Below are 143,664 nucleotides of genomic sequence, written 5' to 3' on the forward strand. Positions count from 1 at the left end.
CTTACATACTATAAACTTCTGTACATTCCTCAGGCAAAAGCCTGTAGCTTGTGCATTAAAATTGAACAGCATTTCTAAATGGGACATCCCGAACCAATGTATTTGTGCTCTTGCCTCAGTAGTCCCAAAAGCTAGGTGACACAAGAAGACATTTCCCAATGGACACCAGCAGTGTGCCCAGCAGGCATTCTGCCCAGAGGAGCAGCCAAGGAGTTCCCTGCCAGCTGGAAGGCATGGTGACAGGGAAAACCTCAGGCAAATTTAGCTGGGTCTAGGTAGGTTGTACAAAGTGTACAGGGGTAAAGGCCAAGTGTGAGTACGTAATCATGAGTGAACAGATCTGCCAAATCCTAACAAGTTTATACCTGGCTTACCTGGCAAATTCAATCTTTGTAGTTTCCTGCAAGTGATAATATACTGACTGCCCTCCTTCAGATTCTAGTGGCATTACAGTTTTCATGAAAATGTTTCAAAGATGACTTAGGGCCAAATTTCTTCTCCTTTCCCATTTTGCAATACCTAAACCTTTTACTTGACACTTTTGTTAAAAAATAGACAATATATTAAATATTTAAGCCCCAATAATTAAAGTCCCAGTTCACAGGAAAAGGCAAGTGAAACTACCTGTATGTTCAGTTAGTAGCAAGTAATTCTGAATGTGCAAATCTGCCTGCAGTTTCATGTCAACTACCTGCCTACAGAAATATGCTCACCAGCACATATGCAGGCAGTGTTGCAATTGCTGTTATTAACAATAAAATGCTCAGCCATCAGTTAACTGTGTACCTTTCCTCTTAACTGCAATGGAAGAAAAAACTTTCACACTATTTATTAATATTTTTTTCCTCCATTGGTTTCAGTGAAGCTAAATGTTGACTGCCAAAGCAGTTCCCAGCACAGTCTTTGTGTGCTGCATTTCCTATTGACCACTGTCTCTACTGCAGTTTTTTTTCTGCCTTTCAGTAGTACTGAAGCACCACGACCATAAAAACCCTGTTTTGTGGGATTCCCAAATGTTAGAGCTACCTCTCTTCACGTGAATTTAACATCTACTTTTTTTTTGACATTTAATCACTTCTGTGACTGGTTGCAAGACCCACTGCAACTGTGTCCTCATCTAGGGAAGATGCTATAGGGACATGGAAGAACAGCAAAAAACAACCATCCTGTTCTATGTGAATGTCCTTAGTGATTGAAAGGAGGAAAACAAAGAAGAAAAAAGCTCATAAGATTTTTAGCAGAAAGTGCAATCATCCCTGGAAGCAAAACTCATCCTTTAAAGAGAATGGGCTGTGTTTGACACTTTGCCTGCACCTCCTGACGGGAACCTCCAACTGCTGAAATATGGCAGAGATATTTCAGAAGGGATGGTGGATTTGTAGCCTCTGTGTACACTCCTTTTGCCAGGCCAAATTTCTCCTGAACTGCTCTGGCTGTTTATAACCCACTTCTCAAATGACACAGCCTCTGGTTTGCTTCAAGTGCCAGCTGTAAACGGGGGCTGCTTTGGAGCCATTTCACAAGCAGCTATTTCTGCAGGTTTTCTGTCTGTGTGCCTGTGCTATTGTTCAAATCAGCAGTCTGGGCTCACAACTCAGCTTCCTCTCACCTCTTCTGTTTGATGTTGTGGAGCAGCCTGAGAGCACACAAAGTGGCCTCCTTTGGGGTAAAACCAAATGGGAAACTCTGCTCCCAAAGTGCCTTGTTATCTCTGGGAAAGCTGTGGATGTTCAGTCCATGAGGAACAGTTAGAGCTGGCCAACAAAACCACCCTCAAAATGGGGGTGGCTGGGGACTTGGCACCCACTGCTTTGTGCTACACTGAACTTCTCTGGAAATGTTTAATTTTTAATATTTTTTTCAAAGGGAATTAAAACCCAAGAACTATCTACTGTTTCTTCCTATATTATAAATAGCCATCCATGAGAAATGGCTATTTAATGACAGAGGAAGAGCAGCTAAAAAGTATGTATGGCTGAAAGTATGTATGCTGAAAGGTAAATCCTGGCCCCACTAGAGTCCATGGAATAATTCACTTGCTTTTCACCTGGAAGGTCTCCACTCCTTTCCCTGCCAGAAACAAATTTACTCTGCAATAATTTTAGAAGGCAGTTCCTGAATCAAGGCCACACAGAACTATTGCTGTGAATGCATTTCACCCACACATTTTATAATCATGATTCCTTTTTTTTCAAAACTGCCATCTTTGAAGGTAAATATAGTTAAGACAAGAGTAGCTAACCCAATCAAATGAAACTAAGAGGAAAATAAAAAAAACCCTTTTCTTGTCCTAGTTAATCACCTGGACTCCCTTGACAGCCTGCAGACAGATAAGAAGGAGAAGGCAATTCCCTAGGGAACCCAGAAAAGCCCCCAGGAACATATACCCACCTTAAAGTTGCCAAAGTTCAAACAAACTCTGTCTTTCCTTAGCAGGAACTTAAAGGAAGCTGCTCTGATACAAAAGAACACAATTCTGTTTTACAGCTGCCTGCACAGGAACACCTGCCCAGGTGACAAAGTCTCAGAGATACTCCCACCATGGCAGCTGTGCCCCCCTTACAGGGACAGTCACACAAGGGGCTGCCCTCAGCCTCTCCTCCCTCAGCTCCTGCACAGTGCCCAGGGCGCCTGGTGAGCTCCTCTTGTCACACTCAGCTGCATCTGTCAGTGGCCAGGGCTGGTCTACACATAAGGAAGTGATCACGTAAACTTTGTGGTGGGGCCTGGACAAGAAGAGATGTCCTGGATGCCCAGTCAGAAGGAACAGATGTTCAGAGGTCTCTGTGGGAGCTGGAAGAGAAAGATGCAAGTAAGGGGCTACAGCCATGGTGAGAAGTAATGTCAAGTGAGTGTCGAATCTCAGGCCACCAGGTTCTGGTGGATCTACAAACTCCTCTGAACACTGGCCAGAGACCTTACTTGATCCCAGACATGTTGTGCCAACATCCCTACACAAAGAAAGCAAACCATACTGTAAAGAAAGGAGAAACAGAGCATGGGTTCCTTGAGTTATTTGGGTTGGAAGGGACATTAAAGAAAATCTAGTTCCAAAATCCCTGCCATGGGCAGAGATACCTCCCACTAGACCAGGTTTCTCAAATCCCCATCCAGCCTTGAATGCTTCCAGGGGTGAGACATCCACAGCTTCTCCAGGCAGCCTGCTCCAGTGCACCACCACCTTCACACTGAATAATTTCTGCCTTATCTTTCACCTAAATCTGCTCCCTTCCAGTGCAAAGCCTTTATATGTGCCTTTGTAGAAAGCCCCTCTCCAGCTTTCTTGGAGGCTAAATTTCTTGCAGAATCCTAATTTCTGTTCCTGGAGTCCTTCACTGCAGAGCTGAAGAGAGGAAATGCAGAGTAGATCAGACTAGGGAGGAGAAGGAAAATCAGGCACCGCCAGAACTGTCCGATTTAAACAATGTATTTCAGTCCAGGCCGTGTGTCAAAGCTCACCATTTGCACTTCTGAATATCTGAGTCTCAGCCAAATTTTGACACAAATTTCTGGTCTCAGAGATCTCTGCCAGCTTAATTGACCTAAGCATTGGAGAGTCAGCAGGAGAACCACCTAGTCCTCCAGCTAGGGGAAAGATAAAGGTCAAAGCAGAGCTCAGATTTTTTTAGTTTCTGAAGAATCTGAGGACAGAGAGAAATGATGTGTGCACTATTAGACATTGAAAATCCCAGTGCAAGAAAAGTTCCATGGAAAATGAGTTTTCATCAGCTCTGCTATGAAAGAACTACCTTGCTTCAGTCTGTGACACAAGGTGATGGAAACCTTGTCATGTACTTTGCTGCTCATTTTAGGAACTTCTTTTCAGCCTTGGGAACAATCTAGAAACTGCAGTTTTCTGCACAGCATTCTTGCCTGACATTTCTAGGAATGCTGGCCTCATTGCTTGCAGAGCAAAATACATACTTACGGTGCCAGCCTGATGTCATCTCTGTGGACATGTGGAGTTAACAGCCTGGAAAGGGCACTCTGGAGCTCTCCTTCACTGCCCAAAGCCTTCACTTCAACTCAGGGCCTCTTCCCTGACTTCTGCAGGTCCCATCAGCCACAGCCACCGGCCTGTGGTACACCTGCTGGCATCTGCTCGCACTGTTTACAGAGCAAAGTCCGCTGCAGTCTCTTACCCCGAGCCTCCCATCTTTAGCAGGTCCCCTCCCCTCAGAACGAACACAGACTCCTGTGTAACCCACCAGGCCTGCAGTGGCTGCCTAGCAAGAAGCTGGGAATAAATCTGTCCCAGGGAATGTTATTCAGAAGCTCCTGATCCACTGCAACTGAACATTTGTGGAGCAGGAGGCTGGATAAGATGACCTCCAGAGATCTTTGCCAAACTGTGTGCTTCTACCAGTCTGAAACCCTCAAGAAACACTGAATCTCATCAAAACTGAATTTCAGACGTGACAGCAGTGATCCCACAGGAGTTATTTTGTATGGTATTTCCAAGTTGACAAAACTCTTGCACAGAAAATCTATCAGCAAGAAACTTGCTCTGCTGGTTGGGTGTTGGTGTATTTATAGCTGCACCTTCATGAGGAAGCTGCTGCTTTACCTGTACACCTGAAAACAGCACTATCTACCCATGGAGGAGCTGTGCAATGTAGGCAGCCAAATTTCTTAGGCCAAGACATACAGTGTTGTCTCAAAGATATATTTTGTAAAGAAAATATCTGGCTTGGTTCTTAAGGATTTTTTCATGACTTGGCAAACATGAATTTAAAATATCATTTCAGTATTGGATGCTCACATCCAAGACTGGGGCAATCGAGAGAACTTCAGACAAATCTTCTATTTTGAAGTTCTTAAAAAACACAAGTTGTAAGAATGAGTTGTTCTGCAATCAGAAAGCAATTCTATTGAAGTCAAATTCAGATAATCAAAGGGCCATCAAGCTGTAATTATCTTCCAAAAACAAGTGGCCAAAGCAGTTCAATGCTTGCCTCTTCCTGGTAATGCAAAAGTCAACCAGTAAGATGCAGCCTGACATCCCTGAGCTGGAACTTCCTCCATATTCCAAACTCCTGTCAGAATAACATCACCAGCTGAGCACTTGGCTTTGTGTCCTCTCACCTGTGCTTCACTGCCATTTTAGACAGCAGTGTAAACTTCCTGTGAACAAGAGCTGACACTTGCACTACTCCAGTTTATTCTGGCTCTGAATACAAGTTCCAGTGGAATCCATTTTAATTTTTTTTTTCAGTTTTGGTCACACTGAGTGTTTGCCTTGGCAAAGCCACAAGCAATGCTAAAAGTGGGGTTTAGACACAATGTAAAATAAAGCTACAGAAAAGGATTGCATGGAAATGGCCAGCAGCAGAATGCTGAGGCCTAACAGATGTGCACCCCCTTAGGACTTTCCCAACTCCTTTCCTGTATCTAGCAGGTTTCCATAACCCATCAACTTTTAAAGGCTGTGTGTTAATGGTTGAAAGGAGAGAGCAATGGAAATCTCTTCCTTATACTCATCCCCTTGAAGCATTCCAATGAACAAGTCATTGCATTTGGAAATGTAAGGGCTTTGGAGAGCTACATCTTGAACAGAAAACCAAACATAATTATCTGGAACTTCCCAAAACCTACCAAAAATTCCTGACAGCATTCAGAAGGGCTCTGTGGGAATTCACATGACCCATCTTCCTACTGTTCAATGGAAAAAAGAAATGACTGCCAAAGGGAAATACTTATTTTTTTATCTGGGAAAAAAAAATCAAGTTGAGGAGCAAGGCTTTTCAGGTGCTTATCAAAACATGCAAGTGATTCTGATAAAATAACTGAAGTCAACATAGCTCATGAGAATCACTGTGATAAACACCACAAATATTTTCAGGGAAAACATAAAGACTGATTTCAGGGAAAAAAAAAAAAGTTAGAAAAACACCTAACAAACTTAGGTACAGTCAAACACAGAACTAAATAATAAATAATCTCTCTGCTCTGTCCTAACAGGGAAAAAATGTAAAAAGGTAAACACGAACCTACTAGTTTTTAAATGCACAGCTACTTCACTGTCTCACTACCAAACAGAATGAGTGCTGTTCCATGCCTTGTAGATTCCAGAAATCTGTTAATATTTCCCTCCCAGGATAAGCTAAATTACTTATTTGTATTCTTGAAGGCATTCGAGTATCAGTGCCACTTGAGAACAGAACATATGGGGAAACTTCATCTAAGAAATCTGGAATGCATCAATTGAGTATTTCTTCTCTCTATGACATTTCCTCATGTTAATGATAGTTTGGAAAAAACCTTCACAAACGCCCCAAATCTCTGGGCAGCAAGCAGCTGCATCAGCCTATTCTTGGATTAGCTCCTTGCAGCTGAACTGGAAAAAGAGCCTAGGAAGAAAGGGGAGTGGAAGATGGGAAGTTACAAAGTTTCTTAAGGTCTGAAAGCGGGGAAACAAACTGAGATTTTTAGTGTTCATGATTATACAGACACAGAAATCAATTCTAACTCACTGAACTAGCTTCCAGAGGCTTTTTGCCACCGCTATCATGTGATTACCATCATTCCTCACATGCTAAAAAATTCCAAGTCAGTTTTCCAAATTTCTGATTTCCTGAAAACAAGCAAGAGCAGGCTGCAAAAGCAGTAAATTCCAGTTAAAAAAAAAAAAAAATCACCAAAATCAATGCTTGGTACAATCCCTGCTAAGGTGCTTAGTTTCTATAGAAACAAATGGCTGTTTTATTGACTTTGCTACTCAACCTTCGGTACATTGAGATGTTAATTTGTTCAAAGCAGCTCCATTGGCAAGGTGTGGAACAGTTGAAGCCTGTCCAGAGGGAGGGCATGCAAGGCCAGAGGCAGCGGGAGTTTCACAGCGTGGCAGCTCTTTTTATTCTTATATACCACCAACCCACTGCTTAGCCTGGAGAAGACTGAAGAGGGACCGCATCAAAGATATTTATGTCTTAAAGGAATGTGTCAAGAGGATGGTGCCAGACTCCTTTTGCTGGTGCCTAACGATAGGACGAGGACTAAAGGCCAGAAACGCAAGTAAGAAAACAAGTTCCATCCCAATGTAAGGTAGAGCTGCTTTATGCAGAGAGTGGCAGAGCAGTGATTCCACAGTGATGCTGTGGGGCTGCCCAGGGATGTCGCTCCCTCTCTGGAGACACTCCAAAGCCACCTGGCCACGTTCTTGTGTCACCTGCTCCAGATGACCCTGCCTTGGCGGGGTCTGGAGGGACTGGATCATCTCCAGAGGTCCCTTCCAACCCTAATGATTCTGGGAACCTCCCTGAAATACGGTGAAAAATCCCGGCTGCTGCAGGGAAGGCTGTCTAGAAACGCAACAAGAAACGCAATTCGAAAGGACAGAGCCGGCAGCGGCCGCGGAGAGTGGGTGCTGACGGGCGCTGGGCTTGAAGCACCTGCGGGCATCGGGGGAAATCCCTGTGCCCCCTACAGGGCACCCCTGGGACGGGCACATCGCGGCCCCACACGCCGCCGCCCCCGCTTCCTCCCGGGCCCAGAGGAAGCGGCTCCGGCTCCGCTCCCGCCCCGCGCCTCAGGGGAAGCCGCGCGCGCCGCCCGCCGGGGAGCCGCTCTGGGCGGGGGGGGGAAGAGAGCGGGGTGAGGCACGTGGTGCTTTACGTCCCTCTTGCGCAATGACGTCATCGCGGCCCGCCGCGACGAGGACGCACCGGGCCAATCGGCGGCGCGCTTAGTGGCAGGGGAGGGAGCCGCGCGCGCCAGTCAGCACGAGGCTTGCACGCGCGCCGCCGCGCGCGCCGGTCGAGCCCCGCCCCTTCCCCGTCGCGGCGCACGGAGGGCGGGGGAGGGGGGAGGGAGAAGGGCCCGCTGGAAGCCAAGATGGCGGCGCGTGCGTGAGCGCGGCGCGGGCCCAGCTCCGAGCGGCGCCGTTGCGGCCGTTCCGCCCCGCCCCGCGCCCGCAGCGCCGCGGCCGCCGAGCGCCCTAGACTCCGCCGGGCGGCCGCGAACCACCCCGGGGGAGGGACGGAGGCCGAGAGCCCCCTCCCCCGCCGCCCCCATTGTGTGCCCGGCCCCCGCCCGCCCGCCTCCCGCCGCCGCCGGGGGGGGCACCGGCGCGGAACATGACCTCGATCCACTTCGTGGTGCACCCGCTGCCGGGCACCGAGGACCAGCTCAACGACCGGTGAGGGGGGGCGGAGGGGAGGGGCCCCCCGGGGGCGAGGGGAGGGGCCCCGGGGCAGCGGGGCCGGCCCGACCCCCCCCGCCGGGCCGCGGTTCCGCCGGGTCCCGGCGCGTCCCGCTCCGAGCGGCCTCTCCCGGCCCCCGGCGCCGCCGGCTTCGCCCCGCGCGGGGCTGGGGGGCCGCCGCTTTCGCCGCGGGCCCGGCGGGGGCTGCGGCCGGCCAGGGAAATCCCGGCGTCCGGCCGAGGAGGGGGGTTCCCTGCCCGAGGGAGCGGGCTCCCGGGGATCCCTGGCGGAGGAGCGAGAACGTGTCCATGTTAATGAGGGATGGAGCGAGGCAGACAATGCGGATGGGGGATCGCGGTGTGAGAGAGAATGACGGGAGCGGCGATAAAGGCGGCAGCGCTGTCACACGCAGCGCCGGTGTGCGCTGCCTTCCCTGCTCACGCAGCCGGTGCTCCATACAAAAGGAGCCCCGATCTCCGAATCACTGGTGGTGTGCGGCTTGGCTGAGATGGGGATGACAGCTGCCAGCCTGGAAACCACGCAGCTAACTTTATGTAGGATTGGGGGAGAGAAATTGCAGGGAAACTGGAGTGCTTTGAGAGAAAATGAATCCATGAACCAAATTTTCTTCACTGCTTGACGTTTATTTGACAGATCTGTGTGGCTGTCAAATATTTCTTTTATAGCAATTGGTAATGGTGTGTGTAATAGCTTGCAAATTTTACTTCTGCTCTTTTATACAGGAATTCTTAAAAACTTAATCTTTAATTTCTCAGAAATTTATGTGTGAATAAATCGTGATGTTTAATCATCACTGGATAGAAACCTAAAGTGTTTTTGCACTAAAGATAAATGATATTTAATGATTCTGAACAATATTTAAGTATTTTTAAGTCCTAAAAAGCATGAGCTCTTGGTTATACTCTCCTGATTTTGATACTACTGTAGGTCAGGGTCCAGGTTGCTTCACAGTCGTTTGTAGTTAGGTCACTTTTCCTGGAGCAGTCTTTGCTGAGATGCCTCTTAAAGCAGGTGAGGTTTGAGTGTGTACAATGAGGAAAATAGGTAGTTTTGAAGACAGAAATTCTGCCTGACTACATAGTCTATATGTTTACACAGGGAGAAGATAAAACAAATCTAACACTTGAAGTGTGTTAGTGTGGACTGTACTTTTTCCCCATAGCCTGATAATGCATTTTACAGAATCCTGCTTCCTAGGAGGCCTAGCCATTCCTGCAGAATCGATTTGCTTGCTCCATAGGTACTGCATTCAAATTTGGCATAGACCATCTTCCTTTAGAGTGACAAACTGAGAGATGATGCTGTGTTAGGACTTATTGCTTGCACTCTTGTGGTTTGGAGTAAGATCTAGGCCTTTGAACTTGAAAGGACCCCAGTGGGTTTTCTTTTTTTTTTTTCTTTTTATGTTGATAGGCCCTTAGAAAACATTTAGCATGTAATTATCACACTTTGCTCCAAGTGAGAGAGCTCATCTGTTTTTTCTTTAATGTTACCTCTTCTGTGGACATATTTATATAAAATACCAGTCCCTTTCAGTCTTCATAATGCTTTCTTGTTTTTTAAATTTTTTTTCTTACAACAGCAGCAGCTCTTACACCTACTTTTTGATACAGGAAGCTTCAAAATGGGTGGTAATTAATATAAGGAGAAAGCTGCAGCAGGGCTGTTAAATAGTGACTATTCTGAAAAATAAAGTGACTCCTTGATCTGAGCTGAAAGTCAGAAATTGCGACTTCATAAATGTAATTTTACTAAAAGTGCAGTCGCTGTGTATCAGAACTTGTAATGCAGTGAAATCAGAATGATTCATAAATAGGGTTGAGGCACACACATATGTGCTGGAAGTGCCAGTTCAATTTTATCAGTAGCATTGCTGCTTATTACTATTCTGTCAATGTTGATCAAGATCTAGATAGCTTAATAAATTCTCATACTGATAGAAGTTAGGATCTTGGAACATCTCGTGTCTCTGTGCTGGTTCTTTTCTCTCTCACTTTATGGGCTTTTTTGAGTTTGTGCTGCAGCCAGTGGTCAGTCAGGGTTTTTTTCTGTCCGTATTCTGAAGGATAGTTGTTTGTCAAAATCAGATTTTGGGATCATATTTCTGTATTGTATGCTTTCAGTGATGGATTTGTGTTCTGCTCCTGAGGAGTAATCACTTAAAACCCAAGGCATTTATCGCTGCAGTTCCATGTATTCAGGATCCAGGACACTGTTGAATTTTGTAGTTAAGTATTTAATGCATTATGCTTAATAACCAGTGTAGATGTGTAAAGGCAGTGGTTTTTGGAAACCATCCTTCACCTGAAGTGTTGCCCTGCTCTTAAGTAGTCGAAAAAATGTGAGGAAGTAGTTCTTTCCAGTTTGGTTTGGTGCATTTTCTGCCATTCTGTTCCACAGTTCTTACTGGGTTTTCTGTGTAATTTGTTATCACACTTATTCACGCAGCAACTGTGAGAATGGCAAAACACTTCAAAGAAAAGAGGAGAAAGTAGCTGTAGAACCACAAATAATCAGAGGACTCCTGAGCACATCTACTCATCATCTGAAAATACTTCTTAGCTAGTGTTTTTGAAAATGTAGGTTAATATTGCACCTTGATGGTAATTATTAGTCCTCTCTTGAATAAGCTGAAACACTTGTGTCTGGGAGCTGTGACACTGAAGAGAGTTCACAGAGGACAAGGTCATACTTAATTTTGTAGTTGTATTAGGATTCATCTTTTGAAATGGATACTAGGCTAAGCTTTTGTTTAGGATGAACTGAGGTAATTAAGGTTTTTCTAGTAAGTTTATTAAGGAGGACAGGTAACTTGGAATTTTTTCCCCAAGCTGTGTGTTGTCTCTAAATTGAATAAGAGGAGTTTAACGGGAGAAAAATTCAGTATGGCCTGCAGTTTGAGAAACGACTCCATAGGGTACTTGGGATGTAAATAATTAATGGCTTCAGTATTTGAAAAAGAGGTGTCCAGCTTCTGTTGCAATGGGTGTTAGGTATATTTTGTCAATTATCCACCTCTTTCAGGGTGGGAGACTTTGTGCTTTGTGAAGGAAGTTTGACACAGTTTCATAGATAAATTAATCTGAGTAAATTCTTAGTATATTTCTTAATTTTATATTGGGTGAGGAAGTGGGTGTAACCATGACAAATAGCCTTTTCTTGGCTGTTATGAAACCTCACAGGAGCAGTTTAACTTGCTTCTCTGGGAAGGAGAAGGGGAGTCTTTCACCTTACAGAAATGGCTTTCCATACATGAACTAACCTTCACTGACAGGATTTATCTCAAAGCTTTGACTTTGTTTTTACCTTGTACTAAAAAATCTCTTGTCAGCTAAACCATTTAAGTCTTAGCATAGAGTGAGATGTAATTTTTGAAGTGGTCATTGACACAATGTTAATGTGGTCTTTTCTCTCCTGAAGATGAGATGTAATGAATTTGGTTAAACAGAGGGTATTCTGAATATGAGGGTTTAGAAGTGTCATGTTTTAAGTTATCTGGCAGTGACATCTTTGAAACCAGTAGCACACCTGAGAAAAGTTAATTTGAAGCTTCAGTGAGTCTGTATGTAGAGTCAGCTTTGGGGGAAGAAAGGATTATCTTGTTCTTTACATGACTTTGTTTTCCCTTAATAATACATTCAGTGCCTGTCTCTGTTATTTAAACTTTACTTACTTTAGGCCGTGCCTGAACTGAAAATTTAAGTTGTGTACTTTGCATTGCCTGCATTGTTTGCACTCTCTGAATTTATGTGGAAAAATAGCTAACAAGAACATACCTTTTTAATCTGCACATCAATTTAAGGTGCTGTGCAAGTGATCTGTGGATTTGTGGCTGCTGCCCTGGCAAACACCACCCCCCTTGCATTTACTGATGAGCAAATCTGTTAAAAATCTCAAGCAGATGTTGCTGGAAGGAGCTGGCGTAGGGTGTGGTGTGGCAGTGCAGGGAGCCAGCAGGGATGTGGAGCTGCTGCCCTGGCCCCACACGTGTGCAGCAGCCGTGCACAGCGAGGGAGAGAGCTCCTGACGATGGAAGTGTTCCTGTTGCAGTGATACTGCACGGCCTGAACCCCCTCTGCTACCTCTGGGGGAGTCCCTGTCCTCTTTGCCCAGGAAGGCAGCCTGAGCCCAAACTTCTCTGCTGGTACTGATGCGTGATCTGCATCGCTGCCCCGAGCTGGGGAAAAGAAAGGATTGACAGATGTGTTCTTAAATAGAGAATCTGCAAGTTTTGTGCACATAATACAGTACTTCTTTTATCTTAAGTGATTTACTTTGGTGTGCTTTGAACTCTTCTTAATCTACTTAGCAAAAGTGCAGGTAGCCCACCTCAAACAGGAATAGGTGGTTTAATTACTGGGAAGCCATAACTGATGTATTAGTTGAAGCCCCCAAGTTACAGCTGCTTGATAAACTTTAGGAACAGGCAACATGTTGAACTTGGTTTTAGGATTAATTTCTTGAAAGCATAGCCAAATTTAGATTGTGCTCTTTCAGAAGAGAAGAAGGGAACGGTATGACTGTCATGACATTATTATTATCATCACACTCTTAGATGGAAACACTTTTTAAAATATCAAATAGTTTGGCTGCCTCAGAAGATTTGCACCACCACTATAGTAATATAGACTGTTACAGGATTCATATGTGCAGCAGTGCATTAAGATTTGATCTTAGTATTGTTATTTAAGAACAGTAATTTGGGAGGTTAAGCATCAGAATGTACAGTGTTATTTCATGTCTGGTTGAATGTGGAAGGTTACTTTTACATAGGCCGGTATTCTAGGCCTTTTTGGACTTTGCTCTGCCAGGGTCCTCTTGTGATTACAGCTGCGTGCTACACCCCAGATGCTGCTCTTTAGAGAGCACGTATGTAATTGTCTGTGAATGTTCTTGCTGAAACTTTGCTGAGATGTTGTAAGTCAAAGTAATTGCTCTCCTCTGAAGGCGGAGGTTTGTTTTCCCCGCCTCTCACACTGCACGAACTGTAAGTTTGTGATCCCGGAGGAAACTGACTTCAGTTGCTGAAATGATACAAAGATAGCCCTGGTAAAGTGAAGTAAAGATAATTTAGTGCATTAAGAAGTTGAACTGGTTTATCTCCTTGTTGGGTGCACATCAGAATATTTTGAAAAGTGCTGCAGGAGAGAGAGTTGGTGGTGAAGAACGGGAAAGAGGAAGCAGGGTTGAGGTCCTTCCATTTTGAAAGCAGCAAGTTTATTTTGGCTACTGTAATGTGAAACTGTACTGTGAATGTGATCTGGGCTGAGAGTAGTTGAGACCTGTCACAAGGAATTTAGTAAAATAGTAATTGGGGCACAAATGTTGCTTTCTTTTTCCTTCTCAAATCGGATATGTAAGGTTTGAGCATATTTGTTGGACCAATAATAAAGTAAGACTAATTGACTAAGATATTAGAAGCTGTATTTTAAGGTTGGCACTGCAAGTCAAAGCTGTCAGAGAACAGCATTTTAAGTCAACAACATTTATAGACTAAATATTTGTAGAAGTTAAAAACTATAAACAATGACATGCATTTGAGGTAATTTTGGTATACTATGTATTTATGAAATATTCTGATTTCCATGTAGGATCTTTGTCACATTTTTGATTCAGTCAAAAAATAAATATGAAGGGTGTGACGCTTTCTTTCTTAAACTATCTAAAGTAGATAACTGTTCAGTACACAATTATACTTACATGAAAAATGACTTGACACTTGAGGAAAAACAACCAAGGATGTACCTAAGCTTGGCAAACTGCAAGGTGTTGTAGCTGCCTTTTCACATTCCTGGCACAAGTAATAATTTGTGACTTCAATAGGTGACATTATATATTTGAAACTTATACGAAGAAGAGAAGGGGGTTCAAGGTATTTTGTTTTAGTGATTACACTAGCAGCAATCTAATTTGCAGTTACTTTTGCAAGATACTTATTGTAAAAGCTGCTGTTTTGTCTTTCTTTGCATCAACAGCCATTTATGCAGGAAAAAACATATACAGAAAAACTACTTGTACTTTTCAGTTGTACGGATTTTTTTTTAAACCTTGAGTTCATTGAAGTCCGCTAAGGATTTGGTTCTTAGCAACAACTCCACATAGGAGACTGCAGTAGTTGGCATCTGTGTGTGCCCCAGAGAAAAGGTGAGGACAAGGCCTGGTTGCAGTAGTTAGAGGATTTTAAATTGGGAGGAACAATTTGGAGAAAAAAGATGTTGAAATAAATGCACAAACCTGATTCTCACAGTGCACACATGTATTTTGTCCAAACCTTTAAGCTTGACAGTTTAAGTGAGGATGACACAGCATTAGTTACTCCATTACAGGAATAATTATCCAAACTTCAGATCGTATTTGCTCTTTCTGGCATAGAACTATTTTGACAATAAACTCTGTGATCTATTTCTAAAAGTCTTTCTGTGCTTAAAATTGCAGGTCACCAACATTGCTTTCTTTTCTCTTACCCTTCCCCTCTAGGGAAATTAGTATTTTGCTTCAATTTAAAGAATGTTTTAGTTTTATAGGAGAGAGAACACATACTCACTGATACAAAGGCATGAAGTGTGACAATTCTAGGCAGTTGAAACATACTTAAACCTAAACAGAAAGGTTTAAGGTGGGAGCACTGGTTGTCTGCATTTACACCTAAAACTGCACTTTGGTTCCAGGTGAGGAGTGATGTAGCCATTCCATTTGCTGTCTTTGAAAATTTCATCTTCATCTCGCAAGTCTCACTGCTACCCCCAGCACTTGTCAGGGGAATTTCTCATACAAAATATGTTTCACCCAGTCTCTCAGCAAATCCCAGCTGCTGCACTTTAAAGTGCAGTGTGTTTTATAGCAGCAATCTATGTTGGTACAGTGAATATTTAACATCCCAACTTGATCATTTTGTTGCAGTTCTAAAAATGATTTTTGGTGTAGCATCTATCAGTTTGTCTAACTGGCTGGTTTTTGTAATCCCTGGTTTTTGAGGTGATTTCTCAAATTGCTTATATCTACAGGGGAGGTGAAACATGTATTTTCTGTAATGTTGTTTTGGACAGCTTTTGATCATTGAACTGGTTGATCATTGAACTTTTATCAGAAAAGATGCCTGAAGATATTTTGGTCTGTCTTCCTGATTTAGTTTTTACATTATGGTGTTTATGAAAGAGTGCAGAATAAAAACTTTGAAAACATTTCCCTGATTAGTACTATTTTGGACACTAGCTGTGTTGGGATTTCTTGCTATCATTGTTTTATTGCCAGCTATGGGGTCTGCCAGTTTAGTTTGTGGCAGCAGTAGTGTAATGCAGCAGATAAAGGTACCAAGGCTGCTGGAGATTTCAGTAATCTTACAAAATTTGTCTTCAGCAAAAAAAAGCCCCCAAAATAATCCACATTTTAGAGAGTGTGTTTTTTGTTTGTCAGAGGAATCAGTTCAAAATATCTCAAATAGCTGAGGGTGATAATAACCATGCAGCTGTAGTTTGTCTATTCATTAGGAGCTAGCCCAGAAACTGCTCTGTACCCAGGTCCTGCTGGTGTTACTTTCTGCAGCATGTTTGCCATCATCTCTAGTTAAACTGGATGCTAATTTTGTCTTTTTTTTTTCTATAGAAGTAGTAGTTGACTACTTGAATCCAAACCTGTGATAAAACAGCATTTTAAAAATTTGCTTACCATCTTTCATTGTGTTTCATTGTCTATTATCTGTTATGTTTCCTCAACCTCTCACCTTTTTCACCTTTGGGATGAATTATCTCTCTATACAGGCAGCGAATTCTGATACGGAACTCTATATAGGTAGGGAGTTCTGAAATGAATCTTGGTTGGCATCTCTGGATTCTACTGAAAATTGTAATTTCACTGGGTAGGTGTCAGGGTAGAGTCTGACATTGACTCTACATAAACAAATGTTTGTGTTAGTGTTTTTCCAAAAACTTAACTGGAGAATAAGTATTTGCCTATGGGAATAATTTGAATGTACACCTTACTCTGCTTTTGCTTGAAGCCATTGGAGTTTGTCACTTCCTTCAGTAAAGATGGTATCATTTTAATTTTTTGTTCATTTTGCAAAATTAGTTTTTTTAAATGTCTCTGTATTTATTCTTTCATTTATTCTATTTAATTCTTGCTATTCTCTATCTAGCCTAAAAATAGTCAGAGCTGTATTTTTTTCTCTCTAGTAAATATCAAGATACATTCTTCTAAAGAGAATTTATGGCTTTTAATCTATTTCATTTTTTTTTAGCGTGAGTTATTGTTGTCTGATCTTTAATGAAGATCTTTCTTAGGTTGTTGGAATTCTTCTGCTTTGAACACAGTATATTATTAACAGCCATTTTTCTTCTCTCATTTTTCATTTTTTTAAGTCATGGTATACACAGTTCACTGACTTTCACAAAATGTATCTGTCTCTAGAGCAGTAATTTAAAGGTACTTAATTAAACCTTCAAATGAGATGGATCATTACATCTTGTCATTGTGGGGCAGATTGGGTAGGCAGGAGGTGATCTGGCAAGGAGTGCCCTGTTCCTCATGGGAAGGCTCGGGACTAACAGGCTGTTTTGCTGGAATGGCTAAAGTTTATTTTTTTCTCTTGTGGTGCAGAATCTGTATCTGGCAAGATTGTTACCAGAAATACTGTGGCCCTAGGCAAAACGTGATGCAGGAGGTACTCAGTGTGCTGCTTCTTCTAGGGGAACCAAAACACTGGTTAGTTACACCGAGGGAAGCACCTGGGGTTTCATGGCAGTGCAAAAAAGTATTGGGATGAGCTGTGCACCTCAGAAGCTGGGGTTTCTTACTTTGCCTGCACTGTGCATCAGACAAAGCGATTTGGCTGCTTGTTTTTCTGGCGTGGTGCATGCTCTCTACTCTTTATTCCAGGCCTCAGTCCATTCCTAAATCAAAGATGCAGTCTGAGAGAAAGGTTTTGAAGGTGTGTTTTTAGTGGAAGACAAAGCACTCTTCAAAGTCAAGAGGAGGTCTGGTATTTAAAAGGCAGTTTTTAGCAAGTTTGCAAAAGTGACATGCAGATAACACTGTGATATCAGAGTTTTGTTTAATATTTCAGGGCTTGGAATTGGAAGAATTGGCAAGTAAAGGACTGGACATGCTAAGTGATCTTTCCCTGTTGCTAAAACTAATTCAGAATGAGAATAAGGTTGTTGGACTTCATAGCAAAGCAATTAGAATTCAGTTCTTGCGTGTGCTTTGTTTTTAATAAAATCACTTGTACAAAACATACAGTTACTTTTCTCTAGTCAAGACACTGAGCATTTAACAATGTGGCAGTTCTTACTTTAAAAATATTTTTATAGCAATTGAATGTTCTAATCAAAGAGTATTTTCCAACTTTGCATAAAAAGTGATCACAGCTCCCAAAAGCTTAGAGCAAAGGAAAATGGTGAAGAGATGATTTGGGTTCCTGCAGTAGCCTCAGCTGGGACCAGAACCTGGCTCTCCAGGTTTTAGTTGGTATGCTGGTAAATTCACAGCCTCCCTGATGCCTCGTCATGAGCTCCTGAAGGAACATCAACAATCTTATCACAGTGGGACGCAAAGAGGTTCTGTGATTTTCAGTGACTGGATTTTTATTTTGATAGCATTTTTTAATGGACTCAATACAGCACTGTTTTGACTGTAAAAATGGGATTTTTTCTTTTCTTTGCCTTAATGGGGTCTTTTAATTTTTACTCATTCTAGTTAAACAAGTATACAGCTTCCTAGCTGTGTTTTGATAGCTAGCATTTTTTTGTTGTTCACTGTAGTAACACTGCTCATGCTCTTATCATGTGTGCATTTTCCAAGTATCCTTGAATTTAGAAGCATGGGGTTCTAAATTCCCATTATTTGTGTATTAGTATCACAAGAGGATATACTTCCTAAAATGATGGATAGTTGAATAGCTTACAACCTTAGTTGTTTTAAGAGTCAGAACTCACCCAACTGAGGTGGTTAATCCAGTTGTTTAGCTCTGGGGTTCTGGCTAAAGAAATGGTCTTCTGCTAAATGTTAAACAAAACAGCTGCAAGGACTTTGTGCAGTTGAACAGAATGTGGGACCACAAAATGATGATTTGATGCATTCTGCACCAGAGAACAGATTTCTGTCTGGATTTGCAAACTATACTTTTGGAAATCTACTGCCATAGAAGGACCTCAAATTGAACCTGACTCATTCTCCTATAGTGTATTTTTCTTTTTTTCCCCCCAGAAATGATACTAGGTGTTTAGGCAACTTGTAGCTACAGATATACTTCACTACCAAATCCTCTAGATAAAGTGCTAAATAACATGTAGGCATGATGTTCACTCCTCTGTGGCAGTCCTGTCAGGATCATACCATTTGTGATTTCTTCCTGTTTGTATTCAGATTGTTAGCTGAAATGGTGCCATGCTGTTTCAGGGTTTATGCGTATTTGCTTATTTAAAAAGCATGATTGACTTTGTATTCCCCTTGAGCTAGGCTATGGCCATCCTCTGCACTGTGGTGTGGGGTTATGGTTCTGTGTTTTTTTTGTTTTTTTTTTGTTTTTTTTTTTTTTCTTCAGAGGGAGTTGTTTTGAGTGTCACTGAAATCTGAAGAAGGGGTGTAAGTAGTTTCTGAGCTAGAGGAACCAGTCACCCAGCTTAAGAATTCATCACTAGATAGAGGCACAAGTTCTACAGGTGTCTGCCCCTGGAGCTGCTGTTCCTGCTAAAGAAATAGAGTACTTCCAGCTGGATATTTAAGTACCTATGATTTTTTTTTACTGAATGTGTAACCCTCTGACACTTTTCTGACTCATTGGTGTAACTTTTTTCCTGTGTTACTGACCATAGAGGGATTCTATGCAGCAAAACATGAGCTCCCAGCTTTTCAATGGCAAATCCCCTCCTTTTGCTGCTGTGCCTTCAAGTCAAATAGATGGAGATCACATCCTGAAGGCATTAAGTCCTCAATATCAATTGCAGATTGGCTGAGGTTGGAGAGACCTCTGGATATCATCTAGTCCCATTACCAGGCAAGGCCATTTACAGCTGGTTGCCCAGGACTGTGTTCAGGTGGCTTTTCAATAACTCTCAAGGGCTGGGACTCTACAACCTCCCTGAGCAGCCTGTGTGAGTAATTGGTCACCCTCACAGCAAAGAGAGTGTTTCCTGATGTTCAGAGAGAACCTCCTGTGTTCTGGTGTGTGTCTGCTGCCTCTGGTCCTGTCGCTGGGTGCCACTGGAAAGAGCCTGGCTCTGTCCCCTTTACTGCCTTTGCTTTAGGTGTTCATATATGTTGAGAAGATTCCCTGCAGAGCTTTGTCTTCCCCGTGCTGAAGTCCCAACTCTCTCAGCCTTTCCTCTTGAGAGAGAGTCCCTTAATAATTTTCGTGTCCCTTTGCTAGACTCTTTCCAGGATGCTCATGTCTCTCTTGTAGTGGGGAGTCCAGAAATCCAGATGTGGCCTCATGAGTTGTGAATAAAGAGAAGGACTGTGTACCTCAGCATGCTGGCAGCACTTTCTCTATTGCAGCCAGAATGCTGTTACCTTCTTTGCTGCCGGGCATGTTGGCTCATGTTCAACCTGGTGGCCACCAGGACTTCCAGCTCCTTTTCTGCCATGCTGTTCTCCAGCTGGACAGTCTCTGGCATGTGGTTGTTCCTGCTGAGCTGCAGGGGTTTGTGCCTTGCCTCCCCTTGGTTCTCATGAGCTCGCTGTGCTCTGGATGGCAGCGATGTCCTGCAGTTGGGTGCCATCAGCAAACTGGCTGAGGGTACCCACTGCTCCATCATCTGCATTGTTAATGAAGGTGCTGAGCAGGACTGGACCCAGTACTGACCTGGGGCACACAGCTTGTCACTGGCCTCCAGCCAGACCTGGTGACACTAATCACCACCCTCTGGACCCAGATGTTCAGACAGTTTTTGGTTCACCTCACTGTCTGCTCATCCAGCCTGAACATCAGTCACCAGCTTCTATGTGAGGATTTTGTGGAACACAGCACTGTAAGCCTTGCTAGGCACTCTACACTGCTCTCCCCTTGTTCTTCTGTACAGTGATACAAAATCTGCCTTCTTTCCTTAAAACTGGAACTAAAATACATGTTCTATTTTTGCTAATTTTTCTTGTCATGCTTTAACCTTTTTGTGGGCTGTCTTATACCGAACTTAGGTCATTGTCTGTATCAGTGTTGTTATTAAATAGTAATGGTCTACTGTTGGAGAATTTTCATTCTACAATCACTGTATTACCTGAAGACTGTTCAGTGACAGAAAGCTGTTTTCAGGACATTGTTTGGTCTTTTCCATTAGCATTCTACTGCAGGTTCAGCACAGTATGTTACCATTGCTCCAGAGAGAACTGTGAAGTGATAAGAACTACCTTTCTCAACCAAACTGACAATCCTGCAAAATAGGAAATAAAGTTTAGGAGCCATGTTTCGTAAATCTGTGTTGGCTGATACTATGAAATAAAAGAACAGCTGTTCAAGTCAGACAGGAAGTCCATCTTATTTTCCTCTTGTTTTCTGCTGACAGAGACCAGTGCTAGATGAACAGGAGAACAGTGTTAGAATAGGGCAAACATATAGTGATGCTTTTCCAACTTCTAAGAATTTGCAGCCTGGGGTTTCCTGAGCAGCAGGTGTTGGTTTAGTATATAATAACCAAATAGTCCTAATTTATAATTTTTGAAATGTAGAGAGGACACAGTGTAAGTATCATGGTTCCCCCGAGTACTAACTGAGTAGAGCAATGGGTTTCTTTGTCATCTAGTTAATTTCAGTGATCTGTGTATTATAGTCTAAACACATTATCCCACTGCCCTGATGAGCAGTATAGGTTACCTTGGAGCCTGTCATTTTATACTTCTGCTTGGGATTTCTTTTTTTTTTTTAATGTGCATTACTTTATTTTTACAGATAATCTTATTGCCTGCTTTTGTGTGGCACTTTAGCATTTGATTTTATGGATTCTTCCCCCTTTCTACCCAGAATGACTTAAAGCACGCTCTAAATCTTCATTTATTCCAGCAGTAGAAAGGTGTAGCTGTGGAAGGCTGCCTCCTTGGAAGCTGCTCTCTGATGTTTGAGATGGCAGTCAGGGTCAGGATCCTTTTGTATGCTGTATTGTGGCACAGAACATAGCTGGGTGTGACTTTGCATCAATGACAGTATCTAGTGTCAGAGTGTTATCCTGAGATTAGGAAACAAATGTATTTGCTTAAGCTTTTCATTGATGTCCATTTTCTGCATTTTTGAGACTTTTTGTGACACTGATAGAGTGGCACAGGAGCTCATTTCCCTGTGATTGAGGGCAGGCGGGTGAGAGAGGTCCTTGATCTGGAGGCTGGCCCAGAGGGGCTTCCCTGGCTCTGGCTCCCTGTGCTCAGAGCACTTGAGGATCAGGGACAGGGATGAAGCTTGTATTCACCTTTTAAGTGTTGATAGGTGTGTAATACTGTTCTCCAGTGCTTAAGTGGATTGTGTCATATGGGTGTGTCCCCTTGGCTATCTGCTTGTTATTTTTATTAGTATTAGTGTTGGCCTTCCCTTGGAAAAGCTTTGTAGTGGTACTTGAATACTTGTGCCTGCTCTGGTGTGGAAGTGCCGTGTTTGTTGGCACACAGACGTCATTGACATATTAAGTTGTTTTAAAGATCACTTAAAAAAATCTACCAGGTCTGAAGTAGCTTTATTTCTTTTTTCCCTACTTGAAGTTGTTCATCATACCAAGCTGGTTTTGGGGGTTTTAGGGTTTTGAGATGTGTTGTTTTTTTTTTTTTTGTTTGGTTGGTTCTTTCTGCGTGTGCCTGTGTGGTTTTTGTTTGGCTGGTTTATGTTTTGTTTATCTGGTTGGTTTTTAAAAAAAGAACATTTTCTTCCTCTGCAACTCTTACCTTCAGTATTTTGAAATTGAGTTTCTCTGTAACTCTTTTGCATTTTTGAGCCTAACTTGCTTTTGTAAAACCAGATATGGTGGCAGGATGGCTCCTGAGATGAACTTGTCTGGAAATAGAAATCTTCTTTGAGAAAAGTAATGTCTTGTGATGAATGAAAGTGCCGTGTCAGAAATCTGAGCTGTGTAGTCCTGACCTAGAGCCTTTTTGGTTGCTTAGTGTGAGCATAGATCTCTTCTATTCTGATCAGTTTCTAGAGGCTAGAAATAGGAGCTTCAAAACTTGAAAGAAAAGAAATCTCTCCTTGTCTTGGACAAACGGAATTTATTTTCCTCACAACTGTTTTTGGATTAATTTCACTAATAATATTTAAAGAATGTGTGTCTTGATAGAAGCCGTCATCATGAAACTTTTTGTCTAAAAGTGTTGCCAAGCTAGTGTATTTCTTCAAAAATGTTTGTGCTGAAAATGCTTGTTGCTTCTAACTTTGTCCTTTGAAGTAGTTTAATTGCCTTTAATGAGACCTTTTTGAAGTGTAGTCTGTCAAGGCATTTATATTGGAGATTTCATTTACCACAGAAAGGTCTTATGACCTTGATGTGAGAATTGACTAAATCATCTCTGCATTTACCTCTTCCTCCAGAGCACCATCAGTTGAAATTACTGCACTGTATAATTAAGATTAACCTGATCTTAGATAAGCTTTTCCCTTCAGAGGGTCAGTGGTACAATACCCTGCAACTGTGAAGGTAGAAAGGCTTAGATTGCTGCAGGAAATGATTTCAAGTTTTTATTTTCACAGAGAGACTCTCCATAGAGAGTATACAAACACATCTTTCTGCTTTGTTCTTGTTTTCCTGCTGGTTTGGTTTTGTGATTGGTGTTCATGTGAATGCTGATGCCAGCACAAGAAAGGGGAGGAATGAGGGTGGAACAGCAGCTCAGCAGGAGCAGCTCCAGTGGTGTTCTGCATCAAATTCATGTCCTCGTGGACTTACAGGAGCATATGAGCAGTACTTGATAATTTTGCTGTTATAGCAGTTGCATATGAGGTGGTTGAGGCATGAGATAGTTTTTACTTTTATTTTTCTTTCTATAGAAGAGTTTAGTGCTTTCAGCATTGTTACTTATAGCTTTCTCTGTTCCCTCCTGTTAAAGATTGACAACAGCCTTTTTTCAGCAGTATTAGATCTGTTTTGGTTTGAGGTTGTTGCAGATAGACCTGCTCTCTTGAGATTGATGTTACTCATGGATTCATTGCCTATTCAAGTTTTAGCTTTCTGAGCATATTTCTTTCCTATTATTTCATTTTTTACAAGTATAAAAGGAATGGGATGATATTTTTCAAATTTTAATGCTGATTTCTTTGGTAGTGGTCTGGTCTTGTGACCAAAGCTCAGTAAGGAAGCTTTAAATGTTTCCCATAGACTAGTCTAGTAACCATCTCCCATAAAGTGCTACTTTTTTTTGCCATCAGCTTTTCTTGAAGGCAGTGCAGTGAATTTAAAGGTAGGTTTTCCTATTCTGTAATTATTACTCCTGCTTGCCAGGAGAGAAATGTTAATGGGAAACTGCTCAGGATTCCTGTGGGAAATTGTTAGGTGATAAACTCAAGACATGGAACTTCAGGGATGTTTAACTTGTCAGATATCACCCAGCAATCCCTGCTTGCTGTATAAAACCGTATGATAAGGTGAGGAGTGTATGCTGTTCAACTCGGGGTTCATTCCATAGTCTCCCACAGTAGTTCACTCTTGTGGGGTACCTTTTGCACAGATAGCATGGGAAGTTTGTGTTTTCTCTTGCTTTTGTGCGTTATCTTCACAGAAACCTTGTCTGCCTATGTACTCTTGGCCTGTGTGAATTAGTTGTGGCTGGAAATTGGGAGTGTGAAATCGCCTACTTACAGATTGGCAGCTTGGCTTGGATAGCAAAAGGCAATTCTAAACACATTCAATTCCATCCTGCTGTCTTCTTTTCACTTCTCCCTTCTTCTTGGGCTGGAAGTTACTTGTAGCAGTATAAAATACCTTGTTTCTCAAACAGATTTAGAGATTTATTTTCTTTTTTTTTCCCCTTAGGACAAGTACTTTGGAGTTAAACACTGTTGCTAATGTTAAGATTTCTCTGTTTGGACCTCTAGTTTGTTTTCTTTCTCATGCTCAGGGTTTGCCAGTAGCTGAAGTCTGATGTCCATAGTCTGTGTGTAGAAACTGAAATTGAGCAAGTAAGAATGGAGGATTTTAAGGCATGGATTCAGAGGAAGACAGTGCTGGTGTGCCTGTCTTTTTGCTAGGTTTAGAAACATGTTCCTGATTTATGCTAGGATGAACATAGTACCAAAGCTGAGATTTTTTTAATCTTATTTAGAAGACCTTACACAATTTTTACAGAATTAGTCTTGGTTTTATATCTTGATAAAATACAAGTACTCTGACTATAATTGGAAGCTCTTTGGGGGTTTTTCAGCTTGCTTGTCCTCTTGGGAGAGAAAGGGACCCAAGCTTTAATTGACACGCTTCCTTGATAGTACTCCAGTGTCTTTGCTGCCCACAGAGGATCTTTCCTCAGTGGATTGGAAGTTACCTCAGAAATCACTCTGTTCCTTTCTGGTTTTGGAGGCAGTATCCTGTAAGCAGGAGTCCTATGTGGGTTGGCCCTTTCTTGTGCTCTGATATTTTGAGCTTTTGGAAACATTGTCTACCTTAAGTAGAGGTAATGTTCCACATAACCCTATAAATAGTGATGCTTCTCTGGTTTCTTCTGTTAGTCAGAATTTGTTTTTGTCCCTTTTGCTGTTGACTTTTGTTCACCTATTTCTTTGTGTTTTCTGTTTTGGGGAATATACTGCCATATTTTTGGCTCTCACGTGCCACATACTTGGATTTCCTAGAAGATTATAATCCTTTCTCCTCTGGGATACTGTATTCAATCTTATACAAGGAAATACAAGCATATCTACAGTTCCTGGTCATTGCTTTTAATGTTTATTTTGTGCATGAAATTGTAAATGGTTGTAACAAGGCAAGAGTAGTGTTTTTTGATAGTGACTTGCAAAACACACAGAAATGCAAGCAAACATTGGTTCTGTGGCAAGGGTTAAACTCCAAAGTAAAACAGCCCCCCAGCACCAAGTAGTATTTATATTAAACTTCAATAAATGTGGTGGTAAGTTGTTCCCATAACATCATAAATATGCTGTGTGAGTGGATGTTGTGGACTGTGGAGTACATAATCAAATAACAGCTTTGTTTCTTTCTGTTTCAGATTAAGGGAAGTTTCAGAGAAGCTGAACAAATACAATTTAAACAGGTAAGGCATATCATATGCTGCTGTAAATAATTTAGGAAAGTACATTTTTTCTAACAACAACAAGAAGCAGAAGATTTTACAGTAGGTGATGGAGCCTTAGAAATCCTCAGTGCTACTGATACTGAAGTCCAGACGTGCTTCAGATAACACAGGAAGAAAATGAGGGGTTCTCAGTTATGATAAATTGTATTATTAAATCTTCATTACAGAATGACTTCTTAATATGAGGTATAAACCCTGTTGTTTATTGCTGATCAGATTAAGTGAAAACTATCATCTTTTAAGATCTTTTCCCTCGATTTTATGTGCTGTGTGCTTCAATTAATGCATGTTTAGTAATTTTTGAAAGTTTCTTTTGTATTTGTAGCCACCACTGCACATTTTTCCTTTCATGTACAGCTTGATTTTTTTTTTCCAGACTTCAAAAGTTCTAAAATACTATAAATTCTCACTTTTTATTTTCAGCCACCCGCCTTTGAATGTATTGGAACAGGCCACTATTAAACAGTGTGTGGTGGGACCAAATCACGCTGCATTTCTTCTGGAGGTAAGTTCCTGAAATCTTCTCAGATAACAAACTTGAAACCATACAGTTAAATTAGTTATTTTAACATTAAATTGATTAATACTCTTCAATAACTGAGGACTCATGTTTTAATTTTTTGGGTAAACTTGACTTACATTTCAATTTTGAACACTTGCTTTTCTTTTTCTAAATACAGGATGGTAGAGTCTGCAGGATTGGTTTTTCAGTTCAACCAGACAGATTGGAATTGGGTAAACCTGAGAATAGTGATGGGTAAGGAATGCTTTTCTTCTAAGATATTTTTTGAACTCGCTAAGCAGCTCAGCTGCTTTTCTGGTTTTGTTTTTATTTGTTTGTTTTCAAAGTAGATTTTGGAATGGGTACTTTGAGTAGAGACACAGTGGTTATGGTGATGCAGCCAAACAGCCTAGCTTGACAAACTGGTGTAGGAAGAAATAGTATATGTGATTCTGAAAGAAGTGAGACAGGCTCTCTTTAACTTGAAGAAACAAGCTACTCCAAAAATAATCCTTAAGAAAGAAGCTGTGTTAAACTGTTAAGCTTAATGTAGAATCCACTCTGAAAGTAGTCCCATCTGGCAAGGCTCACTTTCTAGATCTGTGGTCCTTAGTCCAGGTAAGTCCCCCGTAACAGGACTAATTAATGGTTCACATTTGAATTTAAACCACTTCAATATTGAAGTAGCATACTCAGGCTCAGGTTTATAGATAGAACACCTGCTGATTGCAATTTGTACATATACACTAATGGAAAATTTAGCACAGTGGCTAAGTCCAATCACTAATTAGCTTAATATGTATTTGCATCTGTGCTATTATGGATTGCTGATGTACGTAAGGTCTGTTAGGCATGCTTTCCACTTTCTTTTTCCAGTGTACTTCTTAATATACAGTTAGATTAGTTTGGAATATTCCCCAAGGGTGTTGCTTAAGCTGGTATGTTACCAGAATAAGTCCCTGAGAATTTCAACCTGGGATTCCAGGTTTTGTTCTTAACCCATTTGGGATTGTTTTGTGACTGATTTACCATCTTTTACTTTCAGTTCAAAGTTGAGCAGTGGCTCAGGGGCAGGAAGGACATCCAGGCCAGGCAGGACTAGTGACTCCCCATGGTTTCTGTCTGGTTCTGAAACTCTGGGCAGACTGGCAGGCAACACCCTTGGGTAAGTTTTGATAGGATTGAGGCTGCAATCTGTTTGTTCCATATTTGAGTATATGTGTATACACATATATAAGTTGTATGCAGTATGTCTAAGGAAACGTATAACCACAGCAGTTGTGTAGGTAGGGTATAACAAAAAAAAAACTTGATTGACTTGGTTAAAATAACAGACATTTAAGTGACCCTTCAGCACATAGGATATAGAGAATTTTTCATATATGTGCGAAGAATAACTTGGTTTGGGCTGTGTTGTCTTCTTTTGAATGTTTTTTTAGTTCCTTGATTTTTGAAAAACAGTCTTTTAGAGGGACACTATCAATTTAAACCATGATAGGCCAGGAGAGTGCAGTGAAATGAGTGCATTTGTGCAGGAAGAACCTTCATTATGGGCTCCATTGTTTTGTGCCTTCCACTCCCTTGCCCCAAGTCATAAATGGTGTTTTGATAGCCAGGGTCCTATACATAGTAATGAAAAAGGAACATTTGGAAAAGATTGTTTCTCAGAACGTTTAAAATTGTACTGTATGCAAAATGTACTGTATAGATCCAGATTTCTTGTCATTACCTTTAAATTGATGGTGTCCCTTTTTATAGAAATGTGATTTACATTCCATAATGACAGTGATCTCTTTGTTATGTGTTTTTGTAGGACATGTCTAACTATGCTACTTTCTAATTTTACTGGCTACAGTAATAAGAACTGTGGTTTCTGCATGTGAATGATTTGTTAAGAGGAAGGAACTACATATTTTCCATGATTTTCCAGAAATTTTTTTGGTTTTTTATTACCAAATCAACTAATTTCATTTGGGCCTTAGTTGCATGAAGAATAACCCATAACCTTCCCATTTTTTTTCTGAAATCATTATGCATCTGAACCTAAAAATCCATGTGTTAAACATCAAAGACAAACTAGTATTGTCATGTTTAAGAACTTATTGTGGGACATGTAACACTTTTCTTTCCCCTCCTTATTCTTAGCTAAGCATAATGTGTTAAAATTGTTTGAATCTTCTAACCCTAAAGTGTTCCTAATGTCTTCTCTTGAATGTCTCAGAAGTAGGTAGTTGAAAGTCACTGAGCTAGTAGAATAGCAGTAGGCACTATAGCTAGTCTCTTAAATGGAGGGAGTAATTATCTTAATAAATTGAATCTAAACCCATTCAAACTGTAGTGCCATTAGAGTAGGTAACTGGATTTGGAAAATTGCCAGCATGCTGCTGCATAGTAGTGAGATGTGGTAAACTAGTAGGTGAACAGAAATGAGAAAGATTTCTATTCTATATTAATATTTATTTTAGGTTTAGATGGCTTTAATAGCAAAGTTGTTTGCCTTAACAGGGCCAGGATAGGGCTCACAGGGAATATTTGGATTGTTACACAAATAGAAATGGTTTTAACTGTTAGATGTCTGAATGATGCCATTGATAGTTTATAATAATTTATAATATATAATATATAATAGTTTATAATTAATACTCACTGTAGTGAGTATTAATATCTAATATAGAACTTTTTCTTTAACCCCACACCTCCCTGCAGAGTGTTGAATTGAAAGTTGCTCTATAGTAGAATTTGACTTCCCCTCACCCCAGTTCTTTTCCTCTCAGCCACCTTCCCACCTTTGGAACAGTTTAGGTGGCTCATTTTATTTAAAGTGTCACATTCTTTAGTATTTTTTCTTTCTTTTTTCTGTTTTCAGTAGTATTTTTTTATTTTTTAGAATTCTGTTTCTAACTCTTGAGACAAGACTTCTCCTAAAGACATAATTGAACTGCTTTTTGTCTTGTCATTGTCTGTGGTTGCTAGCTAGAATTCTGAAAATGTAGATGTCTGACAGAGCCCTGTCTTAAGCAAGACACTTGAGTTACTCTGTGATTGCAGGGAGTTGTCAGGAGGAAAAAGAAAACTCAATTAAAAAAGGGTGCTAGTAATCAACTGAAGGCATACAATGCAAGACAAGTATTCTTACATAATTAGCTTTTAATAGCTTTTGATGGACTTTTAATGTAAATTTATTAGATACTGTTTCAGAGAACGTGTCTTTATTTTCATGTCTGATTTTAAATGTATTTATTGAAAGGAGTTTGAGACTTCAGGTGGTTGATAGCAGGAAGGGTCTGCTGATACAGTTTATTAAGTAGCAGTAATAGCATATCCAGTAACCTTTAAGGTGTATTACAAGATAAAGCTTAGCTAACCTTCAAGAACAAGCTAGAGTCTCTCATCTTTCATGGCAGCAGATTATCTTGTCTTAAATTCAGAGCAGATTCAATTGACATAGTTCTGTGGTGATAATTATTAATGGATAATTGTAATGAACGTGAGATGTCTATTTCTACAAATCACTGTCTTTTTGTTGCCTTATTTTGATGCTGATTTGTAGAAACAAAGAAACTGTTCAGTGAGTTAAGGCATGTTTTTGCAATGTGTGCAGTTGTTGATTTCTGCAATAGGAATATGTAAAAAGTAGAGTATCTCTTGAAAACTATTCCTGAGGATCAGAGAACTATCTAGTGTAAGATTTCTTTTGCTGTAGAGAGGATTACTTGATTTTTCTAGTATAATCTTAGCCAATTTCTTAATGTAAATTAAGTATCAGAATCTTTAGAAGGTCCACCTAAGCATAGTGATGTTCTGTCAGAGCCACTGACAGTGAAGTTGGTGCATGTGTGCTTTTATAGCAGGAAATTGACAGATAATGCTGCTGCTACTGCTGCTTTTAGAAAATCTGGGAATTGATCCTTTTATGTGTTCATGTATGTGTACATCCACACAGCTATATGAGTAGGAAGGAATGCAAGTTCTAGCTGGAGTCCTTTTTTTTTTTAATTCTTCTGCATATTTCAGAACTTTATCAATTTCCTGGTGTTCTTGTTCTTTCTAGTTTTGAGTGTTACTTTTATAGCGTTTGTCTGTGAAATCAAGCTGCAGTATTTTTCAGAGGGTGTTAATAAGTTATTAGTAATAAAACTAAAGATGTTTGAAGTAGTCCCCAAGGTATGCTGCTGTATTAAAAAACCAAATAATCTAAATCTTCTAGAAGTCGCTGGAGTTCAGGGGTTGGTGGAAGTGGAGGAGGATCTTCTGGTAGATCATCTGCTGGAGCTCGAGACTCTCGAAGGCAGACCAGAGTCATACGCACAGGACGTGACAGAGGATCTGGACTGCTGGGGAGTCAGCCACAGCCAGTGATTCCAGCATCAGTCATTCCAGAGGAACTGATTTCACAGGTGTGTGAACTGGAAACTGCTTGTTGCCCAAAACTTGCAGAGCTTCTCAGAGCATGTGTACCAGAATGTGTTGTAGTAGTACCTGTTCTCCAAGGAGTAATGGCATGCAATGAAGAAATTGACTTTCCTTATCTGACTTGGTTTTATTCTTAAGTACGTAGTGGAAGTGATAGACTTCTGGATTAGAATTAGAATTTTCATTTCCAAACGTCACCCAAGACAAGGTATATGTTTAATGTAGATGTGGAGGGCTGTGTTTGATTGCAGAGGGGAGATTTAGTGAGAGAATCAGGTACTTGAGAATAATATCAAATATTAAGTTTCTTGAAGGAATGTAATGAAGGAAGGCAGTTTGACTTTTTTTTTGTGTTTGATAGAAAGAATGATCCATTTCAGATGTAAATGAAAGATAGAAAATTTATTTATTCTCTTGAAAATACTGATAATTTTTCTTCATGGACACCTCTGCGTACTTTTTTATAAATGTGACTTTTATGAATGTTGGGTATATATTGCTCTGCTTTTGCCTTTTAATGCACTAAAGTCTGAAGAGGCGCTTCAGTCTATTAAAACATTTTCTTCTATATTTGAAGAAAAGAATACGTTCAAAATATGTGACTACTTAATGCATTTTAATTATTAGATTAGAACTAGTTCCTGGTTGACATTTGAAATACAGAAGTTAGTTGCTAGGCAAAAGATAATCTGCTTTACTTCCCTTGCTGTGATATTTTGCCTTCTTTGTTTAATTTTATTTTTAAATAGCGTACTTTGTTTACCTTCAAAATAGAAGGCGTCTGAAACATTTTTGAGGTAACTTGAAAGCAGAACAATGGAAAAGATCCTAGCAGATGGTCTGTAGACTCTAGGAAGTCTCAAAAATCTGTACACTTCTGGCATAAAAGTTTATGACAAAAAATATACCTTTGCATGCTATTAGAATTCTTTTTTTGCTTGCCAGCAGACCATTTTATTTGGTGCCTTATTTTTACTCTGTTGTTAAAGTACTCAGTACTTGTTTCTTACATTTTTTTGTTTCTGGTCTTTCAAAACTCTTATAATCTCTGACATTTGGTAGAGGCTAGTCTGGAAAAACAAAGTGCTCTGAGTCCTAGGGTCAGTGGAATAAATCAGAGTTTCTCTCTTTTTTTGTAAATTCGTTGCACTTGATGTTTGGGAGGTTTTATCTACATTTGCACTTTGTTAATAAAAACTTCAGTGTTGCAGAAACTGCTGATGATAACCCTTTAGAAATAGAATGATGAGGAAAATAGAGTCATTAAAGTGGTTTTGTTTGAAGGACAGTGGAAAGAGAAACCAGTGTAAAAGGGATTGAAGTCTAGTTTTGGCACAGCAATTGGTTGCAAACACTGTTGAGTGACATACTAAGTTTAAACACTTTTATAGAAACATACAGAAACTCTCAAAACCAGATTATTCTTATTATTTAGCTGCAGCATTAAACATTCCAAGAAGTAGATTCTAAGATTCTGTTAGAAAATGTAGTGACAAAGTTGGGGTTCAGTGACCTAAATGGAGCTGAGAGAAGGCTGGATATCAAATACATGGTACTGTGAAAAATTGATAGGAGCCTTTGTCTGTATGTACTGTTATTGACTTTTGATTCTTATTGGACTTTCTTTAGACTTTAGCATTTTCTTATGAATAGGGCTTGCTGATCTGAGAATGGCCAGTAACCAATTCACTCTGCTCTTCTAGGCACAAGTTGTTTTACAAGGGAAGTCCAGAAGTATTATTATTCGAGAACTCCAACGAACAAATCTTGATGTAAACCTTGCTGTAAATAATTTGTTGAGTCGTGATGATGAAGATGGAGATGATGGGGATGACACAGCAAGTGAATCATATCTTCCTGGAGGTTTGTATCCTGCAACTTTTAATAAAAAATCACCAACATGTTCTTATTTTTCTGTATTTAAGTACTGACAGTGAGTTCTGTGCTGTGCACGGTACACAGCGAAGACAATTGTTGCTTATAGGAACAAAGTCTAAAGATGTATAAAACAAAAGATGGACTGTGATGTCTTGAGGGATTAGAATAGCCACAGAAGAATAACTGTTGATAGTGTTTGTTGAGGGGCATGAAAGTTACGGGGTTTTTTAGGATCCCAGGCTTTGTAACACTGGCATTACTTTCGTTTATTTTGCTGCTCAGTGAGATGCTGAGACTGCTGTGTGGCTTGCTCATAAAAGCTAATTCTAAAACTTTCTAGTGACTTGCATGTTTTTTACTACTAACATATATTCTTAATATTCATAAAAGTTTTTAGAGCAAAAATTAACGTGCTTTTCTGAAATTAAGAAGCCTTAATAGAGGGCAAAACACTTTACAGTGGTTACAGTTAGATCGAGAATTTAGTCTTCATCTCAGGTTCCCCTTATAAATGCTGTTCTGGCTATAATGGCAAAATCCTGTAATGTAAGTGCAGCTGTTTTTGAAATACTGCCTGTCCCATAAAATTGCTTTTTATAAAAGACTTTGAATCTTCTTTTACATTGGCTAAATAATTTAGGCAGTCTTTTCTTGCTGAGTGAACAGATTGGAAAACATAGCAGCCAAATCCAGGGTTGTGTTAGTTGCACTGCACGAAAAGAACACATCTGAACTCTGACTACATAGTAACTTTTCTTCTGTGTGTCAAAATGATGTTTTGGTATTTTTCTAATAAATGGTTGTATTTTGGTTTTTTCTTTCTGCTCATCTGGTTCACCAGGAAGGTTCATGGGCTTCGTCCATCTTTAGCTTGTCAGTCATGTGATTAGAGAATGAGTTTTTTTTTTAATTTCTGCAACAAAAACTTTGCATTTCATTTTGCTTCTTTTAGTTTTAGTTGCATCTGTCAAACATCTTTATTTTGCTGTAGAATCAAGACTCTTTTGGTGAAAGGGGTGAAAAATCTTTAATCTCAGTCTTATTTTTTGGTGATCAGCTTAATAGGATTAGACAGATGCACTGGAGGAAGTTAAATCTCAGAAGTTTCGAAGTGTTCAAAGCACTTCTCAGTCTTAAGGATACCCAAATGCATTCCTCCAGAACTGACCTTAGGAAGATAAATCACAGTTAGGAACTTCTACTGTAAATTAGTGCTTTTAACCATACTAACCAGCCTTCAACAGCATCAGCTGTTCTCCAAGTACCTCTTGTGATTCTAAGGATCAATTAATAGGGACTGTCTGACAACCCGTGACTGGTAACATTTATTTGAAGGTGCCTCCACTACAGTCTGAGTCTCATCTATTTGAGATGGGTTAAAGTGATATGCAGAGTTTCCTTGTCCTCACTGGATGTCCAGAGAAAAATTTTCTCCTTGGCTTAATCTTTAAATCTTCTTCCCTGTTCAGAGTAAATTTCCTGTAAGAGATTGCAATGTCCTAAAATTAGGCTTTTCCCCTGTTTTGCCCCACAGAGAAATAGGGTTATTTTTTTTCCCAGTTTTTATGGGAAAACATATGGAAATGATGGCTGAAGTGACACTTGATCTGTCCTAACGCCACTCTTTGGAGATGTAATTTCTGATTTGTAGAATGTGCATGCCTTGTCTCTCCTAAGTTTTACGGGTGCAAAACAGTTTGTTGCACAGAAATTAATTAGTTTGGTATGATCAGTTTGAAACTGATCAGAAATCTAGCTGAACACTAGGCAGTGCTGTTTCTGTTGAAACATTGAATAGTAAAAATTAGCAGCTTTGCTTGTGTCACATGACCGTGCAAGCTAGTTTTCAGGAAAACCAAAATGGCCAGAGAAAGTTGCCTATAGCTCTTTTAAAAAGTATTTTTGCTCTAGAAACTTTGCAGTCTTCCTGCTTTCACTTGCCATCTCCCATCTGGGTGCCCCTTTGGAAATAAAACATCATCAGAGAAAACTGTGGATAACTGATACATGCTATATGCATTCAATTGTTAGGCTTTTTTATTGTTCTGAAAGATAAAGAACCTTTTTTAAAATATGCCAAATTATGCTTTAAAGCTTTTTGATTTTCATTTCAAGCACAAAAAAAAGCAAGCAAGAAGACAGAATTTGCCTCTGGACTTTTGAGGCTCTTGCATTTCAGTTAAAAGCATATGTTAATTTTGTCTTTCTGCCTTTTGCATGTCTGATGCTTTGTGACCCTTAAATTTGGGGGTTAGTTCTCTAAGCTTTCCAAGCTAGAGAAATTTTTTAAAGCACTTTACATGTAATTAAAAAAAAAAAAACATTAATAAGCTGAGATACTTTCCAAGTACTGTGAAATTAATATACTCTTGTTTAATGGATCATATATTATTAGTATTGTAAACTTTATGCATCTGACTTTTTTTTGAGGTAGCAAAGAACATGTTTCAATCCTTCCTGAATTCTCAAAATGTCTTAAGTGAAGAGCAGAATGTTACTTTTCTGTACAGATTGCTGTCAATGAGTGTCTCTTAAATATTTATTTTTGAGTCCCAGTGTACTTTGATTTTTGGCTTTTCTAATCTAGTCCTGTTTCTTTTGTTCTATGATAGTTAGGAGAGAGGACTGTGGGTTCATTTGTTTCATAACAAATACATAAGGAGAATAATCAAGGTAAAAATATATAGAACAAGTTCATTTATCATAGGAAAGACTCAACAGCCTGTATGAGGCTCATACCAGGCTGTACTAGAGGGTTCTTGTAGGCTTTATGTTCTGTTAATGGTTGGGATAGAGATGCTGTAGGTGTTAAAAGTTTTTGTTGTTTATGCAGTTCAGAGAAGTGCATATTTGCTCGGTAACTTGTGCATGGTGCAATGGGTTCTCACTGGTGGGACTTGTGAAGTGTGGGTTTGACAACATCCAGGCTGCTTTGCAGAGGAGAGAGAGATGGGCTGATGTTGCAGCAAGGCTTCCTGTGCTGGCTTCCAGGGAGGGGAATGGGAACTGCAGCCTAGTGTAGGATCAGCTCAGTGGTTTGCCTTTAGGGAAAACAATTAGATGATGGGGTTGGGGGTTTTTGTGGTTTTGTTGTTGTGGCTTGGTTTTCTTTGTTGTTGGGTTGGTTTTTTTTCTCTCTGTTTTTGTGAACTTCAAGTTGGGTAATATTTTGAATAAATATTATCTTATCAAGAATGAATTCTGGAGTTCTGTTTTAGTCTAGTTTCCTAGGAAACCAAAACAAATGTTTCTCTCCCTTCACTGTCACAGTTTTGCCAATTTAATCCAAACTTGAAAGAGGAGGAGGAGGTACTGAACACATTGAATACTTGAATATTTCATAAAAGTGTGCAGCTGAGAAGAGGGGAGAGAGCTTATGATTGCACCCTTAAGGGAGAAGATTTAAAGGGAGCTCTACTTGAGATCAGAATTGATCTAAGCAACGCCTTCAGTTAATGAATCCGGTGATAATGTTATTTGATGTTTTGTTTTTTTTCCTCTGATCTGGATATCTTTTTCCTTCCAATTTTCTTTGGTATTTAGTAGTGAATCATAGATATTTTCTTACAAAAATAGGTTCATGAGAAGTATCACACCTAGATGCGAAGGGAGCAGTCTGATTCTGGTCTAACACTGCGCAAGATGAATGATATAATCCCACGGGATTTGTCTGAAGAGCAGGAAAATAAAGACATAGAGAATGTTTTTTTTTTTTTTTTTTTTTTTTTTTTTTTTTTTTTTAATTTTGTTTTGTTTCATTTTTTTAAAACTCTGGATTCTTAAACTGGATGTAGCCTTGCAGTATCTGTGTTTTCACAGCGCTAAAAAAATTCCAGTGATGTTTGAAGGGGAGTGGATTTGGCTCCTATCCCTACTGGTTTTAGCACCTTTCTTTGCTGATATAGAAAATGGAAGAAGGGGGATCTCTTTCAGAAATACTGGAAGAAAATTAAAATCTGATTTGAAGCTGAAATAAGAGGGTAAGAAAAGGCTTCATTTCGTTACTCATCTTAATGCGTATTTAGCCCAAAGCCACACAGTTTTGGTTCTTACGTCTGATACTTGAATTTTTACTTTTTTTTTTGGAAACACAGCTAAACTCAAGATGCCTGAGCTGGTGGAAGGTGTGTGTGTATGTGTGTGTTAAAAGTTAGTGTGTGTTTTCTGTCGAGAGGATTTCTCACATAGCTTACCTTAAAAAATCCAGTGTTGTCTGTTTTGAATGAGGGCAGAAAGTTCTTTTCTGTACTGGGCAATTTGGTTCCTAGAAAGAGATCAAAGTTCATTGCAGTTTTTTTTCCTGGACACTGACCAGAAGATATCAGAACTAGTTGCCTAGAGTATGGAGGGGTTGGAGCTTACCTAGGAAAAGATGGTTGTGGGAGGAGGGAGCAATATGTCAATATTGGGAAATACAGCAGAATCTCATCTGTGTTCCCAGCTCTGAAAGTCTGTTACTTACAGGTTGACGCTGAAGGTGAGGTGTACTGCAGGTTTATAGTTGTGAAAAGCCAGTAGCAGGCAGGGTAGGGGTACTCTCAGTGATCTGAACTGTTTTAGATAAAGCCTGTTTGCCAAATGTGAATTTTCTTTCTAAGATCTCCAAGCAGCCTGTCATGGATGATTTTGTAAAGTGTATTGTATGAACTATGGAGTCCCAAATGGTGTGCTTTTAGAAGCCCAGCCTACACTTGAGTGGATTACTTAATTAATGCAAAAAACATTTATGTAGGTCTTGGCTTGAACCCACTGTGCTCGCTGGTTTGCAGTGCTGTTTTTCTGTGGACGTTTGGTGGTATGTGTTACATTTCCTATAGATGAGAATTTAGAAATACAAGGATGAATATTCTGATGTGCAGGCATGTGAAAGTCTTAAGTGAATTAATACCATCTCTAAGAGCAGACTTCTGGCTCCTTTCAATTTTTTGATACCCTCTACTTTGGGTTCCTCCCTCCATTTCATTCCAGACACTGAGAAAAAGACCCATAATAATCAGATTCTGCTGTCAAGAATGCTTGTTCTCTAGCCACTGTTTCCTTTTATGCCTATGAGATAGAGGCTGAGAACTGGATGTACAGGAATCGTGCTGCTGCCAGGTTTCCTGAAGGGAGTCTCTGTATAGCCTCACATGGGATTTGTGGGTGGTTTAAGCTGATGAGGTTGTCTTGCTGCCAGAAGGCACTGTCCTGCCATTCCCTTGCTTGGGGATGAGATTTTTGGGCCTGTATAGGCTAGTAAAACCTAATTTGGGGAGCCTGAGGGTTCTTTTTTTTTTTTTTTTTTTTTTTTTTTTGCTTTGTTTTTTAAAGTCAGATTTGCTTGAAGGTTTGGGAAGGGCAGAACTATTTCCTTTAGCAGGAAGCAGTAGGGTCTGGTCAGCTTTGCAGCATGTGGTGAAGCTCCACATTTGGGGCTCTGATTACTCCATTAAGTCAGTCTGAAGATCCATCCTCACCTTACTTCTAAACCTAGTGAACTTGTGTTTCAAGCCAGGTGAATGCCCTAGTTTTAGAAATCCCCCCTTGTCCCAGGGAGGTGCCTGCCACAGGGATAAAGGAGGAGGGAAGTAGGACTGACCTTTTGTGGTAAGATGGTGGTCAGGTTCAGTTGTCTTGACAGTCCATATTGCTGGCCTTCAATAAGTCACATGAATTTCCAGTAGCCTCTTTTGTGTGTGGATAGAAGCTTTAGGTTAGTTACTGGAAGGAGATTGTTTTGCATTTTAATGATGATCATTACTTCACGGAAACTCAAGTTTTCCTGCACAGAAGCGAGGGTACTCACAGTATTGAAGTTCAACCTTTAGGTTTGGTTAGGTTTCTTTTTAAACTGCATGGTATTACAACATTGTGCTTTTTCCAGATAACTGTTGTTGTTCATGTAGCTACCATTTAAAGATTTGTATTGAGAGCTGCAAGTTGCCGGCTTGTGAATTAAATGAGTACATCATTCTCTGAAAGAGACTTTGCATGGGGAAAGGTGCAGTCTTTGGCTCAAAGACGTGGCTGTGTGAAAGCTGCCTTTCTCTGTCAGCTCTGTCCTCCCTCCGTTCTAGGTCATCCTGGGAGTTCTGCATCGCATGCATGAGTGTGTGTGCACATGTGTGTATATGTCTCCATCTTACTTTAGTGCCTTTAGTTCTTTCAAGTGACAGTCAAAAGTTTGAATTTCTGGGATACAGAACAATATGTTTTGAGAAAGTCTTGTTTGGGGAATGTAGTTAGGTAAGTGACAGAGCAGTTCTTGTAGGGAAGCTGGTATTGTTCACTAGTTCACCAAGCTTGATTGTAAATGTGGTTGCATAGGAGGCACATGAGTTTGCACTGGTGAATCTGAAGAGCAGAAATTCAATTAATAGATAGGATTTTTTTTTTTTTTTGGTATTTGTTTAGTGATGGTCTCTCTAGCTGATGTTTTAAGTAGCTGATTATTCACTTAAGACCCTTGTCTCCTCTTATAGAGGATCTTATGTCTCTTCTGGATGCTGACATACATTCTGCTCACCCAAGTGTCATTATTGATGCTGATGCTATGTTTTCAGAAGATATTAGTTACTTTGGTTATCCATCCTTTCGGCGCTCATCACTTTCCAGGCTAGGCTCATCCAGAGGTAATTTTGCACCTTTTTTCTTTGTAATATGTAGTTTGCTGTGGGAAAAGCTAGTGATAGTAGACACTGGTGGTTTAGATGCTGATTTAATGTGAAAGTAGACTGTGCTATGTTGTCAAATATAGAGTAGACAAGTAGATTGCTGCTCATCAAAATTTTTATGAATTCTGACTGTTAGCAGGTAAGTTCTGCAAGAACGTTGGTAGTCATATATTAAAAATATAATTGTTGATCATTGTAAGGTGTTATAAAATTATTGCATGTCAAGTTTAAAATAAACTGTAGTGTATGTACCTACTAACATAGATTGCCATATAAATATATAATTTGGCTCAAAAATTAGTAATAATCGATGACATGCAGCATTCTTAAGACTTCCTTTTTTTCTTCTTCTTTTTCTTCTTCCTCCTCTTCTTCTTCTTTCTTTCTTTCTTTTGGGTTGCTCTTGGTACGCTGTTCTTCATGTTTCCTTAGTTGTTCCATTACAGAAGTTACCTTTACGGAATGAGGAACTTTAGATAACAAGGAGGCAGAAGAAATCTATCTAAATTTTACTTTTTGAAGGATTTTTGTAGTTGGATAAGGAGAACTATTGACAGGTGATAAAAAAAGCTCCTTGAGCAGTGTTAGGGCATTTTTTCTTTTAAGCATTATACATTTGAAAAATTTATAACAGACCATGGAGCAATTTCTTATCTTTTTGAGGCTGTTGCCAGAAATACCTAGAGTATTTCCAAACTGTTAATCCAGCCTCTGATGTGATTGTTTATTTAGTACAGTTTTGTTGCCTTTCATGAACATGTTTTAATATATTAATTGCTGAATATGTAAGTTCCTGTTACAAAATTATTAATCAAGGGCCAGTGTGATGTTTGCTAGAAAGTAAGTACAGTACTTATATGAAATACATCTGTAAGACAGGCTGTCGTGTTCGGCTTATGTAAAAACTTTCCCATTTGTCTAATACAGCAAAAGACCCAAGACTTGGTGTAATCCATTGAAACTATGAGATAATAATGCATCATCTCATCAGTATATGTAGTTCCAGTTGATTTTTGTGAGCATAAGTGAGGTACTTCATAGGTTAAATACATTTATGTGCATGTGTGAATATTCAACATCTGACATAACTCCTTCTAAATTCCTCTTTTTTTCCTTTCCTACGGTTATTCTGTATAAAAGGTTGTTCTGTATAAGATGTTACCACGATTTTCATAGTCCTTGTTTTCCATGTGTAGTTGATTTGTGGAAAGTTAGTTTGATTACCTGATATAAAATAATTTTCTGCATGAACGAACTGCAGAGTACTGGCTTTAGACAGTTTATAGGCTAGTTGGAGGGGAAGCATTTTGGTAAGAACATTTTTCTGTCAGGATCCTTTTAAAAACTTGTCTGACTCTTGAAAAGTTTTCATTTAATCTACTCAAAGCAGATACACTTTAATTTATTAAATCCAGTCCTATAGTATATTGCTTTAAACGAAAGGGGTTGGATTCTCAAATACGTATGAGAGCTTTTTTTAATGCTTTCTTTCTTTAACCTTTTCAAATTACTGTTTTTTCTGGAAAGTTGCTATGAAACTCTCTAATAAATACTCTTTTTTGGTTTGCATAAAGCTATCTGGCAGACTGTATAGATTTAAGATTCTTCTGTTATTTTAACTACATTGATAAAACTGCAGAACTGCATATTGTACTAGAAAACTTTAAATAGAAATGTTAAATGTATTTGGCCTCTTATGATGTAAGTGAAATTTCTCTAGCATTTTCATAGTGCAAAAAACTGTAAGCCTTTATTTCTAGCTTATTTTATCTTTAGTGACTCTAAAGTACATATTCTTGAAAGAGTTAATATGTTGAATGTTGCATGTCAGGACTATGTTTTTAATCTGTGTGAGTAGATTAAACTGCTGTTAGTTGCATCCTGAAGGGTCTTTACTAGAGAGTGGCTTACTTTTATCCCACTGGTGTGACCCAATTGCATACCAGTTCTCCTTCTTCCCTTAGAGAGAGACTCTGAGCTGTTGCGTGAACGTGAGTCCGTTTTACGTTTGCGTGAACGAAGGTGGCTTGATGGAGCCTCATTTGATAATGAAAGAGGCTCAACAAGTAAGGAAGGGGAACCAAACCTGGACAAGAAGAATACACCTGTTCAAAGTCCTGTTTCTTTAGGAGAAGACTTGCAGTGGTGGCCAGATAAGGTATGGAATTCTTAAATCTATTATTTGCATGCTGAGCAATTGATCTGTTTATTTTTTTTTTCTGAATAAATACCCTGAGTTGCCTTTTTGACTATGACATTTTAGTTTTGTGAGATAATGTAATAAAGTATATTCCTTATTATGCACATAGTTAAATTACACATAATTATTGACACCCTTCTAACTGCCCTTCTGTTACTACTGTTTCAATTTTCTTCTCTGTGTATTTTCAAGATACTGCTGTAGATCATAAGGCTTAGGGTTTTCTGTTTCTTTCTTATATTTATTTAGGTGCTCAAAGCATTGGCAGTAGGGAACTCATGAAACAGTCTAAACTATGCTTCATCAAAGAAATGTTTTTTGTTAAGCATTATTATTCCTGGAGATACTTTCAGTTTGAATGGATTGGGCTTTTAAACTACAATAGTATAAATTTGCATTTAGTTGCAATTGTGTTTTGAGTTTATCAGTAACTTGGTTGCTCCTTCAAAGTCCTTTGGCTTTGATTAGCTGTTTTTCTTTAGAACCTTAATTCCAATTTCAAGGCAAGAAATAATAACTGCAGGAGATAAAAGTAGTAGAAACACCAGCTATATGTTGGTAGTTGAATACCTGTGGTCATTGTCTTTGTGAACTACCTAAATGTTTGGGGAGATGACTATTTAAAAACCTAAATAAAATAAAACCCAAACCAACTAACCAAACCAAAGAACTTCCTAAGAATGGAAGTGATCATCGATGTTTAGTAGACCAAATTTTATTGACTTGCTCTAGTGTTCCCATTTCTGTCTGTCCATGGGATCTGTGAGGTTCCTTTTTTGGTCTGTCACACTTTCTTTCTCTGTGTCTCTGTTCGTTTCGGACTAAATCTAGATAGAAAGCTTGAAAACAGAGGTGAATATAGAGGCTTATTTCTGCTAACAGCAGCAAGACTTCAGATGCAATTGTCTTCTTCTGGGCATTCAGACCGAGAAATTAAGAGACCTAAAAAGAATGTTTGTCTAGTAGTTGCTCTTTACCAGATCTTTTATGTCTAAAGTGTTTTTCCTTTGTTTGTTTTGGGTTTGTTGTTGGTTTGGTTTTGTTTTGTTTTTCTTTATCTAGTAACATTGAACTTCTCTGTCAGTGAAAGTTGGCGGCTTTCGTCCCCCTAGCTTAGAATGAGAAAATCTAGCTTGGTAGAGAGACATTCCAGGAATTTAACATCAATGAATAAATGTAGTTTAGATTTGGAATACTGACTCATCATCTTTGTTTTGGTAACGTTACTATGGCCGTTGCTACTAGTGTGGGGTTTTTTGTTTGTTTTGCTGTGATATCTGACTGTATTCCTGTGCACTTTGTGTACTGAACTGCTTCCCACTTACCTGTTTGCATTGCACTCATATAAACCCCAGCTTCTGGGCTTCCAGATAAATCAAGGTGTCTAACTGGAAAGGCTTTCCATCTGTATTCAAAAGTAATTTAATTTTGCGTCATTTCTTTCAGTTGAACATTCATAAGAAATGGTTCTGTGTCTTCTCCTGCTGTAAATCCAGTATGAATTTTTGTTGGTAGTATTTTTCAACAGAAATTCTTCAAGGGGAAAGTCCTGGGAGAGACGGTTTAGCAGAGAGATCAGTTCAGATGTCTCTTCCACTTTGGAAAAATGAAAGCACACAGGAAACCACTACAAAAGAACCAGTCATGTTTGCAAATATTTTTCCTTTGTTTTTCATTATTTGGACCTTTAGCATTTGGGACAGAAGTCTGTAGAAGGCTGTGATGAGGGTGGTTAACTTCTGTTTGCGGGAGGTGAAGTACCAACCTGGAAGGCACGGGTGAAACTTTTAGAAAGCTGATAGTGCTCCTAAGTGCATCAGTTTCACCAGCAATCTGAGGCTGACAGTGTATAGACATGTTGCTCATGTACTGCATTTTCTCCACCAAATAAATATCATCAACTGCTCAGGAATCCAAATCAGTGAGTACATTCTTCTGATATTTCAAATATCAGAATATTTGTTACTGTGTAGCACTGTCAGTCTGCACTTGCACTGTATCAACCTTGTGCCACATGTATGGGTAGTGTAGTAAAGGCAAGTATGGCTGGTCTTTCTTTTCCTGCTTGACTGTAATTTAGGTGCAAACCAAGCCTTTAGTTTTTTCAAGTAGGTGCATTCTGCTTGAGATACTAAGATTTTGCCAGTAGTCTGCATCATCTTCATGTGTGTTAATTTCTCGGGTCTGAAATCAGAATTTGTTGTTGAACACGAGTCTCAGGTTTACAGAAACAGAGCTGTTGTGTTGTTTGTGCATCTTTGGGCAGTTGGCTGAATGGCCCTCTGAAGGTGAATGCAGCATTGATCCTGAAGCACTTAGGTCACAACTGCTAGTATTTTGATGGAAGGGAATGAAAAATTTTCAGTGGCAGGTCTCTCTAGTATTCAGCTTCTGGTACAAAGCTGTTTGTTTTTAAAAGATCTGTTAGCAAGATGAAAAGTCAAAATGAGAGTGTCTTGGAGCAAAAATGAATTGCCTTCCATACTTAATTGTGAGGCATTAGGCCAGCTAACTTCTGAAGATTCATCTATGCTGATGAAGTCAAATGCATCTCATTAGACTACAGTAGGTTCTGATGACAGTTCTTTCTCAGAATGTGCAATGTTTATGTCATAGCATGTATTAATAATCATGATGTGGATTAGTAGTTGTGTTACTTCTTTGCTATGTTGGTAGATGCCCTCCAGAACAAAATATTTATCTAATGATTTAACCAATTATAGAGACTCTTATCAGGGTATAAAAGAAAATTGCTTGTGATTGCTTCTGTCTTTTCCTCCTGCTGCTTTTCTTTTTCCCAGAAATACTGGTGAGCATTTGGTAAGAGCTGTACTGAATGAATCCTGTGTCACTCAAGGACACATTCACACCTTTTGGAATGTGCACTTCTGGGCATGAACACTGTGAAAAAATAGTGTAAATCCAGCCTTACAAAACTAAAAGTGTTTCCACTTTTAAACTTCTGTGGTGAAAAGTCTGCTAATTTAGAGGACAGGTAAATGTACTAGATAGTGGGACTTCTTAAATAGCTGACTGAGTTCAGTTTCCCCTCAGATGGCTGAAGTACTTAAATGTGGTGAATTGTAATCGGAGAGTCAGTTAAAGATACTGATCTGGGGAGATAACCACTGCAGAGAAGACCAGATATCATCTTTCAGATCTGTAGCTGTAGAAGACAGCATTTGATTTTATGCTAGTTTAAGTTGGGTTTTTAAAAAAATTTTTGTGAAGCTGTAAGTGGAAGAAAAATTTGAGTTATTAGTAGTAAGGAACTTCAGAAAGAGCATGTGTGTTCTATAGCTGCACTTGCTGAGGAGCAGTGAAATGTTACAAATGTTTCTCGGTAAACAGAATTTAATATTTTGGGAAATCATTCCAATTCTCTGTAGCTTGAGATCAGTTTCAATGCAAGGAGGAACAGGAATTTGCGAGGTGAGGTTGTAACATTGTATAGTTGCCTTGATACAAAACCCAATCTCAGAGGGAGGAAATCAGACCACTGAGGTCCCTGTAGGTATGGGATGTAGCAAATGAACAAACTGATGCCATATAAATAGTAGGAAGATACCAGCTGAGTTTTGATAAAATGTTAAAAAGGAGGAAAGGGCAAGAGGAATAGCCAATAATTAGAAACTTCCCCAACATGTCAGGTAATAATGATGCATTATTGAGATATAGCATACTGATTTTTTAAAAACTTGATGTTGTTTGCAGTTACTTTCAGAAGTGAAAGATACGAGTTAATTGACAAAACAGTGAATTTGATAATTGATTTCTTGGGTGGCTTGGAAGATACTTTCCTGACTATACTTAGTAATGAAATAGTGGAATTATGTTGCTTTTTTGTTAATTTCGAACAGCCAGAATTTCCAGCAGAATTTTTTTTTTCAATGTTGCAAGTCAAGAGATCTTCTCATCTCTAATTTTATGGGCTGTGTTGTGTTCTCAAAGCACCATGTAAGCTCTTAATAAACTGTCCAAGTTAATTGCCATGTATATGCTATTGATAAAGGTCTTGGAAATAATATCTTTCTTTATTCCCTGACTTCATCAGAAACAATGATGTTTTGTGTGAGGGGGCATGATGATCTTGAGACAGTCTGGATATATCTTTATTTTCAGGTGCTCTGGGTGCTCTGAAAAAAAAAAACAATTCCAAGTTCATATTTTGCATTTATAGATATATTTATAATATCATTGTCTTAGATTTTGTATTTCTGTGTTTGTAGGATGGAACAAAGTTTATTTCTATTGGAGCTCTATATTCTGAGCTCGTAGCAGTTAGCAGTAAAGGAGAACTCTACCAGTGGAAATGGAGTGAATCAGAGCCTTACAGAAATGCACAGGTACTGTATAGCTTTAAATATTCCCCTTCAGAATTATTTATATGCTTTGAATATCTAAAATACTTTTTTGTTTCTAAAGAATCCTTCACTACATCATCCACGAGCTATGTTCTTGGGGTTAACCAATGAAAAGATTGTGCTCCTTTCTGCAAATAGTATTAGAGCAACTGTTGCCACGGAAAATAACAAGGTATGAAATGTTTGCTGGTTGCTGAATTTGACAAAGCTGGGTTTTTTCAATTGCTTGCAGTATATTGTAGAGAAGTTGTTTCTTCAGCTTCATCTGCACCAGAAAGTACTCAATTCATTTGCTCATTCCTTTCCTTCCCTGCCCATGAAATGCAAAACGTTTTAAAAAAAGATATCTATCAGATTTAGAGCTGAAACAGCGAAAAGGTTGCCTGATGATATGAAGCACTTGACTTTTTGCTCTTACAGTAGAAACTGACTGGTTTGAGAATAGAGAAGCTTGTTAATGTTCTGTAGAGATTTAGTAGAAAAGCTAAGGACATTGAAGCTTTCAGTGATGTAAAGTAAGTTAGCTAAATATGCTTTTCAGCCCAGTTAGAGTGAACTTGAAATTGATTTGGTAAAGACACCCACACCTCCATATACTTTGACAGGTTTCTCCTTTGTTTTCAACCTTTTTTGTTAAGGTTGAGGACTGGAAATAGAGGGGAAAACTAATCTGGAAAGCTCTCTTCTGGGGAAAGAAAGATGGTAGGGGATAAATTTCTGAAGGGTAAAATTGTTTCTTTGTTTTGTGATACCTTTTTTCCCCCCATTCCAAACCCAGTAAATATTACATTAAAGACGCAACTGATGTGCAACTTCTCTTTTTCTTTTCCCCTCTGCCTTCTCTGTTTCTTTCTTTTCCTCTCCCCTAGGTTGCTACATGGGTAGATGAAACTTTAAGCTCCGTAGCCTCTAAATTAGAACACACTGCACAGACATACTCAGAGCTTCAGGGAGAACGGATTGTTTCTTTACATTGTTGTGCTCTTTACACGTGTGCTCAGCTAGAGAACAACTTGTATTGGTGGTAAGTGAATACTTTGGTTGTGTACAACAGTGTGGATGCTCTGGATGTCTTCATGTCTCTGGCTCTGAGAAGCGTTGCAAAACTGCTGAGCCACCATTGTTGATCTTTGGTTCCCTTTATAAAATATATTTATTCTCTTTTTTAATGCCTAAAGCTTCCAATTATAACATCTTTAACAGAATAAGGTCATTCTTTTAGGAGATGTGTGTAAGTGCTTTAGCATTCAGATGTATCAGTACTACACAGGATCAGAGAGTAATCTCTGTGCCTTTTGGGTCATTCAGATTATAAATATGGAACAAACGTACCCACATATGAGGTCAATGTTCCTCTGTCTGGCTCTGTTAGAAGATTTGGTCTGTTAGTTTGTGGTCTAAATCTTAAAGAAGGGAGAAATAACATCCAATGCTCCCTCTGGAGTTTGTTGTTAAAATATAACCCTTTCAGACCCTTTCATAAAATATGAAATGTTAGTTAAAACATTTTAACTAATAGCTTCATGATTAAGAAGCTTACACCAAAAAACCACAGACAAAACAAAGCAGAAAACAAACCATCGAAAATAATACTTCCAAAGGGCTCTGAAATGAGTTTCTAATTTAAGGGAATTAATTGAGTAATACTAATGCATTGTCAGCATGCATTATTTTTCAGTGTGTCAGGAGTCATTGCATTATGTATCATGCTTAAAGTTCAAGTGGCTTTGAGGCATGGATGAGCTCAATACTCAATGATGAGCTGGAAATGAGAGCATTGAAAATTAATTGTATGAAACAGCTTTCTCATTAAATTCTACTAACTCTGGAAAATATTTAAGTAGACTTGAAGCTATACTTATACACTTCTGGTTCTTGGCTCTTTCATTATTCCATGGCTGACATGGCACACTTTAATTATTCTTTGTAGAGATACTGCTAAGCTGTAGCATTGGAGATACTTGGCTATTGAACCTTCCATACTTACTGGAATAATCTGTGCCAAGTACAATAATACTTTTAGTGTTTACATGCAGTCTTTGGAAGCAGTTTATGATGTAATGTGTCTTTTTGTGGTTGAATGTCAGCCGTGGTGATTTTATGTTACCAGATTGATGCAGACAGAAGCTTTTGTTACTATTGATACCCTGAGTTACAGTGATCTGTAGTACATGAGACAGGATTTCAATTTCCACTGTTTCACAGGGCTGATGCTTTTTACATTTTACTTAACATGAAGGAGCTTCTTGAATCAAAGCTTCTAACTGCATAAGCCACTGACTGAAACATGAAGTATCAAAATAATAAGCATGCTTAGCTGTGTATGCAGGCATGATTTTCAGCTAAACCAAGCAAATCCAATTACAAAAGAAGTGGGGTTTTCCCCCCCTCTTGCAGTGGAAGTTGTAAGAGCCCCAGACACTTTCAGCCATGTACCCAGAGAGGAAGTGAGGCTTTTAGAATTTAGAAACAAAAATCATGTTCCCTAGAGGTTGCAAATTCTGGAAATTATCACTATTTGTGGGAAAGATATCCTTAAGTTCATCTTGAAAGCTGTGACTGGAGTATACCACTTGTAACAGAGGTTTTGCAGCACTTCAGACTGGAAGGAAAGACATTTGACAATGAAATAAGTCATGTGCTCTGCCTCCTCCTCTGTGTAAATTGGGGTAGTCAAGATGAATTCGGAAAGTTGGGGTACATATGGAAAAAGATGGCATTTCTGCAGTGCTTTGAGATTTTGGAGCAGGTGGCACACACACTTGAATGTTTGCTCATGATTACATTAAGCAGAAGGAATAAACTGTTCAAAGTTCTGAACAAAGCTTTTCTTTCACAGCCTTTTAAAAATAACATGCATTTTTCCACAGGGGTGTAGTTCCTTTCAGCCAAAGGAAGAAAATGCTAGAAAAGGCCAGAGCGAAAAATAAAAAGCCGAAGTCTAGTGCTGGTATCTCCTCTATGCCAAACATAACTGTTGGAACCCAGGCAAGTACAGCTGTCACCAGTGGCACTTTCACCATGCTATATGCTGAGTTTACAACGTGCTCTTAAAAAAAACACAACGAAAGTTATTAGCACAAAAAGTTATGCACAAAAGTGATAGCAATAATGGGAAATTAAAATAGTATGTTTGAATTGTATGGCTGTAAATGGCTGTGTCCTATTAGTATTGTTGCTGTTCTACAAGTGTGACTCTTGCTGCACAGAAGAACAAGCTGTACTCATGCAAAGTACTTCTATTTTAACTTACCTACTGATACTATATTTTGAGAGAAAGTAAGTATAGAAATACAATTCCCTGTAGAACAAAAGACTTTGTAAATGATGAGGCATTTAAATGCCTGCAGTATTAATAACTGGGTTTGATTTATTTATGCAGTGTGATAGATCTTTGGTTTGAAGCCTTTACCAAAAAGACTAATAACTGATACAGAGGATTTTTTTTGATAAGTACTAGAACTAATATGAGACAAAGCAGCCCTTTCCCAGGGAGCACATTTCTTTTGATTGCAGAGCCATTCTAATTGACACTGTGATGAGTCTCTGTTATTGGATTGATTGTTCCTTTTGTAGTTGAGCATCTAAATATTGTATGTTAAACAGTTTCAATGCTAAAGCTGTTGCCTTCAGCTGTGACTTTCACAACAGCTTCTTTTTTCATACATAATGCTGACTTTCCTCTTCACCTGATTCCATAAGTTTTCTATTTTGACTACTGCATATGCCAATGCGAAAATAAGGTACATATGATTTCCCTCAGTAGAATTAATTTTTCTCATAGAAATTAATATTTCTATCTCTAGGTGTGTTTAAGAAATAACCCTCTCTATCATGCTGGAGCAGTTGCTTTTTCAATCAGTGCTGGCATTCCTAAAGTTGGTGTGCTAATGGAATCTGTTTGGAACATGAATGACAGCTGTCGGTTTCAGCTTCGGTCCCCTGAGAGCTTGAAAAACATGGAGAAGGCCAGCAAAACTACCGAGGCCAAGTAAGTGTGGAGACCATGGGCACATAGACATAGATTGTTCATGTGGTAGGTACTCTTCTGAACTGGGGAGCAATAATGGAAAAGGAGGGTCAGACTTTTGTAATTTTGAAGATTTTTGTGATCTTTATGAGGTATTAGGTTTCTTGTAAACTTGGCTTGATGTGCAGAAAGGCTCACTGCAGGAAAGGTTTCTCACTTCTGTGAAAGCACTATGTATATGTGAAATGCAGGAGGAGTATTAAATGAAGGCCTCCCTACAGTGTTTCATAAGGTTTCCAAGATTTTATATTTTCATAGCTGAAAATGGAACCAGCTGTTTCCTGACTCTTCATGAGATTAAACAGATCTCTTTCAGCCCCTCCATAGCTTGAAAAAAAAAATCTTTTGAGTTGACAGTGCCATTTACATGTTTCTTAAAACAGTTTTAAACAATTTCAAGTAAAACTTGAGAATGTTTAGCAGCTCTGGAGTTTCAGGTTTCTGTATAAAGCTAATAAAAAAGTTCAAATGAAGCTCATCTTGCTTATTTTCTGTAATAGTGTGTCTGTGCTCATTTAATGTTAAAAAGCTAATCCCTGATTAAGCAGCATTGTACCATCCCCAGCTTCAAGGTTTATAGCCTTGTCAGTTGGGATGGTTGTTTGCAAGTGTGGAGTTACTTCTTTAAGGTATTGTTAAAGGAACGATGCTGGGATACCCTGGTGCTTTGTCCACTGTCACAGAAAAAATTCCACTTTTTTCTTTTTTCATTTCTGAGTGCTAACTTTTATTCTAGACCTGAAAGCAAACAGGAACCAGTGAAAACTGAGATGGGTCCTCCACCGTCCCCAGCTTCCACTTGTAGTGATGCATCTTCAATAGCAAGCAGTGCATCAATGCCATATAGTAAGTAATGTGTAGCTCAGAGTAAACTTAAATAATTATGTAGATAAGAAGTTTCCATAAAAGGCAATTCTACAGTGATTCTGTACTAATTTCAGAATCCTTTGGTCTTTCAGTCTGTACTGCAGTGTAGGTGAAGGCTTTTGTAATAGACTTCGAATAATCTGTGAATTGTCAGTGTTAAATAAATGTATAAGCAGTGACTCCTTGATGTAAGATGTGTCTGTGCAAGCGTAACAGTTCTCAGAATCAAAAGGATCTTTCAGGAGGTGATGAAGAGGAAATACTAAAGATAAATTTGTTTTTAGTTGCAATGTGATAATGAGTTTCTTTGCAGCCAGGAAGTTGAACTTGTTTTGGAAAACTTCTTTAAAGATTAAGCTGCTGTCGAACAGCTTGCCTTGTTGTTGAAAGTCAGTGCAGAAAGCAGTAGTTTGTATCTATAACAGAAAATGTCTAAAAGCAGACATTCTTTACTAACATACAAAAGCAGTCAGGGAGGTTTCATAGTACAAGTTGTGCTTAAAAACACAATACATGTGAATTTGTGCAACTGGACTCCTTTAAGCATTTCTTTCTCTCAATTTAAACACATAAATAGATAAAATGCAATTACAATGCCATCATTTGAAGAAATCTTCTCTCTACAGCTTATTCTTCTAATTGGTCACAAGCTGCAGTTTTAAGCAGCATTGACCTAATGACTCAAATGGCATTGTCAGTGACTGAGAATCTCATCTGCTCAGATCTGCAGTACTCACTTATTTTACTAGAAATCTTCTACTATTGATTTCTTTTATCATTCAGTTCATTCAGCTGTAATTTTCCACTGACTACAACTTTGCTTGGGCATTTGAACTAGTGTTTGGAATTAACTGTGCAATTAGCTTAGAAGTTCTCTGCTTCTTACTTAAAATATGTTGGTAGTATTAATTACACTATATACACAACTTGGAAGATTAAAGGTTCTTGTCAGTGTTTATTTAGCCATGTTATGTATTTAGATTTGATTCTGAGTGTTCTACAGTTGCAGATAAAGTCTGCAGCAAATCTAACTGTACTGCAATTACCATTAGCCCAAATAGCTATTTTCTGCTTCATTTGCTGTTCTTCTAGAAGTTTACCAAGTAATCCATATGTGGTAGGCAAGCAGACTTTTTGTGAGGTTGATACAAAGCACTGTAGCAGGGGTGACTGAATGTTCTCAGTGTCAGCCATTTCACTTACAGCATGAGTATGTGTGAGCTCTGCCAGAACAGAGCTTGTTCCTTGTATTTTAATTTTTTGTATTCTAGTTACTGTATTATTTAAGATTTTAAAAAAATACTGTACTCTAATCACTTTTCTTAAATATCTTTAAAATTGCTTTGCTTAATATATAGGCTTTATTAGCTTCCAAATCCATAGAAAAACATGAAAGTCACATGATATACTTGTTAGGTAGCTCTGACTCCTAAAGTTGTGTTCTTATTAACCTCTTGTTAATTTCTACATTTGACTGCTGATAATCTTTTTGGGGGAAAGGTTTGGTGTTTACTGAACATTGCATTTTGATGCTTTGATGGAGTATATCAAGTCTTTCTTTTTGGTGCTAACTTTTCTGTGTCAGAGCGGCGACGATCTACTCCTGCCCCAAAAGAGGAGGAGAAAGTGAATGAAGAACAGTGGTCTCTGAGGGAAGTTGTATTTGTGGAAGATGTTAAGAATGTTCCTGTTGGCAAGGTTTGTCTAAAATACACTGCCCCACTGTTTTTGGGGAGGGGGGAAGAAAGGGTTTTTCTTTTAAGTAAGCTAACTGTTAAAAAAAAGCATACTTTCAGGGATGCTTGAGATTGTTTCTGATGAGTATGATTTTAGCTGTGTTTATAATGTAATGATAATAATAGAGCGGGTGTGTTGTGAGTAAAAGGTGATAAATCTTAAAAAATTCTTGTATTTTAAGTTGAACCACAATATTACAAAAAACAGACGTGGTTTTATCCAAAATACTATTTTGTTGTCTTGAGAAATAACTCCCACATGTCCAGTGATAGTGTGAAGGGTTCCACCTGTTATGACTGACTTTTACACACACATAGGTAGAAGATTTGGATGAATCTCATGTTCTGGCAAGCAAAGAACATAAATATTTTTGTTAGAAATTATACGCTTCATTAATATGATTAAAAAGTTATTTGATTTATTACTCCAGAAAATCCCTTTGTTTAATCCTTGTAATATTTTCATTTTTTCTGTAATAAACCTTTGCTCTGACTCAAGAGCCACGTAGAGGAAAATACTCCCTTTTCTCCTTTGGCACTGTTGTGTGATGTTAGGAGGGATTAGACGGTTCTCTGGTGTGCTTTTCAAAAATAAAAGCAATGAGAAAACCAATAAGGTTTTCCTCAAAAGGAAAAGATTGGGTTGCTTTCTACTTGATTCATAAAAGATTTTAAAAAATGTTATCAGAAGAGGATCAATAGCTGTCCAACAGAAGGCAGCTGAAGTTAGCAAGAGTTATTTTACTTGCATCCCTAATGGATTTACTGGTGTGGCAGTGTAAGATTTGCCTTCAGCAGTATCTTTGAAAGGAGCAGGCTCACAATGAATTTTCATTATCAAGTTTAGGTCATTTCTGCAAAAAGAAATATGGAGCAACTTAGCTCATTGTAACACTTCAATTTCTCAAAATAAGATTTTGAGATCTAGTTGAAGTTGCTGAATCCATTGTTTTCTTCTGACACCATCTTTGGGAAAGTCCCTCTTGTCCTTATTCTGTCCTTCTTGTTTTAGATCCTAAGATTTTCAGTACAGAGACTGTTCCTCTATTTCTGTATACAGTTGCAAAGGTGTCTATGCATTGCATCAAGAACTACTATGATCAGTATAAAAGAGCTTGAATTTTTATGTTTACATTTTCACTGGAGTGCTAAAATCATTATGGGGCATGTCTTCTGAACAGAGTTCAGTGGTCCTGAGTCTATTCTAGATCAGTCATTTATGGCAAAAATGCTTCTTTTCCTTTATAAAGCATGCTGTCCTTTTCCAGTGTTGTATACTGCCACTCATGTTTTTCCTTTTGCAGTTTTGTAATACTTAATCTTTAGAGCTTAGGTAGAATCCAGCAGACAAAATCAACCACTATTTTTTGTCTGGTGGTGTCCAGGTTAAATTCAGAAATGCAGTTTATTACAAGGCATTTAACAAGTTTGAGCCTCGTTAGATGCTCTGTTTGTAATTTGGATCAGCTGTGTGATTGTAAGAAGGAAAACCAGAGGCACCTCAGTCTGCAGAAGAGTTATCCTTGGCAGTTTTCTCCTACTGATTGCAGAATAACTTGTTCATTATGGAACAGTAATTGAGCTTGTTGTGAGCTGAATTATACACAAAGAGGATTTGAATTCTGAATAATCTGACTATTGTATCCATAAGTAATTTTTGAATGTGTGTGTACAGAGGTTCAGACTGCAAAAACATGGTTAGATGGGTTTGGGCTCTTAGGACTTCATGAGTTAAGAAGTTCTACCCTTTTATAGTCCACCCAGATATACATTGGTCTGGTCTTCCATGGTCTACTCTTTACTGACTGACAGTCTGAAAGGTCAGATTTTGATGTTTTGTTATGGGAGGCTTCAGTGGTATGAGCATCTTGCACAAGAATATACTATTGCAGTGTAACCTGGGAACATGTTAGCCTTGGTGTTTCAGAAAATTGGAAAGGCTTTGAAACAACTTTGAGTTTTAAGAACTTGATGTTACAAATTGTGGTGTCAGTGGAGCAGCACTTAGTTTCTCTCAAAGTGTCATTCAGTAGAATACGTGGTCATGGAGCATTTGGATACTTGGGCATCTTTGAGAAATACACACTGGTAATTTGGTGGATATTTTTTGAGCACAGTATGAAGTCAGTTGCACTAAATGAATTGATTTCTGAGGCCAAAAATCTTGCTGCGTGTAATGATTCAGATTTGAAGGAGTAAGAGGAATAAAGCAATTATTTTTGTCCTTTTACCTGCAAGAGCATCCCAAAGTTTAAACATTTATATTCTTTAAAATAAAATGAATAAAGTGTGGTAGCAATGAGCTTCTGTCAAAATGTTTGCTGTCTTTTAAAATTATTTATATAATTCTTTGTTTTACACAAATAGAAAAAAATTCACTTAGTCTTCAGGAGGTGGAATTTAGAGGTAGGAAAGGAAGGGGTTGAGATTTATTGAGGTACAGCCTGTGTTCCTGAAATGGTTTTGTTTCTAGAAATTTTATGTCCCCATGCTTTTGGACATATGCAGCAGCTTCATGAAGTCTCTAAAAAATGTCTGTTTAAAATCCTTCCATGACCCTTGCTGTGTTCTGTAGAATGATGGGCAGGTAGAAGGTGGTGACTACTAAAGTGCCTCTGTCTCTCTGGGCACTTAGTTGGTAATGTAGCAGCTCTCCCCTGTGTGCTGAGATCCAAGATAAGTGTTTGTGATCATTCTGATACCAGTAGATTGTGCAATCTGCATTTTACACACTGCTTTGTAAGTGTGGATTTCATATGATGCCAGAGCAGCGAACGCCCAAAGAGTCTGATGAGAGTGCAAAGTCTTTACACTGAGGAAAGGGATTAAGAATGCATGTCTGCTAGATTCTCTCTTGTAGTTAGTCATCTCCTTGCTCCTTGGAATTTATTACCTTCCAATCTCATTTCAATTTAAATCCTTCATGGCTTGGAATGAAATTAAGTCTTTATTCCTCCACATCCATCACTAGATGGAAGAGATAATCATTCCAGGATTATCTACCTGATGGAAAGACTGATGGAATGGAATAGCCTTGCACTTGTCCCATCTCTTGTCTGCACTGGTGAGAAGTCTGATGGAGTGTTCTTCAGTGTTGTTGAGAAAAGATGTGGCTGAAATAAGCCTTTGTTACTGCTCACTAGTATCAGAGGGATAAAAGCTTTTTTCTGTTGATCCCGTGCACTTTGGGATATTCTACTTCACCACATTAGCTTCTGGATCTGTTCTGTTGAAATGGCTTAAATGGTGTCTGAAACCACTGCTAGAACAGAGGGATGGGGAACCTGGGTTGGAGCTGCTTTTTTCTTCTTTGGCAGCTGCGGTTCGTTTTGGTCTGAGGCTTTCCATTGGCAGTGTCCAAGGCCTCCCCAAACTGCTTCTGGTCATCAAAGTTATCCCCAACCAGGTGAGAATCCTGTGTATTGCCAATTTTGCAGTTCCTATACCCAGAAAGCCTATCAGCTCCTAGGAATTTTGTAAAACATAAATTTGGATTTAGTAGTTTATTCTTACTTTGTATTGCATTTTTTCAGTCAGTCACTTGATTTTGTTTGTTTTCCTTTGATTCCTGTCTGAGATTGAAGCCTTCCAATGATAAGGATAAAATGAAAGAGATCAGACTGGATCTTGCCCTGGAACAGTTACCCACTCCCTATTATGAATCTGTTTGTAATCTTTCAAAGTTAAATATTTTTTAAAATTGTGTCAGTGTTTCTTTGAAGGTGAAGAAATATTTCTTTTTACCTTTGGGGTCGAGATAGAAGCCTTTTCTGTGATGTTAAAATTTCTTCCATTTCAAAAAGAAGATTGGATAGGAAGTTAAAAATTTATTTTCCCTGGTCTTCTGCTGCTGTGTTTTGAGGAAGAATGTGGTGATTTTGGAGAGGGAAAGATTCAATGATTTCCAGTGGCATTCTGGTGTTAGGGACTGTGGAAGTGGATTGATAGTAAAGATAAAGGAGTTAACAACTGTGTTCATCTTTCAGTTTCTCAAATATTTTTTTTTATTCTATTAAAAAGACCAGGTGTTGTTATCTTGTTGTTGAAAATGCACTAAAAAGGTATTCTGCTTTTCAGAAAAAATTCTTTAGTTTTCCGTTTTGTTGCGTGCTTTTTTCATTCAATTCATTCTCTTAATTAAGTCCTAGTAAGGCACACACTGTGTACACAGTACACTGCTGTGTACTGTAGTTATGTAAAATGCTTGTTTCTAATTGGTGAAACTTTTGCATTAGCAGTATCAGCAGTACATTACTTGTGCAAGCTAAAGCATCTCAATCCTTTAAGTTTTTGCATTTTATTTTTGTAATGAGTTTTAAAATTATCTCAGACTTGCATAAATTCAATTAAAGAGGAATGGTTACATTGCATATTTATCTTGTTTGGTGCTGGCTCATTATGCCACATCTTTGCTTTGGAGCTTTCTGTGTTCAGTTGCTATCAAATGCTTCACTGAAGCTCATTGCTCACCACATCAGGAGATAGTTTTATTTTCCTTCTGTATAACAGCCAACAGCTGTAGTAGTAACTTTAACTAAAGAACTGATTTTAGGTTTGAAGAGGTGATTATCTTCTTAGCAAAATCTTAATAAGCATATTTTCCAGTTTTTAAAGATACATGGTTTTCCTGGCAAATGGGAAAGAAAAAATATTTGTCATGTGGATGCCGTAAGAGTTCCAGCACTTCAAAACTGTTATCATTTCTCTGAACACATCAAAAGTAATATAAATGAAAAATGATGTAGTTGGTAACAATAAGAGCAGCCAGAAAGCATGCAGTAAAAACCTTTTAATTATGGAGCTATGTTAAAGATTGGGGAATTGTACCTTTTCTTATGGTGCGCTTCCATCAGAAAGCATCCCAAATTTATAAAGTTCTTGTAGCAACATTTAGTAATTTAAAAAAAGAAAAAGATTCTACATGTTGGACTAGAAGCTCTTGTTGAACCATTGGCATGCAGTTACAGGCCTATAACTTGGTCTGATTATCTTAGAAACATCTAAATGTACCTGGAATAAACTTTTTTTACTAAGCCACAGTTTTCTTCTAGAGAGTTGTCTTGCCAATCTCAATAGAATTCTGCCTTTGTATAGTCCAGATGATGGTTAATGTTTGTGAATCTTTTGATTAGGTCTGAATTTTGAAATTTTTGGGTAGTATTCTTACAGCTGTTAGTGATGCTCTACTACTGGAACTTGTAATTCTGCTTCCAGAGTGAAGTTTCAGCATGTAGGGAGCAGCTGCTGTAACTCTGTCCACAGTAATCTTTGTTACAAAAAAATCAGCTAATGCTTTAAGGTTGTCAGTATATCATTTTCTGTAGTGCACTTGATAGGCTGCACTTAGCTAGAAAAACTGGCAGAAAACATGGATTTTTTCTTACATACAGTATCTTGAAAATTTGAGACATGCTTTTTATTGTTGAAGACCTTTTAGATAAGTTAGTTACATCTAGACTTGTGTTAAGCACTTTCTGTGTTGAAACTGTTGAGAAATTAGGACTTATTAATGAGTGATGGTTGCTTATATCTAGTTTTGATCAAGACTGAGAGCATACAGAGTTCTTATTTCTGCTCATAATTAAAACATTGTCTCTTCTTGCCCCACCTCCTTCTGCCTTAGCTTTGTTTTTGTTTTGGGAAAACTATGGTCAGCTGGAAATTCAAAGGGCCTTGCTGTTTGGTGATAGCACAAGTAGTTCCTGTATCAAGGAAGCCTGTTTTGACATGATTAGATATGCATGGCAGCAACTCTTTATAGATGCTTACAGTCTTGGAAATGCCTGTGTCAGTGTAGAGTTGAATAGCTCCTGTTTCCTTGGGGGGCCAGAGAACAACAGACACACACACACACACACAAAGAACATCTGGATACACTTGTGTGAATCCTTCAGTCCTAAGGGACTGAGTGAAGAACTTGATCATTGAGTGTACAGAACTAGACCAGTAAACTAACAGGTCTTTTTTTCCACTGTGTACAGTCCTTTTGAGGAAAGAGCACAAAAAATTTTCGAGTGGGGCTAAAAAAAGTTTTTTTCCTTTATCTTGTAATATAAGATCTAATGGGCACTTGAAGAAGGAGACTCAATGTAGTCTTTGTTGTTGTTGAATTGTTGGCTAAAGTTTGGAATTCATTGCCACAAGAATAATGTTTATTTCCAGAAGTGATTGCACAAGTCAATAAGAGAAAGGTCTATCCAGGCCATTCAACATGAAGTTGTCCTCCAGGAGGTGGAAGTTGTAAAGAGACCAGGGGAGTACCAGCAGGGGCTTCTCTAGTCAGTTGATGTTGGCTTCTCTTGGATGTAGGATGTTGAAATGGAGGGACCTTGGATATAAGTCAGGATGCTTATGAAGTCATTGGGAAATCCAAGTTTTTCAAATTCTGGTAATTTTAGCAAAATGACAAGTCTAATGACCAAGAGCTATACAATTTTATCAATGGATATTGCAAATTTTTTCCTCTCCCTGAAAAATGTGTGGTTTGTTTTGAAGCAAATCAGATTCTGTTCAGCCTTTTGGTAAAACTCTAATGTCTTCTACCTGTAGGTGCTAAAAGTGGATGGTGCATATGTTGCTGTGAAATTTCCAGGCACCTCCAATAATGCAAACTGTCAGAGCAGTTCTAACTCCGATCCTGATCCCTCTTCTCTCCTCCAAGACTGTAGGCTGCTCAGGATAGATGAACTGCAGGTATGTGTTTGTGAAACATGGAGGAAACAATCAGTATTTACAAGTGTCAGCACTGTGTGTGCTTAATTGCAGCTTAAAATTTTACATCTGTTTTCAGGTTGTAAAAACTGGTGGAACTCCAAAAGTTCCTGACTGTTTTCAAAGAACACCCAAAAAGCTGTGTATTCCTGAAAAAACAGAGATCCTAGCAGTAAATGTAGATTCAAAAGGTAAGTAGGACTTACCCTGTTAGTCCAGATCTTTGGTTCCTTCATTACCTGTCTCTCATCCAAGTGAAAAATACCTGCTTTCAAAGTGACATAAACAGGTGATTCCATTGATATTAGTACTTTCTTGAAAGTGCTTTAGTTGGGAGTTCTTTTACTGGATGCCATCCATAAAACATTAACTTTTTTCTTCATGTGTTTTTGAAGGAGTGCATGCAGTTCTGAAAACTGGGAACTGGGTTCGATACTGCATATTTGACCTTGCCACAGGAAAGGCTGAACAGGAAAATAATTTCCCTACTAGCAGCATTGCATTCCTGGGTCAGAATGAGAGAAGTGTTGCTATTTTTACAGCTGGACAGGTTTGTGGTTTTGTGTCTCAATCATTTAACCTCACTGCACATCTGTCATATTTGAATGAGATGGTACAGCCTTCTGTAAGGCTTCTCCAAAATATGGCAAAGAAATAGTTTTTCAAACAAGTTATGAAAAACTTGCTGCTACCTTTAATATTTTGGTGGCATAAGGGCAATAGCAAACAACTTACCTAAGCACATCTTATTAAACTCTACCTTGAATGTAAAAAAGGGGAGAAAAAAGGTGACAGAATGGTTCTTGCATTAGTATCAACTTGTTATCTAGCTGTGTTTTGGAATGTGATCTAGGTATATTTTGGAGCTGGGTCAGATATAAATCCACTCTTGAGAATAAATGGAAATATTAACAAAGAAAAAAAATTAATCTGTAATTGACTGAAAGTACAGATTCACTAAAAATGATTGAGGTTTTGTTCAACTCTTCCACAACTGTGGTATACTTTCTTTAGGATAATTAAAAGAAACAGTTTTTGCAAAATAATTGAATTTGAATGTTTCATTTCAATATATTCAACTTTACTTGAAGCATTTAAGTAAGCTAAAAGTATAGTTACTATTTGTTTCACTGGTAATGTTAATCAATAAATGATTATCAGAAGGAAGATATTTCTAGTAATGTTTATTATGTTAAACATGTTTCAGGCACTTGCAAAAGGGAATTTCCTATTTTATGTTACACCACTTCCAATGATAGGAGTTAATGACATAAATGAGAATCTTTGGTAAACTGTTGTAATTGTAGTCAGTCAAGAACTGGATCTTTTGGAAAGGATAATATTTATAAATTGTGGAGACTTAATAATGAAACTTTTTTCCCAAATGTAGGAATCACCTATTATTCTTAGAGATGGAAATGGTACAATCTATCCAATGGCAAAAGATTGTATGGGTGGGATACGAGACCCTGACTGGCTTGATCTTCCACCTATTAGTAGTCTTGGAATGGGTGTTCATTCCTTAACAAATCTTCCTGCTAACTCGACCATCAAAAAGAAAGCTGCTATTATCATTATGGCTGTTGAGGTAAAATATTTTCTCTGCTACGGAATTGTGTGCTTTTTTTACCTCTTGTTATTATAAAGTTATGCTTAAAGCAGATTCATGTTTAGATACTGATTTATGTTTTCACTATTTCAAAGAAGCTAATTTCAACTGAAGATTCTCTTAGAAACACAAAAACACCAACAAATTTGCCAAGTAAAGTGAAAGACCCTTTTTTGGGGGGGATGCATGACTTCTCTATCAGGCTTTTAATTAGTAGGGTTTTTTAGGCATTGATTTTGAAATTGTTACCTTTTTACATCTGCTAACACCATGCAGTTTAATTTGTGTCATGGGTGCGCAGTTTTTTTCAGAGATCCAACAACTTGTTTTGGTTGGATCCCTGAGAATGCAATACTTCTTTTTTTTTTTCTATTATTTTAAAATTACCTATTTGGAGCATATACTAGGAAACTAGGAGAGGAAAGTGAAGGTTTTTTCACTTGAAACACGTGTGGAGTTCTGTCCTCATCAGTGATGTTGTATGAGTAGTTCTGCTGTGAATTTATATGTCATACTTGTAAAATCTTGTCAGTAGTTTGTTAGCTCTGCTGTGTGTTCTGCTGCCCCCCGGAGGTACTGTGTACCTGTTAGACTGAGATGCATTTCACAGTGCAGTAGTATTCCATCATTATGGTAAAAACTGGTTTTATATGGGGTGAACTTCCCAGACCTTCAACAGCTTCTAACCATTCACTTCTCAGCCCATAAATCATATGTTTAAAAAGAACTAGGTTAGAACTCATTCATGTACATCCTTAAGCTTTTTCAGTTGTATCACTTTTCCCACGTTACATGGAGCTATGAAATGCAAGTAATCTATCTTAAGAATCCAACTGTGAAGCCAGAGGAATGCTTTTATGAGCCTGATGGCATCTGCTGCTCTGTTCCTTTTGCTTGTCTGTGCCTGAATGCACACAACTCTGTTTTTAACAGTGCTATAATTGAGATGATGAATAATCTGAACAGCTCCTGCAGTAACTTCCAGCCAGTGCTGGAGATGAAGACCTTCCTATTAATTTCAAAATTAGAAGAAAATTAGAAGTATTTATGGAGCTTATATCCACCTCTCATGCTTCACATTTCTGAAATATTTTATTCTTTTGAATATAGAAACAAACATTGATGCAGCACATTCTTCGATGTGACTACGAGGCTTGCAGACAATACCTGATGAATCTTGAGCAAGCAGTTGTCTTGGATCAGAATCCACAGATGCTGCAGACGTTCCTTGGCCACAGATGTGATGGAAACCGTAATATACTGCATGCTTGTGTGTCTGTATGCTTCCCAACCAGCAACAAGGAAACAAAAGAGGAAGAGGGTGAGCTCAACAATATAATGAAAATAATTTGAAATTAATATTTTCATGCATTTTCAAGAAAACACGAAATAAAGGCTGCATTCTTCATGTATGGTTATATTAAAATTTAGCACCTAAAATGTACCCTGGCCTTTTAAAGGTGCTAAGACAACATTTTTATTACTCTCATAAAGTTTTATGAGAATTTTTAAAGACTTCAATAGTTAGGAGCGCTAAGCTGTTTAAATTGACTGTAAAAACTTTTGACATTCACAAGTTAATTATACATGAAAAAAGTATTCTTCTACCTTTGTATCATTAGTATCCCCTTTATATCACTAGTAAAATTTATGAGAAATGGTATTTAATAATTTTGAAGTGTTGTAGAATATGTTAATAGCTTCAATTAGAAATGCTACTTGTCATTGATATGTTTTAAGAAATGTGGAAGAAAAACCTGTTAATGCCAGTTACTGACACAATTTTAAAATGTCTGTTAAATACTGTTATGTAAAAAGCATGTTAACAGAACAAGGTTGCTAAGTCAAGCACTCAAAAATTAGGGAATGGCAGAATTAAGTTTACCCAGGTGCTGTACACGGGCATGCATTGTGGAATGGTCTTTAATTACACCATCATACTATTTTTTCCACAGGACTACCTCATTCAGTGCACAAGATGGACGGTGCTCACCGAATGGGTAGCTATTCAATATTTCTTTTTATCCTCATCATTCAGTGTGTGGCCCCATTCCTTACTCTTGCACACCATACAAACCCTGCACTGAATAATGAATGAACTTCCTTGTGGGATTTTTGTATGGTGCTGTCATTGAATTTTAGTCATTTATAGACCTTAATTGTTCCTCATATCCCTATTTATAAAATGGGGGTAATGTGCAGCTTTTTCATCTCTTGCTTGGAGTTTTATTATAGCTTGAAGTTTTTCTGTATTCAAAGCTATTAACTAATTTTGAGCATTCTGTTTGAGAAGCCTAGGGCCTGATTTTGAGTAGGTGTTACTTCAAAACACTGAGTTCTATGACTGGGTTAATCATAGTTTTAGTTGTGCTGTGAATGTTAATTATTTCTGTGAGTCAAGCACCTTTTAGGTGTCCAGAAATGAGTAAAATGTATCACGATCATCTGTAAAAACTTGTTTCACAAAGTTCTGTGTGCTGATAGATGTGTCAAATAGGTTCTGGTTTTCCAGAGCAATGTTCAGTGTCATTAAACACAACACAGTGTATCCTCCTCTCCTTCCCAAGCTGTTGCTGCCTTACACCCCTCCCTAAGGCTGCAGCAAACAAGGCATAAACAGCCTGCTCTCTGTACAACCCTTCATCTCCAGTGTGTCGTCCATCCTGTGCACTGACTGAGGCAGGGGTTTTGTTGCTGGGGAGACAAAACAATCTGAGGCAAAAAACCCAAACCAAAATAAACAAACAAAACCAAACTGTGTAACTGAAGATTGTGTTACTATAAACACACAAGGAAGTTGAAATAAGGATGCATGGGCAAACTTAATCTGACTTTTCCTAATTTGAGTGCTTGTCTTTGCAACCTTGACATTTTTTTTCAGTAACTTCATTTGGGTGTAATCTAACTTTATGGAAAATGAAAAACATGAACCTGATAGACTTGTGACACTCCTCTGCCTCTCTCTTTCTCCCTCATAAAACTTGTCCTTGAAGGAGATTTGTGTCTTTGGATTCAGGTCACATTTAGCTTCCACTGTAACTGTTAGTGATAGATATTAGGACAAGCTTATTTTCTTTTTATCATCTGGAGGGCAGTGGTGACTTGTGTTGCTGTCTGTGAGTTTAAGTTTAAGTTAAGGTCATCTCTTAAAATGTAAAAGAAGTTTGATTTATAAGTAAAGGCTGCAATTCCAGACGTACAGGCATGATGTTTCTTAAAAATTCCTTAACAATTTAGTGCCACTTCCCAGCTAGTACCTGCTTGAGATTCTTCACTCTTGTTCATACAGATTTCTTCTTAAGTGCCAGAAAGGAAATATTGAGGGCTGGGATAAGCTTTTTTTTCCTTCTCTTCTTTCTCACATCCTGTGCCTAGTTTAGCTGTAGCTCCTGCAGTGTTGGATAAATGATAAATGAATTGCAGGAAAAGTGGTCCCAGAGCTGAAAAGCTGGGGGAAAGCTGCTCTGCTTCTGTGAATTGATACATCCTCAGTCTTGCCAATAGAAGGGATCTTGGGAAAAGCATCTATAAAAGAAATGTCCAAAACATGTGAAATCATAAAAAAGTTGTGATACTGAATTTCAGCTAATGTCACTGAACACATAAAAGCTGAGGGGTTTTGCCTGGAGAACTGGGAGAGATTTCATTAGACAACAGAACAGCAAATCACCCATTAGAGCCAAAGCATATACAATTGATGGTTCTCCAAAAACAGATGCTAACTTTGTTAGTGCAACAGTGAAAATTCAGTTACAGGTCACTTTCTCCAGAACAGGTGAAACCTCTGATGCAGAGAGTGGTTGTATTGCTTGAGGGATCACTCTCCAGAGCTGTGACCCCCTTGTGTGAGAGGTCCAGAAGTGATGGGTTGTGAGTTATGAGAGCTAGTGAGTCTGAGAAAGGAGTACAGCACAAATACCATGGCAATTCATTTACAACTATGAATCAACTTGTAGCTAGGGGCACAAGAATAGTATTCTCTCACTGCTAACTGTTTAGTAGTTGTCTGCTTTGAGCAGTTGGTGATCTTTGTCTAAGAAACCTGCACATGCTTGTGAACAAGCAAAACCAAGGATATCTTTTACTTAGGGTAGTGGTGAGTGGAAATATTTAAAGAATAACCTTACTGTAACAGCTGACACACACTGTCAGATTACCTTATTCTTTTCATTCTTTGACTGAAAGGTATTAATAGCACTTTCCTGTTAAAAAAGAAAGAAGAAAGGGAACTGTCCAGGCCTTAATACTGTCACTTGTGAAAATAAGTGTGCAGGGAATGGTGACTCTCAGTTTGAAAAGCCTTTGAATAGAAAGTGAGTTACAAGAGCATTAGCCCTTGCAACTTTGAGACGTGTCCTGAAAGAACAAGCAGAATCACTTTAAGAATATACTTTTCTTTGTTCAGAAATACACAGTTTCTGTCTACTTTGTACCAAAATAATCATCTGTATCTTGCTTTAATATTCTGTATCACGCTTCACAAAATTCAGTCGTCATAATGAGTAAAACTGGTAGGTGTTATGATGCTTAGGGTTGTAGAAGTTAGAAGAAATGCTAGTTCTTTCTGATATAAACTGATTGTACTGCCTTCTTATACTCCAAACATAGCTCTTCTAAGCAGGTATATGCCTGGAGTGTGTATATTACAAGCCCACACATTTGCATTGTTCATGGATGCTCACTGTGAAGTGTGGTTTGTTTTCTTGTTCTCCTGGTCTGGTGTTTTGGTGGTTTTATTTCTTTATTTGTTTTTGTGTACTTTTTATAGTTGTTTTTGTTTGTATTTTGTTTTCTTTGTTTTTTATAATTTTTATCAAGGCTTTTTTGAAGCCTTGACTCAGCAAGTGTCTAGAATCATTTACATGATAGGACCTTGTCTGTTGATGATGCTGAAAGCTTGTTCAGAATCATTGTTAAGCTCATCCAAAATAAAAATTTGTATATGAGCCTAGTTTGTCTCTCTAAATGGGGAAAAAATAATAGTGACATTCCATATTTTATACTCCTTTCTTATAATTTTCCCAAGTAAAATTTTAGCACTGAATTTTCTTAATTTTTCAGAAGCAGAGCGCTCTGAGAGGAACACGTTTGCTGAAAGGCTCTCAGCTGTGGAAGCTATTGCAAATGCAATCTCTGTTGTGTCAAGTAATGGTCCAGGAAATAGGGCAGGATCATCAAGCAGCAGGAGGTAAACTGAGTAATGGCTTTCTTCTTGTTTTCTGAATGCTAATTTCTGTATTAATTACCAATCTGTTATTAATTCTTTTCTTCTTAAGAATTGGCCTCTGTTGCTAGCTTAAAATTGGATTTCACTTCTTTAAGCACAAAACTAGAGCTCTAGTGTTTTTTGAACCTTTTTTTGTATGAGAACTAATGGTGGGATATTTCTAAACTAATCCTCTTTTCTGGGGTTCATGCTTTGTCTGTCAGTTGTGAAGTAGAAATGTTCCTCCTTGTGGAGAAAAGGAATTTGAGGATAAGCTTTGGTGTTCTTTACCAAGAAGTATTAAGTATGACAGAACTACTGTGGTGGTGGCCAGGCTTGTTTTAAGAGAATTTCTAAGGGAGATGGTCACTTAAGCAGATGAATAATAGTGAGACCAACAGAACACCACTGGGGAAGAATTTAAGTTGATTCATTTTATTCTATGCAGTCATTAAAAAGAAATTCTATCAAGGCCCATTTTTTTATCCTTTCATTAACCTCTGTTTGTAGTTAGATTTTAAAAAGCAGTAGCAATAAGAGCAAATCCTTGCAAAAGCTTAACACTCCTGGCAATGAGCTTGGGCTAAAAAGAATGTCAGATAGCAGTAAGAATACCCACTGTCTGCAAGAGGCAGTGCTGTGGTGCCTAGGGATGTGTTCTGGGTTCAGATCTGACTTGAGGCGTTGCTGAGTGACTCGTCTTCCAGGGCTAAAACATTTTGGTGCAACAAAATATAAGCAAAAATACCTCTTGGCTCATTCTTACTTATGCTGAAATAAAATGGTGATAAGAGGAATTTAATTTCCTTTTTCAATGTGAATTTTTTCTTAAATGTGTTCTAATTATAAATGAAAATGTTAATATTTCTGCCTTGGTTTTGTATTTAGTTTGAGATTAAGGGAAATGATGAGAAGATCCTTGAGAGCTGCTGGATTGGGCAGACATGAAGCTGGTGCTTCATCAAGTGATCACCAAGACCCAGTTTCTCCACCAATAGCTCCTCCCAGCTGGGTTCCAGATCCTCCTGCAATGGATCCAGGTAAGTCTGCTCATATATCACATTAGACTGTAGAAGGAGAGATTTGATAAAGAATTGATGGCTTTTAAGGTGAATAATAACTTATTTTAGTCTCACACTGTAATCTGTCCAATGCCATTAAGGTAACAAAGTGTTCATTGAGATAACTTGAAGAGTTTACTGAAGACTTAACAGCTGATTTTTAATCCAGAATATGTGTTCTTAATGCTGGTGTCAAACTGCTGGGAAGTCTGCCTTGTAATGCTGAGTTACATTACAGACCTAGGAATGTGGCCGTTTGTGGCAAAGATTGCCAGTTAATACAGAAAACCTGCAGTGTGTTAGACATTGCAGCAAGAGCATATTGTTAGGGATGTTTTTATGTATTGATATACATCCTGCTGTTCTGTTTACTGAAAGATGGTGACATTGATTTTATCCTGGCCCCCGCTGTGGGATCTCTTACCACAGCAGCGACTGGCACCGGCCAAGGACCCAGCACCTCCACAATTCCAGGTGAGGACATCCTGCTTATTTGATTATGCCTTAGAATGGAAATTAGCTCAAAAGCTGTCTTTGCTTGCACAGACTTTCTGCATATGAAAATGCCTCTTAACAGATGAAGATTGGATTGAAGCAGAATCTCTCAAGTGTGCAGAAAGTAAATGAAGCACCGTACTATGTTTATGTAAAAATATACATGGAGAGTGACAAATATGTAAAACTATGGAAATTAGCATGGAATTGGGATTACCCTCTCTATTTCAAATATAATTTGGAACTGAAATTTACAGTACTTCATTGAAGTATTGCTGAAACCACTGAATAGTCAAGTTACCAGTTATTCACCACAGTGAACTACCTGCTTTTAGCAGGTAGTAATTTTTTAAGGAAAAACAGTTTCTCTGCAATTTTTTTTTCTTACTGCAGGTCCTTCTACAGAACCATCTGTAGTGGAATCGAAGGATCGGAAGGCAAATGCTCACTTCATACTGAAATTGCTGTGTGATAGTGTTGTTCTACAGCCTTATCTTCGAGAATTGCTGTCAGCTAAGTAAGGATTTTCATGAGAGTTCTTTTGTAATGTTACACTACCTTAAATCAATTACATAGAAACCTTTTTAAAAAGGTTACATCAAGGCCTGTTAGTTAAAATTGAGAATGTTAGAATATGCTGTGTTGTGCCCTGCCATCCTTTAAAAGTATGTCTGTTTCAGAGGAGTAAAATATACAAGACTGCTTATTCACTCTGTGTTTTTTCTGTTTGTACAAACTCAGTGGTGCTAAGTTTTCGTGTATTTGCATCCTACTTCTCCTGTTACAATGAAAAAACTCGTTGTTCTAACTTGTCTGTTGGGGTTTTTTTTGCCTAGGGATGCGAGAGGCATGACACCATTTATGTCAGCAGTTAGTGGCCGGGCATATCCTGCTGCAATTACAATTCTAGAAACTGCACAGAAGATTGCTAAAGGTACAACAGTTTTAGTGACTGCAGGTGTGGGGCTTCCTTCTAAACTTTGGCATGTGTGCAGAGTCATTACTAACACTATAGATTGCTGCATGTTTTGGAAATTTTGCTATTGTGGATTATCTTTCTCTTTTGCAGTTTGTATATTGCAGTAGATTTCTATGAATATTAGCTTTTGTGTTCTTTATAGTATTTTTGGCATGTCACTGTTTTATAAGTGGATTAAGGTACTATTTTTTGGTAGCACAGTTGTATCACATGGAATTTCTTTGTTGAAATTCAAAAAACCTGCTGTGATACAGTGATATGCCAAGCTAGATCCTGTTCCTGAAAAGGCTTATATACAAACAAATATTTTGTGACTCTCTTGTAATGTTGGTATTTAGTTTTTTGGGAGAAATACGTGAAATTGACTTTAGGGAAAAAACTTAAGCACATTAGACCTTGTCATACCACAGTTCTGTAGGACTTCGTGTGGGACAAGAATACTTCTTTTAATAATATGGTTCATAGTCCTTCAGAATGGTGATTCATTGAATTGACAAAAGTATTAGTGAATTTAAAACTGGGGAAGAGGTAATGGTGGTTTTCAGTCAGGAATTTGCAGGGGCTTCTATAAGAAATAATGTGACAAGCAGAAAGTTTTCTCAAAAAGCTCTAACAGGTTTTATTCAAACTTCTAATGCTGTATGAGATTTTGTAATGGCAAACATCCACCAAGAATGGATTCTTTTGCTGGATATTTTTTGGGGTTTTTTTGGGCGGGGTTGTTTTTAACACTGTTATTCTATTATTTTAGCTGAAGCAACTTCCAGTGAAAAAGAAGATGATGTGTTTATGGGAATGGTTTGTCCTTCTGGTACAAATCCAGATGACTCTCCTTTGTATGTTTTGTGTTGTAATGATACATGCAGTTTTACCTGGACTGGTGCAGAACATATTAACCAAGTAAGTTTTTTCTTTTTTTTTAAGCAAATAGGCATGCGTTTCAGCCATGTATTGTGTTAGTCTACTAATCTGATTTTTAAATTATTAATTGCATTGTTTAAATTTCTGTGACTTTTAAGTCTGGTGTAAGTACTGCCTCCCCAAACTGCTATGTAGTGTCAAAGCTGACTGTATTCCTCACAACATGGTTATTACTGGGTGTGGCTTTTCCCCTGTGGCTAACTTTGGCAGGAATTTTGATGGACATGGCTCTTTGAAATCACTGAATATTCTGAATAACAACTAAGTTTCACTTTCCAGAACTGACCTGCTTCTGAGTTTAGGCATCAATTTAAACAAGTGCAGTTTCATTGTAACCTGAACTAGCATGAGATTGCAAGCACTGTAAGGAAAAAATTATACATAATATTTCCCCCCCCCCCCCCATTTTTTAGGATATATTTGAATGCCGAACATGTGGCCTGTTGGAATCACTTTGTTGTTGCACAGAATGTGCGAGGGTCTGTCACAAAGGACATGACTGCAAGTAAGTATTGTGTTCTATTTCTTAAAATTAAATCAGTATTTTGTGGTTTCCTTTGTTTACTGATGCTTAATAAATTTTTTCATTGTTTGAAGTGTTCCAAACTTAGAGAACAGAAGATAAATGAAATAGTTTTGTATCTACTGTGTAAGATTTACTTAATAGGTCAGAATTGAAAGAGTAACCTGAAGTGGTTTTGTACTTTCCATTTTGTAGTATTTAGAGTAAAAGAGTAATTCTCAAAGTGCATAATATTGTGAGAACATTATATCTAAATAATGCTGTGTTTTCATTTTGGGTGCCCCTCAGTGTTTTATGAATCCTGGTGACAGATCATTCTTAGGAATTTTTGGAAAGAAATGTAGGATATTAATCTTCTAAAAATCAACTGTAACAGAGGGAAAAGTGAGCAAACAATTAAGAAATCTCAGATCAACCTGGCCCAAAGCTTTGAAGCTGTTTGTGTTCTGTGCTGCTGTTGCAGGGTGTAAAAGTTAGAGCATTAATATCCTAGCTATAATGAGCTAACAAATACAATTATAAAGATATTCTCAGCAACATAACAGTTACTGAGATTTTACTGCATGTCATGAGTATTTTCAGCTTAACTTTCTTGGATGGAGGCTGTTTTAGGGACGAATAAATGACCTTGGATGTGTTTTGCTAAGACAGTATGAAAAGCTGTGTAGTTAAACTGCCCTCTTAAGATGAGTGTAGGAAATGTGGATGACAAACATCAAGTGCTGCCACATATAAAACCCATATTTCTCTTTTTTAAGCTAGGTTTTGGCATTTTGCTACTATCAGAAACAAAAAAACTGCAGAAAGAAATCTAAGCATGTAGACTAACACCCTCAGGTTGTGTAGAAAAGATTTGGTATGTTACTGGGCAGTGTTGCAGTTCACCTTTTCTATTTCTTGTAGGCTCAAACGAACATCACCAACAGCCTACTGTGATTGCTGGGAAAAGTGCAAGTGTAAAACACTAATTGCTGGGCAAAAGTCTGCTCGCCTTGATCTCCTTTACCGCCTGCTTACCACCACAAATCTTGTTACCATGCCAAATAGCAGGCAAGTTCATGTTGGCATTGACTAGGGCAGAATTAAAAAAAATTATTTTCTAAATATATGTGGTATATTGTATTTCCACTAACAATTTTTTCATTACAGGGGAGAACATCTGCTGTTGTTTTTAGTACAGACAGTTGCCAGGCAAACTGTAGAACACTGCCAGTACAGACCACCTAGAATCAGGGAAGATCGCAATCGTAAAACTGCAAATCCTGAAGGTAAGAGCTATTTCAGTGAAATAAATGGGAGATTCCATATTGCAGTATCTCTTCCTTATGCTTTCTTGGTTTTTTTGTTTGTTTAATCTTTCTAGATTCTGATATGCCTGATCATGATTTAGAGCCTCCTCGTTTTGCCCAGCTAGCTCTGGAACGTGTTTTACAAGACTGGAATGCACTGAAGTCCATGATCATGTTTGGCTCCCAGGAAAATAAAGACCCGTGTGTATCTACACATAGTTGTTGATGTAAAGTTTGATCTGATACTTGACACCTGCTGGCTTACATACATTTATTTCTTTTCTTTTTGTTTTTTCCAAGTCTTAGTGCAAGCAGTAGAATAGGTCATCTTCTGCCTGAAGAGCAAGTTTACCTTAATCAGCAAAGTGGAACTATTCGCTTGGACTGTTTTACACACTGCCTTATTGTCAAATGTACAGCAGACATTTTGGTAAGCACTCTTAGCCATGTTTTACATAGACTTTCTGGATAATAGGATATTGTAAGGTATCTCAGGTCATTTGTTTGGAAACTAATTTGAAAGTAACTTCAAGTTAATCATGGCTTTGTGAATTTATACTGTTATGACTGTGATCTCCTTTGAGTCTTAATCTCTCTTGTTTGATGCTTCAAAATTGCATGCAACTAATGAGTTGTAATGACCTCTTTCTTCAGCTGTTAGACACTTTGCTGGGTACTCTGGTGAAGGAATTACAGAACAAGTATACACCAGGCCGCAGAGAAGAAGCTATTGCTGTTACAATGAGATTCCTGCGTTCTGTGGCAAGAGTCTTTGTCATTCTTAGTGTGGAGATGGCTTCCTCTAAAAAGAAAAAGTAAGTGGTGAAGATGTATGTTGGTTGTGGTGGTTTTTTTCCTTTATTTACTTTTTTTCCCTATATAATGAGTTGATAAAAATCAACAATAGGCAGAAACATCTGAATTATTTTGTATTCTGTAGGCAGACTTGGAAAGATGCACAATAGCTGCTGGTATGTCATGTAATTTCTTAATGCAATACTTGTTAAACTTACATGTTCATATCAAACTTTTTGTTTATAGTGTATGAGTTTTTGGAAATAGTTTTTCTAAACATATTAAAATTACAGCGTATGGTTGGTTGTCAGTAGTAGATTTAGATATCAAGCCTCAGTCTTGAATTATTGAATGATAAACGTTTTTCACTGACTTGAATAGGTGCATATTGTTTCTATACACACAAATGTATGTATCTCTTGAAAATTATTTTTTGAGAAAAAAATTAGGACAATTAATATTGCCACAAAGTTTTTGGGAAAAAAAATATGTGTTTGACATTTATCTTTCTGTATTTTATCCCTCAGCAATTTTATTCCACAACCAATTGGAAAGTGTAAACGTGTATTTCAGGCATTATTGCCTTATGCTGTTGAAGAGTTGTGCAACGTAGCAGAATCTCTAATTATTCCAGTCAGGATGGGAATTGCGCGTCCTACAGCACCCTTTACCCTTGCTAGCACTAGTATAGATGCCATGCAGGGAAGTGAAGAACTGTTTTCTGTGGAGCCTCTGCCACCCAGACCATCATCTGACCAGTCTAGCAGGTAAAACTTATTAAAGCTTACTATCTGTACTTTTCAAAGACTTCCTAAAGGTGGTTTTATTTTGGAGTTTTTGTAAGCTTTGCATTAAGTGATAACCACAGGTCCAAATCGACTTTTTTTTGAGGATTTATTTTTATATATTTTTCTTTTAAGTTCTAGTCAATCTCAGTCATCCTACATAATAAGGAATCCTCAGCAAAGACGAATCAGCCAGTCACAACCAGTTCGTGGCAGGGATGAAGAACAGGATGATATTGTTTCAGCTGATGTAGAAGAGGTCAGTTTTATTTTTGTACTTTTTTTCTTCTCAATATAGCAGACCTAATACATTAGCCCATGCTTTGACATCTGAATCTGAAGTCTGTGCGTCTGATTTGAAAAAGATATTAAGTAGCACTTCATGAAATCTTACTGTGCTGTAAGCATTTTTAATAGAACTTTGTAATTGTTGTTTTCTATTTTATTTCTCTCTGTTAAAAAAGTTTTAAAGTCTTTCAGCACATGACAGCTATTATGTAGGTTCTGTTAGAGAGCTAGAGGGTGTATCAGGAGATGATAGCAGGTAATACCTCTTCAGTGTTTAGAAGCTAATTTTTGATTTTGTAGTCAGTTTTATCCTTATAGCATTAAAATCTAATATCCAAAGCTGTTTTATTTGTGATTTTTTTTCCCCACAACATTGTAAACTGTACAGCCACGTACAACTACTGTGGCTGTAAATTAATTTTTTGTTCATATCAGCTCAATTTTGAGGTCATCTTCATCTTTCTAAGATGGGGTTTTTTTAAATCAAACTTTGCACTCTGTTTTGGAAAACTCATAGATTCTCTGATATTGAAGATAGTCTGGCATAATATTACCATCTCTTTCCAGGTTGAGGTGGTTGAGGGGGTGGCAGGTGAAGAAGACCATCATGATGAACAGGAAGAACATGGTGAAGAAAATGCTGAAGCAGAAGGACAGCATGATGAACATGATGAAGATGGTATGTATAATGTACATCCTGCACATTTACTGCTTGAGTGAGAAAACTATGCATCAAAAAGAAAAGCATCTTTGGGTCACCAGTGATAATGATTTGGGAGATTTGCAGGAGTAGAGAGAATCGAAGGGTTCCAGACTGTTCATCTTACAGAAGGAGATATATAAAATTAGAGAATACATGTAGTAGGCAACTACATGAACTTTTTCTGGTTGAGTAGAAAATATTAAGTTCCCAAAGGTATCAGATGTTATTATATTCTTGGTTAACAGTGTATTTTACCTTTTGTATTTACTACTGAAAAATGTTGTCGAGGTTGGGCCAGCGTCAAACCATGACAATGGTTGATGTGTTCTCAAAAGCAGTTTGAATCCTGGCAAGCTAATTCTCAAACTAATCACAAAGTGCTAAATTATGATTCAATAATTTGTAGACATAATTAATCAATCCTATATGAAAATGTTTGAAATTATTATGACTTGTCTTGTATTACTTAGTTTGGGGTTAGATGGCCCAAAGCTATGATTTAAAAAAAGTTATCTTCTTTCTGTCTGTGCTTTGTGTTTCCAGTCAATCCATTTACAATATAGTAAATCTGTTTACTGATTTGGTGAATATTCAAACATTTAATTCTTGAAGCTTAAAACTGGAATAGAAGCTGTATATTGAATAAGTTTTTATAGAGTTTTCAAATATCCCTTAAATACTATTGAAACAGCATATGGTAAATTGTCTTAGTACACGTGTATGAAAAGTTGTGGAATGTTGTGGCTGGAGTGACTTATTTTGAATCCTAAAAGCCTTTATTTTCCCTGTGTGTTGAATGTACATGTGCAGTGCAGAGTGAGAATGGGTGGCTAATTGCTGGAAAATAAGAAAACATGCTCCAGGTATTGCTGGGTGTCTGCACTGCTTTTATGACCCCCCCTGCATATCTATTAACTTCTGCTGTAGTAAGAGTATCTGGGTTTGTTTCTGACTTATATGAGTCACCACAGTAATTATAATTTTATCTTCTAAATATGAGATGCTTTGTCCATTGTTTTTATAGGCAGTGATATGGAGTTGGATTTGCTGGCTGCTGCTGAAACAGAAAGTGACAGTGAGAGTAACCACAGTAACCAGGACAATGCCAGTGGGCGCAGAAGTGTTGTCACTGCAGCTACTGCTGGGTCAGAAGCAGGTACACCACATCTTTTTGGGTCTATTCTAGCTGGTTAAATTTAGATATTAGGAGTAAGTACTCTCCTCCTTCCCTAGATTTCCTGCTTTTCCTTTGCTCTAATAGTAAGGTATCGTGCAGACTTTTTGGACAAGGAAATGGATTAAGATGTGACCTACATTTTTTGCTCTTTTGGAGCAGCTGCATGTGTTTGAAATTATCATGTGCTCTTGTGTAGTGAAATTAAATGGTCTCACTTATTTTCAAGTGTAGTAGTTGAAAACAATGGTTTATGGTTTAAATCAATACATAAAACCTGAGCACTCATTGTACAGGTGTTTGAGAGCAACTACCTTACTTTCCAGTTTGGAAACATAATTTTTAGAATTCTTCTCCTAGGGGTAGAATCAGTAAAGTATTTTTAAATCCAGTTACTTCTTAATTTGTATTTTGAAGTGTAAGTAATCATACTGCTTTTTCATTACACCTGTATATAATTAGCAGTATGTTATAATAATAATTTATTAAACCTTTTCAATAGTGGTATTTGAACCTTTTTAGTATAGTGTCATTACTCATGGAAGAAGTCTATGCTGACATGATACACGTATATGTGCACACGTGTGGAGCTGTCAGTTTTTGCTTATTTTTCTCAACAGGTGCTAGCAGTGTTCCAGCATTTTTTTCTGAAGATGACTCTCAGTCAAATGATTCCAGTGACTCTGATAGCAGCAGCAGTCAGAGTGATGACATAGAGCAGGAGACCTTCATGCTTGATGAGCCCCTGGAGCGAACCACAAACAGCTCCCATGCCAATGGAGCCGCGCAGGCTCCCCGTTCCATGCAGTGGGCTGTACGCAACACCCAGAACCAGAGGACTGCCAGCACAGCCCCCTCCAGTACGTCAACCCCAGCAGGCAAGTCTCAGTGAACTGCATGCATGAATGCCAGCTCTGGCTTTGGTCCTTCCTCTGCTTCTGTTTATTCTCTTAAGGATGAAATCTTATCTCTTTGCCGTACTGCTGACCTACCTTGACTGTTAGAGTTCTAGTTTTGAATTTGAAAAAAGGGAAAGATCTGTTGCAGTTAAGATCTGAGTATGCTTACTGTAGTTAGTAATTATTTGCTAGTTACAGTTGTGATGTGAGTAATATTTACAAGTTTATTTCTGTAAATCTTGATCATGAAATCAATCAATACACAAATGACACAGCAAAGATTAAATGAGTTCATTAATGTAATGTTTTCTTTTGTATTTAGCAAGTTCAGCGGGCTTGATTTATATTGATCCCTCAAACCTTCGTCGGAGTGGTACCATCAGTACAAGTGCAGCAGCAGCTGCTGCAGCACTTGAAGCCAGCAATGCAAGCAGCTATTTGACATCTGCGAGCAGCTTAGCAAGAGCATACAGTATTGTGATACGGCAGATATCTGACCTGATGGGTCTGATTCCCAAATACAATCACTTAGTGTACTCCCAGATTCCAGCTGCAGTGAAGCTGACATACCAAGATGCAGTTAACTTGCAGGTAAGAACATGGAAATGTTCATCAAAAAAATGTAATTTCAATACAACTGAGGTTTTTAAGGTAAAATTATAGAATTGCTGAGATTGAAAGTGACCTCTGCATATTGGCTAATCTAAATTTCTTTGAGGGTCAACAGGAGCAGGCTGCTCAGGACTGACTGTTTAGGTTTTGAATATCTCCAAGGATGGAGATTCCACAGCTTCTCTATTAAATATTTGACAGCTCTCACAGTGAAAGAGGATTTTTCTTTTTGAGTTTAAAGGGATGTACCAAGTATTTCAGTCGTTGTCCACTTGTATATTCACTTGGTGTCACTAAGAGTCTGGCTTTGTATACTTCATACCTTTTTGTCAGGTGTTTGTGCACACTGGTAAGATCCTCCTGAGTTTGTTTCTTCAATCTAAAGTATTCCCAGCATTCTCAGCCTCTTCTTATGTTAAGAGAGAGTGTGGGCTAAAGTAACTCTGGTCACTTCTTCAATTGAATTGAATGTATTTCATATACATATATTCTTTCAAAACAAGGAACTTATGTTGATTTTGTTTAAACAATGTCTGACTGGTATGTAATTAATAGTTAAGTGAGAATTGACTAGGGATTTCTGCTAGACGTCTGTTGCCATATTCTAGTTGACATTAACTGTTGAGTCTATATAAGAAGAAAGTTAGTAAGGGCCAAATAATTAAATTAAATTAAAGATTTGTACAGGTAAATGTACTGTTCACTGTCCCTTCCTTCAGGGACACGGTCATTATTTCCATGTTATGCACGTGTTTTTTATACTGTGTTCTTGACTGACTGTTTTTGAAAATTTATGTAAAATGCATCTGTAGAGAAAATACATGTCAGCAGTCTTCCCCTTCATGTATAGACATTAGTTTCAGAGACTGACAAGATTGGAGGGACTCCAATGTGTTTAGAAAGTATGTATCAACTTGTACCTGGGCATAGTGATAGGGTAAAATTGTATAACACAGCTGCAGGAAAGGACTTCTGATTTGGGAGAGGAAGGTTAGAAAGATATTCTGGGATCAAACCCTGGGGTAAACAAACAGGGAAAGAAATAAGAGAGTGTAGTTTTATTATGGAGGAGACTAAAATAATTTTTTGTTCAGGAGATTTTTAATGGGAAAAGTGAACAGGAGATCTGTCCAGCTGAGGCAGCAAGAGGTTTGTATTAGCACAGGAAACTTGAACAGTGGAGGTTTCATTTGGACATAGAAATAAGGTTGAGACAGCATTTTGTTATTTTAGTGCATTAGAAGTGTGAGGGGTATTTTTGAAGACCAGAATGCAGAGGAATGAAGAAAGCAGACTAATGTTGGATCAAAAAAATCCAACAGGTCAGTGGAGTTAGTAGATGATAAGAAAAACAGACTGCAGAGCCAGTAGTGGGAACAGGTGAAGCAAAGATAAGACTAGGAGGTGAGACTTGTGTGTAGACATAGTTCTCTGTGCAGGTCTTAACTTTGTTGTCTTCAGTGAATAATTTGCAAGGGGTGAAGAATGCTACAAGAAAGTCAGGAATTAAGCTCAAATCATCAAGTTGTGCACACCTGGGAGATGCTGAGTGGGGAGGAGTAGAAGAGATGCCCAAAAGAGAGAGAGATGGTGAGAATGCTTTATAGATATCAAAGTGGTAAGCCATGAGAGCTGCATACCACCACCACTGTGCATCAGCAATCTCAAGAGAGCTTTCAGAAACTGATCATCAGTAATTCTTGAGCATGGTTTTACAGCCTGTTTGTAGGGAATCAGGAAGATTTCATTCTTGTCACCTACTCCTATTGTTTGCAAAACCAATTAAATCTCATTTTCTATAGAATTATGTGGAAGAAAAGCTTATTCCTACTTGGAATTGGATGGTCAGTATCATGGACTCTACTGAAGCTCAGCTGCGTTACGGTTCGGCATTATCATCTGCTGGTGATCCTGGGCATCCAAATCATCCTCTCCATGCTTCTCAGAACTCAGCTAGAAGGGAAAGGATGACAGCCCGTGAGGAAGCCAGCTTGAGAACACTTGAAGGAAGAAGGTATGAAAATAGTTTGATTGCTGCATGCAGTATGAATTATCAGTTTTATAGTCAAATCTTATTCACAGACGTCTTAGAAATCTTATTCTGCAGTTCTGGAATGCAGTTGCTGTTTTGATTTAAGTTGGCTTCCTGTGTTGTTGCTACTATTTGGTTTATTCTGACATACTAGATTCATCTTGAGCATTAACTGTTTACAATGTACTGCATCTGACCTGCTTGTTCTATGCTTGTAGCCTGTTACCACTATTTTTGTGTAGAGTTCATTGACATTTTACATCCACATTTGAAATACAGGGCTTATCAATAAAATATGTGTTCTCCTGTGATGCCTGATGTCTCTGTATTCAATCCTTTTCCTGCACTAGACGTGCTACCTTGCTCAGTGCCCGTCAGGGAATGATGTCAGCACGTGGTGATTTCCTGAACTACGCGCTGTCCTTGATGCGTTCTCACAACGATGAGCACTCAGATGTTCTTCCTGTTCTGGATGTCTGCTCACTAAAGCATGTAGCATATGTGTTTCAAGCCCTTATTTATTGGATTAAAGCAATGAATCAGCAGACAACATTGGATACTCCTCAGCTGGAAAGGAAAAGGTACTGAGGTTGACTCCTAGAAACAAAACCTACGTAAAAAAAAAAGCCCTTTTGTTTCAGTTATTGCTGTTGTTCCTCAGTATCTTACATAAACAGATGCATTAATCTGGATGCCTGTGTGTGGGTGTGTGTAGTAACATACATATCATAAATGTGTGTAGTAACATACATATTATAGAAAGAATTTCTGTAATGGTATATAATGTACCTATGTTTGATAAGCTTGTTGCAGTACCCTATTCACTTCTTTTTATACTGTAAAATGTTTTCCTACTGTTGAAACTTGAGTTGGATTTTTAACTCCATAGTAGTGCCTCTAAAAGACATACTCAGGACAGTTTCTCAGTTAATGATGTGAGACATACATTTGACATGATAGCAACTTACTTAGATATCTGTCAAACATGTTAGAGATGACATTGGAGAAAATGTCATTGTGTGATGTAATGGGCTTTGTGATTTTGTTTTCTGTTTGGTTATATGCATTTGAGACTCATCTGATATTTAAGGCATAGGAGAGAAATTAATAGCTGAAAATGTCCTTGAGTTGGAAAGCTGCTATTTCAACTATCACATTTTACAAAGTGCATTTATTAATTTTAAGTTGTTTTAAGATTTCTTTTTTTTTTTTTTTTTCGTTTCAAATGCCAGTTAGTGCCAATAGAAATGTCCACCCATTGGTGTTCTACACCATCTGTTCCCATTTCTTAGCTAGGTTTTTAGGTGATGTACCCAAGCAGTCCTAATCAACAGTTAAATGCAGATTGTGCCCCTTTCTGCTCCTAATTTTCAGTATTGCAGGTTAAGCTTAACATTACATTTTCTCTACAAATTTAGTAACTGTAAAATACGAGATATTAATATCTTTGATATATATTGGACTGCACAGTTACTTACTGTGTTCTGTTTATCTTGGTAATGTTATGACCTCAAAAGTGTACCAAGAGAGTGTTATCAACAGTAGTTTCCTCACAAGTAAGAATGATATAGTACAGTAATCAACTTTTTGTACTGATTTGAGTAGTTCTAGCCACAGCTTTAGCCCTTTTCCAGGCAATTACATACTTCCAGAAGCTGCTTTTCAAAAAAAAAATTAAAAAAAATTCATGTACTGAAATCTGTGAAATAACTGTTCATAAAAGAATTGGGAAATTTGCATGAAATGCATTTAAAACTGTGAAGGTCTAGACATTTTCAATTAAAAATGAGTGGTTCAAACAGTTGCTTCCATTACATTACATATTAGTAGTCTGTTATCAGTTTATCAATTTCATCTAGTTTCAGAACATGTTTCACAATGCATAAACTGCCAGAAATTAATAGTAACCAAAGTTCTTGACAGAACAGTAGTATAATATAGTGAAATCAAGTTTTTAATGTGCAGCTTGCAGACTTACCTTCTGGAATTACCTCAGTGAGATTATTTTTAAATTTTGAAATGGTATTCACTTGTATATTTCTTCCAGTAATGCAGGATTCCTAGGATTTTATATTGATACAGTGTTTAAAACCAAACATCAATGCCCAAAGGTGATTTTGATCTTAACTTGTAAGATCAAAGTTGGTAGGTGGCTCTAAGGGTAACTGTGTGAGTGATGTAGTGAGTACATAATGAGAAGTTCTCTACGGTGCTTCAGTTTTAGTTGTGTTTTTGTTTTGTATAACTCTTAAGTACACTTGCTGATTATGCTGCAGATATAGATGTTTTGCCAAATAATTTCTTCAAGATGATTGACTCTTTTTTATTCTTCTCTGTTTTCTTGTTGTTGTTTTGGATGTTTTTATTAAGAACTCGTGAGCTTTTGGAACTGGGTCTTGACAACGAAGATTCAGAACATGAAAATGATGATGATACCAATCAAAGTTAGTATACAAAAATTAACATAGCATACCAAAATGCCAGACTTTCTTAGTGCTTTTTCCCTTTAGCTAGCTGAGATTTTGAGTAAATTTTGCTGCTTGTATATGTAAAGTTGGGTTTAGTAAGATTTTCTTAGCATTGTTACTTCACCAGTTTTCTTCTACCATTGCCTATTTCATTGCTTCACATTTCAGGGCCATCTTTTCATCTTCTCTCTCACTAAACTGCAGTATTACTTATCTACCATTCTACATTAAAATTTGAATCATAGTTAAACTAATCTTTTTGATCTGATGAAAAACTGTGCTGAAAATGGTAGAATATTTACTCCTATATACAATGTAGGAGTGATGTTCAGTAAAGCTAGGTATAGTAAAAAGAATAAAAACTATAACTAAGCAAATTAATAAAGATACAGCATTTGCAGAAGCATCCTGTAGAAGTGCTAAATTTGCAGAGGTTCTCCTCTAGTCAGGTAGCTAAGAGGGAAGGATATTAATTTTTGGCATTTTAAATCCTTATTTTTTCTAACTGTGAAAACTGATTTGAAATCTCTGATATTTAGGTGCTACACTCAACGACAAAGATGATGACACCCTCCCAGCAGAGACTGGCCAGAACCATCCATTTTTCAGACGGTCAGACTCTATGACATTCCTCGGCTGCATTCCACCCAATCCTTTTGAGGTTCCTCTGGCAGAGGCCATCCCCTTGGCAGACCAGCCACATCTATTACAGGTGACATCAGAGATGGTGTTTTGGAAGAAAACTGCAGTTTGCTTTTTCATTCCTCACCGAAGTGCATTATTGACCCAGAGCTCTTTTGTTGGTTTTCAGCCAAATGCTCGCAAAGAGGATCTGTTCGGCCGGCCCAGTCAGGGTCTGTACTCGTCTTCTGCCAACAGTGGCAAGTGCTTAGTGGAAGTTACAGTGGATAGAAACTGCCTTGAGGTAAATGTAAATCTTTATTGTTTTAAACAATATGGTAATTTAAACTAGAACCGTCATTTTCCTTAAAAAGACACTTTAATATTTTCAGAGAGGATTTTATATAGCTTTCAGAATGATAATTTAAAAGCCCAGTGCCTGTAAAAACTTGAAGTCTTTAGGGAAAGTGTGCTTAATATAGAAACTTGATGATTATTGACTTATAGCAGCTTTCAGGTAGTATTTTTAAATGCAGCAGTACAATTCTGAGCTAATTTTAGAATGCTAATTATATAATTATTTTTGATAAAAAGATTTAAATCTTCCTTTAGTCCATCCAATAGATTTGACTTGCCTTCAGACTGAACATCAATTGGCAAGCATATGAAATGCAAACACACAGTGGGGAAAATAGTTATTTTTGTATTTATTGAAATGATTGTGGCCACTGTGTTTTAACAGGTCAATTACAGTGTTCATTTTGTGTGATTTAAGTATACACCTGTGAATATATGTGCTTCAAAGCTTCTACTCTGCTTTGAAAGTGCAGCTAAATTTTACTTCTCTTTTAGGTTCTTCCAACTAAAATGTCTTATGCAGCCAACTTAAAAAATGTTATGAGCATGCAAAATCGGCAGAAGAAGGAAGGGGAAGAACAAAATGTGCCTACAGAAGAATCTGAGAGTTCAAAACCAGGGCCTTCAGCTCACGATCTTGCAGCGCAACTGAAAAGCAGCTTGTTGGCAGAGATAGGATTGACAGAAAGTGAAGGGCCACCCCTCACATCTTTCAGGTAGCTGAGTTTAAAATTACAATTTGAAATGTTGCTGCTCTTCTAAGTGGCTGTTTGGGAGTCTGGAAAGTATTTTTGAAATTAAAATGGGTAGCTTAATTTAGTTTACATTTGTAGTTTGTAGTTTAGATTAGTAGCTTCTAAAGTGAATAGTTGAACAGTCTTCAAAGAGGTCTGTGCAAACTGTAGGCAAATTCCTTTATTCCCTGACTTCCTGCTGCTGACCTGCTGTGATGTCCTGGGTAGCCAGGCTGAGCAGTTGGAATCCATAGCTTGCCATCTCTGTCTGGTGGTGCTGCCCACACTTAATGCAGTTATGAATTAAACTCTCTTCAAATTACAGCTATTTTAAAAGAAATTAAGGTCTTGGTTGATGGGAGACCAGTAACAGTGCATTCCACATAGCACCAAAAGTTATATGCTTTTGGAGTAATTACCCTTTGGAAGCAAGGCTTGTGTTTCTGCTGAAACAAAGCAGCTTCATGTGCTTTTGTGCACAGACTTGGTGTACTGTGTCATTGTTTATCAGGAATAAAAAGCTTAGTTGAATGCAGAGGCTAAGAAAAGGCTGAAGTACACAAAATGTGTCTGAAATTTTACTTGATTCCACATATCTGTCATTTTTTTCTTCTTTCTGTCAGGCCCCAGTGTAGCTTCATGGGCATGGTTATTTCTCATGACATGTTGCTGGGACGCTGGCGCCTTTCTTTGGAGTTGTTTGGTAGAGTATTCATGGAAGATGTTGGAGCAGAGCCTGGATCGGTATGTATTTCTCAGTGTAAGGACAGTTCCTCTTACAACTAATTTGTGACTCTCTCTAATTATTCTGATTTTGGGGTTAGTGCTTGTTTTTTTTATTATTTTTAGATCTTGACTGAATTAGGTGGCTTTGAAGTCAAGGAATCAAAATTCCGCAGGGAGATGGAAAAACTTAGAAACCAGCAATCAAGAGATTTAACATTGGAGGTAAAAAATCTTCTAATAAACTTTCATTAGAAGTTGAATTACTACAGTAACCTGATAGAAAAAATTTGTATTTCAGAGTCTGCAAGCAGGTGTCTTAAATCATACTTTGTGAGTTATGTTGCAATTACTCTGTAGTTTTTCCCACTCTGATTGTTGTTTGTTGAATCTGTGGAGCACTGTACAGAAATCTGTTGTGAAGCTGAAAGTCTCTTAGAATGATAGTTGGTAAAGAAAGAATTTTTTTTGGTATTTTTTACTAGGTTGATCGAGACAGAGATCTTCTGATTCAGCAGACCATGAGGCAGCTGAACAATCACTTTGGTCGCAGGTGTGCTACCACTCCGATGGCCGTACACAGAGTGAAAGTTACTTTTAAGGATGAGCCTGGAGAAGGCAGTGGCGTAGCACGGAGCTTTTATACTGCTATTGCACAGGCTTTTCTGTCAAATGAGAAACTGCCAAATCTAGATTGCATTCAGAATGCCAACAAGGGTACCCATACAAGTAAGTGATGCACAGCAGTTAATCTACAGAAAATATTAATAAAAACCTTGGGTGCTTTATTTACATAGAAATACTTGGCCTTGTGCCAGTGATGTCTCTTGTTAGTTTAGCCTAGAATCCATAAAAATTATGCATTAGTTCTCTGGAGCAAGGAAATGGCTTTCCCCCCCTCCACGCATTTTCAGAAACAGGAACTTCTTGTTTTTCTTGCAACAGGAGTCTGCTTTAGGTGTGCTCAGATTTTTTGAGTGTCCTTCTCTCCAGCAGGTAATAATTGTCAAGATTTTAGCTACTAAGAGCTTATATATTTTTTTACAGCTGCTCTATCTGACTTGCCACAAACACAATCTAATGGTTTTGAAAATATATATAAGCTCTTAAAGTATTTTATAATTTTTAAGTTGGTAGAAACACTTCAGGTCCTTTCTGAAGTTTGGCTGAACCCAATCACTGCTTCAAGTGAAATGGTTCTGTCTCATTGATGTCTGTCAAACTCTTCCAAACCTTAGTTTTCCTTACGCTGAAACTTAGGTAGGAGAGAGAAATCTAAAGATGTTTAAGTTTATGAGGTTTTTTGCCCTTCAGGTCTGATGCAGAGATTGCGAAATAGGGGAGAGAGAGATCGGGAAAGGGAGCGAGAGAGAGAAATGCGGAGAAGTAGTGGCTTGCGAACTGGTTCTCGGAGAGATAGGGATAGGTAAGTGATAATCTTTATCTTGATGAAGATATTTTGTCAAATAGAGTAATTGCCTTGGATATTGTCAGGAAAGATACTTCCTCCAGTTAAAAGAGTCTCTTTCAGGAGTGATTTGCAGGTTAATTTGTTGAAATTTGGTCTCTAGTTTTAATTCTTTACAGAATTATTAGGCCTAGTTTATCATTAATCAGTTATGTTATTGGCCATCAGTTTCTTCTGGTAAAACAATAACAAAAACTTGTGTACTAGAATAAAATTGTGAGGTAGTGTAGAAACAACAGTGCCATTGGTGGCATGTCTGACTGCTGTATCCAAAACACAAGTAATACTAAAATCTCTGGTTTATTTTGATTCTCTCTTTCTGATTCATTCTCTCCAAGCAGCTATGAGCAACACTACTATTCCAGCAGTAAAGCTAATGCTAATATCAATCTGTGTGCAAATAATATTGTTCCAGAGGATTTTTGAATTTTTCCTCTGAGTACCAACTGCTCTGATTATCTTAAGGGACTTCAGAAGACAACTGTCCATTGACACACGGCCCTTTAGACCAGCCTCGGAAGGAAACCCCAGCGATGACCCTGACCCTCTCCCAGCACACAGACAAGCCCTTGGAGAACGGCTCTACCCTCGAGTGCAAGCAATGCAGCCAGTAAGACTTCCCTAATACACTTAATGATTGCCCTTGTCATCTTGTAATGTAAAAATTTATTTCCTTAGCCATAATTGAAATAATTGAAACATAATTGATAGTATTCAAACATGTAAGACTGATTTTATTTTATTTTAAATTTTGTTAAGATTTTGTTTCTCTAATTTGTTTTTTAGCTTAGGAGGTATCTTGTAATGCATTCTCTATTTAAAATACCAAAACTTTCATAAGATCATATTTGAAAATAAGAGAACTGGAGGAGAATAGTAAGACCTATCACTCCTTTATCCCCAGGCATTTGCAAGTAAAATCACAGGAATGTTGTTGGAATTGTCTCCTGCTCAGCTGCTTCTGTTACTAGCTAGTGAAGATTCCCTTAGAGCAAGAGTTGATGAAGCAATGGAACTCATTATTGCACATGGCAGGTAAAGTATCAAAAGTGAGAACTGACTTTGTGGCCAAAGCACTTATACTGTTCTACATCTAACTCCAATACATGCAGCTTATTTCTTGATAGTCTAGATATTTTTCTTTGGACAAGTGACTTTTTGGCTTTGGTTTAATCTATTCTGACTGGTTTCAGAATATGACAGTTCCTTATTGAGAGCAGCCCTGCTGAGAAGGACTTGATGGGTGCTGGTGGATGAGAAACTGGACATAAGCTGGCCATGCAATGCACCAGATGTGTTCTGGGCTGCACCACAAACAGCGTGGCCAGTAGGTTGAGGGAGAGGATTCTGCCCCTCTCCCTGCAGAGACCCCACCTGCACTGCTGCATCCAGCTCAGGGGTCCCCAGCACAGGAGGGATATGGACCTGTTGGAGCAAGTCCTGAGGAGGTCACCAAGATGATCAGAAGAATGGAGTACCTGTCTTATGAAGAAAGGCTGAGAGAACTGGGGTTGTTAGCATGGAAAAGAGAAAGCTTATGGGTGACCTAATTGTGACCTTCCAGTCCCTGAAGGGAACCAACAAAAAGATGGCAAAGGACTTTATACAAGAGCATGTAGTGACAATTCAAGGGGAATGGCTTCAAACTGAAAGAGAGGAGGTTTAGGTTAGATAACAAGAAGAAATTCTGTACTGTGAGGGTAGTGCAACAGGTTACCCAGAGAAGGCGTAGATCTCTGGAGGTGATCAAGGCCAGGCTGGGTCTTGCTCTAGAGGAAAGTACCCCTGCCCACAGCAAGGGGGCTGGAACTAGATGATCTTCAAGGTCCCTTTCTAACCCAAACTATTCTATCATTCTGTGAGTCTGTGATGGTGAAATTAAATCTGCCTTTTTATTCCCTTCTCAAGGGAGAACGGTGCTGACAGTATATTGGATCTTGGATTGCTAGACTCTTCAGATAAAGTGCAGGTAATGTATCACCTGTTGCACAAAATTTATGTAAGATTCAGTTTTATCAGTTGATTTTAAACCTGGAAGCAATTGGTAGCTTTATCATGCAAGACAAAGTTCTGTTTAATCATTTCATTTTGAAAGGATTAACAATAATTAGTCAAAAGTATAAAATGTCATCATTAGGAAATAAATACCACAGGGATTCTTAACCGATGGAACCTGAATCTTTGGGTCCTGTAGCAAATAGCTTGATGTGTGTCAGTAAATAGAATGAAGTGTGTTAATTGCTGTTCTGACTTTGAAACCAGGAGAACAGAAAGCGCCATGGATCCAGCCGCAGTGTAGTAGATATGGAATTAGATGATACAGATGATGGGGATGATAATGCACCACTTTTCTACCAGCCTGGAAAACGAGGATTTTATACACCCAGACCTGGTAAAAACACAGAAGCAAGGCTGAATTGTTTCCGGAACATTGGCAGGTATTCTACCATTAACTTCTTAGTCTGAAAAAATGTAAAAGACAATCATGCACAACACCAGGGAGAGTACCAATGATCCAAGCTGGAAAAAACTTGGTTCTTAAAATTTATTTTTAATGGTCTCTATTTCTCACCCTGAGCCTAAGTAGGGGGCAATTTGCATATGTCAACTTGAAGTTTCTTTTCCTGTTAAATTTTAATTTTTTATCCTTCTTGTTAAAAATTATGTATGCCCATGATTTTCATTTCTGAGCAATACATTTGGAAAGCTGATTCTAGCTAAATTCTTAGATTATAAGAACTCTTAAATGTGAGTTTGCTGAAGGATCTCTAGTGTAATTTCTGCTGTACCAAGACAAAGTCCAAACATTTTTTTTTCAGAATCCTAGGATTGTGCTTATTGCAGAATGAACTATGTCCCATCACATTAAATAGACACGTAATCAAAGTTCTACTTGGCAGAAAGGTAAGTTGAACATGAAAATTTTGATTTCCTGTAATTTCTTAAAACTTCATCCATAAAACTGGGCTTTTCCCCCATACCACATATGTATTAACTAGCTGAGCTGATACTGAAACTGTATGGAGGTGTTCAATTTGAGGACTGTTAATTTTTTCATTTCCTAGATTTTGAACAGAGTAGATGTACTAGAAGTCAGGTATTTGACTAAGATGTAATGATTTTGTAATAAGTTAGCCTTCAACTCTCTTCAGAAACTACATACTGTCTCTGCTTTTTTTCTTCCTTAGACTCAGAAACCATAGTGTTAGAAAATACTAGGCAATAGCTTACAGAAAAGCATTTTTGTGGATATTTGAGAGAGCTCATGGAATTAATTTGTAATTAAAATTTTGTCTCAAGAGTAGGTATAATTTAATTCAGAGCAATAATTACTTAAACTTTTGACCAAAACTGCTACCCTGGCCCAGTAAAAGCTAATCATGTACTGCACTTTTGATGCATTAGTCAATGGCATTGTAAGTTCTGTCTGATCCAGCAAATCTAAACCAAGGTTCGTTACTATTGGTCTTTCCTTAAATTCACTTTTGATCACATAATCAGTTACCCAACATAGTATAATCTTTAATGGAAAAGAGTTAATGGGAAAAATGGCCTTTAAATACCTCCTGGTGTCTTCCAAGAGTGTTTGCCTTCTAAATATTTTCTTAAAGTTTTTCTTGTTGAATATGTATTCTTTTCAGTATTCCAGTGTACCTTCTAAAGCAGACTAAAAGTAGGAGTTTACTGCATTTATTTCTGTGTGTTTGTATCTTGTGTTGCTAGTGCATAGATCTGACACAGGTCACATCATTTTGAATACACTCTTAAACACCTATTGTGTTTCAAACTTCAAACTTGTGTCCTTTTTTTATAGGTGAACTGGCATGACTTTGCTTTTTTTGATCCGGTTATGTACGAAAGCCTTCGGCAGCTTATCCTCGCCTCCCAGAGTACAGATGCTGATGCAGTGTTTGCAGCAATGGATTTAGCCTTTGCAATAGACCTGTGTAAGGAGGAGGGTGGAGGGCAGGTAAGCACAGCTAAACTTGTGGCTCTCTAGTTTTAGAGTTTGACAGTGTATGCAGGGTGTAGTGTGTACATAATCCAGGCTCTTCTCAGATGGCAGATAAAACATTTTATTCTTCTTGGCTTCGGTGCAGTGTTCTTAGATATTGAAGCCTGTATTTTTTTCTTTGGAAATGATCTGGAGTGTACCATAGACCCTGGTAACTGTAGTCAATCCTAGGGAATTTTTAAAACTAACCTGTAGTAGTGAATTATACTTGGGTTTGGAGGTATATTGAGCAATAAATCGCTCTGCAGCATATTGTGGTGGTTGTAATGATCTCATTTCCATTATATCCCTTTTCTTCTTCCCCTTTTCAAATGTTCCTTATTTCTTTGCCATAGGTTGAACTTATTTCCAATGGTGTAAATATACCAGTCACTCCTCAGAATGTATATGAGTATGTCCGGAAATATGCAGAACACCGAATGTTGGTAGTAGCAGAGCAGCCTCTACATGTAAGTCTTTAGTGGAGTTCTTTTAAAAAGAAGGGAAAAAAAATCTGTCATCTTTCCATCAGTTAATTATTCTCCTCATTGTGGTGTTGCTAATCAGGTTTCTTTAAAGTCTGACAGCTTGATTAAAAGTATTTAATTTTTTTTTGTAATCGTATAGCTGTTTATGTAGTACTGTGAAGACTGAGTGAGTAATTGATTTTATAGAATGAAAGATAATTTATTTTATTGTGGGTCTCCTTGGTTAAATATATATGTTTATTTCTTGAGCTCAAATGGCACAAATCCTCTTGTAATTTCGGCTTTGTATTTGGCAGCTACTTTGTTCTTAATAATTTATTACCTTTGATTTGTTTGTATCCTTGTTCTAAGGAAAAATAATTTATAAAACCAAGCCTGTCAAGAAACATAAAAATTGACTAGAAAACCATATTAAAAATTATTTGATTTTTTTAAGCCCTTGTCAAATAACACTTACAGAATAATATATTTTTGTAGACAGTTAATGAAGACCAGTCTGTCATGATGCTGCTACATGTAAACTTCGTTTCTTGTGCTCATTGTGGTTTCCTGCTGCACATCTGACATAGGGCAGCAGGCCAGATTACCTCTGTGCAGCTGAGGTCTAAATTCTCACAGAAAGAACATGTTCCTGGAATTAAGATACTTGATCTCCGTGTCTGCATATATTACTAATTTGGCTCTTGTTTATTTAAGAGTTGAAAACCCTTACACTTGTACTCATTTTGAAATTTTCTAAAGCAAGTTGATTCATAGTACTCCATTTAGAATATGGAATTTACTATCTTTTCAGGATATTACTTATATAGAATATATGTGTATGTGTGTCTGTATGTGTAATATTTTTGAAGCAGAGTTGGCATGTGTCTGAGGAAGCAAAGGGAACATGCAAGATGCATTTTTTTTTTTTTTTTTTTTTTAAATTGCATCGAATTCAGTGCAGCTTAGCAAAATACCTGCACATTTTAGCATTAGAAGAGTTCATGTGCTTCTGCTCCTGGTGAAATAAAAGCTCAAGCCAGTACTGCTTTCTTTGCTCTAGTAGGTAGGGTTTAAAAATTGGTGCAGTTCTTTGTTTCAGAATATTTGCATCTCAGATGATAAAGCTTTAAAAGAAAAGAGCAGCTCAGAGAATAATGAATCTTGAGTTAAAGGGAATTTCACATGAAAATTTTAAGTAATGTGTTTAAAGTCAGTCTTAAAAGTTACAGGGTTACAATGTGCATTTTGTTGTTTTCACTTAAGGCAATGAGGAAGGGGCTCCTGGATGTACTTCCAAAGAATTCATTAGAAGATTTGACAGCAGAAGATTTCAGACTTTTGGTAAATGGCTGTGGTGAAGTAAATGTGCAAATGCTAATCAGCTTTACCTCTTTCAATGATGAATCAGGTATGAAATAACCTAGTCATAAACAGAGTTGCAGGTATAACTTAACACTGTTTTTTAGTGTGTGGAGCAGTTACTAGCATTAAACTTGAACTAGTAAGTCTGCCATTAGTTAATAAGCCAGTGAAAGCTGTTATAAAGTTTTTACTTGGGATATTTTTTTACATTCCTTAGAAAATATTTACCTTCAGTTAAATGAGGGTGGAGAAGGCATGTTTTCCAACTTGACTGTCATAAGATGTTAAATACATGGACTGTATTACTGGTAGTATATCTTTCTTGTGAAAATTCTCTAGAACTATAAATGTGATGGATGCAAGTTTAATACTTCTTACATAATTTTTAAACTGTGTTTAGTTGCAGTTGGGATTTTTGGTAAGGAGGGAGGAGTGGGAGTTATGTCAGTGTTGGCCTTGCTTTCAAAGCTATTCAGTTTGAAATTACTGATCTCCAGTGTCAGGACTTTATGAATATGATTGTAGCTGAGATCCAGCTTGCAGCACATGTAAAACAGGTGTCTTAATGTTATTGTCTAGTACAGCAGCTGAATTGTTATTTCACCTTGTTATTTCACACAGGAGAAAATGCTGAGAAGCTTTTGCAATTCAAGCGTTGGTTTTGGTCCATAGTTGAGAAGATGAGTATGACAGAAAGACAAGATCTGGTAAGTTTTCCATTCCCATTGGGAACATGCAGGAAGAACTGGAATAAGTGGTGTCAATACTGTTCTTAACTGTGTCTACCTGCAGAGACTTTGTGCAGGGTAGTAGGGTTGGGTAAGACTTGGTTCTGGAAACAACAGGTGTGAATGCCAGACCTTCTTGTAATTGAAAGTAAGCATGGTGTGCTCTTCTCCCTGTTCATAGGTCTCTTACAGAAGCACAGTTTCACTCTGCACAGTTGCTCTTAAGATGAGTAACTGTGGTTATTCAACTGTGTTGTGGGCTGGTAGGGTTTTGAGGTCAAGTTCTCTTCATGCATCATCTACTCACCTGACTTCTGTGTATCCAGAGGGCAGTATGTGTGTCCTCTCTGTAAGATGTCAGTAATGATACCATGTCCTTCTCAAAGCCTTTAGGAGTGAGAAGCTGATGAGAAGCATGAAAGAATAAGATACTGTTTGGGGGATTTAATTTTTAAAAACTTGCCTGTAAATTTTATTCATTGTACACCTCTTAAAATGGTTTGTTTTTAACTTACTACTCTGTAAGGTACTATCTCTCCCTTACAGTCTACTAAAAGGAAACAAAGACTACTCTGAAAAGTGCAAACCCTAGAGCACGTTTTTCAAGGAGTGTCTATGCTTACACCTTGGTGGTGACTCAGCATTTCACACTTGAGATAATAAACCAAATACTCTCTGTTGCTCCCTTTTGTCTATACCAGTACTACATCCTGTAGTCTCTGACTGGTTTGTGAGATGTTCCTGATTCAATTTGTATTGATGGCAGTCACCACCTTCCCAGATGGATATTTGGACATGCCATTTACTGAGGATTTGTTGATACAGGATAATTTTGAATGCTGCTTTTATCAATTTTATGCATGAGCAGTTGATGAAGGAAGTGAAGGAATCTACTAGAGAAGAAAGTAGAATAACTGTGGAATTTAGTTTGGCATATTGAAGAGAACGTAGTATTATCAATCTTGCTGTGATTGTGCAATTCTTTTTTAATCTATCCCTACACAGTCTGTAGGCAGTATGAATCTTAATTTTAAACACTGTCTTCTTTTTTCAGGTTTACTTTTGGACCTCAAGTCCATCATTGCCTGCCAGTGAGGAGGGGTTCCAGCCTATGCCATCCATCACAATAAGGCCACCAGATGACCAACATCTTCCAACAGCAAACACTTGCATTTCTCGCCTTTATGTCCCACTCTATTCCTCTAAGCAGATTTTGAAACAAAAATTGTTACTCGCCATTAAGACCAAGAATTTTGGTTTTGTGTAGAGTATAAAAAGTGTGTATTGCTGTGTAATATTACTAGCTAAGTTTTGTAGATTTTTCCATTTGTCTATAAAAGTTTATGAAAGTTAATGCTGTCATACCCCTGGTGGTACTTCAAAGATTTAAATGCAAACATTCCTGTACTAAATTTGTAACATAAAGGCCTAAGGAGCACTAGCAATATGTGATTGCAACAGTTTGCTAGTCAAGAAACTCCTTTGCCTAACCCCAGCCAAAGATGACAGCAGAACAATATAATTTACACTGTGATTTATCTTTTTGCTGAGGGAGAATATGTAAAATGTTCTGAAAATTCACTGCTGCCTTTGTGGAAAGTGTTTCAGCAAAGGTTCTTGTATAGAGGGAGTAGGGAATTTCAAAATAAAAAATTAAGTATGTTCTGTGTTTTTAACTTTTTTTTTAATGGTGTTTAATTTGTGGTTGGCTGCAGTTGTGTATCATGTATATTGAACTTGTAAAAAGTTCCTGACAGCTCAGATCCCAGAGTTGGGATTGCTGATTTATGAAACCACTTCCATTGCAATTTTTGTTCTATTGCATTGAACTCTGGCACATCAGTTACCATCACTAATATTTTGCATGTAATCTGTACCTTTAGTGGGGTTTTTTTTCCCTGTACATATTTGATGAGGCCAATGCACAGTATTTCATAGTTCACAATCAGCATTTTTGTATCCTTGTTACAGTGAACAGACAGTCAGGAGATTGTTCCACTACCAGTTCTAACCCAACACTTGTACTACATTATCTAACTATGTAAACTCAGCCTGGGCACTTTCTGGTAACTGTAAAATGTTTATAAGATCATGATTATTGAAGATACATTTTTTGGAAAACTTTAATGTTCGTGAGCTGCTTAACTTCTTTTGTATCTAGCCTTTTTTTAAGTATCTTGTTACAGTTTTTTAATAAAGAAATTACAGACAAAATACCAAGTCATACTGAAGAAACAATAGTTTTTATTTATTAAGCCATTTATACTTTAGCTAACAGCATACACTAAACATAGTTGGTCATTAAAAATCTGAATTTTGTAGTTGAAAAATTGACATGCAGAAGACATTTAGCCCACATTTTACAGTTAGCAGAGAATCCTGAAAGAAATGGGCCAGGCAACCCCTCCTTTTAACAGAATTGGTTTGAAGGAAAAGTGGCTTGTTCTGAAAAATCTCAAGGCAATTAGGTTAGAATAAAATTCACAAATTTCATTGTAGTGAGTTTTACTGTACGTTCACTTATGAAGTGCTTGGTTAGTTTTGGGGAGGGCAGTCTTTGACCTTGATGTAGGATTTCTTTTCTCTAAGGCTTGAGAGTTATTGAGTTAGAAGTTGGTTGATGAAGAAAGGAGCTACTTTTTCGCTGTAAAACTAAATTTATGAAGCTTAGCAGACTGAAATATTGAGGGATAAGAACTTCTGTGGTGGTGATGTTCTTCTTTCTTGCTTCTCCATTAGTCCATGTTAATGATTTTTTTTCTCCCTTTTGTTGGGAAGAGCTGAAGTAATGTTCCGTCCAAATCCTAGCAGAACTCACCTCTGCCAGAGCTCCTCTGGGTTTTCCTTTCTGTCAGCTAGTTGTAGGATGACCAAAAGTTACCTACATCTGATTTTCAAAAAAGCCTCTTCATTTTTTTAGTTGCTAAAGGTATGGAGTACAGTTGATACCACAAATTCTGATCACCAGTTGCCAAATTGATGCAGAAAATCCTCTCTTCTAAATAAGGTGGATTGTTTCAGGCTTCTGTAGTTAAACTGCAGATAAATAAACACATGTAGAATTATTTCTGCAGGTACTAATGCTTCCTCTAAATCGATCATCCTAGAAAAGGATAGTTTGTTTCAATGTATGAGGATTGGAGCTAGATTTCCTGTTGTGACCTCCAGTGTATCTTAAGTTCAAAACTGATTTTACTATGCTAAAAAGAAAAACCAGTACAGCCTCATAAATCTAGCTAGAGGCATTTTAGTATAGTGGTGTGGCTGCTCTTTTATACTAAGGAGGATAAGTTACAAAGGTACAAAGCAACATCTACCTTATGCCTGGCTATCAAACTGCTGTGATTATTTCCACTACCAAAACTGCCTCTAACTGAAATGTGCAAGGTTAGTAGAAAGCAACAAAAGAAACTGTTTAGAATAGCATCAAAACTCCAGTCTGTAAAATAAAGCTCTCTCCCTCACAAAGCTTTGTGAGGCTTGATGTACTAAGAATTATCCAAGGCCCTTGGATGAAAGGCCACATATACATGTAAAGTACTGTGTATATATATATGTATTGTGTGTATATGTATATAAGTGTATGTGTATGTATAACATATAAATATATGTTATATGTATATATATTTCTGTATATAGATTAAGCATTTTTTAAGTCCTGTAATGTATAGCTAGACAAAAGCTTTGCAGATAGCACAGTAGCTCACCATATATACACACACAAGGCATTCTGGTAAGCAGAGAGGGAATTTAGAATGATATATACTGTCGTCATTGACTTGAAATATGTATGTAGCTTTATAAATAGCTTTTTTTCCTCTGTATGGTATATTTCAACTATATCAAGATTTTAATAAGAAAAATGTTTATTAAAATCATACACCTCCTCTCCCTTTGACTTAAGCCCTTCTGTTAGTTCACTTAAAGTGTGGTAGAGAAACTAGTTAAATTCTGTAATGTTTACTCTTTTTAATAGTCTAAATCCTTAGCTGTTCACCATTGCTGAAAGAGGTAATAAAGGTAGCTACTAATAAAATATTATGACCAACTACTAGAGTAGGTCCTAATCTGAATCTAGTGAAACCTTGATACTTTAGTGCTAATTTCTGTGACTAATTCCTGGCTTTGGTTTCTTTTACTTAGCTAGCTGTATCCAACACAAGGTAAATCACTTGCTCCAGCTTTGATAATTTTCCGGGAAGGAAAAATTGTCATCAAGTGGTCTTTCCCACCTGTGTGGTTTGGAGGTGGTTTTTCTTTCCTACAAGTGAGTAATTTGGTCCCTAGATAACAAGCAGTGATAAAGCTGGAAACTGGCAATGTTATGAATCCAACACCATACCTGTGCAGAGCAGCATTCAGGGAGGCAGAGGAAAGGAAATTTTCCTCAACTCTTAAACAAGGTTTATCCTTTTATGCAATTGTGCAAAGCATACAGACTTGCTGGTTTTCAGAAGTTTACTTCAATGCATCTGAAGGGAAGTGTGTAGTGAGCAGGGCTGCACCTCTCCATGGCAGTTGGAGTGCAGGTGGGGGAAGTTGCCCAGCCACTACCAACCGCCTCCTGTGCAGTTGCTTCTCAGACGGAGCTGGGATTCAGCACAGCTCCTGGTCACCCTTAACACCACTAAGTTTGTGCTAACCTCCTCCTTTCTATGCTAACTGCTGTGCCTTAACTCCCTCTTTGTAGATCCCACAGCCTGTGGATCATGCCTGTGTGCATCTGTAAATACCATGCTCTTCGCTTCACTTGGATTTTTCTGGCTTCCTCTCTGTAAGGCAAACTGTGGATACCTCGTTTAGTCGCTCTGATTCCCTTCTTTCAAGCTTTGTAGGATTTGACCTTTTTTCTGAACTCTTTTGTTTGCCTATTCAGTATTAGATCTGCTAAAACCAAATAGAAAATTCTGCATGTCCAGATTAGCTGGATTTCAGCATGTGTGGCATCATCTTACTCTGAGGTAGAAGGCATGTCCACACTTTAAAATGTGTCAGTGAATGGGACATGAGAAAGCTTCAGTGAGTGCCTGGAACTCACAGTGCTGGAAGTTTCCACATGATCTCCGTGGGGAGGACATGAACAGGCTTCACAACTGGAGAGTGGCCTCCATCACAGTGCAGTCACTGCCCATCAGGACTTCTGGCATTATCGGGAGCTCTGATGGATCCTTTGCTAGTTGGAAATTGCTTTTGTGGCTTTCATTTGCAGCTATTTCAGATTTGCTGAACTGAGAAGTATGGAGGGATTTTAATTTTTTATAAATTTTAATGGATTTTTTGTGGAGTTGTCTTAGAGGATAACTTCATGTCTTGCTTGAAACACAATCCTGTTAGAGAGTATTTTCCACCAACTACTTTTTTCCAATTATCACCACAAACTGCTATTATAGTAATAGACTGTTTAGCATAACAAGAGGCAGCTGGTTGCTCCCAGGGGTTCCAGGACTTTTCCATCATGGTGAAACTCTTCAATATCCCTTTGTCCACTGGCAGTGGCAGCTAACCAAATGAGTATGCTTGAATACTGTAGTCATGTTGGAAAACAGATTGTTGCCACAACCTGTGGTAAAGTTTCTCTGCACAGAGACTGCAAGGAGACTTAAAGAAATTTTAGGCTTTAGACATACTGAAATAATTCACAAATTGATTTTCTGAGAGTGAACAGTGCTAAGCTGAAAAGTACATTTCACTTAAATTTATAAATGAAAATTCTTCAACTTACCTGAAATGGCATTTTCTTATACAAAATTAGAATTATAACCAATTTTAAAAGGCATCTGAGTATTCCCCCAAAAAGTAACACCTTTTGGAGGAGGGAAGAAAGAGGTAGGATGGTTGAAGCAGTGAAGACTTCATTTGCCATAGCAGGACATCTGCCATAGCAGTGAGGAACTAGGGGAGGAATACAGCTTCCACCACCTATCAAGGAGCTTTTTCTAAACAGGACATTGTAGGTACAGCTGAGTAACCTGAAATCTTGCAAAATTGTGCATAATGCTGTATTCCATTTGTATGCGCTTGTCTGTATTTTACTGTTGTGTACATGATTTAATTTTTATAAAACAAAGCTAACAGAAGTTGGCAGATTTTTGTGGAGGTGCAAAAACAGCCACACGCTGTTTGGTTAATCCTTTCCAGTATTTTTCTTTTTCTGTGCATCTTTAGGCACCATGTAAGTAAACATAAGGGCAGGCATTTAAGAAGTTATCTCCAAATTCTTGAACAATTTTCTATTGCTAATTATATTAATTTATAGTAGATCTTAATCCCTGTCAGGACAGGGCATTTCCTTATTTAGGGAATTCTAAACAGTAGGGCCAGGACAATGAGATTTGAGGCTAAGACAACTGGGTAGACCAGTCAATGTCATTTAATATGAATAGTCTGCTGCTTGTTGGTTTTGGTTCCACAAACTCATGCATCTCCCCCTTAAACCACCAGCAAGCTCTGTACTGCACACACCAATAGAATTTGTCTGTAAATGGGTCAGTTGGGTCTGCTCTACATCAGTCAGTGTTCCTCTAATTGCTCTGGACAAAAAGCTGGAATCCCTCGTACTCCATATACATGATATAAGTGGAGCTGTTGGACATAAAGATTAAGGAGCTTGTCTAGGTATCTCTGGGAAATAAAATTTCAAAGATGTCTCAGAAATAACAGTACTCAGCTAACAGCAGATATTGTTAATGTGAATCCACCTTTTCTCCTTTACTTTTTATGTATTCTTGCTGTGCTTTTAAGTAAGTTGCTCAGTCACGTGTTTCTGCTCCTCAGAAAACTCCATGGAAGAAAACCAGAACTGTTTTTGTGCTTAGTCACAGATCTCACCACAGAACTTTTCTTATCCCCTGCCCTGGTGAGGCTTGGGCGTCTCTCACAAGGCATCAAAAAGCCGCAGGAAACAGATGCATCCCAGAGGAGCGCAGTTGGCATCACTCCCCCTTCCCGTGCTTGGGGATGGAGAGAGGGGAGGTCTCAGTCACTGTGGCAGCCAGGTGCCTTTAAAAAAAATACCCAAAATTCTTACCGCCACACGAATTCTTAAAGCAGCACCGAAAGTTACCTTTCTGGAAAGGGGACATCCGAATCTTTTGAAGCTCCCTCTGCTCTCAAGAAGGGAGAGAAACAAGCATCCATCGTACCGCCACTGACAGGCCCTCACGGAGCGTGGCCACCGCTGCAGCTGTGTTTGTTACACAACTGCTGAGTCCGCCCCGGGGCGGAGCGGCCTTGGCCATGGCCGTTCCGCCTTCCTCCGCCGCCGCCGCCCCTCGCGGAGCAGTCCCGCCAGCCATGGGCGAGCGCCGGGGCCCGGCGGCGCCGCAGGAGGCGGCGGGCCCGGAGCGGGTAAGGCCGGGCCGGGCGGGGCGGGGAGCGGGGCCGGGCCGGGCCGAGCCGGGCCGAGCGGCGGCTCCGGGAGCGGCAGCGGCAGCGCAGCCCTTGCCCGGCCGGCCCCGCGGCCTCCCCGCCCGGCCGGGCGCTGTGCTGCGCTGCCTCCCCCCCGGGCACGGCCGGGCCGCCGCGGGGGGACTCCGGCACCGGGGACCCGCTGCTTCGGACAGCCGTGGAAAGGGCAGGGGCCCGTCCCCCCGTGCCCTTGTCCCAGCCGGGCCGGGGCGCTCGGACACCGCGGCCCGGGGAGCGCTGGCAGCACCTGCGGGAGATGCGGGCCTGCGAGCGGCGGCCGCGGGCTGCGGCACGGGGCCCGGGCGTGCCGCCCCTGCCGCCCCGGCGGCTCTGCGCCTGCCGGGGCCGGGAAGGTAGAGCTCGTCCTCCTGCCCCCAGCCGCCACGGAGGCAGGTGTGGGTCTTGGTGATGCTCCCGGCTTCCCAGGCCCTGCTGACCAGGGAGGCTGCCCCTGGGAGGCGTCTGAGCTGCGTTCTGGTGTCCTCAGTATAACCATGCTAAGCCAGGCTGAGGTGTTCAAGGAGAAAGGATTATCATGGCAGGGAAACCCACGTGGTCTTCCTGAGCCCTTGTGCCTCATCAGCGCTCAAGTATCCGAAACCAGGTGTGCCATGTTAAATACGAGTATAAGGAACCCCTTACTGTGTCTCCCTGAACAGTGATGTCCTGTACTCATGCAGTGCAGTGCATGGTAGTCCTGTGATCCCCTCAAGCATGTGGAACCAGCAGGTGTTGTGCTTCTTGGACACTGTGCAGTGCAAACCATCTCTCCCAGGAATGGTGATGGACTTCCCAGTTTCACTGCTGGCGTGGCCTGTGCTGCCCAGGGCTGACCTGGATGCTTTGGGAGCTCGTGGGATGCATGTGCAGCCTTTTCTAGGGTGTGAGAGGGTTCATGGTCACAGACCACTGAGTGTATGTTCCACATCATAGTGCTGGCTCTGCCAGCACCTTTAGTTTTTTCCCTGGCTACAGCTGATGTAACTGTGATGCTTGCACATGTAGCCCAGCAGCTGTAGCTGTGGGCTCATCGTTGTATGTGTGTATATATGTTAATTATTTCCTGGTTTGCTGAATTTGAAATTAATGGAAGGTGTTTCAGTACTCCTAAGCAGTTTTTGTTGTCCATTTGGTTTATTGTCATCACCAGAAGAGCTTGTCTCTCGCAGTTGCAGTGTAACTGGGATATGATGTACTGAAGTGTGCCCAGCAAAGGGCTGATGATTAAGAGACTTCAGCATCTGTTATACGAAGAGAGGCTGTGGGTGTTGGGACTGTTCAGCCTGGAGAAGACTCCAGGGGATTTTGTGAGTGGGTGAAAATACCTAGTGGAGGGAATAAAGGAGACAGAGCCAGGCTCTTCTCAGTGGTGCCCCGTGGTGGGACTAGGGGCATTGGTCACACACTGAAGTACAAGAGGTTGCATTTACGTGTGAGAAAACACTTGTTTTTTTTGAAAGTGGTCAGATGCTAGCACAGGTTGCTCACAGAGGTTGTGTAGTCTCCATTCTTGGAGATACTGAAGCCTCATCTGGTTGACCCTGCTGGTGCAAGGGTTGGCCTGTTCCCACCAGCTTCAGCTCTTTTACACATTTAGATCATGTTGTCTGAACAGAACGAAGCATGTACACTTTATAAACTCAGTGCCCTTTGTCATTTTGGTGAGTGTTTACTGTTTTATGCACCATCATAGCATTAAGAGAAAGATCTGGGGTGCACATTGAAGGTGGTGTTGACCTAGTGACTTCTACCTTCTCCTGCCCCTCACACTCCTGCCAGTGCCTCTGGATCCAGGAAGGCAAGGCAGGAAATGCATTATGCTCCTTCAGCACAAGGTGGTGACTGCTCAGAAGCCTCAGCAGTGATCAGAATGTGCCACACACTTGAAATTGAGTCAAAGAGGATAGGATTGCCTTGTAGCCACTGCCTTCCTGCCAGTTTAGAGCCTGTGAAAGGCTCCTTGCACAGCAGCCTGCCTGTGAAACTCCTCTGCACCCTGAAGGTGATAAGGGAGGTGGGATGTAGATTATGCAGGAGGTTCCAGTATGGTGTAGCCTCTGTGACTGTCCTTTCCTTTTTTAAAATTAAAAAACCCTAAACAACCAAAACCATCTATTTAACAAAATACTGGTACAGTTTTTAAAGCCTTGGGCCAGTCAGCCTTACCTGAATCCCTGGAAAGATGATGGGACAGTTCATCCTGCAGTGGAAGACAAGAGAGTCATCAGGAGTAGTCACTGTGGATTCCCCAAAGGGAACTCGTGCTTAACCAATCTGATGACCTTCTGTGATGGGACAGTTGGCTGAATGGACGAGGGAGAGCAGTGGATTTTGTCTGCATGGGCTTTAGCCAGGCTTTTGCCAGTGTCTCCCATGGTACCCTCATAGGCAAGCTCAGAAAGCGTGAGCTGGATGAGTGGATGCTGAGGTGGATTGAGCACTGGTCTAGTTTCAAGGCTGTCACTGGTTGTGTCCCCCAGGGTTCAGTGCTGGGCCCAGTATTCTTTCACTTATCCATCAGTGACTAAGATGAAGGGGCAGATGCCTCCTCAGCAAGTTCACTGATGGCACAAAGTTGGAAGGAGCAGGCACTACCCCAGAGGGCTGTGCAGCCCTTCAGAAGGACCTGAGCAGGCTGGAGATGGGCAGAGGAATAGTCTGAAATTCAGCAATGACAAATGGGGAGGAAGGTCTGGGGAGGAATAACCCTGGGGACCAGTACAGGATGGGGGTGACCTGTTGGAAAGCGGTTCTGCAGAGAAGGATCTGGGGGGTCCGGGAGGACAGCAAACTGTCTGTGAGACAGCAGTGGCTGGGATAACAGGGAGAACTTTTGCAGTGTTTCTATTTTCAAATGGTGCAAAACCAGGTGGAATTGGCTTGATGCCATTCCCTGAGCAGGTGTGTGCTAAGTCAAGGTGGTGAACCTGCCAACTCCAAATTCTCCCAATTCCAGTGAGTTATTGAAGCCATCTATGGCCTGGGAAGTAAAAAAGGTCTTCAACTCTCATGACCTTCAGCAAAATCTCAAGATGATGCTGGGAAATCTATCTCATGTAATCGAGTAGTATTTAGAAATAGAATAAATTGGTAGAATTGTAACCCAGAATGTGCTTCAGTGATGTATTCACTGGGAATCTGGGGGTATCTATGCCAGCTGTGCAATGTGCATGGATGTTTGGGTTTTGTTTGTTTTTTTAAAATGTAAATGGCATTATTTGTTTGAGAGTATTTTCCAAATTGAAGTAAAGGAATGCTTTTTATTATGTGAGTAGTTATAATCAGACTGGGTAGGGAAAAGACTGCCTGATACTTCCAGGAAGGTAGAAATAATGGTGTTCAAAACCTTCAGCTCCCCTTCTCTGCTGTATTATATGGAACACCTTGTATACTGCCTGTGGTTAGTTATCCTCTCCAGCAGTGTCAGTGGGATCTTGGAGCCAACCCAGAAAGGCATCCTGCTTGCTGGACTTGTGATCAGTGTGTCACCAGCCCTTCTGCAGAGCTTGCACCCTGCTGTCCTGACAGCTCTTCACAGCAGTTGTTTCTGGTCGGTGCTTGGTGACATGTCTGCAGGGATGCAGGGACTGATCCTGGGAGCAGATGTCTCCAGCCAGAGGTGAGACCCTGCTCAGACCAAAAGAGCAGAGAGAGTGCTCTCTCTGCTACTTTCCACTGGCCTGTTTTCTAAATATCAGCTGTCCACACCTCCCCAGTTTGGCTGGGCTGGAGCTCTGAAGAAGAGCTGTGTGCAGATGTCCTCTGGAAGGCCCCACAGAAGGATCAGTGTGGGATGGGTGACTCCAGGCAGAGGTTTTCCTGCTGCCAGCTGCTGGGAAGAGGCACTTTAGCTTCATATTGAGGGAGAGCCTCCAGGGCAGCCTCCAGACCACGCTGTTGTGTGGGCTGCCCTCGCAGACTGCATACACAAACTTCCATGCTGAGACTCGCTGTGGCACAGGGCTGTCCTCTGCCAGTTGGGATTAGTTACTGTCATCTCCTGGCTTTCTTAAGGCAGTCAGTCCATCCAGGCCCCAATTGTGAGCATAAAGCAAAGCTGGGAGGTACCTGGGCAGTGAGCTGGGTGGAGCTGTGCTGGTGGCAGCTGCAGCACCCGTGCCGTGACCTCACTCGTGTCTCCGGTGTGTGGGACCGCAGCGGCTGATGTGGCCCCGGGCAGATTTCCCCCGTGTGCAGGGGGCTTTGTGTGTGGCACACGGGGCTTTGCCTCTGGCACACGGGGCTTTGCCTCTGGCACACGGGGCTTTGCCTCTGGCACACGGGGCTTTGCCTCTGGCACACGGGGCTTTGCCTCTGGCACACGGGGCTTTGTGTGTGGCACACGGGGCTTTGTGTGTGGCACACGGGGCTTTGTTTGTAGCACACAGGCGCTTCCTGGGAGGGGGCGCTTGCTGAGGGCTGTGCTGGTAGAACCGGGCGGGCAGCGCTCCGGGAGCTCAGATGGAGGGCGAGGGGACACCGACCCCGGGGGGCCAGGTGGGTGTCTGTGTGACACGGGTGAACTTCAGACCACACCTTTGGGATAGTGTGAGCAGGAGGAATAAATGGTGGTAACTTTAACCAGAACTGTGCTTTATTTTCAGAGCTCATCGAGTGCTGCTGAAAATGGCTCTGACCTTGATGAAGAACCTCTACTCAGAAAAAATCCCCGCCGGTTCGTCATCTTCCCCATCCAGTATCCAGACATATGGAAGATGTATAAGCAGGCTCAGGCCTCCTTTTGGACTGCAGAAGAGGTGAGCCCTGGGCCAGTGGGTTGGCAGAAGACAGTCAGACCACTGGGGTCCTGGCACATCTTTCCTAGCTCCGCTGCTGGCTTCTGTGTTGCAAAGGTTGGAGTTAATTTCATCACATCATTCATGGAAAGCAAGCTGCTTTCACAGGGTGATTCAGCAGAGCTGTTTTACTTGCTTAGTTTAGGATGAGATGGAATTGCGTCCTGGGTTGTTTCTCTGGTTATAGAGAAATCCTAAGTCACATTGCTCTGATTCATGATCAGACAGCTCAGTACCGTGCTGTGGTCTCTGAACCTGCAACTGACTCCTTGCCCATGTAAGATGCTTTGGGAAATTTCATGCTGTTCCTTAATATTAGCTACCTAAATTTCCAGACAGACAGTGTTAGTTTTGCTAAAAATGCATTTAGCTGACTCCCGATTGCCCTGGTGATGTTCTTGCCCTGGTGAGGTGCTTGTCCCATGTTACAGTGCAAGCTCTAAGTTCTTCCCCAGGGTTGCTGGTTAGCTGGACCTGAGCTCGTTTGTGGGCAGTGGTCTGCAACTGCAGAGGAGTGAGATGAAAGCACTGGCAGCCTCTAAATAGAACAGAAAACATCATGGGATGATGAGGAGCTGCTGTTTGTGGAGGTGGTATTTCATTGCCTGGCTGGGCAGCTTGCTGCACTGTTGCAGCAGATCTTCATTTAAACTGTTAAAGAAAAAGCATTTGAACTCCTGACTTACCAGCATTTCCCTTTTACTGTGTTACTGGTTCCTTCTTACACTGTCCTACCATCTGTGGGTGCTCTGCATTTTTCACATCTAGCTCTACTTTAGTGCTGTTTTGGTTCAGAAATCCTACAAACAAACAGAAAAGGCCAATGTGAAGGAAGCTGTGGTTTTCTCTCATGGCTGGGGTTTGATCTGATAGACAAGAACAGTTGCACAGCATGTGCTCCACACCATTCTTTGACAACGTGGAGGCTGAACACCTGCCAAAGGCAAAGTCCCCTCAGTCCATCTTTTGACACAGTTGGGTTTGGCTTTCTTGGAGTATCAGCATTTATTTCAAGTGAAGTTTAAGTGTCTCAGAATGAGCCCTGGTTACTGGTGTGTGTTCATACTTGTGGCAAAAAGATACTAAGGCTTTTCAAAATCTCATTTACTTATTCAATAGACACCAATTTTTATTCCAAAATACAAAAGTATAAACTGTGAAACAAGTACATGATGTTACTGTTGCAGAGAGAGGCAACAGTATTGCAGTGTCTCTGTTGTATTTGCAGTCACAAGTATTTAAATTCCCTACATGTAAAGATTTGAAAACAAATGCCAAAACTCTGCCTCAGTCACTTGACTGGGCTGCTTGTTTTTACAGAATGATAAATGCAGAAGGACAATAATGTTTTCCTTTTTTTCTTTTCATTAGGTTGATTTGTCAAAGGACCTTCCTCACTGGAACAAGCTGAAAGCAGATGAAAAATACTTTATCTCTCATGTTCTGGCATTTTTTGCAGCCAGTGATGGAATTGTAAATGAAAATCTGGTGAGAAAGACTTACAGAGGGCTTGAATATTTAGTCATGTTATTGTCTTATTAACTTTTCATTTTGGCTTTTTCACATTAATTCATAGGTTGATTTAATGTGTACTTTTTTTTCTTTCCATCTCCCCTTTGTCAATGGAACAAACAGCTTGTTTGTCTGGGAACAGTGTTTGAGTTAAAATGAGTCAGCTGTGGTCATCAGGACTCCAAATCACATCACCATTTTGAAGTTCAGTCCCTGGTTGGCTGTGGGATGTGCATTTCTGAATGAATTTTTTCTTGTACTCATGTTAATTGAAAAGTAGGGAATACAGATCATGGCTGTGCCATGTATCCCTCATTTTGGTAAAATCTGGTTTGTTCTCACTGAACAGTACCCTAGAATCTCTTAGGGCTGCAGGTGGGTGCTGCTAAAAAGGTGGGGAATTCTTCCTGTTGATATCTGTTCTGGGCTGGAGAATATCTCATCACAGGTTAGCAGTGGTATCTGTCTGCAAATGCCCAGTTTAAATCTGAAATGTTTGAATGTTTATAACATGTAGTATTTATGTGCATGTATTGCATGAAGATGCCTTATGTCATGCTGTTTATGTTTTTAGTGATGAACACAAAGTCTGAGGCTTTGTTCAGTACTAAGTGTTTAGTACTGCATTATTTTGTTGTTCTTCCCCTTTGTGCCCTTATGCTTCAGCTCTTAAATGTATTTACTTCTGTATTTACTTGCTTTATTTTCTTCTGCACCACAGCTATCCTGTTGACATGTCTGTGAGCAAAGCAGGACAGAACTGCTCCCATCCTGTCTCTGTAGCAGAGATCTGCTGTCTCTCCTGTTGAGCTCAGAGTAGTGTCATGCAGGACTGTGTTGTTGTACTCATTGCCTGCGTTCTGCTTTTGGCAGGTGGCACGTTTTAGTCAGGAGGTGCAGATCCCAGAAGCTCGTTGTTTCTATGGCTTCCAGATTCTCATTGAGAATGTTCACTCAGAGATGTACAGCTTGCTCATAGACACCTACATCAAAGATCCCAAGAAAAGGTAAACCTGGATGTGTTACAAACCTGTGGGAAATCTGTGGCTGAAGCCAGTGCCAGTGTTGTAGGGCAGCATGGCAGCTGTCTCCTGTTTTCATACTGGCTTTCTTGGGGAATTGGGGAAAGTTCTGTAAAGCTTTTGAGGCCTGCATGTCCTACCCCCAAAATGGAAAGGGGTATTACTGACCAAGGCTTATTGTGGGAGTATCAGAAGGTTAGTTAATATGTGCATAAATCTTTTATTGCTGGAAGCAAGGAGTATGTGAAATATTAAAGGTTGGATGAACTCCTTGAGGTTATGGTGCTCCTGCAGTGCTTGCTCTTACATCAGCAAAGCATCAGCCTGAGGAAATTGAGTGCTCATGATCAAAGTGGTGTTTCCAATATACTGCAGTCAATGTATTGCATCCTTTTTGTCATCAGTGCTTTTTAATGCAATTTTTGAACTGCTTATTTTTGAATGATTGACTTCACCTTTTTTGTCTGAAGAGCTTCCTAGTCCAAAAGGGACACATTTGAAAAGCAGCACTTTCCCTCAGAGACTCCATGGTGATGGTCAGGCAGACATTGCTTTCCCATCATCATGTGTTGGTGATGGTGGCAGGACTGCAAGGTTTCCTTTCAGGTTTTCAGCATAGGAACAGAGTCTGTGCATGTGGGACCTGTCCTGTTTCTTTGTGGAGTTGGGCAAGATGAGGTTTTGCTCTATGGATAGTCTGAAGTAGCTAGCTTCAAGTCTGAGAGAGACTGTGATCTGATGGGGGAGCACTCCTGGGATGGGATGTTTGAGTTCACAGCCTTCCTCCCCTGAGCCCGTGGGGATGTTGCATTCTGCACATGTGCCTCCCTCTGCCCTTTTTATCACAGATGACATTGTGGTTTAACCTGGCAGGCAGCTAACAGCACACAGCAGCTCACTCACTGCCTGCCCCTGCCCAGTGGGGTGGGAGAGAGCTGGGGAGAAAAGTAGGAACTGGTGGTTTGAGGTAAAGGCAGCTGGATAGGACAGGAAAATAACAATAATAATACTAGTAACAACAATAATAATAATAGTAGTCATAATAATAATCAAATTATGCACAATGCAGTTGCTCACTGGCCCCTGGCCAGCTTTCCCCTAGTTTATATTCTGAGCATGACATCAATGGAATATCCCTTTGGCCACTTGGGGTCTTTTCTTCTGGCTGTGTCCCCTCCCAGCTTCCTGTTCCCCCCAGCCTGCTCACTGGTGGAGTGGGGTTAGAAGCTGAAGAGTCCTGGACTTTGTGTAAACACTGCTTAGCCACACCTAAAACATCAGTATGTTATCAACATAATTCTCTTTCCAAATATAAAATATAGCACTGTACAAGCAACTAGGAAGAAAATGAACTCTATCCCAGACAAAGACAGGACAGATCATCACCTCTTTGGGGTGGGAGTGGTCTCTTACTTGGGTTACTTCAGAGCCTTGCGTAATGGGATCCTCTGTCTGGTGGAGCTGGAAGGGACAACCAGGGTAGATTTTCCTAAATCACTCTTATGATGTTTTGTCTCTGTTTTCTTCTATAGGGATTTCTTGTTTAATGCTATTGAAACAATGCCTTGTGTTAAGAAGAAAGCAGACTGGGCTCTGAAGTGGATTGAAGACCGAGAATCCACTTTTGGTGTGTAGCTTTTTATAAACTTGTTTCTGTTGCATATCACAAACTGACCTTCTGTGAGTAAGCTGCACCCCTGGAACAAGAAATTAAATTCTCCACAGATGTAGTGACTTCTGGGTCTCTGGTTTAACTAAAGAACTAGAAGTAAATTCTGGGGAGCTTGTATGTTTTTATCTTCAGGTAGAGAAATAAAGTAATGGCAGTGCCCCCTGAAATCATGTTATGAAAAATGCTCTTTTTTTATCTTTATACTGATACCCAGTATTAATTTATACTGAATAACTCTGGTTTCCTCAGTTTTTGCTTGTAGACCTTATTTTCTGGTTTTGATTATTTCTTCTAGTTGGTTCTTATTTTTCACTCAGTGTTCAGAACTGGGCAGCTGAAGTTTTTGCAAGTCCAGGTATTTTCTGTGTTCATGTTCCTACAGAGAAATCCATGGGTTTTTTTGTAACTGAGGCATGACTGAACCTGTACAAAAAAGATTCAAGAACCATCTATTTCTGGTGTTTCTGGTTTGCTGTTGGGACCAGGTTTCTAGTTTTTGCATCTCATTTTACAGCTGGGACAGTGGCTCAGTTTCCATCAGTGTGCTGCAGGACATCCTTAGAAATGTTCTGCATTCAGCATTACAGTCTTGACTTGGAAGGGTTTGCTGTAGCTGAAATGCATAATGGGTGCACTCTGGTGAATTTTTTAAAGCAAACATCCTGTGTATTTTGAGAAAGTGTAGGAGATGTAGAGATTCAGCCTGGTGAACAAAATAAATCTGAACATTGTTCTTTTGCAGCATCTGTTCACAGCTCTTGTTTGAGAGAGGTTCTTGTTTGTAGCTGTACATTGTTCTGTCCTGGCTCCCACTGCCTCCCTGGTCTGGCTTTGCTTGCTGTGTGTGAAACCCCTTCATCATCCCTTTGTTTGGCTCCCAGCAGTGTGGGGTGTGCCAGGAATCAGAAAGTTCCCTGACTCAAAAAGCAGTGTGCCCCCTGCTCCCTGCCCCCAAGCTTAATGCATTTTATCCAAATAAGTAATCAGTCTTCTGCTTCATTAAACCTATATTTTATAAGCAGCCTTTCTCCATTCCTGTATAGCAGTAGCCTACAAGATTTTTAGTGTTGCCAGGAAAAAATCTTTCTTTAATAACTTCTGTGATACTTGTAAGTTGGTATTGCTCTCTGTGCTTTTTCCTAATTTGGATTTCTTCTGATGAGCCAGTGGTTGACATTTGTATCTCATAGAGGAAGTGAGACATCTGGCTACTTTGGGTTATTTTTTAAAACAAAATTCTGTGCAGTTCTTAGTGGAAAAGGCACCAGAACTTAGTGCCAAAGCTCTTCATGTCGGAACATACACAATGAGCCTGTGAAGTTGTTTGAAGTAGTGTACATGGAGGGATGTGGCTTCACTAAACAGTCAGATGGTCTTGTAGTCTGAAGAAATACATTCATGTAGAGAACAGGGAGAACTGGGACCAATAATGCCTTGCTTTCCTTGGACTGAAGGTGGCATAATACAAGTAGTTATTTGTGTCTTGACTTATATTCTGTGAAAGGACTTTCACTCCTTTAAGAATATGGTTTATGTAGATTCCCAACAAGAATAAATTGTGGTGTAGGGTTTTTCATGTGATTTATGAGATTGGCCCTTTTCTCAGTTTTGGCTGTCAGTTACACAGCTGCTTTCCTGCCTTTCAGGAGAAAGAGACAGTGGAGTACTAATGTCTAGGCCACTTTGGACAATTACTTTCTTTTGCTTCTGACCTGTGGCAGTTCAGTGGTTCAGTGCCCTGGTTCTCCAGTTCTGCTGGGGTTGTTATGGCTGAGTGCTGTGGGGTGTGTAGACCCACTGTGCATCAGGATCTGCTGACAGATGTGGTCAAAAAGCATCTGGTACCACGAGGGAGATTGCTTTTCTCCAGCATCACTCTGTCTGATGCAAATGGTGCCTCTTGCTGATGAGCAATAGAGCAATTTGTGTCTAACAAAAAATGTGTTATGTTAAACAGGTGAGAGAGTGGTTGCCTTTGCTGCAGTGGAAGGCATCTTCTTTTCGGGTTCCTTTGCTGCTATATTTTGGCTGAAGAAGAGGGGCCTGATGCCTGGATTGACTTTCTCCAATGAACTTATTAGCAGAGATGAGGTAATGTGACATGTCCTACACACTATTTGGGAAGAAATGTGAGTTTCCAGGGCAAGGGTAGAATTATATTTGTGAAGAACCCATAATCTTGACAGAGGAAGGGGAAGGAAGCAGACTTTTACCAATAATTACACAATCATAGAATCATTTTGGTTGCAAAAGACCTTTAAGATCACTGAATCAAACTGTTAACCTACCACTGCCATGTCCCCTGCTAAACCATGCCCCTAAAGTACGACATTCATATCTTTTAAATACCTTCAGGGATGGTGAACCACTTCCTTGGACAGACTATTCTAATGCTTGACAGCAATTGCCATGAAGTCTTTTGTAATATCCAGTCTAATCTCCTGCTTGATGCAACTTGAGGCTGTTTCCTCTTGTCCTGTCGCTTGGAAGAGGGTGACCCACACCTCACTACAACCTTCTCTCAGGCAGCTGTAGAGAGCTCAGGTCTCCCCTGAGCCTCCTTCTCTCCAGTCTAAATACCTCCATCTCCCTCAGCCAGTCCTCCTAAGACTGGTGCTCCAGACCCTTTGCTAGCTTTGTTGCCCTTCCCTGGACTTGCTACAGCACCTCAGTGTCCTTCTTGTAGTGAGGGGCCCAAAACTGAGCACAGGATTCAAGATATGACCTCATCAATGCCAAGAGGACAATCACTGCCCTGATCCTTTTGCCAAGCTATTCCTCACACAAGCCAGGAGGCTTCTGGCCTTCTTGGCCACCTGGGCACACACTGGCTCATGTTCAGCTGCTCTCAACCAGCACCCTCAGGTCCTTTTCCACTGGGCTGCTTTCCAGCCACTCTGTCCAAGTCTGTAGCACTGCATGGGGTTGTTGTGGCACAAATGCAGGACCTGGTGTTTGGCCTTGTGGAACCTCACACCATTGTCTTCAGTCCACTGATCCAGCCTGTCCACATCCCTCTGCCTTCCTAGCCTCCAGCAGATGAACATTCCTACCAAACTTGGTGTCATCTGCAAACTGACTGAGGGTGCACTGAATGCACTTTACCACTGATAAAGGTATGAAAGAGGACTGGCCACTCAGGCCAGTAACATATATATGTATATATAGTGTACATAACATAGCACAACTGAGTCCTAAGGAGCACTGCCTGTGGCAGCCACCAACTGCCTTTAATTCTTACCATGTTTTGTGGCCTGGCCAACCAGACAGTTTTATACCCAGCAAACAGCACTGATGAACTTAAAGCCTGGGTGCCACTGGGTCCCTCAGCAGAAATACCTGTTTTTAAAGGGAGTAAACATAAACACTGGTGTCCCAATTGTGATTTGACCCCAGCCAGCAATCAAACCCCATGTAACCACTCTCTCACTCCCCCACCAGTAGTATCAGGGAGAGAATCAGAAGGGTAAAAGATGGAAAACTCATGGGTTGATGTGAAGATAGTTTAATAGGGAAACCAAAAGTCACACACACACGAGCAAATCAAAACAAGGAATTAATTCAATGTTTTCCATGGGCAGGTGTTCAGCCATCTCTAGGAGGGCAGGGCTCCATCAGGTGCAACAGTGACTTGGGAAGGCAAATGGCATTACTCCAAAGGCACCCCACCCCCTTCATTGTTCCTTCTTCCCCCCATTTTATATACTGAATGTCACATGGTCTGGAATATCCCTTTGGTCAGTTTGGGTCACCTGTCCTAGCTCTGGACAGGTGTTGTGTCTCCTCCCAACCTCCCATGCACTCCCAGCTTCCTCACCTGGGTGGCAGTACAAGAAGCAGAAAAGGCCTTGGCTCTGTGTAAGCCCTGCTCAGCAATGGCAAAAACATCTCAGTGTTATCAGCCCTGTGTTCAGCACAAATCCAAAACACAGACCCATACTGTACTTGAAGAACACCAACCCTACCCCAAAACAGCACACCAGCCAAAACCAGCACACCAATGTATATAGTATTATCAAAAAGAGGGGTTTTTTAGATTGAAGGGGATGTTTGTTTTCCTGTGCTGTGAAGGGAGGCGAAGGCCCAGCTGCTCAAGGGGTGGGGTGGAATTGCATGGTCCCCAGCTGCAGGGGGGCTGGCTGGAGCAAGGACCTGGATAGTGTGTGACTGAGACTTGCTGTGCCTCAGCTGCTTCAGGCAGGTTCAGGTGGGCTCCAAGTACCACTCCTCACTTGCTTCTGGTTATGGGTCCCAGAGCTTGCAGACAGCCACCTGCATCCCTCACCAAGGCAGCTGTGTCAGGTTGCTGCAGAAGCAGCAGATACCACTCCTCTCCATGGGCTTGTGTTGCTGCACAGCAATAAACTCTCCTGGGAGGGGGCAACTACAGATCTGCCTTTGAGGAGAGTGCATCTTAACTTAGGATGTGAGGTGTGTGAGGGGCTGCATGTCAGCACACCAGATATGACAGACCACTTACAAGTGCCCCTTCTTTGCACTGCTTCCTTCTTTCTTTTTCCTTTCTCCCTGCAAGTTGGCAGCTGTTGTTTATGGCTGGGGACTGTGCACTGCACTGCTTACATCACTGTCAGCACTGAAAAACTAGAAAGACCAGTTTTGTATGCAGTATAAACTTGCTAGTGGTTGTAACTTAGCAGAGTTGGTCTTAATGTGTAAAGAGCTTTTTTATAATGGAAGTAATTTTCATGGGTTAGATAAATTGCTTTGAAATGAGACATCTTATGGTATGTCTTTAAAAGACACTTTTGAAGAAAGTTATATGATGAGTAAGGAAAACCAAATAGTTCTTCACCTTCCTTGTGTCTTTTGTGAGTCATCATGAACTGATCCATTTGTGTGAGGCAGGATTTGTCTGTTACAGGGATCACTTGCAGGTGAGTGAATGTAACTGTACTTTTCTGCAGAGTCAAGCACCAAAAGACTAAAATTTTCTTGAGCTCTGCTGGCATAATCCCAACTGCAGTTCTGTTATGAAGGTTAAAGCTTGGTGCACAGAGCACCTGCATTGAAACCCAGTGGCAGTAAAAAGAATCCACAGTGGAAAACTACAAACTGTTTTTTGATGCACCTGGACAGATAAATGATCAACGCTCAAAATGTGTTTTTTGAGCTGCTGGCTCTGCTCCCAGGCTGTTCTTGAGCTGATGCTTAAAGGTGCAAAGCTGGTAGGAGCACCAGTCAGCAGAGCACATGGGTTCATGGAGAGGCCAGGCATGTCCTGCATCCTGCTGGTGGTGCTGCCCTGGATAAGACCATGGGAAGCCTTGCAGCAGGCAGCTACTGCAGTCACTAGAGGGGAGGATATTTCCCAAATTACATAACTTCAGGGCTGTTTCATGACCTTAATCAGAAGGATTTTATAGACTTTCCAAAAAGGTTTTCACAGAATCACAGTGTTGTTAGGGTTGGAAGGGTCCTCTGCAAATCCAAGCAGGGTCACCTGAAGCAGCTGACACAAGAAGGTGTCCAGGTGGGTTTGAAATGTCTCCAGAGAGGGAGGCTCTGCAATCACCCTGGGCAGCCTGTTCCAGTGCTCTGTCACACTTGATGTGAAGAAGTTCTTTCTCATATTGAGGTGCAACTTCTTGTGTTTTAGTTTACAGCCATTGCTCCTCATGCTGTTTCTGGGCACCACTGATAAGAGTCTGGCACCCTCCCCTTGGCACCTAGCTGTCCTGGCTTCAGCCAATGACAGGGTTAATTTTTTGCAGTAACTGTGAGGGGTAGACCCTGAAGCTGTGTGGCTAAGACCCTACTGTTATTGGGTACCATCTCAGGTCATTGACAGGGGTGGGGAAAAGAAGGTACTCCCTCTCTTGCTTTTGAGAAGAAGGGTGTTCCTTCCAGTGGGAAAAAATGTAGTTGGGAAAAGCAGGGGTATGTGTCATGGGTTTCCATGAAAATAGCTTCTTTGTCTTACACATTTTGTTGTTCATATTGCTGTTACCATTCCTTTTGTAATCTCGTTGTTTCCAGTAAATTGTTCTTACCCATCCTGTGATTTTCACCTTTTGTGCCTCCATTCAGAGTAGGAAGGGGCAAGGGGAGGCCAAGGGTGTCTTGGTGGTGGCAGGGAGCAAGCAAGTGGCATCTGGTTTGGGAGAGTCTCGGTAGGGGCACTGAACTGGGGAGTACCATTCCTAAACCACAACACCACCTTTGAGATAAGTATATGCATCAATGAGATCCCCTCTCAGTGTTCTCCAGATTAAACAGGCCCAGCTCCTGCAGTCTCTTCTCATTAAAAGATGCTCCAGACCCCTCATCATTTTTGTGACCTCTGCTGGACCCTCTCCAGTAGCTCCTTGTCTCTTCCATACTGAGGATCCCAGAACTGGACACAGCAGTCCGGGTGTGACCTCACCAGGGATGGGCAGAGGGAGAGGATCACCTCGCTTGACCTGCTGGCCACTGTTCCCAATGCACCCTGAGACACCCTTGGCCCTTCTGATCACATGAGCACTGCAGGCTCAGTCACCTTGTTACCCACTGAGACTCCCAGCTCTGTTGCAGCAGAACAGCTATCTAGTAGGTCAGCCCCCAGGTTTTTCTTTGACCCTTGGTAGTGATAATATTAGATTGTCTTGCAGCCCATAGTCTGCCAAATTCTTTCTGATTGGTTTTCACTCTGGATGTGCCCTCTTGGTGTTTATTGGCTGTAATCACCACCTTGCAGTTGAGAGGAGAGATGGTAGCACAGTGCTCCTTTAGGCTGGCAGTGGTAGGTGTGGCCGAAGCAAGTTAAAGAGAAGCTGAGGTGTCTGTTGGAGCAGCTGTCTGGGGTTGCTTGTCTCCTGGTATTTTCTTACCTTGGCAGGAGACTTTTCTGGAAATCCTGGAAAGGAGCACAGTTTACTAGGCTCTGTGCAGGATAGCTGAGCGAAATGAGAAGGGAACTTTAGTTGGAGAAGAGATGATTTGTTAATCTTGAGTTTGGTGACTTTAATCTGAATCTGCCTTTCTGAAAGTGCTGTTGGGAGAAGCAAGGGAAGAAATGCTACTGAAAGAATTTAAATCAAGTATCTCAAAGCAAAGGGCAGGTAAACAGCCTGTTTTAACTCACAAGTAGTTTTGCAGATCTTGATGTAGAAGTCTTTCAGCATAATCATCCCTGACAGGAGGCAGAGACCAGCAAGGCTCTGTGTAGGATCACTCACAGTAGAGCAGCCCTCAGAAAAGTTTTACCTGAGAAACATGTATGCTGAACATTATTTTGGCACAGGTGGCATGTGTTAGATTTGAGATGTTACTGGATTGTAAACTACAAGTGATAACATTAAGGCTTTCATAAAAGCAGAAGGCTGGGAAACTTCAACCCAACTGACACTGCCTGAAAATAAGAGCAAACTATGTGGAAGAGCAGAAAACTGACTGTGTTTTTCATTGTTCTCTTATTTCAGGGTCTGCACTGTGATTTTGCTTGTCTAATGTTCCATTATTTAGTGAACAGACCATCAGAAGAGCGAGTGTGTGAGATCATCGTTAATGCTGTAGAGATTGAGCAGGTAATCCTGGCTGTGACAGCATTGTGGCAGCACAGGCTCAGTCTGAGGTGTGAAAATAAACAAATTAACTTCCAACTTTTGGGATTCCATGTTTGATTCTTGGCTCATGCTTCATTCCTGATGCATTATACTGTTCCTTCCCTCTTCCTTAACGGTGACAATAAGAGTCAGAGACTTTCTGATTCAGTTGTCAAGCAACTGGGGCAAGCTGAAGCTGGCAGCTGGTTTTCTCCTTAATGACAGAAAGGAAGAAAAGCTGTCTTATTTGATGTTGAATAGAATAGTTAAGAGTTGGAAGGAACCTACAGTAATCAACTGCAGCTGTCTCTTAGAGAGCAGTTTGTTTACATCTGTCCTTTCAGGATCCTTGTCTCTCCCTATTGTATTCACATCTCTGCTTGTCCTCAGGAGAAGGCAGGGTCTGTTCTGGCCATGAGTATCATGCTGTCTTCTGGCTTTTCCTGAGGTTGATGTCAGGTTCTTTCATGTGAAGTGCTGCCCTTTCTGCAGGCACAAGTTTCTGCATGGCTGAGTGCTTGGCAAGATTTTAGTTTAGCTTTCTTTCCTGTTGTTATCTAACTACTGTGATGATGACAAATGCCCTGCTTTGTCTCACAACACTGAGACAGGTGTGCATTGGTGCCTGAATATACACATGACTGGGTTCAGCACTCATATATATCACTGCCCTCTCATCTGTCACTGTAATGGCTGGAAGCCAGGAAAACTGGTGATTTCTTGATCTATCCCTGCTCCCACTTGTATGGTCTGTAGGTTTATTGAAGTTGGAGCTTAAGTTTACACTGAAGCTTATGCTGGGGGATTGGAGAAAAGCAGATTAGAGGGAGGGGCAGTGATAAAAATCTTATGCCTTTTCCAGAGTAACAGGCTAAAAATAAAGGAAGATACAAACAGTTACTGAAAACAGAAGGTATTTGTTGAATTTAGTAATGCAAGTTATTTATTTAGACAACTTCCTGGGGAGCCTGGAACATCACAAATTATGTTACTGTGAAACACAGGTGTCTTCTGTCCTTTTCTCCTATTTTTTTCTTAAATTTCATTTCTCTAAATGTCATCTGTATTTTAACTTCTAGGAGTTTCTAACTGAGGCATTACCTGTGGGTCTGATTGGAATGAATTGCACCTTGATGAAACAATACATTGAATTTGTTGCAGACCGGTTACTGATGGAGCTTGGGTTCTCAAAGGTAAGAGATGCAATTGCCCCAAATGCTGGCCTGCCAGTGCAGCCCACGGGAACTGTCAGTACAAAGCACTCCCTTGTCGTGCTGGGGAGCAGATCATATTTAGCACATGGACTTCCTGTGAGTGACAGCTGAAACCACAGCATTCATACCTATGGTTCACTGTAAAAGAGCAAGAACAATTTAGGCCTTTGTTTCCCTTCAGCTGCTCAGCAGGTTTGTAATGGGAAATGTAAGCTGTGCTCAGATGCTGCAATGCTTGAAGAATAACATGCACCTTGCACAAGTGAGCTAAACCACAGACCAAACTCCTGGGAGTGGCAGTGCTGAATTTGCTTCAAGAGGGGTCTGTGGATCCTATAGGATATTGCAGCCAGAGGTGGTCTAGATGGAAACAGTTTGACAGTTTTGTTTGTGGTGGGGTTTTTAAAGCATTATTTCCCTGTCAGAATCACCAGTGTGTTTTCCTTCCCCAGGTCTTTAATGCAGAAAATCCTTTTGATTTCATGGAGAATATTTCTCTGGAAGGAAAAACAAATTTCTTTGAGAAGCGGGTTTCGGAATATCAACGTTTTGCTGTTATGGCAGAAACAATGGACAATGTCTTCACTCTGGATGCAGATTTTTGACCAATTGGCAAATGAATGGTGACTGTTTCCCTCTCCTCATCTCCCTTTATGCTGTGAAGTTGACTTAATTTCTTCTCATGGAAATCAGAGTCTACTGGGATATTTTTCCTGGGTTTTCATGTTGTTTGTCAGAGGAGTAAATATATTTCTCTCTGTGTCATTTGAAAAAAAAAAAAAAAGGGGGATCATTTGTAAGAACTTCTGGCTTTGTAAAAGGATGGCCTTTTTAAGATTCCCTTGATTCATCTGCTGTCAATGCTGTCTTTAAAAATGACATGGAATGGTTGCTACTACTTTTTTAAGACTTTGGTAGTGTTTTAAGAAAGCAAACTGCATATTTACCTCATGTTATGGTATTTTAATCTGAAAACCAGCTGAGGTATCACTCCATGTAAAAATGTTGCTATAAATTATTTTCCTCTTTCCTGTTTTCATGTTTATAGATTTGGTATAGAGTAAAAGCTCTTCTGTTTCATCCTGTTGCAGATACAGTAATAATTGAATGTGGGGAAACCTTAATGAGTCTGAAATATAGAATGTTATTAAACCTGGGAAATATGGGTAATCTCCCCATTAACCTGGATTCTGGTCTGAAAAATTTTTACTCAGGTTGGAAAACTGATGGGTCTTGGTAGGCATTTAATTCAAATGCATGAGATTCTTGTGTTACAGCTGTTACTGAACAGGTCAGTGGACTTTGAATGGTCCTTGAAAAGGCACACCTGTTAACAGTGGAGAAAAAACACATCCTGTAGTTCTTTGGCTTGTGCTGCCTGTTTTCCCATGCTTCACTGATCAAGTGCCTTATTAAGCAATCTGTTGTTGTATTTGTAATCATCTGACACTGAAACAGCCAGCTCTGGGTGTTGTCCATCTCACCTTGTCGTGCTGGGTGGTTTGATATTCTCCCTTTCTTGGTTGCACTTGTGCACTGAAGGGGTGAGAAGACATGTCATTCCAAGGGATTATCCCTTGAGGTGCTACAAACAGACTCCTGGGGCTGTGAGGAAGCACCCAGTAATGTAAGCAGGTACATCAGGTTGTGTGTCTGCTGTGAATCATTGGAACCATTGTCACAGAAGAGCTTCTGAAAGAAGGTATTAAACATTTCAAAAACAAACCAGAAGTAATATGGAACAGCAGCATCTTACAAAGGACTGTTAGGTTTTTGATTGTGTGCCTGAAAACTGTTTGTAATTTTTTGATACCACATGGAGAGAATGGAGTGATTGAAGAGTGGTTAATGCACTGCAGTGGTGCTTGGGGTGGAAGGGATGCTATTCAGCTGTACCTGGCTTATCTGCAAATAAATAGTCTCTTTTTTCCAAGATGAACTGAATATACAAGAGCTAGACAAAGGGTTCTGCTTTATTAAACCCAAGCATTTTTCATAATATTCATAATTTTGTGGAAGAGCTTTTGTAAGTCTTACGGTTGCAAATATCTTGTGCTGCTTTTGATATACCTGGCATGAGCCAAACTGACAGCCCAGGGTTATCAGTGATGGGGTAGCACAAGTGTTATTTCCTTGCCAGCCCAGACCAGCCATAGTCCTGGGTACCTGAGTTCCATGGAACAGGTCCACTGCCTTAACATAGTTCCCAGTGAACAACTCTCCCTGCTGTAAAAATAAGCAGCAAAATTCACTCTGTTTTTTTTAGTCTCTTTTTAGTAAAAGATCAGGAGTATGTACTGAACATGGAAATGGAACAGCTTTTTTTTTTCCTAGAGAAGAGCCTGCATCATTTGACATAAGGTACTTGGAAGAGAGCAGAGTGGAACATTGAGAATACAGAGAAAAGCTGGAACTGGTGGCCCTCACTAACATCGTGGAACTGCAAGAGAACTGTGGACTCAGAAGGAAAACTCAGTGCCTTTTGGAAATTCTGAGTTGATAGGGCAGAAGGAGAAAATACTGTAAATGGGTCTGTTGTTGGAGTAATGGAACCTATTATGTCACTGAAAGTACTAAAAAGTATTTATTTTGAGTCTTGTGAATTATGATGAGAGTATAGAGAGTGTTCTAATATGAAACTGCAATGTGCTCAGGTTCTGTAAATGTCTGTGAGATACCAAAGTCTGGTACAACGGCTCCCACTCGATTTGTGTGTAAAATATGTGTGTTGTTCAATAAAATCTGAGTGTGGGGAAGCCCATGCCTTCATTTACAAATTACATGCTTCCTTGTGAAATCCAAAGTGATAAAATTGGGATATGACAGAGTAAGTCAGTATTCACAGCTTTTGGATTGTGGGAGAAAGTTGTGAGTGCTCCATATATTGTCTTGCACTTTTTGGAGCTCTTGACTTGCTCTTTCTTGTTCCTGGAAATAGGTTTTGCAGTCTAGTGAGCAGACAAGTGGGTTTGGTGTTTGTTTGTTTTGTTTTGTTTTTAATTGGGATTTTCTGGCACAAGGAGAAATCTTTTGGGTGTCTGTAAGGTTCAGTGAAGAAACACTCCAAAAATATATTGTCAGTGGGTGGTACCTGATATATCAAGAGCATCATGCCCTTGGGCACAGCATCATCGGGTTCAGGCCCCGAGCTGGGGCCAGCCAGGCGCTGCCTGAAGCCAAACTCTGATCACCTGGCTGTGAGCTGGCACAGCTTCACACCTGCTCGTGTAGGCACTGTCAGGGCTGTTGTTTCAACAGTCTTGTCCCTGCAGCCTCCTTGAGACAGGCATGACAGGCAGAAGGTGCCTTCTTCCCCCAGCACTGGGCACTGAGCAGAAACCCCATGGGCCTCTGAGGGCTCTGTGTGTCTCACACTGTGGCCATCAAGCTTAAGAAAGCCTGCTGGGTGTGTGTGTGGGTGAGAAGGTGCAAAGCATTCCTTCAGTGTACATGGTCTCTGTGCCCTGAGTTGGAATAAAGCTGGTGTGTGACTTCAGTGTGACAGAGAAGGTGCTTCCTTGGAGGTGCTTGTCTCGTGGTGAAGAACATCTGCAAGGGTCAGATGAGTAGAAACCTCCTTCTAGGGCCTGCAGTAGGAGCTGTAGCTCATGGGAGGAATCCCCACTTTTAATTCCAAAGTGGCCTCTGTAGTTCCCATTGCTCCCATTGGAACAGACATGTGCCTCCCAGCAAGTCCCTTGAGTTGGTTATCAGAAGCCACAGGCAGACATGGTGCTCCCAACGCTCTGCTCTGGCTGTGAAACCACTGCCCAGTGCAGTAGGTCAGTGAGTATTCCCAGCCCTTGCTGGGAAATCAAAGAAAGCAGGGGAAGGCAGGGCAGTTAGCAACCTCTTTCTTAATGTTTCTGGACTGGTAAGATTTTTGCAGCAGATGAGGATGCTGTGTGTGTGGCAGCACCCTCAGAGCTGCTGCCAGCCTCTGGCCAGCTGACGCCGTGCTGGTCCGCTTCCACCACATTTCTTGTCCTTGTCTTTGAGTGATGAAAGCTTTGAAAGAGCAAGCGTGGTCACCCAGCCTGCCAGAGGAGCATCTTCCTTCTGGCCTTCCTAGGGGGATGATCTGGGCTGCTTTTGCCTCCTGGTGGAGCCCTTGAGTCAGCAAATATTGATGTTTCTGTCACTGTTACCTAGCGCTCCTTCTGGGAGTCAGTTCCTGGCGATGCTGATGCGTTGCTATTTCGTGCAGCCGGGTCTGTGTTTGCCGGGAGGCTGCTCCTGTGCCTGGGGCTGCTGTCAGCACTGCACGCTGCAGGGCTGCTCCCGTGTGTGCCCAGACCCTGTGTGTGTGTGCGGGTGTGCTTGCCTGGCACACGGGTGTGCGTGCACACCATACACCAGCACAACTGAGAGGGGGAGCTGCTGAATGGCAGCTTTTAGCAAATAGGGCAAGGTGGGCACTGTAATATCACTGTTAAGAGATGCTATTGCTGGTTTGCCAGCAGCTCCTGTCTTGCCCTGCTTCCCGTGGCCTGGGCACAGATGGGCAGTGCTCCCATCCCATTGTACATAATCTGGCTCTAGCAGCCAGGGCTGCCCAGAACATAGAAGCACTGTGCTCTGCTAACTTCAGCTGAAGTTTTCTCAGCTTGAAACACAGGTAAATCTCAGGAATGGCTGGTTTTGGCCAGTATGGAGCACACATTTCTGCTTTGAACAGTAATTTTGGCATTTAGCTATTTGAGTGTACTCATGTGGGCAGGCTGGGAAATTCCCTGATGAATTTTGACCCTTCAAATGAAATAAAGGGATTTGTGAATGACAGACATGAGATTTCCATGTCAGGCAGCAGTGCTGCCAATATCACAGCTTCTTGTGGAGTGCTGCTGACTGGGGACTCCTGCCCTGCAGAACCTTTTTGACAAATATGCTGAAGGGTTTACCTGGGAAATCTCCTTCTTCTGTTGCTTTGGCCAGCACCTGCTGATGGGTTCACAGGAGCGAATCTGTATCATCCATCCTTTTTTATGCTGTAGCACTGTTTGTTACTGTTACTCTGGGAATGGCTCCCGTATCTGCTGCAGCATCTCTGGGAGAGCTGTCGCAGAGAACTGCCCGGCATTAGGGTGAGCTGTTGACTCCTGCCATGGGGACAGGCCATCTCTGGGGCTTGTTCCAAGGCCTTGCCTGTTCCTTTGGGAAATGCCTAAATGCCTCTTGCTGCAGAGGCTGGGGGAGGTCCTCATCAGCAGATAATGAAAAGAGATCAACAGACTGGTGGAAAGTTATTTTGGATTCTTCTGTGTCTTCATCAGCAGGGACTGATTTTGGATTCTGTCCCTCTGGTGCTCAGTAAATGTCAGAAAAAAAAATCTGTGCTAGCCCAGTGACAGCTGGATGTGATTTGCTCAAAGGCCATCCTTGAAAGTCTCCTAAATGCCATATTCCACTCCTACTCCTACCCAAATCAGGCCACTGGGATGCCATAAGCAGCTCTGCTGCTCGCTGCTCTGCCCACTCTGTGATGGCTGGCAGGTGCTGCTGTGCCCTTCCAGCTGCAGCTCAGGCTGAAGTCCTGCCTGGCTTGGGCTTGGCTCCTGCTGGTCCCAGGGTGCAGTGCCAGAGCCAGAGGAAAGGCCTGCAGTGAAGCACTGGCCTCTCAGACTGGGGCAGATGCTGACCACAACCTTGTTTGCTTGCCCCAGCCTGGGCTCAGAGGGAGCTGCATGCTCAGGAGGCTGGTGTGGTTTTTATAAGCCCCTCAAACAAGGCCCTCTTTTAGGTCATCCCTAAGTTACTTCTTTTAGTGAAGAGGCTCCCAAAATCACACTGGAGGCTCTGGGTAGATACCAAAGGAGTTGGTGGAGTTTTTTATTTCTTGTCAATGGGCAGATCCAAGAGAAGTGTTAAGAACAAGTCTCAACATGCAAATACTTTTTACTGATCTGACAAATGCCTCTGGCAGTGCAGCCTAAGCTGAACTTGAGAGCTTCAGGGAAAGTCTGCCTCCCCATCACTGCTCCTTAGCCCACAGACATGGCTCTGAAGAGATTATACTTGGGTTGCTGTATGAGGAAATGCAAGAATCCTTTTCACAGCTGGTGGCCTTACCATGCAGGAGGTTGTTCAGGCTCTGCAGCTGGGCTGTGTCTGCAGGTCTGTTTCCAAGCAGCCTGTCCAGGGCCCATCGTGTGCTGATGATGGTCACCAGTGCTGGCCGCTGCCATGGGAGTCTCCAGGATGGGATGGGCTGCTTGCTGCTTCACAGGCAGCTTTGAGAGGTTAATTGAAGGCAGACTCCTGTGGCACAGCAGCCACCTCCTGGGAGACTGGGACCACTCAGGGAGGGCTGGGGAATCCTGAAAGCAGTGACATGCCTTGGGTAGGAAAAGTATGACAAGCAAAAACTGTGCTGGTGGCAGTGGGAGTGACAGTGAATTCACTGCTCATTGCTCAGATGCCAGCAGCAGTGCCACAAAAGTGATCATCATACACAGACTGGTGTGGTCACTCATGTCCTGCAAGAGCCTCCCTGAGGGCTTCATCACCCAGCTCTGGGGGACTGAACCCAATGGTGAGCAGCACAAATGCTAACTAATAAATATCTAATAATAGTACTGAATAATCACACTGGTGCTACCATCTGCTCACTTGGAACTCATGGCAGAAGTAGCTTTTGGGGCCTGGAAAATCACAAGTTCTGGGAATATTGGCTGCCAGTGTTAAACATGAGGAGCCCAGAGCAGACCTGGGGAGGCCTGAGCCCTGCAGTTTCAGCCCCACCATGGCTGTTGCTGTTCTGACCTTGGCAGCAGCGATGCTGAGGACTGAGATGCCTCTGCTGTGAGCCACAGCCCCTCAGTGGGGAGATCCTCCTTGCCCAGAGCAGGGCCTGTGCATGAGGACAAGCCCTGACAGACACAGGAAGCTTTAGAGGTAATTTACAGCTTAGGAACAAGTGTGGTTCTCTACTGAACAGAATGTTTCATTATTAGGTCTCTAGCATTTGAAAACATTTCTATGGGCCTTTACTGGTTTCTTTGCTACTGCGTTAACTTTTTCTGAGCTCAGGCTTGCTTTAATCCCCACAGTATGGAGCAGGACTTGGGGTGTCCTTTGGAAAGTGGCAGCTGTGGAGCAGCTCCTCCACACCAGACCTGAATCCAGGTGCATCTAAACCATCTTTTGATGCCCAGAAACTCCCCCAATACCTGCTTCTCTCTCAGGCATCTCAGCTCTCTGGTTGGGAGGAAATCTGGGTTGCTGGGACTAAAGGGGAGAATGGGCATTAAATGAGGCTCCAGGAAAGCAGGGAAGCATCTTTAAAGTTTACCTCAGCAGTTGAGTTCCTCTTGGTTAGGTAACTATGGAGAAGAGTTTCCATTAATGAATGTAAGCCAGGTTAGTGAATAGAGGCTGTTCCAATCTTGGTTGCAGGGTCCCAGGGCAGTGTTAAAACCCATGGTGCAGAGGAGAACCAGTTTAGAGTTGTTATAGCAAGCATTTCTGCCCCGTGAGAAGAGGCTTGCCCATCAGTTATTGATTTCTTTGTTCTTTCCATTTGAAGGGAAATAGATTTAGATTACAGCTTATTAGACTGACTGGAGAACTGAATGTTTTTATCAAATCACTTCATTCACAGTGTGTGCAATTGCTGGCTTCAGAGACAGGTGTTATGATAAGCCCTGACAGAGCTGCCTTGCTCCTTGCTCAGTCATCCCTCTGTCTCCTGCTCAGCCATCCCCATGTGGGCTGATGGGATGGTGCCTGGGGGTTCCTACAGCCACTACCACGTGCCTTGGTTTTGGATTAACATCATCATGGAAAAAAGGCATTGCTTGGTTTGTTTCTCCAAGGTTCCTGATGTTAGAAGCCCCTTCCATGAAGTTGGTCCAGTTTGCTTAATTCCTCGTTAGCAGAGCAGGGTGTAAAGCCAAAAAGTGTTTTCTCAACTTCTCCCACACTGAGCAGGGTTTGAGGGCAGAGTGAGGATGTCACCTGCCTTTGGAGCACCTTTGAAAGGACAGCAGCTGGCCAGTGCCAATGCCACAAGCCCTGCAGCCAGACAGAGGGACAAGGTGATGAATCTTCCTCCTTGTAACCCCTCATAGCTCTTGAGCTGTGAGGCTGTAGGGTAGTGGCCACAGCCATGGGATGCACATCCTGCATCTGGTGCAGGCAGGAAGTTTTATGGCTCTCCATAGGCCCTGGGGCCAGACAAACTCATGGGGAAACATTGCATGCTGCTGAGACAATTGCAGGGATTCTCACAGCAGGGCATGGCCTACTGCAACACTAACTCACTGGATAAGAATTCCTCTGTATAATTAAAAATTTTAAAAAAATTTAAATTATTATTAAAAATAACTGTATTTTTAGCTGTCTTGATTTTTTCTTTTTCTCCCTCCCCATTGGCTGATTTTCTTCACCTTAGGCCCATTAGATGTGCATACTTTAAAAACATGAGGTTCTTGAGATGTGTGTTAAAGTTCTTCTGTTACTTCGAATATTAACCTACATTTACTCTTGGTGCTGCTGTACCTTGTGGTGTGATACCTGCATAAAGCAAATCTTTCTCTTCCACATCCATTAGATGGAATTAGCAGCACTGGCACATGCTGACTGATTTTAAGCTCAAATGGTGTTTCCCAAAGTCCATAAAGCAGAGACCAATTGCCGCCACTCCTGTTTCATTTGTGTCATGCTAATTCATTTCCCTGTTGCTCCTGAGTGTAGGTCCAAATTAACAGGGTCTGGTTAGTCTCACATTGACCACACAAAAAGTCAGGGGTTTGGCCAGAAGTGGGAAGGCAATTTTCCCCTCCAAACAGGTACTTTAGCTTGTGAGGCTGAAGAATGGAAGTTTACTACAGTTGGACATGCATTAGTGGTGCTCAACACAAATACTGCTTGTGCAGATGGAGGGCTGGGGCTGGGGTGAGGAGCATTTTCCATAGACCTCAAAGATGGGAAGGCAGATCCTTACACAGGATACCGGTGAGTACAGAAACACAGAAGTACAGAATAGTTTGGTTTGGAAGGGATCTTAAAGAGAATCTAGCTCTAATTCCCCTGCTGTGGGCTGGGACACCTTCCACTAACCCAGATGGCTCAAAGCCTCATTCAGCCTGGCCTTGAACACTTCCAGGTTGCTTCTCTTGGCACCCTGTTCCAGTGCCTCACCACCCTCACAGTGAACAATTTCCTCCTAACATCCAGTTCAAGACTGGCCTCTTTCAGTGTCATGGGAAGCCACTGGAAGCACTGCACCCAGTCAGTGCCTGACAGATGTGAGCCCGCTGTGCTAAGCACCTGTAGAGTCCCATTCTCTGCTCTTTCTGCACAAAGCAATGCTTACACACAGGTGAGGTGTGAGTTAGAATGGAGTCTGTGCCATGCTGGGCAGGTGTTCACCTTCCCTGAGGGCCAGTGGTGTTTCAGACTACACTGGAACAAGCATCCAGTGAAAATAAACTGAGAAACCTATGAACTGCAGCCCACTGGCAGAGAGTGCCAGCCCTTGTGCTGTGCTGGGCTGTGCTGGGCTGGTGGGGACCCAGCCCTGCAAGCAGAAGCCAGCAGAGCCCCTTGTTTGACTGCCTGGTGCCTCCTGGCAGGGTGAGGTCTGGCAGAGATTGCCAGGGGCACTCAACAGTGCTGGCTTAAGCAGCATTCATTAGTTTCCCAATGACCACCCTGAAGACCTTATCCAAAGCTAGTTAATTGTCAGCAGCAGCTGTCTAATTTAATCACAACTGCCTGGATTTTGCAATGAAAGGCAAGAACATGAGATCATGAGAGGGTGGTAGATTTTGGTTCAGGGACATCAAATACCTCCAGGGCAGCGTCCATCCATGTGGGACACCCCAGCTGCCAGCTGGCCTGGGTGCCACCCCAGCAGTGGTGGCTGAAGGCAGCTGGTGATGCTTGTAGTGAGGAGCTCAGCCTCCCTGTTCACAGCTTCCCTCCCTGTGGCCCCTTGGAGCAGCCTGTGCCACATCCCAGCACTGCTCCTGTTGAAGGGCTGTGGGAAAGCCCACACAGGTTATCCTTGGCTCCCGGGGCCATTTCATGGCAGGGAGCATTTACAGGCTCATAAACTTTATTTGAGAGCATTTGTAGATTAGCCAATAAACTTTCCAGGAGTGAAACATGATTCTACCCAGGGAGGGGTTCTGCATCCAGAGGTTTTCCTCAGTGGCCAAATGTGTGGTGGCCTGGGACCTTGCTGTGCATGGATCTGTCAGCCAAGATAAGCAGCACGGGCTGAAAGGTGCCTGTGGGGCTGCCCTGCAGACTCTCCTGCTTGACCTTGCCCTGGGTGTGAGGAAAAGGAAGATGTCTCTGTGGAGTGCAGGTGGGTCTGTGAGACAGTCACAGCAAACACTGTGATCTGCAGCAGCTCCTGCTCTGGCTCAGTCTCTTGGGACCTGAATGTGCCATTCACTGTCTCTATTTACATGTGCTGGGAGAGGAAGAATGAGAGAATCATGTGGAAGGCAAATATACTTTACAAAATTAAAAATAAACCACAGCCCCCTGCTCAGCTGTTCTTTAGCATCCGCTCCTCCATGGTAGGAGCATCTCCGTGGCTCTCCATTAGTGATTGATGAGTTGTTTTTCCTGGAGCCACTGGCCTGCGTGATGTGGCATCCTCCCATGTGGAAGTGGATGCCAGCTGCTCCCGGGTGCCAGTGGCTCCTCCTGCTCAGGGATGAGTTGTGCCCATGGGAGGGAAACGCCACCAAGAAACCCGGTGTCTCCTTCCCTCCCTTCATCCCCTTGAGCAGGGCTTTCTGCTCCTGCCCTGGGTGAAAACCAACCCCTAATCCTGATGGCCCCTGGGGTGGGTGCTGACCATTCCTTCCTGCTGTTGTGCCACTGAAGCACTTGCTTTTTGCCCAGAGAAGCTCCCTGAGGAAGCAGATGGGCACTGGTGCCATAGAACTGGGGTGTTCCATGCACCACTTTTGGTTTTGCGGGGCACTGGGCTGTAAGGTAGAATGGAGCATGGCTGCTGGGCAGTCATTCTGTAATGCAGTAAAATTGTATTTGTATTTCTGCCTACACATTAGCATGAATCTTGCTTTAGGGGTCTAATTAGTGTAAGTTATGAGCTGGGGTGCTTGAGGCAGAAGCTGGAGTGGGGTGGAAGCCAACTCTGCAAGCACTGGAAGAAGTAAATTAGAATAATCTTGATGTGACCTAGCTTAATTTACACCTTCCTCATATCCTTGCAGCTCTCTTCCAAACCCACAGAGTGTCAGCCACACAAGTTTAGGCTGTTGATTAAGAAAATTCTTGGAATCTGTTATGTGAAGAAATCAGAGGAAGTTTTCACTTAAATGTGTTCCCTTGGGATACACAATATCCTTCTGGACTTCTGGTAACACTCAGGCTGTAGTTCCCGATGATGTTCATGGCACAGGACTCCGGCTCCAAGCTAAGAAAAATGTCATGAGGACTGGGACATTGGTGGATGCAGAGCAAGTTTGACCCTATAAATTTCCTGGTTTTGCTGCAGGACCTGTGTTATCTAACCATAAAGTCAGAAGAAAGCAGAAACTGTAGAGTTTTCAGAGTACTTGAGGTCCCCTGGGTGAACTTTGCCTTTCCTGAAAATGGCCTGAGGGAGCAGTTCAGTCACACTTTCTGCGTTAAAAGCTCCAGAGGTGAATCATGAAAGGTTTCCCAAGCACACTGCTGAGTAGGAGCTGCAGATACCAAGTGCAACAGGTAACTTCAGCCACGGCTGCTTTGCAGCCACTGCATTGTCATTTGTTTAGCATGTGCATTCTCCTTCTCTTCTTCTGGGGCCATGAGACAGCCTGCCCCTACAGCCTTCCCCCCTGCACCCCCACAGCCCACGGCAGTTTGTCTGTCTCTGCCCAGCAGGCTCTGGTGCAGAGCAGCAGCTGGAAAGGGGCTGGTGGGGCTGACAGGAGCAGGATCCATGCTGGACGGCTGAACCCTGCACATGGATGCAGGATAGTGCCTGAAGCTGATTCATCCCCTGTACACACAGGGACATACAACCCATATGTCTGGCACTGGCTCAGCACTAAATTTGCCTTTCAAATGTGGAAGTGGCTTCCTGAGGAACAATTTGGGTTAAACCACAAGGTACTGGACCTGTTTGAGTCCTCCTGGGAGTAGTTTTGGCCAGTCATACTGGAAGTTGGAGCAGATGATGAATGTCTATCATTGAAATTATTAGTTCATCATGAAGAACCTCCAGAAGTAGAAATGGTTCATTCTACTTCTTCAGTCAAGGTGATCACAGCTGAGAAAACACTTGGTAGATGTGAGGGATAAAATAATGTTTTGCTTCAGCCATTGTAACTACCCACAAGAACACGTGCTCATGTCACCTTTGCAAAGGTGTAACTAGCACAAGGCCAGGCCTCATGAGAGTGAGGGGGAGGAAAGGGGAGCAAACGATGCTGGCTGCTGGGGAGAGAAGGGAAAAAGGAAGAAGGTGTTGGTCTGAGCACAGTGGATGGTTGGATGTGAATTCCTGAGTGCCCAGCCCAAGGAAAAAGGGACAGGGACCGCCATGGGCCAGGGAAGGGCACAAAAGTTTGTGCATTTTGAGGGGAGGTGTGCCTCCTCAGTGAGAGGCACCTGACTCAGCTGATTTATATTAATAAATAGTCTTGCTTTGCCAACTTTTGTCTTTTTCCAACTTTATTGGTGAGTGAGCATTTCTCACAGTAGATGCCCAGCTGCAGGTCCCTTCTGAGAAGCACCAAATCTTGAGTGCAGTCTCATGTCTCTCAGGGAGTAGTACCTGGAGGAAGCCACTTTCTCACTTTCTCACTTTCTCACTTTCTCACACTTATCTCCTGCTTTGCTTGGGAGGTAGATTATTGTTCTGGAGATGGGTTTGTCCTCTCTGCCTTGCAAAGCAAAGGAGGCTTTCCAAGAAAGAGGAAAACCAAACCAGCATGAAACTTCTTTTTGGTTTTCTAAGCTGCACCCACTCAAGGCCAGGCCTCATTCCCCAGTTACCAGCTTCACATCTTGGTTCATTAGCTCTGTCACATCTGCCTTATCTGGTCTGTCAAACCAACCTCTTGGGGTGACAGATTTGCCTCTGCTTGGTGCAAAGTGCTCAGGGAATTTATTTTAGTTTACGTGGTCTTCAGTGCCAAGAAGCCTGATCTGATCTGATGTATCTGATCTTTTCATGTGCCAAGTGTGTCTCACATTGTGGTGTTAGGAACAGCTCTCACTGCTCCTGATCTTTCTCCCTACTTTTAGCACAGTTTCTTCAGTGGCTCCCATGTTCTGGTTTGCTCCTCTGGGGCTGGGAGGGGAACTGGGACATCCTTTGCAAGTGATGAGTTAGCTATCCCTACTTCCTATTGTTACATCCATCTAAGGAAAAAAGCTCCAAGTCCTCCCACCTTCTTGGAAGGTGGAGATGTTAGTGTTCTATATACTCTAGCAGGAGAAAATAAATGTCTGTAAGAGACATCAGCCGGGACCTGGCAACCTCTTGTTACACCAGTGTAAGCTGGGGGAGAAGGTGATGGGTGCTGGGGATGTCACTGGAAGGGATTGATTTCTTCCATATGGAACTTCCATTCATATAAAAAAATCAATCCCAGCTCTTTTAAAAGACCACATGCATTACTGCCGAGTCCTGTTATGAAACTGCAAATTTAGTAATGTATTTGAGCTCTCAGATGTTTTTTATTACAGTCTCAGTGTACCTTCTTTCCCTCTGAAGTGTCCTTTTTGCAAACAATGTCTTTCCCATTGCTGTGTGTCCCTTTTCCTTCCCAGCTCCACCCGTGCACCAGGAAGGCACCATGGCCAGGCACAGATAGGCTGATGTTGCTGGGATGTTTGCAGGAGTGAATTTTCTTCAGTAAACTGAAAAAGGTCTCAGGTAAGTGCAAGTTGTCTCCTACTGTGAGGAATTGACAATCTCAGCTGGAAATTTCCTCACTGCCTTTAGGCTGGGACAAGGCAGTTTAGTCTTGCTTTTAGGGTCATCCTTGTTACCATTCACATAGAACAAGCTATCTGAAAAATGTGTTAGGTAAAATAAAGTGTATCAAGGAGCTATAGCTCTTTTCATGGTGGGTAGCAAAACCACTGTAACTTAAAGCATAATCTCAATTTAATTTTTAATAAATAACATCCATTTAAAAAAATTCAATGCCTGTTCTTGATTTAGTTTTGAAGAACTGTGTGTACTGGATAACAAGATGGAATTGCATTAACATCCAGAATTTAATTTCTCATCAGAACTTCAAAAGAATTTTCTGCTCACGTGAAGCAAATTTCAAAGTTGTTATGGTTCATCTTCCAAGAGTCCCAACTTTTTGATGTTAGTGTAAAAATGTATTGCACAGACCATGGGACAAGCAAAGTATGAAGTAATTTTCTTCAGCATCTTTCTTAAAAGGCCATAGAATTCTGACTTGTTTGTGAACAAGCATATACCTAAAGGAAAATCCAATTATTAATCTGAGTAAAAATGTTTATTTGTATTATCCTTTTTATCTAAATAGTTTTGAAATATCTTACAAGCAGGCTAAAACCTGTATTTTAAAGTAAAACTGCATTAGTTGAAATGTAACTTCATCTGTAAATTATGGCAAAAAGATTGGAATTTTCCAGAAATGTAATTCAACAGTTTAGTGTTGGTCTGAGCTTTAGTTACCATCAGGAAATTTAGAGAGGTTCAGGAAGGCATGCCTCAGATACAATTTCAAAGGATTAAATCTAGGTTTCCCAGGTTTCCAATGGGTCTGTAACAACCCTGCTGGACAAGAATGTGTCATTGCTGATGCTGTCGTGCCCAAAACTAATAATTCTGTGGTTGTATTATATTAAAGCTCTTATCTGTCAATTGCTATCTTAAAAACAAAAGTTTTTTGTTCTCAGCAATGTTCTGAGGTGAAAATAGATGACAGGAAAGATAAACAGTCTCAGACTGCAATAAAATCCAGTGAAACGGGAGAAAACATCAGACCTTGTATTTTGAAGGAAATAACATGGGCAGAAAGTAATATGTAAAAGAAAATAATTTTGAACACATTTGTAGGATTATCACTACAATTTGCTAATATATTATTCAATAGCTTAGTCTAAAGGCAATGTCCAAACCCATAAAATGTGTAATTGGAATTTGTGGGTTGAATGAGACCTATTTTGGTCTGTGTGAACTGCTCTTGTTGTATAGAGAAGATAAGGTTTTTTGAGAACTCCTAACAAGAAGACTCATGAAGATAATTCTGACTGGCTCTAAATAGCCAAGAAAACTCATCAAGATAATTCCAGCTGGCTCTAAATAACTGGGGGTGTACCAGTTACTTTGCTAATAAAGGTCATGACCATGAAGACTTCTATAAACTTCAATGGAGTGTGATTCAAAGAACATTAAATTTTCATTACAAGCAGGTTATACAATGAGTCAAATTTCAGCTTTGGCAGTCTGTGCACATGCAGCATGGGTCAGTCACGGATGCTGCACCGTGGTGCTGTGCAGAGGGTGTTTTGCTGAGAGCCAGGGTGTAGTGGCACTGCATGGAGTGGGGTAACAGCCCCTTCAGCAGACACTGAGAAGATGTGTCAGGACAAGGTAAATAATCAAAAACCTGGTCCTTGTGGCATAAAGAATGTGTGTTTTGAAGCCTTTAGGGTTTGCTTCATATGAAGTCCAGAAAAACCTTCTTGCTGCATGATCTTATTTTTCTTGAAAGCCTTATTTGATTTTTCTTATGTTTAACTACTCAGGTTAAATAAACACAAAAGTTCTCACTTTTCTTGATCCTGTGGTGGACATTTTTCACTGTGTTGCTGCATAAGTCTTTTGGTTTTGTGAAAATCATCCATTCCATCTTAGACTTCCAGGCCACATCTACAATACTAAATTAAATGTGCCCATAGTTTTTAGCTGTTCCAAGATCAAGTTGAATGGGACAGCCTGGTCTTGCCCTGTTATCATCTCACCCTTGGAGCAGGGCTGTATCCACAGCACCTGCTGGGACAGCACTAACTCCCACATTTGGGGCTTGTTTGGGAGAGTATTGCATGGTGTGGGGCAAGACCCTGCCAGGGACTCCAAAAATAATTGAACATCACACAGTGTTCACAAGGCATCCCTCATGAAAGTATCTTGGAGTTCTTTCTATTTCCAAATAAAACAGCAACCTCTTGGTCTGAAAGAGAGTGATCTGGAACTAGGTAAAGATCAAAGGATGGTCAAACCCATCTGAGGAGAAATGAGGCCCAACTCTTGCAGTGTTGCATCAATGATGTTTTCAGTTGCTGCTTAATGAAATAAGTTTTGTATGGTATTTAAGGCATTCCTCCTACCCTTCATGTTTTATGTATTTGTGTATTTGCATATGTGTCTGTGCCTTTTTTGTTTGATTTGCTGCCTATCAGATGCTTTCTGATGTCCTCCATGTGACCAGATTAAAAAAAAGTATTTTCAGCACTTTTCTTTAATCTTGTTACGTCTTCATCACTGCACATCTTCCCCAGATGTTTTGATTGGTTTAGCACATTATTTAAATTTAAGAAAAAAATGAATTTGTTACTAAAGATATGAGAAATAATAGTTCAGCTGGACATGGTGCAGGGCAGTCTGCTCTGGGTGGGCCAAGCAGGGTCTGGGACCAGGACACTTCCAGACATCCCTTCCCTCCTCAACCATTCTGTGAGGGCATCTGTGTGGCGATTAAACTTCATTATTGCTCCCCAGATTTGCCATGGCTCATTAAAGTCATGGATCAACATGTCCTGGGAGAGGATCTTGGAAAGTGTTGAAGGTAGCCCAGTTCCCATCAGGCTTATCCCATGCTGACCCCAAGTGCTGTTCCAGATCAAATCCTGTCTTCCTGCTAGGGACACATGGCTTCACTGCCTACTGATTGCCAAAAATGCAGCAGGGTTTGGCCTCATTTGACAGCCTTGTGGGTGATTATGCTATATATGTATTGATTGTGTGAATAATGACTATTTCTCCAGGTTTTGTTTTGCTCTGGACTGCAATCTGTTTCCAGTGTGTAACAATATTCCTCTACATATGGACTTCCTATAAATACCTTGCTGCAAGTCTTTTCTGCAGTACAAACACAGCAGAGTCCCACTGATATGCTGGCCAGTCTGTGATCAGCAGAGGCATGATTTTAATGCTGTTCAGATATGGCACAGGAAATATGGCAGCTTAAGTCAACAGTCAGGAGTAGGATTTTCATTACTGTAACTGGGCAAAAGGGACAGAAATAACAATTGTGAGACATGGAAGAATAGCACTGGAGGGTCCTCAGAAGACCACCCCAGTCATTCCTGTTGGCTAAGGCGGCACAAATCACACTTCTGTCAATCCTTATGTAATAGTCAAGCCTGTGCTTGATCCAGGCTCTGGTGCTGGATCCCACCATCATCCCAGGCAGTGAAACCCAGTGTGTCACCTTAGGCAGTCTCAAACAAGCCTTCCTTCACAATATTTTAAAATTCTTTTATTTTTTCCTCACAGGAGTGCAAAACAAACCCCCCAAAATGTAAGAAGTTAACTCATTGCCACTGTGTGGTTTTTGTCTGAATAAGTTGCCCTGCCTTGTCTTCCTTGGCTTTCCCCATGGGTTATGGTGAACAACCCAGCTGCCTCAGCAGTCCTTCTGGGTCCCCTGGCCATGCCTGTCAGCGTTTGGTTCATCACAAACCACGAGTCTTAGGGATAAATGTCACAGATGGCACTGCTCAAGACATCTGGCTCCTCTATCAGCACCGACAGTGCTCTGCCCACATGCTCTGGCCATGGTGGTTGGGACCCATTTTCTGTTGGCCATTGCCAGAAGAAGCCTTGGAGCAGGAGAAAAGGACAGGTAATTTTCCACACAGAGCAATGAAAAAGACAGAGAACTCAACAGGGACAGAGGAGAAAAAGCATCTCAAATTTAGACTGCCCAGAATGAGTTTCTCCATAATTACAAGTGACCTAATAATGCTCCTAGGGGAGCACCTGCCACCTTTTGCTCGTTTTCTTGAAAATATGTTATTTTCTGCAGAAGGAAGTCAGCTTCAAGTGCCCTCTGTTGAGATCCTTTGGGAATTGAGGGCATTTAGGCTGTTTCAGACAGAAATTATCATCCTGTTATTTGCTCCTCACCACTAACTCACTTCTCCTAAAGCTGACTCAAACCATCAGTACCCCATGAACAGAATGTGATTTTTGGAAATGGATTTTTGAGAATGTTTTTTTGGAAAACCTAATTTCAGGTATTTTTCTGGAAGGATTTCTGAAGGAAACTCCCCAAAGGCCCTCCTCTGTTCCCATCTCTGCCCCTTGTGCAAGGACACTGAGGTAACCTTAACTGCTGTCCCCTGCCCCTTTTGCCAAAACACCCTGATTGCTGGAGTCAGGCTGGCTTCCCACTGACATCCCTGCTGAATTCAGCTGGAGCTGCAAGGCATCTTTGCTTTACTTCCCTGTTCCTCCTCCTTGCTCCTGCAGTTTTGCCTTGCCCAGATGGCCCAGTGCCATCTGTGACCATGGCCCCACACTGCCGTGGGGCTGCAGGGCGCTGCCCTGGGAGGGAGCCCGTGCTGCCCGTGGTGTGCCAGCAGCTTTTCCAGAGGGAAAGCACCACGGGCACACGAGGGGTGCTGCTCTGCGGGGTGTGCCACTCAGCAGCTTTGTTTTGTCATTCTAGGGACACTATTGGAAATGACATTCGTTGTAATGTGTTCATCCTACTGGATTTAATTAGAAACATTCAGCTTTAATTAAGTGTTTGTTTTGCAGTCCCAGTAGCTCCATTTTGATAAGGCTCTGTCATGCAAATGCCAAATGAAGCTGAGGAAGTAGATTATTGCATGTCATAGTTCCTGAGTAATGATTAAAGACAATGCAGGGTGAGATACAGTTGCTGAGAGTGGGAGGCAACTCTGCTTTTCTTCAAGTGTTTGCTTCATGCTTTCCAGGAAATTTCCTGTACTATTAGTTCTCTGTGTCCTCAGAGAGGCTGTGTCCTCATTCTTGGCTTTCCAACATCCTCCTCCCACGACATTTTCAGGGACTGACAGGGGTGCAGTGGGGACAGGGAAGGTTGTGCTGTGCCACTGACTCCTCCATCCTTCCACCCAGGACAGGGGGAGCAGGAACAAAACAGAGCTCCATGCCACAACTGTAGCCTTCTTTTTCTCTCTCCTTTTCTCAGTAAACCTGCAATTTTTCCTTTTTATACAAGAGTTTGGGTGCTAATGCTGCAGCTGTCTGACTTGCCCATGCATGGCCTACTCTTTATATATAAAAAATCTGCATATTCTGTAGCTGCTGCCTCTGTTAATGGTTCTCTCTACTTACCTACAAACCTTTATTGCTTGAAGTGTAATTTGAAGCTTAGCAGAGAAATAGGTTCCAGTTATAATAACACATAGGGAACAGACCTAAGCAAGAGTTTTCCATGAGGCCATACTAATGCATGAACTCTTGCTTTACTAAGAGTTCATGTAACACAACTTCACAGATGAAGATGTTTTCCACATCAAACATCCTAAATACTATTTTGGGGTTTTTTTTTTTTGAGAGTGTAACAGTGAGCAGAGAAAAGAATTCCACACCTCAGACCCAGGAACATAAATCAGCTCTGACTGAGGAATTTCTACCTGTGAAGAGCCACACCACTCCATGATTACAGTCTCTCTTTCCCTTGATTAGAGAGGCCATCATCAGAATGAACCCTTTGTTGTTGGCCTTGTGTCCTCTCCCTCTGGAAGTTCAGTCCTGAAGGAGATGAAAGATTATCAGAGGAAGACAAATGCCCACTCAAACAGATTTTGCAGTCAAACTGTGATTTGTGAGCGGATGAAGCAGCTTTGTGCAGAGCTTCTGAACCTCTGGAGATTGCTTTTCTGGGGAGACAGAGCAGGTAGAGCACCCAGGGCAAGACACCCTCCCCAGTGCAGCGCCCTGCAGGTAGAGCTTGCCCTTCCCTTGGAAGTCCCTCTGTCTCTGGGTAGGTACACAAACAGACTGTTATTTGTCTTTTCTGCTCACTCTTTTCTGTGCTAACAGCCTCTTGCTCAGTCTTCCTACTTCCTACTCTCACCCTGTCTTTCAATCTCTTAATTTTGCTCTTGGGAGTTTTTCTGCTTTCTTTCTGCTTTCTTTCTGTCCTTTCTCTTTTCCAGCTTGATTTTCCCAAGGTGATCCACCTTCAGTAAACAGCTGCTGATCTCAAGAACCTGCTGTTGTTCCTGGCAGAGACATCCCATATAAACCACAGACAGGAGTTCCTCAGCCAAGAAATTTCCACAGTGGGAGCTTCATGACATTGTTCAGAGACAGATCTCCAAATGTTAAGATACTCAAGCAAAAACCATAGTTTAATATGTGAAATGTTAACAGTATTTACATTTTATGCCATAGCATAAAAGAATTTGCATTTTAAGAAATGCAAATATCCTTCCTTGAGTTTATTGTGTCTTCTGTCTTCCAGCAATCCATCATGAGAAGCAGGCATGACAAACAGCCACAGAAGTTCCCATGGTGGTTTGAAGCCTGCTAAATACACCACACACAGCAACAGAAGCCTTTAGAAGTCAGCTTTGTCTCCAGGTTTGAAGTGCCCCTTTGTCTCTGCAGTGCTGCTGGCCAGTCTCCCAGCCCCTCTGGAGAGCAGCCTGATATGGGTCACATGCAGGAGCCAAGCAGGAGCTCCTCCTCGTGCAAAATATGGTGGAAAGAAAGAATCTCCATGCAGGGGGTGCTGGGATGAACACATGGGTTGTGCACCATCCCCACCTCACTGAAACTCATGCCAGGAAAGGAGCTGACCTTGCCTTGGCTGTGGCTTCCCTCCCCACAGGCAGTCATTGAGAAACATCCACACTTTGAGGTAGAAACAAGTGAGAGAGAATGTTTTGAAAAGTGGGAGGTGAGGACTACCACACAGCTGCTCTGCCAGCTCAAAAATGTTTCATTGCAATGATAACAACAGCCTTTGAGAGAAGCTTTTTCCTTTCCCTGATGGAGCCTGAAGCAACTGTGCAGCTGGTCTGGGGAAATGGAGGAAGATGTAGGCCTGGGCATGGGCAGGGGTACCTCCTCCTTCTCACCCATCTCCCAGAAAATGGGATGCTGCAAACCTCCCTGGTGGGTGTGTTGCAGCTTTGTGAGGGAGCGGCTTGGTGCATTCCAGGAGTCACAAATAGCAGGTGACACACTGGAGGGGACCTTTGCCACAAGGCAGAGCAGACCCCCTGCTCCTCAGTGAGAGCAGGGGAACAGGGAGGGGACCTGCGTGGAGGCTGTGGCACAGCTGAAGGATGTGCCACCCAAAGGGCAAAAAACAGTCATCCATTCCCACCTCCTTCCACTAATTTGGGGAATGGGTGCTTGGGCATCCACCTTAGGAGAGGCTCAGGCTGTGTGGCACTGTGGTTCCAGAATCTGAAACCCTGAACTTAATAGTGAGGGCAAGTAGGACCTTTCTAAATAATATTTGTTTTCTGGAGCTGACAAGTGATCTGAAAAAAACATGAAGCCTTATGTAACTCCATCTGGGTAGGTGAAAGTTTTCTCCTAACTCCAGCCTTAAGCAAATTGCTTGCCATTTACTTTCTTTTTTGGTTTGACAAAGTAGCTGTTATTAAAAGCAGATCTTAACCATGAAGAAATGCCCTTTGCACTATTGTCTACCCCCTTCCCATGCTGCAGAAGCTGGACGGGATTTCAACAGCATGTTCTGGCATTCTGGGGCACTGGTAATGTTAGCCTGTCTCTCCCTTCTCACACTGCCTTCTTTGCTTGTCTGTGGGACACATTTTCCTCAGCACTTCTTCCCACACACTTCAGATTTGCTCTCCCAGCATTGTAGCAGTGATTTATGTGCTTCTGTGCTGGCAGCCCACCACTGTGTATTGGTAGGATTACATAAAGATGGGTGACAGGGAGACTCTTAATCACTACATGAAAAAAAGCATTTAACTGTTACCTGTCTCGCAATGAGGAGCAGCACCTTTAAAGCACTTGTGACATTTCCATGCTTTCCATGCTTCAGAATTTTATTTTAAATTTTTTGTCATCACCTATAAGCCTTGATATTTGGTACAGGAATTAAAAATATTTATGTATCAGCCTTCAGAGAAACAACATGCAGGGTGTTAATGGCCTTTTGAGTTCAGGTTTTGGCTCCCATTCTGAGTTCTTATTCTCTCTGGATGTCCTGTATCAAAAACAAAGTCTCATTTTCCTTTGATATGCACATAGACACACACAAACACTGAAAAGCAGAAGCGAACTGACATGCTGCCTGTTTATGAATACCCATTTCTCAAAAGCATTCTGGAATAACTTCCTCTGTTAACTTTTATTCCAAAATAGTGTTTATACAGTGGATTATAACCAAACAGTTAAAATACAGCAGGGTGTTCTTTTGCCTCATAAGCAGACTTAAATGTGCTCCCTTTCTATTCCTAATGTGATTTATTATGTGTACAGCCTCCCCCCAAGGCAGACACCTCATCTTCTTTTGTGTCTTGAGCACACAGCAGATGTTTAGGAAGTAGCAAACTTATAGTGTAACAGCAAGAGCTAGAATATAAAGACTGTAAAAAATGTTGTGGTAACAATATTAGGTTTTTGTGGTTTGCAGTTTCAACTTTGACTTTCAGAAAGTGACATTTATATGTGCTCTGGGAGTGTGATAATAATCTTGGTACTCCAAAGGAGTTTTCCAGTTTGAATGGTAATATAAAGAAAATGAATTTGTGTTCTTAGATTAAGCATCTCCCCTTCCCTAGATGGTAATGAGTCAAAGCTACTACAATAAAATTTAATGTCTGCTGTCCTGTTTGTGAGGTTTTTCCTGTAGCTCATATGCATTCAGTAAAACTAAAAATCCAGAACTGTTGATTAAACATCTTTCCATACAAAAAGCTCCTAATGTTGACCATTCTGTGCACTCACAAATTAATTATCAAACGGTAGTGTTTAAGAAACAAAACAAACTAAACCAAAATAACAAAAAACTTTATTGTGCCACACCGCTGTTTGCACAGATTCCACTTTTCCCCCTTCAAAATATTTACAAGGACATTTTCCGTTCAGTATTTTCAGTGGAATGCTGCCCAAGAAGCGGTGCAGAACCCAGTGGGTGCTGACTGCAGATGGCACTGAATTTGATGAAGGTGGAAGACGGGGTAAATGCAAAGAAGACTGACAGGTGCATTACTGGCTGGAAATAGAAAGCCCATTTGAAACATTGATGTTCTTAAGCCTCTCATCAGACAATTCAAATCTGGAGCAGCAGAAGGGATGACAAAGTGTCCTAACGAAGTATCCAGATGACTATGTTAAAAATCTGATCTTGGTTTCCAAGGAAGCTTTTTTTTGTTTCAGCTATTAGAAAGATGCTGTCAGAAAGATCATAAAATTGTTGCTCCATTCTGGAATGAAATAGAGATGTTCTGTCCTGGGGAGAAGTTCAGATTGATGTCTTTAGTCTGGAGACCCTGCAGGGAAAGGATTGGTCCAGAGGTGTGTGAGACTCAAGCTCCTGCCAAGAGAAGCACAGATACATTTGAGTATATTCTAAGGTTGTCATATATACACACAGACCCCTGGAATCTGCTGTTCACTTTTGGGCCCCTCACTACAAGAAAGACATTCAGGTGCTGAAGTGAGTCCAGAGAAGGTCAAGGGAGCTGGTGAAGGGTCTGGAGCACAAGTCCCCTGAGGAGTGGCAGAGGGAGCTGGTGGTGTTTAGTCTGGAGAAAAAGAAACTTGGGATGACCTTTTTGCTGCCTACAGCTGCCTGAAAGGAGGCTGTAGCCAGGGGGGGATCAGTCTTTTCTCCCAGGTGACAGGCATAGGACAGGAGGAAATGGCCTCAAGTTGCACCAGGGAAGGTTTAGGGAAAAATTTCTTCATAGAAAATGTTACCAAGCACCTGAAGGTTGTTCAGGGAAGTGTTTGAGTCACCATTCCTTGAGGTATCCAAAAAATGTGTGGATATGGCATCTGGGGACATGATCTGTTGGCAGATTTGTCAGTGTTGGCTTAACAGTTGTACTTGATGATCTTAAAGGTCTTTCCCAATATAAATCATTCTATGATACTGTGAAAAGATGCTACTTTGGATTGGGGGTCTGACATTGTCTTACTGATGTGCTTCCCAGTATAAAAAACTTGTTTATCAGCAGAAAAATGAATATTGAGGGTATTTTATAGTCATAAAGAAGAAGAAGAAGCCTAGCTACATTAATAAACACAAGTATCCTAGCCAAGGCACACAGGGAAAGCCTAGTGTTTTGTTTACAAAGAGATAGCTGCCCTTCAAATATTTACAAAGAATGAAGGCAAATTCAAGAACAGTTGGCAGAAGGACTGGAAGCAGTATTGAGGATCTTCATGCAAGCTTATTATTCTTGGGGTGAAAAAAGATTTAGACTTTACAAAAATAGTTAAGCCTGAAATTATGAATGTAACTATGAAAAAAATTTGAATACAACAAATGCCAAACAAGTTCTGGATCTGCAGTCACATTACTTGATATTGCCCTTTCAGTTTCTTTGATCAAGGAAGATTATGTGCTGGAGGGAATAAATCTTTGTGTTAGCAAATGTGAGTTACAAAGAGGTTAGGAATGTTCACACCTACCTGTGGACAAGGACAGTGTGTGCTACACATTTTATTTAAAAAGGCATGGCAGGTAAGAAGAGAGGAATGTCTATTTACCACAGCCTGACTGAACAGGTTGAGTTTCCATGCCTGGGGATGGAAAGCTGTGCCTCAGCTGGGAGGAGTGAGAGTAATTTAGGACAGGGCAGAGAGGAGTGGAGAGAATGAGCAAACAGGGAGCTCAAGTGCATGGATGGACCAAGGGACTTGGGGAGGAGAGGACCATGTCTTGGCCTCTGGGATGGTGGAAAGGAGGGGGCCTTCCTAGGGGACCATGCAGACTAAACTGCTGATGGGCAGAAAACAGAAGACTTTCTTCACCAAGCCAGAAGGGACTGGGGGAAATTTGTTTTCTGGTCTTACTTTTTTAACATTTTACTTCCAGCAATTCTGATTATTTGCTTGTTGCCGTTTTTGTTTACAGACAGCAACTGTTTGCCTGGCTCTAGTTCATGATTTTGCCTCCTGATGAGTCATTCCTGCAGATGTCAGAGGCATTTTAGTGTGCCTGTTTGAAAGCACAGGTGAGCCAGGTCTGCCCTGAGGCTCTGGCCAGCACAAGACCTCACTGAGGTGTTTTGGCCATGCTCTGCTACCCTGTGTGCAACTTGGCAAACGTGGTGCCATCTCTGCCAGTCTTACTGTGGGCATCTTGCAGTTGTGTTCTCTTTCAAAGACTTTGCACCATGCATAAAGGGAGTGATAGTTATCTGCTTTCCACCTCACATGTAGATATTTCAGGGCTGTTTCTGTTCTACTTTGAATGTGAATGGAAAGTACTTGGCCATTTCATGTAGCTCAGGCTGAGCTTTTTTTTCCCCCCACTGGGGAAATATCTGCATCTGATGGCTCTGCACACTCATGAGCATGAAGAGCTGATGGCCACAGCCTCTTTTATTTCTGCCTTGTGACAGAGGATGCCAGTGCATGCCATTTGTCAGAGACTAGCTTCATTTATGTTGTTTGAGGATCGTTGGACTTTTCCCCCAACGGATTTAGACGAAGAGCCTAATCTTCCTCCTCTTGATTTCCTTGAGTTTAAATTGTTGGAATGAATTAAGGACAGAAGGCATTTTCCTAAACATTTAGGCTGTGAGATTAGGTACTTTACCTCAGTCTTGCTGGTGCCAGATCCTCATGACTGCAATGGTTGAAAACTCAGTTTCCATCCTAGAACTATTTGAGGCCCATTTATAACCATTTGTTCTTGTTCCAAGGCTGTCTTACAGTTTGAATAGCTCTTTTAACTCCCTGGTATTCCCCTTCCTCGAGGGATGTTTATAAAATCTCTCCTATCACCTTTCAGCTTTTGCTTAGTTAGAGGCAGAGCAAGGACATCTTTCTCAATCTCCCCTGACAATTCTGGTAGCTTTTTTCCTGCACCTCTTCCCATTCGAACTCTTCTTGGATATGGCTGATTGGAGTGATCAGCAGCAGTTTACTATCTGAGCTGCTGTGGATTGAAGAGTGCTTGATTTAAGATCTGTCTGCTAGAGCTGCCTCTTCACTTTGAGCCCTGGTGTGCAAGTAACAACAGGAGTTCTGTGGGAATGAACAGCCCCACTCCCTGCTCGAAGGCAGATACATCCATCTCAGGTATTGGATAGGGGAAAAAGGAAAAAATAATACAATACAGCTGACAGAGGCAGATCTTCACAGAAACATCTTGGAGACATCGGATCTTGCAAAAAATTATCTGAAATCCGCACCCTGATAAGCAACCTTTGGGCAATGCACTTGATAAACAAACAAGATGAGCAGGACTGTCTCATCTGACTGGAAGACCCAGAGGTCTGAAAATCAAACTCTTAACACAGCAGCTCCAGCAAGTCTGCCTCTGTGGGGTCAGGAGCATGAGACAGCCTTTTTAGGCCAGTAACTAGTGAAGAACAGACCTGCCATGGAGCAATCCAGACCTGTGTCCCACTGACACCGCTGCAAACACCAGAAGTCCTTTGGCTCTGCCCTTGGACAGTGGCTCACTGTGCCCTGCTCCAAAGGAAGAGCTGCAAAGGTCCAGCAAGACCAAACCATCCTCTGCCATAGATACTTATTCCAGGAGGCATTTCATGTACTGAGCTCTGAAGGTACAGCACCATGGCCGGATTCTCACACTGCCCTACATCCTACTCTCCAACATATCCTTTCCTGATGCTTGGCCTTGCTGCTTGGCCTTGCTGCTCCATGTCCAGCTTCCTGTTCTTGCCACTGAGCCTCAGGTTCACACCTAATGCTTGGTGATGCACTATGGACCCCTTCTAGCCACTGCAGGGAAGACAGGTTTGGTGTTTTGAACAAGTGGGATACAAGGTGGAGAGTGATGCAAAGACCACTGATGACATGTTGCACTTGGAACAGGCCAAGTTCTTGGCTGCCTTCCTGGTGCTCAGCTGTCATCTTGAGATGCAGTTGTGCTTGGTCTAATATTTGGTGGCAATATTTTTCAAGTTTTCCTTGTGCCCAGAAAGCTACAGTGAGAGATTTTCATTCTGTGGAAGAGATACTAAACTATTTTTTGAGAAGCTGCCAAACATTGCATTTTAACTGCTTGATCAGTCCTCAGATTCAGGGGACCTAGGCTGTAATTTCTGTTCAATTGGTGCATTTCCCCAACCCTCTCTGCGGAAGAAATTGTATTTGCTAGAGGCAAAGTGATGCTGGATAATTGAAAAAACAGTGGCTGATGAAGTCAGTGTTTTCCACTGCAGTATGGACTAAGTTCCCATTCTCTCTGGGATCTGAAAAACCAGAGAAGAGCAGATTTTAAACAGGCTGATGTCTACTCTGATAAGCTGCTTACTGTACTGCCTGCCTTGCAGCACGTGTTGTGAGTTCATAAATGTAAGTTATTACTCTCCTGTACT

The 143,664-nt window shown here is 40.7% G+C and overlaps 2 protein-coding genes across 3 annotated transcripts; both read left to right on the forward strand.

Annotated features, from left to right (window-relative positions):
• Positions 1-8,042: 8,042 nt before the first annotated feature.
• UBR5 (ubiquitin protein ligase E3 component n-recognin 5) lies at positions 8,043-92,699 on the forward strand. The gene is made up of 59 exons (XM_063171566.1): positions 8,043-8,137; positions 25,287-25,331; positions 25,797-25,878; positions 26,054-26,130; positions 26,921-27,040; positions 30,083-30,272; positions 31,992-32,151; positions 38,628-38,777; positions 40,766-40,977; positions 45,249-45,365; positions 45,445-45,555; positions 46,253-46,407; positions 48,254-48,371; positions 49,190-49,374; positions 50,150-50,259; positions 51,866-51,978; positions 58,566-58,709; positions 58,807-58,918; positions 59,123-59,277; positions 60,118-60,315; positions 61,447-61,657; positions 65,398-65,524; positions 66,431-66,582; positions 66,982-67,077; positions 67,492-67,615; positions 67,935-68,032; positions 68,829-68,977; positions 69,412-69,503; positions 70,425-70,571; positions 70,671-70,789; positions 70,885-71,011; positions 71,111-71,240; positions 71,465-71,625; positions 72,133-72,372; positions 72,526-72,649; positions 73,246-73,357; positions 74,406-74,537; positions 75,176-75,433; positions 75,777-76,045; positions 77,869-78,080; positions 78,449-78,679; positions 80,469-80,542; positions 81,106-81,278; positions 81,378-81,491; positions 82,040-82,260; positions 82,902-83,022; positions 83,128-83,226; positions 83,487-83,730; positions 84,316-84,427; positions 84,935-85,079; positions 85,374-85,504; positions 86,378-86,438; positions 86,732-86,907; positions 87,289-87,373; positions 88,284-88,439; positions 88,820-88,933; positions 90,197-90,341; positions 90,917-91,002; positions 92,078-92,699. The coding sequence occupies exons 1-59, from the start codon at positions 8,076-8,078 to the stop codon at positions 92,288-92,290; spliced, it is 8,397 nt and encodes a 2,798-aa protein (XP_063027636.1). The 5' UTR covers positions 8,043-8,075; the 3' UTR covers positions 92,291-92,699.
• Positions 92,700-98,244: 5,545 nt separating this feature from the next.
• On the forward strand, positions 98,245-118,970 carry RRM2B (ribonucleotide reductase regulatory TP53 inducible subunit M2B). 2 transcript variants are annotated; one of them, XM_063171551.1, is made up of 10 exons: positions 98,245-98,370; positions 103,035-103,187; positions 104,598-104,714; positions 105,612-105,745; positions 107,293-107,387; positions 109,390-109,523; positions 114,854-114,958; positions 116,056-116,169; positions 116,643-116,813; positions 118,525-118,970. In XM_063171551.1, the coding sequence occupies exons 1-9, from the start codon at positions 98,260-98,262 to the stop codon at positions 116,793-116,795; spliced, it is 1,116 nt and encodes a 371-aa protein (XP_063027621.1). In that variant the 5' UTR covers positions 98,245-98,259; the 3' UTR covers positions 116,796-116,813; positions 118,525-118,970. The 2 variants fall into 2 exon arrangements, with proteins under 2 accessions (XP_063027621.1, XP_063027612.1); XM_063171542.1 differs by having other exon boundaries at positions 116,643-118,970.
• Positions 118,971-143,664: the final 24,694 nt, after the last annotated feature.

The sequence above is a fragment of the Melospiza melodia genome, chromosome 1 (genome assembly GCF_035770615.1).
Source record: "Melospiza melodia melodia isolate bMelMel2 chromosome 1, bMelMel2.pri, whole genome shotgun sequence".
NCBI classification, from domain to species: domain Eukaryota; kingdom Metazoa; phylum Chordata; class Aves; order Passeriformes; family Passerellidae; genus Melospiza; species Melospiza melodia.

Coding starts and splice junctions, on each gene's coding strand:
- UBR5 (XM_063171566.1), top strand. CDS start 8,076: ATGACCTCGATCCACTTCGTGGTGCACCCGCTGCCGGGCACCGAGGAC. Junction 48,372..49,189: donor ACATAACTGTTGGAACCCAG/GCAAGTACAGCT, acceptor TTCTATCTCTAG/GTGTGTTTAAGAAATAACCC. Junction 71,241..71,464: donor AATGTACAGCAGACATTTTG/GTAAGCACTCTT, acceptor CTCTTTCTTCAG/CTGTTAGACACTTTGCTGGG.
- RRM2B (XM_063171542.1), top strand. CDS start 98,260: ATGGCCGTTCCGCCTTCCTCCGCCGCCGCCGCCCCTCGCGGAGCAGTC. Junction 103,188..104,597: donor CCTTTTGGACTGCAGAAGAG/GTGAGCCCTGGG, acceptor TCTTTTCATTAG/GTTGATTTGTCAAAGGACCT. Junction 109,524..114,853: donor AACTTATTAGCAGAGATGAG/GTAATGTGACAT, acceptor CTCTTATTTCAG/GGTCTGCACTGTGATTTTGC.